This window comes from Syngnathus leptorhynchus, chromosome 2, assembly GCF_054491065.1.
Source record: "Syngnathus leptorhynchus isolate UIUO chromosome 2, UIUO_Slep, whole genome shotgun sequence".
Taxonomy (NCBI): Eukaryota; Metazoa; Chordata; class Actinopteri; order Syngnathiformes; family Syngnathidae; genus Syngnathus; species Syngnathus leptorhynchus.
The window spans coordinates 8975101-9080127 of record NC_141196.1 but is presented as its reverse complement, the minus strand read 5'-3'; the positions used below and the strand labels follow the sequence as shown (position 1 = coordinate 9080127).

At 40.4% G+C, this 105027-nt stretch overlaps 5 protein-coding genes and 1 long non-coding RNA gene across 9 annotated transcripts in view; 2 read left to right on the top strand and 4 right to left on the bottom strand.

Moving 5' to 3' along the window:
* The window catches only part of LOC147060607 (melatonin receptor type 1C-like), an 11687-nt gene extending 6473 nt beyond the window's left edge, over window positions 1–5214 (bottom strand). The window contains exon 1 of the mRNA XM_085905410.1: window positions 5022–5214. Coding sequence (XP_085761536.1) covers window positions 5022–5214 — 193 coding nt within the window. The remainder of the gene's footprint in view (window positions 1–5021) is intronic.
* A 5821-nt stretch (window positions 5215–11035) lies between these two features.
* neurl1b (neuralized E3 ubiquitin protein ligase 1B) lies at window positions 11036–35779 on the bottom strand. Of its 4 annotated transcripts, none has more exons than XM_085905406.1 (6): window positions 35110–35779; window positions 16638–16879; window positions 15744–16077; window positions 13742–14476; window positions 12401–12559; window positions 11036–11839 (listed from the first exon to the last, which is right to left on the bottom strand). In XM_085905406.1, exons 1-6 carry the CDS (start codon window positions 35207–35209, stop codon window positions 11592–11594), a joined length of 1818 nt encoding a protein of 605 aa, XP_085761532.1. In that variant the 5' UTR covers window positions 35210–35779; the 3' UTR covers window positions 11036–11591. The 4 variants fall into 4 exon arrangements, with proteins under 4 accessions (XP_085761532.1, XP_085761533.1, XP_085761534.1 ...); XM_085905407.1 differs by having other exon boundaries at window positions 12434–12559; XM_085905408.1 differs by lacking the exon at window positions 35110–35779 and adding an exon at window positions 21822–22123.
* A 7054-nt stretch (window positions 35780–42833) lies between these two features.
* Window positions 42834–45659, bottom strand: dusp1 (dual specificity phosphatase 1). The gene is made up of 4 exons (XM_085906137.1): window positions 45032–45659; window positions 44668–44813; window positions 44363–44582; window positions 42834–43812 (listed from the first exon to the last, which is right to left on the bottom strand). The coding sequence occupies exons 1-4, from the start codon at window positions 45438–45440 to the stop codon at window positions 43457–43459; spliced, it is 1131 nt and encodes a 376-aa protein (XP_085762263.1). The 5' UTR covers window positions 45441–45659; the 3' UTR covers window positions 42834–43456.
* A 3525-nt stretch (window positions 45660–49184) lies between these two features.
* ergic1 (endoplasmic reticulum-golgi intermediate compartment 1) lies at window positions 49185–66941 on the top strand. Its single transcript, XM_085905790.1, has 10 exons — window positions 49185–49333; window positions 55243–55304; window positions 58994–59066; window positions 60023–60117; window positions 61653–61777; window positions 62772–62876; window positions 62952–63012; window positions 63395–63495; window positions 64277–64399; window positions 65451–66941. Exons 1-10 carry the CDS (start codon window positions 49314–49316, stop codon window positions 65556–65558), a joined length of 873 nt encoding a protein of 290 aa, XP_085761916.1. The 5' UTR covers window positions 49185–49313; the 3' UTR covers window positions 65559–66941.
* A 1363-nt stretch (window positions 66942–68304) lies between these two features.
* flt4 (fms related receptor tyrosine kinase 4) lies at window positions 68305–96828 on the bottom strand. The gene is made up of 30 exons (XM_085905782.1): window positions 96396–96828; window positions 95731–95827; window positions 94438–94712; window positions 91583–91719; window positions 91326–91488; window positions 88423–88562; window positions 88165–88336; window positions 87085–87202; window positions 86744–86928; window positions 84659–84824; window positions 82536–82671; window positions 81977–82085; window positions 80976–81326; window positions 80191–80337; window positions 78228–78359; window positions 76456–76562; window positions 75606–75741; window positions 75062–75166; window positions 74247–74360; window positions 73860–73948; window positions 73608–73773; window positions 73432–73526; window positions 72181–72303; window positions 71947–72058; window positions 71641–71740; window positions 70860–70965; window positions 70669–70793; window positions 69764–69884; window positions 69352–69437; window positions 68305–68826 (listed from the first exon to the last, which is right to left on the bottom strand). Exons 2-30 carry the CDS (start codon window positions 95817–95819, stop codon window positions 68604–68606), a joined length of 4128 nt encoding a protein of 1375 aa, XP_085761908.1. The 5' UTR covers window positions 95820–95827; window positions 96396–96828; the 3' UTR covers window positions 68305–68603.
* LOC147060603 (uncharacterized) lies at window positions 70363–72600 on the top strand. The gene is made up of 3 exons (XR_015065486.1): window positions 70363–70453; window positions 70648–71086; window positions 71556–72600. It is a non-coding gene; the product is annotated as an uncharacterized LOC147060603 (long non-coding RNA).
* Window positions 96829–105027: the final 8199 nt, after the last annotated feature.

The following is a 105027-nucleotide window of genomic DNA, read 5'->3' as shown; positions in this document are numbered from 1 at the left end:
GTGCTTCCAACTCACGCAAATACAACAATGGCAATTTGAGCTTCTTTGGAGTCAAGTTATTCCCATAGTGCGTTATCTAGCTTATTCCTATCCACCCAAGCACTTAGTATGTGGATGGACAGCGAATACCGCGTAATGCGATTGTCATTATTTTTTCTGGTGTGATTTAATCCGATTATTCGATCTTCCTCCACGCGTACCACATTATAAATAAATAAAATGTCATCTTTTATTGAACTGCCTGGAGATTATGACTCGTTTAATATGGCGTCTTAAGTGAAATTCCCCCAGGAGCTGTCCTGTCAATTTGTCAATGTCTGGCTTGGTTTGACTCTATGACTCGATTAACCTCCCACTCCACAAGCCCTCAGGGACACCCACGGTTTGGAGATTGAATTCATGACAACAGCATAGGCATGATATGCCTTAAAAAAGGCCCCCCACCAAATTTACATGAAGCCCAGCGCCTGATGTGGAGGTTCAAGTGCAAGTCATTCTTTCCACCATCTGTTCCCTCTGCTCCTCTCTGAGCACTTTTGTGAGTGTATATTTAGTTAGTTTAACTCCACTGAGACGTTGTAATGTTAACACCCTGTTGGCAGTGTCGCATTGCCACGGTGCCCCCTCTCAACAGTCACTTTTACATTTAGGCACTTAAAAATGCCTGAGGATTTTTACGATACAAATTAAGACTGAATAATTAATCAAATTTATATTGACGTCTTATTGATGTCAAATACAATGCTCAAAATAAAGAGGCTGCGATTTGGGAAGTTTTATTTCACTCACTCATGGCACTCCCTGATTGAAGCTCAGTGCTTCAAATGTATGAAATGTTAAAAGAGCGCAAGTCATAGAAATTCACATTTCATTTACATTTATTTTTAGCCCAAGGTCAACCTGCAAGACTAAAACATTTATGGATATCTTTTTACAACAGATTGATGTACTGCAGGTGTTTGTTTCAAGACATACGAGAATGGGAGCTTGAAAAGAAAAAAAAGTATATTAAATCATTTAATTCTAATAGAAGACCTATTTGGACATCATTTTACTCAGATGTGTCAGTGAACCAAACTCCTTCAGGATTGTTGGAGTCCTTTTTAGAAACGTCTCACAATGCTTTGTAGGAAATCATTGTGCGCTTGAAGAAGTTTTGATCAACATGTTTACATTAAGTGGAAATGACAAGAAGATGGATGGATGGATAGACATTGTATTAGACTTGGACTCGGGTATGCAATGCTTCCCAAATGTTACAAAAGAACAGTGTCGTCAATCGCGCTGACATTTGAACTCTGTTAGAGATTTACCGCCTCTGAAAGAAGCAAATAATCCGCCGTGCCTGTACAAAACAACATTTGAAAGAAGCATGGCAGGTCGGTCATTTGATTCCATGACGTGCCCCAATATCTCTTTCTTAATGGTGTCACATGAAGCGCATGTGACACACATTCAAATCCAAAACATTTATCCCCTTCGTCTCATCGCCAAAGATTTCTTTGCGTTTTGGCCCTTGTTTTCCTTGTGATTGTGTTTTTTTTCCTGGCATTCCATCTTCCTCCCTCAGTCCAAAAACATACATGTAGACTTTTAATTGTACCCTGTGAGTGACTGGCAATCAATAGGCTCCAACTCCCCCTCAACATTAACAAGGATATCCAGTATAGAAACTGGATGGATGTTTACAACGTCGAGCAAAGCGACTGAGGCGAACGAGATTAGCATTCATCTGTAAAGATGGAGATTAAAAGAAAAAAGGCGCTGCTCTTAGCAGTGGAGCATCCCAGAGCAAAAAATATGCTTATCAGCTTTATATTGACATGAAAAGAATGAGGGATTGGAAAATCAAAGGTGGGCAACAAGTTCTTTGGAGTAGATTTTCTTCCCCCATACAGCCACAAATAGTGTGGAAAAACAAGTAACAATGTTCCCTTGAGGGAAAAGCCAACACTGTGATTTGTGATTCCTCATAAAGCTCACCAAATAAAACAAATATTGAAAAAAAAAAAAAGGAAATAGCACCTTTTTACTGCACTGAGGAAATGTGCATCAGTTGATGTTGGTTTCCAATGCCTTTGTCTCCCAAAAAATCTAAGCCTGATTCCAAGCCCACTGTTGCTATGAAGGTGACAGCGCTAAACAATCTTCATGATATCGCAACTGCTGTATAATAATAATAAAAAAAAAAGGTCATCACTTAAGAGGAGATAAACTAAACACCAAAGAGCACTTGTACAGCTTTGTTGCACAACCTTGCTTCCCTTTGTTGAAATATGTACAATTAAACATTCATATGAAAAAGCCAATGCTATAAATAGGTTCTTAAGAACAGAGCAGAAATTGTTGAGACACCGACAGTACGACGTTGAGGAGAGGAGAGGAGAGGAGAGGAGAGGAGAGGAGAGGAGAGGAGAGGAGAGGAGAGGAGAGGAGAGGAGAGGAGAGGAGAGGAGAGGAGAGGAGAGGAGAGGAGAGGAGAGGAGAGGAGAGGAGAAGAGAGGAGAGGAGAGGAGAGGAGACTATCTATTGCTCCATCTCTATCTACCTGTTTATACGTGGGGACTCTCGCCAACAAAATGCGGGAACTCTAAACTACCGTCCAACTGCTCTCATCAGTCAGTTCTACTTGTTTTTGTGTCCGGTGGATGTGTGCGACGGACGCCAAGCCCACCCGCATGCATGCAAGGGTTCTCAACTGGGGACTTTTTTACCAGAGGCAGTGGAACCACAAAAGGGCAGCGATGGAAAGTGAGAGTGGTCTTGAGACACATGCAAAAAATCAACCCATGAGTGGCTCTGAGCTGGAGCATATTGCAAAGGTACACTACACCCTAGACTGGCCACCAGCCAATCACTGGGCTCTTTTGATTGGTTGAAAGAGAATTAGCCCCTGCGTTTGCCACCGAGGATAAACCGTAACACCACCAATCTTTTCCTGCACAAAGCCTCTTTTCTTTACATTGTCTCTTTTTTTGGGGGGGGATTGAATTTACCATGTAGCCAATGCAGTAATTGCTAGCACCTAATAACCCCATGACAAAGGCACACAAAATTTGGGTAAATTGACACCATGAAAGAAACATAATGAAAATGACCTGAACTGAACTGTTCTGCGCTATGTAAACAAGGCGTTCTATTCTGCATAGTAATCACAGCCTCTGATAAATGGTTTGTTTTTATAACACCCTTCGATGGATTTTTTTTTTCTTTGGTCCACATTGTTATTCTATGAAAACATATTGTCACAGTCTTTCCATGCAAGAGTTTATTGTTGTTTATCATTATGATTATTATTAATATTAGTAGTAGTAGTTGCTGTAGTAGTAGTTTATTTATTTATTTGAAATTCTTTCTATTTATTTATCTATTTATTTAATTATTTATTTTTTATTTTTTTTATGTAGAACCTGACAACTTATATCTTGAAAGAGACTGAAAGGGGTCATTTGTTGGACTACGTTTTCTCAGAAGTAAGAAAAAATGGCATTAAATTGAGTGTATTAAACATCTTGCTCACCTTCACACTGCTCCTGGGACCCCTCTAGTGTATGACAGCCTAATATGATGTCGTGTGAAGCCATGCAACAGTCTCACCTTGGCAGCTTGTGAGCAACTACAGGTCTTCATACAGGGAAGGATGTGATTTATCAGGGATGGTGGACCAAGGATAAAGCCAAATGGAGGGAAGAGGCTGTTATTATTTATGGGGAAATGTGACAGAAGACAGGCAAGGCTGCGGAAACTCCGTCACATCGAGAGGGACTCACTTTAGATAACAGCCTGTCAAGCGCAAGATTGGCTGTGACTTCTAAGTCAGATTATGAGCTTTTTAAGAGAGGATTTAGGTGCAAGCGAGTTGTGAAGCACGAGCATTGAGAGTAGTTGAAAAAAAGATTTTAGTCCACATTGGTAATCCAACCTCCAATGCCCCCAAGCCAATTCCTTGAGCTGGGACATCGTCGCAAATGTATTGCAACAACTTACCTTTATATGAACTTTTTTATTATGTATTAGCCTATGATAATAACCTGGGATGATGCATAATAGTGAACTCAACTCAATTTAATTTATTTAGAACTTGAACAAAACAGTGTATCAAAGCGCTGTACATAAGAATACAAAACATACACACGTAAAAAAAAAAAACATGTTGAAAATGAATTAGGAAAGCAATATACTTTTCCATCCATCCATCCATCCATCCATCCATCCATCCATCCATCCATCCATCCATCCATCCATCCATCCATCCATCCATCCATCCATCCATCCATCCAGTTCAGTGGTTAGAGAAATAATTACAATCTCGCAATCGCAGTGTCAATGATGTGCATACGTTTCCCACAAGCGATTAAGTTTACACACCCTTAAAAATGCCAGGTTAAAAATTGGACTGACCCAGTTAGGTCAATTTGACCCAATTTTGGGCCGTTTTGCTAAAGAAATAAATAAATAAATAACCCAAGTTGTTGGTCAAATTGACACAACCCAATTTTGGGTTGTTTTAAAAAAATAAATAACCCAATTTGTTGGTCAAACCGACCCAATTTCCTGGGTCTGTCCAATTTTCAACCTAAGTTGGGTTGTTTTGAACCCAGCATTTTTGGAATTCTGGAATTCAGTTTTGTTGAAATAATTATAATGCATCAGACTTGATATGCTCCAAATTTCAGTGATACATTTTGTAGAATAATAATGTCAAGGAAGCCCACGTTAAGCTATAATGCATCCCACCGGACTTGTAGAGTTTGGAAATAAATTTCAATCCCTTCAATTTCTCTAGCGCTTATCCTGACAGCAGGTGATCTGAAGCCCGAGTGCGTGTAGTGTGTATGGATTATGCAATGCATGTGTATTGGTGGCGGAACTGGCTGGCATTTTTTTTACACTCATGCAAATTAACAGATACAAATCAAACAATACTGCAAAACGAGAATGCAATATTGGGCATTAGACAAATAGTGTAAATAGATTATTTTATTTTTTGCATGACTTAAGGTTTGTTTCAAATCTCTCACCTGCATTCCTAAGTTTTTTATTCCTGTACACGGACAAGATGACGAGCACGTTGCCCAGGATGTCGACCACGATGGTAAAGATCAGCACGCTGGCCAGCGCAGTGGACAGTCCGGCCGAAGCGCTCAATCCCGTGCCGCTCTCATTCCGGGACAAACAAGTGGAGCCGTTCAGCTCCCCTCCCTCTAAATCCATCTCCCCTCAGGGCACCGTGACCATGGTGAAGTGTTGCAAAAACAAAAGAAAAAAAAAAGAGAGTAAAGACTTAACCAGAGGGCTTCTGGAACTTCCTGGTCCGAATGCAAAAGCACGCTCCGACGTGTGCGGTGTTGCACCAGCAGCGATGGTGCGAATTTAACGCCATTCAGTGAAATAAGTTGGCAGACAAAGTCGTCGATTCTATCAGAGGGGTCCGCGTGGTCCTCGTGTACAAGTCAGCCAAGGTCCTCCAGTCCGTGGCACCAACGGGGTACTGCTTAGAGGGGCCATGTACTACCTCCGGTGCGTAATGGAAGGATGAGACCGAGCTTCATCACTCATCCAGTGTTGGCTTTTTCTGCGCATAGAGATAAAGACTGCACTTGTGTTCACGCTCCCCAGTGCAGATGACTCGTGAGCGCCTTTCATTATAAGTGTGCGCTTGTGTGGCGCGCTGTGCGTCCAGAGAGGCCCACGGAGCCCCCTCCGCTCACTCCCCCCATCTCTCTCTCTCTCTCTCTCTCTCTCTCTCTCTCTCTCTCTCTCTCTCTCTCTCTCTCTCTCATCTGATGAGATCCCACAGATCAAGAGGCGACGTGAGTATGTGGTTTAAAAAGATTTCATAAGATTCTTGATCTTCATATGAAATGCGCAATGGCGCCTTCATGTGTCCACATGAGATTCTTACAACTGGGAAATTGTAGGGGGGGGGGGGGGGGGAGATTGCTTTAAACCGGTGGTTTTTAATAGTAGTAAATACACTAAATTATGACAATTTGCACAATGTAAAACGATTCTTTGAGTTGATTTAAGAAAAAAAAATCTAAAGTAACCAGAGGTGGTAAAAAAACAACAACTTCCTACGCAAGTGGAAGTGGGCATGGGAAAGTAGCCGCTGTCTTTGACGTCTTTAATAGCCTTCTACAGTTTGTTGTGTCCCAAGAAACGGGAGACTAGACAGCGTGCTCGATCTGATAAAGACATCTTTATTTTTGAAAAGCCTGAAGACAAAGTTGCATGGACTTTTTCATCGATCCACTTATAAAGCACCACTGTTGACAAACAGATTGGAATTTCATGAATGTTACAGCATCAAACTCAAATCAAGCCTCACAATGCGGTTATTAAGGTCGGAGTATTTTGTTTTGTAACTTTCAAAGAGTTTTTTCTTTCTTGAAAAGATATGCATTCCCAAACATTCATGGGCAAGCAAAAACACAATGTTTCTGCATAATCCTTAAAGACAGCAATGAGCATGAATTCACATGAATCACATTACACATGCCTGGAGGGGAAGATGTATCCTGTTGTCTGCCTTTAGGTCTGTGATTAAAATATTTTCATTATATAAGGCTGCACACTTTTTTTTCAATACTAACAATAAAAAATAATTTCAAATTGTCAGAATCTTATACTGTACACTTCCAACGAATGAAGCTAACGTAATGGTGGGTCCAAAAAGGGCCAAGCCAATGCAAGATTATTTTTTACCCAGCGCATTGTGTTGAGGCTTTAAGGATTTGATCCACCAAGAGGTTAAAAGCTTCTCATACTGATGAATTAAAGCTACCAAGAAATGGCTCAGCAGGTTGTCAGTGTAGCTGTGGTTAAAATAATACTGACTTTAATACCAACCTTTTCTCAAAATAAGAAGGTCCCTGATGGTCCAATGGTTAGGATGCTGATTCCCGGTCATAGGGGGCACATGTCACTGTCTCCCCTGTGCCGGTCCCAAGCCCGGGTTAATGCAGAGGGTCGCGTCAGGAAGGGCATCTGGTAGAAAAACTGTGCCAAACACTTGTCACCCGAATCTTCTGGACAAAAGCGGGTGTTTCACTGTGGGGAAAAAGCCGAAAGGAGCCACCATTTTCTAAGAATAAGAAGCGTCTTTCCCCTGTCAGGGGTTGCCACAAGTCACAAGCATGATGTTTGACCTTGTTTTTACACCAGATGCTGTTCTTGACACAATCCACACATTTTCAATGCATGGGCTTCCCCTCCTGACCAGGATTTCAGCCCCAATCCCTGTGTCCAAACAATCGTACTTTGAATTTATCCCAAGTTCAATACTTACATAATTGTTAAAATGGCAACCATCTTCAGATCTTCAGCCGACCCAAATCCAATTTCCAAGCCAATCTATTGGGTGAAAATGATTCACTGAGCATGCAATGCATGTATAAAAGATCTAGCCTTCAAGAACAAAGGGTTTAACAATATAAAAATAGTCACCTAGTTACGTATTTTACGTTTCTGACTTGAAGGCGTATGTCATTTTATATACGTTCTATCAGAGTAAAATTGAAAACATGACCACATAGATTGAGCAGAAAAAAACAAAACATGATTCTAGCAGTTTTGAGCATGAGCGTGACACAGTATCAAAACACCCTTTCTACTTGCATGCAACGGAAATGCTGGCAAACGGAGTCACGCAAATATATTCTTCCATTTTTTTTGCTCTAAATTCAACTCTTGCTTCATCTTTAATTCACAGTCAGAAAGATGCCTGACAATTATTAATCACTCTCTGCAAGCTGCTGTTTTCCCAACACAGCATGCACTCAGCACACAAAAAAGAAGAACACCTTTGATTCTGCAACACTCACACTGTCACACACCACTAACTTATTGATGTTGCGTGTGTGGAAAACCTCACAAACCTGAAAAGAAAAAGAGTAACATGCAAAGAAAATTTGACTGGTGGTGCATTTTGATGATAAACACATGAATGAAGAGTTTGTTGTCAGTGCATCCAACTATCAGTCAGAGAGAAAACTGGGTTCATTTTCATTAATATCTGACTTAGAACAACCTGAGTCAAAATAACTTTATTATGAAATATTAATTTAAAAAATGGACATTGGGTTAAATTTAATAATTTATTTGGTTATCTTCTATCGGCAGTTGTTACTTCAGATATTCTCGAATAAGTGTTTTCTCTTTACATAAATTTGGGAATGAAATACAAAACTATGAAATTGATCTCGTCTGCTGAACTTTTGACCCTCGATGTGCCCTCAGTTCAAATAGTGTCACAGCCCTCCCCTGTCTGTTGTGGGAGGTTTCCCACGGGAGGCCGAGGTGGGGCCACCTGAGTGTTAAATTGTTTGCACTGTGCTCATTCTTACTCTCTGCTCTCTCCCCACAAGAGGTAATACTTTTGGGTTTGTCCTCAGTTCGTCTTGTGTTCCAGTTGTCTTTGCTTTACACATGGCAACACCTTCACACTCACCCACATTCATGCACTGCATAAAAGATATACATTTACAAAGTCGCCCTACAGCGTCATTACCGATATTTAATGCTTTGCGCCTGTAGACATTAAAGATGATAATGAAACATAATGATGACCATACTATAGCGCACACGCAGACATGAGGAGCGTAGAATTCAAATAACCCCTCGATTTTATTCCATCAGTATGGTGAAGAATTGAACTGCAAAAGCATCCAAAATGGAAAACCATGTCACAAGTGTAGCAGACTTAAGGCTGATGACTTTGAGTTCAACAAGTCTCTGGTCTAGTTGCTTGAGCTGCTCCATTAAACCATTTAGGGTACGTATCTTCCATGCAGCACAAGACAAGGTTTAATAGTGTAGTGGTTAGTGCTCTGAACTTTCACCCCAGCGACTTGAGTTCAAATCCCGGTTGAACCAACAAAATGTTTTGTCATGGAAAAATTTGGTAGGGGTTAGCGCTATAGTTGCTGTTACGGGTAGGTTTAGAGCTAGGGCTGGGGTTAGGGTTAGTGCTGGAGTTAGGGTTAGGGTTGGGGTTAGAGTCTAAGGTTGGGGTTAGAGCCAGGGTTAGGGTTAGAGCCAGGTTTGGGGTTAGGGTCAAGGTTAGTGCTGGAGTTAGGGTTAGGGATAGGGTTGGGGTTAGGGTTAGGGATAAGGGCTAGGGTTAGGGTTGGGGTTAAGGCTAGGGTTAGGGATAGGGGTTAGGGTTGGGGTTAGAGCCAGGGTTGGGGTTAGGGTCAAGGTTAGGGTTTGGGTTGGGGTTAGGGTTGAAGCCAGGGTTGGGGTTAGGGTCAAGGTTAGTGCTAGGGTTAGGGATAGGGTTAGGGTTGGGGTTAGGGTTAGGGTTAGAGCTAGGGTTAGGGGTTAGGGATAAGGGCTAGGGTTAGGGTTGGGGTTAAGGCTAGGGTTAGGGGTTAGGGGTTAGGGATAGGGTTAGGGGTTAGGGGTTAGGGGTTAGGGTTGGGGTTAGGGTTAGAGCCAGGGTTGGGGTTAGGGTCAAGGTTAGTGCTGGAGTTAGGGTCACGGTTAGGATTGGGGTTAGGGTTAGAGCTAGGGTTAGGGGTTAGGGATAAGGGCTAGGGTTAGGGTTGGGGTTAGGGTTGGGGTTAAGGCTAGGGGTAGGGGTTAGGGATAGGGATAGGGTTAGGGGTTAGGGGTTAGGGGTTAGGGATAGGGATAGGACTAGGGTTAGGGTTAGGGTTAGGGCTAGGGTTGGGGTTAGTGCAAGGGTTAGGGTTAGGGTTAAGGTTAGGGCTAGGGTTAGGGTTGGGATTAGGGTTAGGGTTGGGGTTGAGGTTAACCCTAACCCTAACCCTAACCCTAACCCTATCCCCAACCCTACCCCAACCCGAACCCCAACCCTATCTCTAGCCCTAACCCTAGCTCTAAACCTAACCCTAACCCTTGCTCTAACCCAACCCTAACCCTAGCACTAACCCTATCTCTAATCCTAACCCCTCACCCTAACCCTATCTATAATTCTAACCCTAGCTCTAACCCTAACCCAAACCCTAAATCTAACCCTAACCCTAGCCCTAACCCCAGCCCTAACCCTAGCTCTAACCCTAACCCTAACTCCAGCACTAACTCTAAACCGAACCCTAGTTCTAACCCCAACCCAAAATAAACCATTTTGATTGGCCTGAACCCTTTGAGCTATTTACCCCATAATTTATTAGTGTTGTGACTTGCCGTTGAGCCAGGCTTGTTTCAACAGCTCATTATCACAAAACCCGTCTGTTAAATGTGACTTGAAACTGCTTGTTCCATTTACAACCATAAGAGAGCGCTAACGTCTCATCACAAGATAATGTACCTCATTTTGCTGGACAGCGGAGAGTCACAGAACTGATTGCCAATCGGAGGGAACATGTAGAAAAGCAATCATTCACACCTACGTACTATTTATTTGATGATCTTAATATGGTTTTGACGAATAAAAGTTGTTTTTTTAGAATTAATTGTCTTCGGGGCGCACTGAGTAGCACGTTCGCCTCACAGTTAGGAGGGTGCGGGTTCAATTCCACCTCCGGCCCTCCCTGTGTGGAGTTTGCATGTTCTCCCCGTGTCCGCGTGGGTTTTCTCCGGGCACTCCGGTTTCCTCCCACATCCCAAAAACATTCTTGGTAGGCCGATTGAAGACTGTAAATTGTCCCTAGGTGTGAGTGCGAGTGCGGATGGTTTTTCGTCTCTGTGTGCCCTGCGATTGGCTGGCAACCGGTTCAGGGTGTCCCCCGCCTACTGCCCGATGACGGCTGGGATAGTGGGGACAAAGCGGTTCAGAAAATGGAAGGATGGATAATTGTCTTCGGAGAGGGCCATTCAAAAGTGGCCCTGCTCCGTCAGTGTGAGCCAGAACTTTCTAGTACAGCACCCTTTTGTATGTATCGTATGGATTATTTGGGCTTTGTAAATAAATTGTAAAAATCTACTACATCCATCGGTTACTACGCCATACTTATTACAAAGGCCCATCTAGGACCCCGTTAGATTAAAAACCCTACAATAAAAAACAATGAATCCCATTTCTGTAGTGGTACATGTGTGTCTTTTGTTGGGATGAAAAACATATAGATATCTATTACCTCACTTTTATTTTTCTCTCAATGTGCAAAAGCAGACTCTTCATTTCCAACAACCTCTCCAAACACATGACTTCATTTACCGTCCACATACCGCTTACACATTCTGGGGTGCCTTTAAATCAGGACTTTCCATCAGAAACATTAAAAAATATGGCCTGGATTGTCAATTAACACAAAACATAGACACAATAATAATCTAAGGCACTAAAAGTCTTATCCACGTTTTCCAACTGAAGCCTAAAATATCTGCAACAATAGATATTTACCATTTTGTGAATACATGTAGCAACATTAAAAAGCAAACTGATGATGATTAAACATCAGGATATAATACAGTACATCATACAATACATCGCATCATTCTTTACCAAAAATACAGGCGCTCATATATGCAGTCTGGTTGTTAAGATGATTAGACAGTGAAGCTTTGTTTGTTTATCCCGAGAGATGATTAACATACAAAATCCCATTGGCACAATGATGTCCTCTTATGGCTAATCTGCAGTTGGCGTCCAACCAGGCCTGAGAGAATGAGAGCATCAGTCATCACGGCCGATATGTTTTGATCACGTCTTTGATAGGCCTCCTGCAAATTGGGCAGCAGGCGTTGATCTGCCTCTTGAGCTTCACTCCGCAGTCGTTGCACAGGCACATGTGGCCACACGTGTAGATGACCGTGTCCACTTCTTGGTCGAAGCAAATGGTGCATTCCCCGTTCTTTTCACAAGGGGGCCACTCTGAGCCGGCCAGGCCAGGAGAGACGGGAGGGCTGAGAGGTGAGCTGGGAGCAGTCACTACGTAGAAGAGATAATGTTTCAAGAACACAGTTGGGGAAAAGTACTTTAAAAAGTCCTTTGTGATAGTTATGAGTCGGGGTGTTCGATACTACATTTTGTCAGACCGATACCAGTTGGAGTACTCAACTATTCACTGATACCACAGACCACTAGTGATTTTGATTCAGAATTTTTGAATTTCCGCCAAAAAACAACGACAGGTGATTTTAAAGAGCGACCCGTAGATATGCGAATATATAATTTTTCAGTGTGTGAAAACCATGATGTTTTTCCATTCTAATTTTCAATTTCTAGTTCCTGATCATAAAATGGCCAGAAGCGGGCAGTGATGGCAAGTACTGATACCTTGAAATAAGGCTGGCTTTTAATTTCTAGTTCCTGATCATAAAACGTACCAATACCTTGAAATAAGGCTGGCTATCAGGTCAATTGCAATAAATGGTATCGGTTCTCGCCCGTCGCTACTTGCTAATTACTTGTCATATTTTAACATAGGATATGATATTTAAAATCACAATATGTGTAGCCCATTCGAGCTGATAAACCTTCATAACGCACCCAGTCTATGTACTGTTGGTGTGTTGTTCTCACCCAGAGAGGATTCAGATGCAGAGGAGGATCTGTTGACACTGAAGGCCAGATCTGAATCGCTGTCGTCTGGACTGCTGCTGTGGGAGGTGCCGGGAGATGTGGAGGGAGGGCTTGGCTGCTGCGTTCCTGGGTCACAAAGATAATAAAGAGGTATGCGGGGATGCGGAATACGAAGTGCGCAATTTTCACTTAATGCTCGCTCAGCCTTGAACTGCTAGGATCTTGAGATTTTCTCTTTCTTTGATACTAATGATGTTGGGTCTCCAAAAAATAGTTCCCAGATGATGGGACTTTGTGGGGGAGTTGTGGGACTGCAACAGATAGATGAGCTTTTTAAAAACTGGCTGAAGATGTAGTTAACATCACGTAAGGACGAGGTGTTGTTTTGCAAGTGAATTGCTTTGCTACTTGTTGTCAATTCTAATGACCCCGTGGTCACAGTTGAACTCATTCTTGTCATTGTAATACCTGCTTATTGTACAAACGTCTGCTCACCGCATTGTGAGCCATATCACTGGATCCATTCCAGATGGATCTTATAAAACAGTTTTATCTCGTGTGTTAAATCACGCTCTGTGAATATTCCCGTATTACTCTCCAGAATTGTTTTCCCCAACCCTAAAATCATAGACGATAATCCCATAGACCATTTGGTGAACCACAAATAATCTTCCAACCATCAAATGGATGGAGGAACAAACAAATACTGTATAGCGCTGCATGACTTTATTTTCCTTGGGGTATTTATTTTCTCTTTTTGTTGTTCAAGTCACGATGGAACAGTTTTCCCGCGCCCGCCAGTTAAAAATGGATCAGTCGCGTCATCTTAGGTCATTCTCTATGTACCAGGAAGTGGCCTCCTCTAAATAATTCTTTTCAATTTGCCCATTTGTGTCACAATGGAACTATTGCCTTGCCAGAGAATCATAAATGGTTGTGTCTTGCGTCATGCTGTGTGGAGCAGGAAAGGGCCATTTTAGAAACAGAAGGGCATAAAAACAATAAAGTGCTCCATGAATTTTTCACATATTGTCACGAAAAACCTTGGCAGAGGGCGATGTTCCACTTTGTTCTCTTTTAGTTTAACGCTTGTTTAACGCTTTTGGGGCCTAAATGGATCCCATTTGTTGCTTCTTATTTTGCTCGCTTTATATTCTGGACCTTGAGGGCCGCTATCCTGCATGATTTCCTCCAACACACCTGAGTAGAATGATCAGGTCATCAGCAAGCTCAGCAAAAAACCTCTAGCGATCCTGATCGTTTGAATCCACACGTGTCGGAGGAGGGACAACCCTGCTCGAAACTTACCGAGTATCCTGAGTCTGTTGACAGCCCCATGCAGGGCGAAGAAGGCCCACAGCACCTGAGAAGAGTCCACGCAAAGCAGCCTGCCACGTCCCACTCCGTTCACCCCGTGATGAACCTCTCCGCTGGGCAGCAGGCTAAAGCTGAGTACGTCCCCGGAGCACGGCATGGGAAAGCCGCGATGCACCACCCAGTACTCTTTGCGATCCAGCAGAACCTCTGGGTCGGCCGGCAGGTCGCCGGCATGCAGACTGGCCGGGTCACAGGACGTCAAACCAAACAAGAGCGCCCCGAAGTAAGGCAGACCCAGATGGCCAACCTCTACGTATAAAGTTTCTCCTTGGTGCAGCGGCCGATCGCTGAACACAAGAGTCCGACTGCTGTCCAGAAAGTGAATACAGGCGGCCGAGCGGTCCGCGGACAGTATGATGTCGGAACCGCGGATGGGATGAAAGTGCAGGTCGCCGTCCAGCGGGGAGGGGAGGCTGCGGACCACTCGGGACGATCCGCTGGAGGCAGATGAGGCTGGCTTGGTAGAGGATGAGTTGGAAGAACACCAAGGGATGAACTGAGTGTAAGTATGGAGCTGGATGTTGGCCATCTTGGCGGCGGCGGCCTGGTTGTTCTCCAGTTGATTGTTGTTGTAATTGGCCGAGTCGTGGCTGCTCTGGGGCAGATAGGCACTCAGGCGGGCTGCGCTCAGGCAGCTCGATCTAACGCTCTCGGCAAACGTGCTTTCTGCATGGGGAGAAAAAGTGCATGACTTGATGATATAAGAATCGTCTCGTGGAAAAGTCTGAGCCATGAAACTCGAGGGCTGGAAATGAATCCCAATGAGGGGCAGTACTCTTAAGATTGGTGTGAGTTTAGACGCAAACCTTCCTCTACAATGTTGGCTTTACACAGAGTTTTACATAATGCAGGTTGCATAATTAGCAGGGGCTTTTTCCAGTTGAATACAAATAGCTCCACAAATCCAATCGGCATTTTATTACCGTCCCCGTGATTTTCCTTCCCTACTATCAACTCACTACACTGCTGCATTGTAACGGTTTTGTAACACAAGTGCTGTAAACTAATCTGGCACTAGTCCTGTCTCATTTGAATTACGGTCCATTCCTTTATGACTATTTCTAGTGATGGCGTAGAGCAGATGAGTGCACTGGCCCCTCACCAAAGCTCCTGGGATCTGCCGCCTTGACCAAACATGGCTATAGCTCCTGTCAGACTGAATATAAACACAGTCGGGGAGGGAACTACAGGGCAGGCGGTGATGGAAATAAAAGGAAACACAAAGGGGCCCAACGAAGCGTAACAAAGAAATGGCGAAAGTCTGTTGAAGGAGTCATCAGGAGTGAGAGATTCAGCCAAATGGAGACTGGGTATCGGCCATGTACGTATGTTGTTGCTCACTCCGTGATGCTACTACCTATACGTCTAGTCCAAGGTTGACATTGGAACTGGGCGGCACAGCTGCTCTCTGCCCTCTTTGGAAGCTGCTTAAATTAGCTCTGTATTTATTGACACTATGTAAATATGTTCCTGAGGTTTAGCGGTGCCAGTGGTCAAAGCAACCGTCATGGGCTTTCAAGTTGACCTTTTAAATTGATCTTTTAAGTAAGTACAATTAAAACATAGCTTTAATTGTTATAACTTAATTGTCTTTATTAAAAAAATACTTATTCCCTTGAGTATAAAAAATGCAACATTTATTTATTGTTCTATTTGGATTCATGATATACTTTATAACGATAATAATTACCGTTCAAAATAATTCCAAATACTTAGGAATATTATTCCTGTTGTGGTGCCTTTTATTTAGCCGTGTAGGCTGACTTATCTTAAAGTCAATGGAGCAACCCAATCTGATTATTATTGTCTTCATAAAGCAGGATTTATGATACTGCACTTGTATTGTGCATCATTTTAATAGAGCTATGAATGCTGCTAAGTGTATTGGCTCAGATTGAGGAAGCTTGTTGAGACAGATAAACGTGACACTTACCCAGCAGCGTGACCTCCTGAGTGATGCCGTAGATATCGATGATGGCCCAGAGCGGGCAGCCAATGCTGAGGCCGCAGTGGAAGAGGATTGGCTCGCCATCGTTGATACTGTAGAAAACCCTCCCGTGACGATCGGCCCAGAAGGCCAGCACGCTGTCCTTCAGGGCAAGTCTCTCGGGCAGCGCCTTGGCCCAGTAACCGGGCCGCGTCACCAAATCTGGACAAGCGTACTTGGGGATGTCGGATATAATCAGGTCGCTGGGATCTAGACTGGTGAAGCCAAAGCGTAGCGCTCCGCTCCAGCCGGTGTGGACACCGGTGAGACGAAGCCTCACCTGAATCAGAAGCATTGATATAGTCATGATTAGGGATGTACGTAAGGATGTGAGAGCGCCTCTGCTAACTTTTCCATCACATCGGCATGTGTTAGCCGCCCTGGTGAGAGCAGCACACCCCAGAAAGACATGACTGCTCTCTGTTGGTGGTGGCACAGTTTCGATCACGGCTACTGTGACGAATTGTGGCAAATTCTGGAACTAACTGACTTAGAACAATTATTTTAGAAGAGATGTTTTGGACAATGTTTTCTGTTCATTAGTTTCAAGTCTGTTCAATTGTACAACCCAGCCAGCAACGTTGACATTTACTTGACCATCGTACACAATTGTAGCTAGGTTACATTAGCCCCATTAGCCAGCTGGTATGTGATACTGGCAGAAAATTCATCACTTTCTGATTGGAAAGGGACAAACATTCTAACAGGGAGTAAGGGAAAATGTCTGTTTACTCGTGGCGCCATCAGTTATTTGTAGGTGCAAGTGATGTCACGGTGAAATGGCCAATTTATTTGAACTGTTCAAATATGAACTTCTGCAACAAGTCATAGCAAACTGACCTTCTCGTAGAGATGGACGGGCCTGTGACTGAAGGTGATTCCATTGCAGAAGCTGTTCTTGCGAGTGGCGCGGCGAAGCTGCCCATCCAGCCGGATGTTCTTGCCTTTGGCGTGGGGGTGAAAGCGGGGCGACTCCATACTGATGCTAACTGGATGTGCCGACCTTCTCTCAAGTGCGGTCACATTGTTGGGCAAGGTGTAGTACTGCCTGTTTGCCACTGGACGGGTTTGCAGGGTCGCATCTGCAAATTTAGAGTAAAACCAGAAAAGTTGTTATATAACCCAATTACAAATGTCATTAGCAGAGATGGCTGAATAAAGATATATTTCTAATTTATAATAATATTTCTGGCAAAATGAAGTGCAATCGGTCAATTTCCCGCAGCACCCCTGCTGATCTCTCAAGCAACACTGGTTTGGAATCGCTGCTATAGAGGGCAAAGGCCACTTATTTAAAAGAGCCCACTGAGTCTTAGACACTTCCTTTCCCACACTGACACTATGCATCTCGCAACAACCTCTTTGAACACATAACGCAGCTTGAAGAAGAACTTGTTGTACCAAACATTGCAATCGCACAGTACAAAACCACGGAATGGATAGTACGTATTTACATACGTAAGCATAGTGACTTTAGTTACACAAGGACTGAACCCAGATTTTGTTTGAAAACAGAAATAAGTTATTTAATCTATTGATTTTTAACATGCGACATAGTAGATCAAATTTTGTTTCATGTTTATTTATTTTTTCGATTATATAAATCATATATAATACAGCATAATATAAGAAACATTGACAGTAATTATAATATGAAATGTAACAATATAATAAATACACTAACAATATATTTTTATTAATTTTCACCATTACTGAATATACAGTACCTTTTAAAGTATGTGTTTTGACATGACGTAATTTGTAAAGCCATACTGAAAATATTAGTGGTCAAATGATTCATGCGAACACACGGGAATAATGGCAGAAAGTTTTTGTTTGTATGTGTGTGCCGTTCCAATTAATCATGGCCAAAGTCTTTTGTTTACTACTGTAGTCATTGGTGCTTGAATGAACTAAATCTGCCAAACATTCTCAAGTGGTGATAGAAACTGAAGGTCTTTCAGATGAGAAAATACCGCCAACTCCAAAGAGAGTATTTACAAAGCCAACGCTGGAAAGGTCACATCGCACAAGACAATAGATAATCACATCAAGAGAAAGTCACGTCTTCACGTGCTGGTGTTGATCTTTTTAATGTGCAAAAGAGTGACAAAATCCTTGGCCAGCAGCATAAACAAACTCAATAGCTCTCTTATTGTCTCCTCATAGTCCAGGAAAGATTCCCACTGTTCAAAGGCTTTATCCTTTATTGCGGTGTCATACAATGCAGCGCCCCAAGACATTCTATTGTTTTGAATTTAGTCAAGGATCAGAAATCAAACAAGAATGATTTGGGACCATTTATTTTGTATCGAATCAAATTGAGCTGTATAATATCATATGGGTGATCATGTCAGCTGGTTTTTAACAAAGCAGTCTTTATGCGGAAAAAAAAAAAACATAAATTACTGTAAAATGTTCCATAATGCATTTGCTACTTTAGGCCTTGCCATAAATGATGTTTTTTTTAAATCTGTAGCAGTATTTTCAAACATGACACATGTTCAGCTGTAAGGAATGTTTCAAAAGTTATAGCTGTTGTTTAGAGTGTCATTTATTAATCCATTACTTATTAAGTGAACAGAATTACACAAAAAGAATTGCCATGAAGATGTGATGCATGACAAGCACGAGGCGTTGGAATTTTGGGACAAATCTGAAAATGATGGTGCCGTTTTGAGTAACAATTGAACTGTTTCGTGTTTCAACCTGGCACGCAAACGACTGAGCCTCATCCAGCCAATTCCACGTACCGTCTCGCATCATAAACCGCACCTAAGTACAGTGCGCAACCCTGTCACACACATTAATGAATCTAAAATAAAGCATTAAAGCCATTGTTGACCTGAACACCTTCCATGTTCTTGTATGTACAACATCTGGATCTTAGCAATTAGATCAGTGCTGAACCCAAACCTGGTCATCGTCTCCCATCGCCATGGGCCGATTACCTGTTCACCGTGGTTTTAAAAGTTGAGGTTTTAATAACTGCTAATATACTCACTTTTTCCTTTTTTAGGGGATTTCTATAAGCATGACACAATATGATTGACTGCTTGCAGATTTGACTAAATGTACCGCCTCTTCATTTAACTTTTTCTTTTCCTTGTTGGCAAGCAGATAGGGGAGGGGTGAGCAGGAAGAATTGTGTTTGATGGGAAAAAATGTTTTCATTTTCCCAGATCTTCCCAAAAGGGTTATTTGAGGTTATGAGTTGTAATCTTAATAATGTGATACGCCAATATTTTTGCCGTCTCCCAGAGCAGGCTGTGTTCAATGTGGTCGAACACCAAAGCTCAGTGAATGGGGAAACCTCCAAAACCTCTCCAATTAGGTTGAGATTGTCCATCATCCATCCACCTGCACACAATGCAGCTGATCCCAGTGGATAACTTGTTGAAATCTTCTCAGAAAGATGGCCAAGGGTTTGGAGAGGATATTGCGGTCCGTGCAGAGGAGCTACACAAGGAGCCATATTTTTTTTAGTTCCTTTCCTTTTTAGGGCAAGAGAGTTAAAGACATTCAATTATGTGTTGTGGGCTAAAATACTATAGAGAGTTTTACTGTCAGACCATCAGTACTGGAAGCCTTCTGGTCCTGAATTGTCTGGAGGACCATAAACATGTCTTGTACACCTATTGGGTATTCCAGCTGTAAATAGGAAAAAAAAAAAAAAAAACACTCCTCAGAAAACTGAGGTGGTTCAATCCTCCATCAGCTTTTCATCACAAAGAACTTGAATGCTTTTTTTTTTTTAATGTGGTGTTTATTCAGGGCTTTTTATTCAGTGTGTCCAAAATGTTTTGTCTGACTTCAATTTTAGGGCAAATTCTTATCTTAACTTGCTTGTCTTGATTATTTTACAGCAATTGTTTTCTGTTCATGTTATTTTGTTATTCAAGTTCTTTTGTTGGTTGTTATTAACATTTTATACATTCTACCTTCTTTCCGACATGTTGCAGCACAGAGTGGCTTACTTGTCTGCATCTAGTGAAAACTTGTCAAAAATGGTTGCTAGAAATGACATATGTAATCACACCTCACAAGCACAAGACACTTTGACGTAATATGGATGTTGTGCTAAAAAAGCAGGCCCATCGTCCATATAAGAAGGCCCTTTATTCTCTTTCCTAAAGTCTCTGATTTTCAAGAGCCATGGGTTTTGACGACTTTAATACGAATGTCACGGCCTTATTTATTGAGCCTTTGTTGAAGGATCCCCACAGGCATCATTCTGAAAACGTTTCATCACAGTGACTGTTAAGATTCCAGAATGGGGCAAGAAGACTTTCACATGCATATAGTGTGTATCATGCAAGCAGTGAATGCTCTTTCTCACCAAACAATGACTAATTGAGTCCAAACCCACGCGTCGGAGGGGTGCCGGTAGCAGTAACCACACTGTATCTAGCATGAGTGTGGGTGTGGGAGTAGGACAGGCAGTAAATCAAAGCATCAGGAACTGATTATCCAGTAAAGTGCTTTGAGGTGTCAGGACAAAGTAGACAAAGGAAATGATTCGATTACAGTAAAAATAAAACTAGCATGGACAAGCAAGAGTCTTTGACTGGCAATCACTTGATTGACTTCATGTGTTTTACAGTAAACGTCAACAATATTAATTTCATATGTGGCTAAAAAGCAGAGTGTGGAGAGTCTCTGTCGCCAAAACGCTTGAGTGCGCTCAATGAATAGGCCGTTTTGAGAGGCAGAAGAACATTTTTTTGTAAAGAAGATCTTTGACTTCACTACCCCATGTGACAAAACAGTAGCCATATTATGAATCGTACTCTTAATGTAAACAGTGTTACTTTATGCTAGTTGCTTTTGTACCCGTTTTTTGCCTCCATTGCTTCACGGCATGGCAGCATTATATAGCATATTTTATACACAAGGTACCCAAGTGTGCTTCACAGTGACAATAAATAAATAGATTAAAGGCAAAAGAATTTACACATAAAACAGAAGAATTAAGGACATTTACAATCAAAACAGTTTGAAAAAAATCAGGATTTAAAAACAGAAATAAAAAGTTGTTTACTAAAATAACCAAAAGAATATGATTTGGGAAAATAGACCTTAATCATAGTTTTCAACCTAGCTTTGTAAGCATTTATACTTGGAGATAATGGTAATTGTTCCATTTGGGTGCAGCAAAACAATTAAATGCTGTTGCACCATGTTTGCTTTGAACATCAGACTCTCCACTAATTGACCTCAGTCTGCTGACAAGACATGGCATGATTAATCAACAATCAATTCACACAAGTGGCAGGACTTTTTAATATCAATTATCGATGACTCAAGGATTATGTCCAGGTATTGTAATTACATGAGGGAGTGGTTTATCTATTTATTTTCCATGACGCTTGTCATCATTCCGTTCATGGGCAAGATGAAGCCTAACTTTGTAACACCTTGTAAGAGTCACCAACCAATCACAGGGCACATACTATGGAAAAAAAACAAACACATTCACATTCACACTTAAGGACCATTTAGGGTCTTCATTTATGCATGTAATTGTTAAATCAGAACCTCAGAACCAACATTCATACTACCTGTCATTGTGTCTAATACCAAATCAAAACTTCAGGTGATGTGTTCATCTACAACCACGACATTCTATTTTATCATTCCAATTTGAGTGCTCCTACTATGAAGTAAACAAAGGTACAAAACGATAGTTACAAGTAAGCTTGCTCCATCTTTAAGGTGGTCAAGATGGTGTTAGATGGACCACCACGGTGAGCAGGTGACCCTCAGTTGCACACAATCACTTTGGAAACACTAAAGTTGAATTATTTATTGAGCATTTACATGCAACAGATGATTAAAAAAAGATTACAGTCGGAGAAAGATAGCTGCAGGGGGAAGAGCTCCAGTGGAATCATGCTCAGCTCCCCCGTGATGCGCAGCTCGTTTCCAAAAGCTGAGCGAGCTCAAGTGGAGAGGAAATGGCACCAAGACCACACGCTCACGCATTCAAGCACATTTTCACACAATGATCATCATAATTCTCACCTATTAACGGTTTGGGTGTGGTATTCCCCATTATGTCCAGAAATTCCGCGCACCGGCTGAGAAATTAATCCAGATTATTATTGCGGTGCTCGTCTGCACATCCATGTGTACAGTCTCTGCACTCGCTCTTTTTCTCCTCTCTCTCTCTCTTTTGCTCTCTCTCGCTCACTCTCCCTCTTGTCTCTCTTCCCAATGCTAATATGAATCTGGGTGAATTCCGATCAAAACCTCCACGGTGTGTGTGTCTTGAATGTGTGCCTTTGCTTGGAAGAAAAGCAGGCGGACAGCCCGACAGGCGCGCGAATGCCCCCCCCACCCCCTCCTTTCTTTAGGAGCGGCTTACTTCCACTGTCCGCACCACTTTAAAGATACAGCAAGCAGCAATAGTCACAAAATAAAGAAACTTTTTACCACCTCAAGAATATTTACTTCTCTAAATTACCATCATAATAGCCAGTGTTAAAATACAGTAGCATATTAGGCCCAAGTGTTCATCAAAAACAAGGCAGATTTTATTCCTAATATGTAGTTAATATTATTATAAAATACTGTAATTGTACAGTTTGAACATAAATGATGCACATAAATATTGGGGGAGACTGTATAATGACTCAAATATAACGCATTACGGGTAAAAGTTTGATCTAACAAGGGGTAAAACGACCCATACAATTGAGTTAAAAAGTTTTACTTAAAGATTCAACAGGATAATACCGTCCATCCAGATATGGATTTGAATCCCGATCGCCATGGCCAAAGTCAGTCGGGTTACCCACTGAAAAATTCCATCACCACTAGAATGCTACATTAAATGTCCAAATTGGCAAAGAGCACAACTGGTGGTTGAAAAAAAAAGTTTTACTACTAATCACAGTTGTTCCACTCGTGTGCCGTATAATAAGTTCAGCGTGGATGATAGCACATGGCCGGTTAAGTGTCACAATCTTGTCGCCACCCTGCTTTGTTTAGCTTTTCTGTTGACGTCTCCATGGAGAGTGTGGGTGGGTGGAGTTTTCTGCATCGCACCTGCTGGTAGTCATCATTCGCATGGTAAGCACGGATGTTATTGTTCATTGCTTGTCACCATTCCCCCGCCATTGTGTTGATTTTGCTTGTCCCATCAGTCATTACTTTGTTGGCATATTTTTTGCACGAAAGGACTGCTGGGATTTTTGTTCTTTGCTCTGTGGAGGGTTTTGATTAGTTAGTACCCATTGTCTCTGTCCACCTCTTTTCTCCCCTCAGCCCCAAATGTACGTTGAGTGCTGGGTTGTTGTTTGTTTGTCCACCCGCATTGTCTTTGCTTTTGTTATACTTTCAATGGCAAAATACTCATCGGCATGGTCAGCACTGCAAGCGGGAATAAGTATGACTTTGCCAACTCACTTTGTCTCGACTGCTCACGATGAGTATGTCAAATACAATATGCGGAAACAATGACTATCGCTTTAGTCCGTAACTGTACCGCATCAATGAACTTACACTCGAAAGAGAAACTGCAAAAGTGAGCCAGTTCCTCGTTTTAATGCGAAACTAACAAATGCATCAACTGATCAACAGCGTTCTCTAAACTTAAATGAGCATTTGTACAAATGTGGATGTTTTTAATAAATGCCGTGACTGCAGTTGAGTAGCAAAAACCCCGTGGTCACTATAAAAGGAAGCACGGTATGTAAAGGAGAAATTATTATTTATGCACTGTTTATCTTGTTCAGGGTCACAGTGGCAGCAGGTTGTATCACGGGTCAATCCCAGCTAGGCCAATACAGAATGGAGCATTGTACTGTAATGGAGCCCAGGGCAGATATATTGTATGCTATGCAAACCACTAGAGACAAATAATAATGTTTGCAAACATTCTGATAACCAGTGAGTGTACTTTAGGTCAAAATTGTAGTTGACTATCCAAGCACCCAAAAAGCCAGGGATTCCCTTCAAATGGGCGGCTTAAATGTAATGCAGTGATCACATTCATATGGCGCACCAAATCAAAGACGGCACACTTTTGATAAAAGTCTAGGCCATCATGTGAGGAAATCCCCGTTTTCCCTCTACCCCTCCCGTGGCCTTGACTGCTGGACTTCTCTCAAGCTGTTTCCTGTCTTCTGAACGACACGGCTCTCAGAGGAGTCATGGCCTGCAGGGCTTGGAAGACTGACTCAGACTATGAGCGAAGGAAGGATCTGGACAGTTCATTTCCCATACAACATGTTTTATAGTCCCTTCAGTGAAAATTTGCAAAGCTTGTGATGGGCAAAGAGATGTTTTCCATTGCTCATATGCAATATATTTAGATTTGTACATTGAGGATAAAAACCCCTCGGGGGTTTCAGCTGATGCCAACATGCTCGCAGAGGTCTTATTCTTCTTGAGGGCAAACAGCCTGTGAGAGATGCCATTTGGGTGAAGGCAGTTTGGATCTAAATATATCTGCGAAACAAAAGCATTTGTTTCGACCTCGTCGGCGCTGTTTGTTTTAGCAGGATATGGTGGCTCCTTATATGAACCTTTGCTGAATGGTGTTTGGGTCGAAGCGAAGCAGAACTGGACTCTCCCAGACCCCCCCACGCCCTCGTGGTGGCATCGGATTGAAAGGCCGCTACGGCAAAGGGGATCAACACAGGAAGTGAATATGGAGCCTGCAATGAGCTCTGCAATCAAGCTTTGCCTGTAAACACAGCAGAGCTGCAGAAACAAGTGCTGATCCTCATGATGCTTCACTGCCTGAGCACATACACACTTGTCTTGATGAGAATGAAATGATTGCCGTGTTGATTTTACTCCACACGCATGGATTAAATGCTCGTTATGGAAACTGCTGAATGCCAAAAAAAAGGTTGACATTCGCTGAAAATGTGTCAATGTTATTGGCAAGAAAGTGTGAGTGTGATAACTTGTGTTTTCATAAGCAATCCCGTGCCAGACAATCAGCAAAACAGGCCTGCACTCAAATTCCCACTCACAAAGCACAAATAAATTAGTCTGCATTGTAAAGCCAAAGATAACAAGTTCATTTCTCACACTGAAGACATTGGCTGAAAGTGACCACGGGAATGATAGCGTTCTAATTTCTGGTTGTGGAAGATTTTCAAAGATGTTTTCAATCAAGCTGCCGAATGGCCTTGATGCCATCGGTCACAGTTAGATATTTTTTTTCATCAAATATCGCCCCTGCATCTTCACATCACACACTATGTTTTAGCTTTTAATTTAGCTTTTTATTACAGAAGGATACCAGAGAGTGTTTTGGTTTTTTTTGCAAACTGTGTGATTATTTTCAAGATTTTCTAGACGGTACCTAGATGTAACCTAACGATGTATGGATTGAAGTTTCCCAAGTCTTTGTGATAGGAAAACAACAAAAGACACATCAAGATAAAGGATATAAATCCTAATTAAAGCACAGTATATTATAGCCACTTTCTGTTAACAGTCGCGGTGTGGTGTGGTTACTACATTTACACTCTCCGTTGACTGCAATGTGGTCAGTATGTGAACCTTGTTTTACTCTATCCAGATGCCCCGGTCGCTGTTGGCACAGATATGCCACGCTGATTGCTTTGACAGCATGACAAAAGACAAGTTGCCTCTGGGAGGTCGCAGAACAGCAAAAGGCACATCCTTGCTGATTTAAAGGCATAGAAAGATGTTCATATAATTCACTATGAGACACTGGGTCAGGAATTCACACACTGAACCTTGCCACAATATGCTGTTTTTATTCATTGTTACAATTTTTTTTAAATGCTTTATTTTAGTCTAGTATTTATTAGTTTGAGTAATTACTTCTTTTATGTATTTGTGGAGTATAAAACAAAAAATATGACATATTATATGAAATAAAGTATTATAATAAAAAAGTAACCTAAGCTACAATTTCAAGATAATTATTTGACCCTCTTTCTTTTCTGAGTCAGTTTGAACTGGTCAGAAAATTGCATTTGAAAGCTTTTGAATGTAGTGATTTCTCAATATCAGCAAAAAGCTTCTCTCCGAACCCAAGCGTTGCAATAATGGACAAAGTGAGTCATGTGAACCCAGCCAAGCACACATGCACCAAAACAACAGCTATGTTCAATCTGAGATTTTATATCTTTTTTTTTTGGTCACGTTTTCATCGCAGCGGCTTGTTCTTCTGCAGTGCATTCACATCTGGACAGTTTGCCTTTAACTGGGGCAATATTGCGGTTAGAGGTATTGCCATGTGCTCAGTGCCCGGGCAGATTTTTCCAGTTTCCAAAAAAACCTCGAATCACGAGAGTCAACACATTGTGGCAGATGAAAGGTTTGGTTTCACGGGTGCAATTTTAGACTGAGATTCCATTTACACTTCATTTCATTTAAATGTATGTCATTTAAAAAAAGTTAAGACCATTAAAAAGAAAAAAAAGAAAATGGCTTAAAATATTTAATGTTTAAAATTTAAATGTTTAACAGAAAGTGTAAGCATGTCACTACAAATAATTTGGTGGATGAACACAACCTATTAACTGTCTTGATTATGGTTAGAACACGATGACTTAGCATACCGAGCTTTATTCATTCATTCATTCATTCATTCATTCATCTATTCATCTTTTCTTGTTATGGCTGTTTACAAATACTGAGATACCTGTACATTTTGACAATGCTGTCAAGGTTTCATCATGGAATGGAATATGTATATAGTAAGAGTTTGACCACACTTTCAGATAGGATTCTGTTGGAGTTTGTGTGCATGTTCCTGAATCCTTATATTTTCCCCATTGTGTCATTTTTGTCATTATGCCTCTTGACAAAGACAGAATGTGGTGGAATAAGAGAAATGGGTGACGTGTGATCTCCACTCCCTGTTGGAAGTGAACCTGGAAATTTTAGCCGCATTCTTATGGAAGCCTTAATGAACACATTAATTTACTGGGGCGTTGGGAACTTCTGGAGTTTCCACTAGATGTGTCTCACAGTATGTTCTTACGTAACATGACAGCTCCAGACAGTCACTGGCCCCCGCTACTGAAATACAATGTGAGCAGTCAAGCGTTGAAAAAGACAACAGGAACAATCCTTCATTAGTCGTGCAGGAAATTCAACAAGGTTGCATCTGAACTTCATTGTTAGAATTGCATTTTGCTTTTTGAGTGGTGTTCTGGAGTACGGAGAAGCAGCAAGGCTTTTCTTCAGTGTTGTTTTAGGCCTCTGTGTCAGTGGGAGATGTGCTAAAAATGGCTCATCAATGCAATGCAATTTAAACCAGATGCAAGCATGGACAGTGTTCTTCCTCCATCTGTTCTATTGTGTCATGCGGATGCACGACTGATGGAGAAGCAGGAAATACTCTCAGCCTAGAACAACACAGTTCGACTTCTTCTAGCCTTGTGCAAAACGGCTGCAGATGCATGTGCAATATTCAAGTTCATTCATATAAGTTCATGACATACCACGTTTTTAGCCACGTATACTGAAAGTTGTAGATAATTATAAACAATAGAATATCAGAAATCCCTGACTTTGTATTGATCATCTAAAAACGAAACAAAAAATTAACCTAACTGACAACTGTTATTATTATTATTATTATTATTATTATTATTATCATCATTATTATTAGTATTATTATTAGTAGTATTATTATCCATCCATCCATTTTCTGTACGGCTTGTCCCCACGGGACAATTAATAATAATTATTCCCCAAAAGATAAAATAAGATATTCCTTACTATGTTCCACAGGAATTAAAAAAAACAATTTGAAAATTAAAATATACAACATTTACAAATCTCATTTATGGTTAAAATAAATTAGATATATACATAATTTACTATAATAAGTAAATATGAACTTAAAAAAATATACAAGTTGACAAATGTTTTCAAACGATTTACAGTTTTAACAGTGTTGCTAAAAATATCCCCTCAATTTTCATTTTGTATTTAATAAATCAAGGGACCATTTGACAATAAGAATTCCCAACTGGTCAGCCTTTTTTTTTTTCTTCATCTCCAAAGTGCTTCCACAGTCACATGCTTAATGCAGCGGAAATTACATGAATTTGCTGTTTTCAATAATTGCAGCTGAGTGGTGTCCAGTCTCTTGGTAAAAGAGAAAAAATCTAGTGCATGTCAAGTTCTTATTGTATTTTTTTGTTTCTTTTTAACATGACTGCACATAACTGGCATGCCTAACACACAAGCCAGGAATAGTAACTCTTCTGGTGAAACATTAACATTTACAAGGTTATGCTATGCATTATTAATCACCATTTCAAAACAGATACAAATATTCTGTCTTAATGAGAAGTGGGCTGGATGCTGGCTTGACGTCGATGTATACCCAAAACATAATGGATGTTTTTGTGACCCTAACATTAAACAGATGGATGTGTGTTGTTCAACTGCTGCATTCTGATTTTAGCACAGTTATAAAATATACACAGTACAGCCATATATGCTTGGAACAGGATGAATACTTGACGTTAAGAAGCTTCCAATTAGGCCTGTTAACATGATTAGAATTTACGACACAAAAGAAAACCACTCGCCGGAATTTTGTCCTCCGGCTCCTAAATGCTCTTGGAGTTTCAGGAGGAGAAACCAATCCAAAATCTCATTAAAGAAACATGAGCAGTTTGGGAAAATCGCTAAAGAGAGCCATTCAAAACCTTTCAGCTTCCAGTTGAATCCTTGGCTATCCAAAAACTCCAGCTTTCTTTTGTCCTTCAAAATGTTTCTGTGGCCCATTGTTCTTCTGCATTCCCACAACAGCCTCTACAACGTTGATGTAAATCAGGGGGCGTAGTTCCTGGGGTGAAAATGGACGATATCAATTTCTTTCTACACCTCCATGTGTTCAATTTTGATCACTTTAAATGCCTTGATGCCTGTAATGTACGACGGGGAGGAGGACGAGTAGAAGCCACCAGTTACATATATTTTCATTGAAGAGACCATTTTTTTTTCCCGTTAAACACATACTGATCTGACATCCTCCAAGATACTCAAATGTGTCCAAAGTCCATCCATTTTCTAGTGGCCCGCAGCATATAAGAAAAGTAACCTTTGACACTGCCTCTAATAAGAGTACAATGAAAGAGAAAGTGCTATGTTAAATGCACAAATGTTGCTAATTTGACAGCATTCTTGATAGATCCAGATTACAAGTGTATTTATTCAATTATTATTATTTATCCTACATCCTACATTTATCCTACCAACATCAATAAACAGACCTCTGACTCATTAAAAAGATATTTGCGGCCCTTCTATTTGAGTGATCTCACACACAGAACAATACAACAAGCAGTATTTGTTGACACATTATAACAAAGTGACTAGAGTGGCGCCTAACATGATGCTGACCTTGACCAAAGGGAACTTAGCGACCCAATGAGCGCTCAGAGTCGTGACCTGAAATACGACAGCTATTCTTAACCTTGTCTGGTCACTCGGGAGAAGCTAAGAAAGACACGTAGGCCCGCTTGTGATAATCCCTGGTTCAAAGGAAGATTGCAATGTGTCCCCCTAAATGAGAGACGTTCATGAGCAGCCAGCAGCTGTCATGTTCTATATTGAACGTGTAGCATCCGCTCATTGAATGGCCAAGTAACTATACAGTACGGTAGGCCTCCTTAGATCCCACGTTACGTAAGAGCAGATGTCCTTCCTGTGGTCGGCATGTGCCGTAATCTTAATGAAAATGTTCCTGCTGAATGGTGAACATTCTGTTTATGACCACTTGGACAAATGGACGACGACCTTAGAATGCAGAAGCAGCAGGTGATCTATACAAATATTCCTTTGAAGACGATTGTTGTTTATCTGTGCGTATTGCTAGTAAATATATGAGCAATAAACTCATTAAATGATGTACCAGCAATCACGTGTCACCATTTAAAATGGTCTTTTTAAAGTATTGAAAAAAAGGTTTAGTCAAATAATTTGTCATTTTTGCAAATCACCGCTTATGTTAAATAGTAGAAACATAATCTCATATTAAATCACAATTATTCAGCCCTAATCTGAATGGCATAGCAATAAAGTCACAAAACACAACTGCAGTATTTGTTTCTGTATGAAGGACATGCTATCAACCTTTTGGGGGATGGAAATCCGCCTTTCAACGCTCATCATGTCAACTGTCAATCTAATGGTTAGCAGAAGATTCAGTCATGTAAATTAATTTGCCTTCAAAGCCACATTGGAAGAGTTAAATGACACATATTTGATGAAATTTATTGACATTTCTCCTATGGTGGTTTCACCTGTAGTCGTTTCTGTTTTGTCCACATAAAAAAATGTCACTGATGCTAATAGCTCCGAGTCTGCCACCTCACTGCTGATTAGAATGCATGCCTGGCGCTCGATAGTAGGTCCTGTTAGTTGACGTCTCCGGGGAAACCGTTCCCATGGAGCTGCTTGAAGCTGATGTGCCGGAGGGATGGATGGATAGATGAACGCCCTTCACGGAGGAGCAATCTCAGTCTTCTGATTCATAATATTATCATTGATGACGGTATTGTGTTCACAGAAGGATGCTTCAGCACATGAGTAGACCAACCCACTTAGGTGCGTTCTTTTTTTTTTTTTTTAAGAAAAATATGCATGATTGTCTCCCATGGAGAAGTAGCTCTCATGACTTGTGACAACATGCAGCCCTGCAGCAGCAGCACATGAGCTTAAAAGCAATGAAGACTAAGCAGCAAAGGCCTGCTTTGTTTTTCCATGTGAGCCAGCCTGCTTTCGGCTGACCCACTTTGATTTTGAACAACATGAACACGAGTGCCCATGTCTTCAGAGGGTTGGGAGAGGGCAGAACGTGATGTTTAAAATAAAAAAAAAAAAAAATGTTCTATCAAAATAGTCAATTTTGCCAAGATGCTCAATCACTTGACTTCCAATCTACTTTTTTTTCTCCTCCACTCTGCAGGGGATGATACGCACCAATGAGCCTATTTGTGTCTGTGACGATTCAAATTATTAGGGAAATACACACGCAGTGTAAGTAACATGTAGAATTGTACTCTAACTAATATGACAAATACAGACTTTTTCTGTATTTTTCTGGAGTGTAAGGTTTCCTTTCAGATTACATTGCAAATCTTTGTTGTTTTTCTTTTATCTCGAATACTGCTGGGTCAAAAGTAGCCCAACTTGGGTAAAATAGCTAACCTAGTGCTAGGTACAAAATACTGGGTTATTTAGACCCAGCACATTGGGAGCCAGCATAAATTGAATCTTCAACCCAATCTATTGGGTCCAAATAATTGAGCCAACCTTGGATAAAAGTAAACCAATTTGCTAACAATCCGCAAGTACATCAAGTAGATTAATAAAACATGCAAGCATTTTTCGGTGTGAAGATACTTGCTACCACTTTATTAGATTTTTGTTTGTGTTTTGAATGTAAGTAATAAGACCCAAGCAAGCGTACATATAATCATTCCCCAAAACGCTTGCCCAACGCTGTCAAGAATCTGAACATTTTATCATGAAACATAGACGGGAGGAGGTTTCACTATCCGTGCAGTTGTGTTGCTTGCTATCAACTTGGCTATCTGAAGGCTCACTCGCAGCATATCAGCACTAAATACCAGACATCAAAGGAAGGCAGTGAGCCGATGGGACCCTTGTAAACTGAGTTGGAGATTGGGACATTTAGTTGAGACCTTACTGCTCCAGCAGGTAAACAAGCACATCCAGAAAATGGGAAACTGTTGTCTCATAGAAATTGTAGGCATTGTGATGTCACTTAAACGTGTAGGCAACATAAGAATTCTGTTGCGTAACCCTTAAGTCGGGGGGGGGGGGGGGGGGGGGTCAAATCAGTGTCAGAGATACTCTAATCAATGTTAGCTCATCTATTCTGCTGAGTGCTTCCATCCATCTGTAGCCCCTTTTCCTGATCCCACCTAACATCCAGAATCAAGCCGATAGCCCAGGCTTTTATCGTGCTCATACGGTTTGTCTCCTTCAAGTTGTTGCCACCTCCTTTTCATTCCTGAGACCTCTTCCCGGGTTCTCTGGTCATGACATTGTGGCGTGTGACACGTGTGAGAAACTTCTGCAGGGGGGGCCCCCACTTTGGACAAGACACCGATATACTGAGAGTGCCGGGTGACGAGGCTATTTTAAGAGCTTGTAAATATGAGAACTTCCCGTCCTAATGTCTATCTATCGTCTCGGGGGGATATTAGATGCAGAAAGAGAGTAAAGCTCTTGTTGATTTGCCCAAAGCTGCTTGTTTTTATGATTCAACGTTTCAGGCATTAACTTAAAATAGGAATTTGCACATCGCCAGACAGTGAAAATCATTCTCTCTCAAGCTGCCTTTGCCAGCAATTGTTCCTCTGTCTGCTTTTTTCCAGACACTTCCACACATTGAGCCAGCTCAGACTTTGAGCACCTGTTTGTAAATGTGGACTTTAACGAAAACTAACAATATAACCAAAACTAAAAATGTCAAGTCAAGTCAAGTTTATTTGTATAGCCCTAAATCACAAGCAGTCTCAAAGGGCTTCACATAGAAAAACAATTGACAATTATTCTCAAAGCATCCCCTGATCTTGAGCTCCCATGGGGGAAAAATCTTTAACAAAATAAAATAAAACAATAAAATGTCTTTAAAAAAAATAAATAACTGAAACTACATCCTACCTTTATAAAACTAAGTATAATTATAGCAAAACCTATTTTGTTTTAGTTAATATTTTACTTGAGCTTTTGGGATCCAATTTAAATGTATTTATTCACTTGTTTGAGAATTTTAGTTGACTTTACGACACAATCGTGAGTATTTTATTTTTAGCTTGCACTTGACTAATACTCCATTTTAAAAAAACTCAAAGTAATCCAAACATTTTAAAGAAAATGAAAATGATATACATGTATAGATTTATATATGCATACATACGGCTCAATTTCAATATGTATCTCAATACATGGGGTACAATTCAGTCTAACAAAAATATAATTGTCGGATTTATATAACTGATCATCCTGACTCTCTGACTTCCACTGCTTGGTTTCATCACATTTAAATATATACACACATAAGTTCCACTAATATCTGTGTTGCATCAGTCAAACACGAGCCGATCTAAGCACCATATGCCAACGACACACGGAACAGTCATGATGATGAAGAATTGCGCTAGCTAGAAGGCTAAACAGCAATTTGACACTATGTTCTCTCAAGACTCAAGTCAGTCTTTCATATTGGGATTATGAAACAGTGAATTCTGATATACAGAATAAACACGTCTATATTTAAGGGCGAATTCTTGGTAAAAGCCTGCTTGTTCTTCACAAATCTTTCATAAAGTCTGACATCACCTGTTGCTGGAGGCCGCATATGCAACCAATGAAGAAAAACACAAATCGTGCGTTTTTAAAATGGTCTCACCGAATGATCTGCGTTCACTGTCAGAGAACAATGCAGGATATTTATTCTAACTGCAATCATCTGCGGAACGCCGCACTGTGGAACAGCACAGCCTTGTGTAGCATGGAAGTACACACTCAAAGGTCATCCTGTCACGTGAGGCTCATTTCAAGTTGAGATGACCTCATTCTTATGACTATAAAAAGACAGTTCCAAGCACCCTAATGGAAATCCCACCAGGCCATCAATTCAATATCAAATTATTTATTTCAGAAAAACAATACCCTTGTCTACTTTTTAAATATATGTATTTATATATAAGGTAGAGGGATAGACATGATGATGGTCGGCAACTTGAATGGATTAATTCAGGGGTGTCCAGACTTACCTCCGAGGGTTGCATCCAGAAAGGATGTAAGACTTACTTCCACATTCTTAAACTTTAGTTTTTTTAAACACAAATAAATGAATACATGAAGCAGTTCTATTTTTTATTACCGTATATGTGTGCTATAGTTATTTATGTACATGAACTGTCACATCACAGTCATAAAGCAAAGAGAATGAATTCTTCAGGATTTTAGGGTGGCGCTCACCCCTGTATAACTTCAGAATAGATCTGCCCCTTGTGCCGAACAGCAACCGAATCACAGCTGCACATTCAGAAAACAAAACGCAATCTGCAGTAAATTGGCAGTCTTGAAAAAGTTTGTTTACCTCAGGATCATAATGTGAACGATTCACAACTCGGGTCTTGAATAAAGAGCGCAAAATGGATCAAACAATTTTTGCTTCTGAATCTAGGCATACTTTATAATTTCTTTATGTTGAAAAGTATTCTTCGGATTTGATACAATTTTATTTTTAAGTTGCAAATGGTTACTTTTCTTGGTAGAATTCTAGACCATCCGGAATAGTAAATATAGAGACATATTTTAGAAAGAGTGTAAGAGGAGCCTTCTCAGACTTTACTGTCAGGATATTGATGTTGTTTTTTGTTCCTCCATATTTTGTTTGGCCGCCTTTCTGCCTCTCATTTCTCTCTTGTTCCCATCGCCCTGCCCTACTGGGGTCTGGGAAAAGCATGACTTCATCTTTGTAAACATAACACTGCAAGCGACCACAGCTAAGGGACAGGCATTTCCTGTCTGTCCTCAACTAATAATAACAATGTTTAATTGCGATACCACTGGAGCTCATCACAACATGGCCAAGATTAGATACAAATTGAAAAAAAATGGAATAGTTCAACTTATACAGAGGAGGCATAAATTCCCAGCACACCAATGAAAACTGTTCCAGAATGGGGTTTTTTATTTGATTGGCATCCTAATTTTCTGGGAAGCCAAAATATATACATGTTTATTTAATGCTTTTGGGAAACTTTTATTTGAAAATGAATAAATTGTGATATCGAAAGAGGAGTAGAGAAGAAAAGACACAAACAGAAGACATCCTATGAAGTTTGCAAAGTGGATCAAACAATCAAACAAACTGTGGTTATTATTCCAAAACATTTGACAAATTTGATACAAAAACATGAGACCAATACAAACTATTTAAAAAGTTTGCCATTATTATTGTGAGCTGAACGTGATTGGTTCATTCTAAATGTGGCCACACCCTCAGCCCTGGGGGAATTTTTGCTACCGCTTTATATCAGAAAAGCTAAAGTTCCATATAAAACAATAATGTTGTGAGCAATCATTTATATCCTATTTATAATTACAGTAGGAAACATTTTACAGTTTTTATGTTGTTGTTATTATTATTATTTATTTATTTATTTATTTATTTATTTATTTATTTATTTATTCATTTATTATTTATTTATTTATTTATTTATTTTTATTATTGTTGTTGTTTTTGTTGTTGTTGCACTTCATTCCACATTTACTAAAGCTCACATAAAAGCAGAAAGAAGTGACTTACCATCTTCTCTGCGCCTCTCTTCTTTTTGTCTGTTAGAAAATGACAACAGACTGAAAAGCTGAAAAAGTGAAGGTTGTTTCTTTCCCATCTTGTGTCTCATTCAGATTTCTTCCAGCAAACGTGAAGTTTCCTCTGGTTGTCTGCTTAGATGAAGTGTGGATTTTCTCTTCCAATATCAAATCCCGCCTGAAATTTGAAAGTATGTAAACATGAGCATGTGGTCTCTGTTATCTCAGTGTTCCGACCAATGATATCCGAGCTCCGAGGTTAACCCGGCACGTGTATCTGTGTGGGTTTATCCCTGGGCGTGTGTGGACAGTTAAAAAAAAATCATGCCTTGACTAGCTTCTGTTGACATTGTTGTTGGATGTATTCCTGTGTGCTTCACTGTTGCAGTGTTCAACTTGCACGTTTCATCAAAATGAAATAACAAACTACATTTTTTCCGAATCTGACGGATAAAATAGTCAACTAAAGTATGTAACACTTTTCATATACTGTCTATCAGTGTGTTGGGCTTCTGGCAAATAAAGATGCAGACATCCTGTGTAAAATGTCAAATTAATTACAAATAAATGCGATCACACATCCTTGTAAGATAAATTGATTATAAGGAAATTACTGGTAGCCACTACTTTATAAGGTTGGCCCAGGTGGCATTTCTGTTACTCCGTTACTTATTAACATTCTGGAGCAAGGTCAGCAACAGTTTAAACACATTCCCACCGCTTTAACCATTTGGAGCTTTTGGTTCATCAAGGACATTTTCATTCACTAATATTTGCTCAACTTGAATTCAAATGTGATAAAAGTCTGCGATTCATTTGATTTGCCTTTGCAGGGCTAAGTAACAATGATCAATTTGCACTTGATAGAAAAAGGAACCTCCAACTAAAGCAGTGTTCACACATACTGATGATGATATAATATAATGAAAATGCTTCTTGCTGTTTTGATGGAAATTTGGCCTAATGGTCAGTACGTCTCCCAACTTATTCAACAAATGAAAGAACAGTATTGATGATAATAATAAAACATCTATTCATATATATGACATCATTTCAGTATTACCTGTCAATGCCTAATTGCTGCAATGCACCCTTTTATCCAGGAGACGGCGCTCACAACCCAAAGAATGGTGAACGTCCGTGCATGTGTTTTCCACTCGTCATGTTACCATCACAGATAACCACCAACTTGAGTCACTATTCACAACATTAGTCACCTACTTACTCGTTTTAGAGGAAATGTAGACTGTACTTAACAGGTACCTTTTCTAGTCAAAAGTCAAAAGTGGGAAGTTGCAGGCAGTCACATTTCTCTCACGTGATGACTAAACTATTTAGAATTTGAAAAACTGACAAACACAAAATGAGGGAAGAACATATAATAAACTTGCAATTAGAAGCTGTTTAATATAACACGTCATATCATAGCAGAGATCACACAAGATTTCAAATCAGGCTGAAATACTTAGTAAGGCTTCATATTTTTGCAATGCTGTTGTGTCATCATTGTCTAAATTATATCAACATTTAGTGAGAATAGAGCCAAAGTCAGGCCAGAAACAACAAAAATTGGGTTTTAAAGAGTGTACAGAAATACAAAATTGAAGAATATGTACAGAAGCAGAAGAAAAATCATTTGTATGATCCCAAGCATATGAGGTATAGAGCGGTCATTATATATTATGTCTTTTTGAGTACAGAAGACTTTCTTTTCAGCTCTGTGGGTTGCTTTGGTCAAAGAGTCCTTTTATTAGACTGACATAATTCACAGTTTGGATTCAAGACGCCTTGGTGCTTTCACTCAAATGTGCAAAGAGGAATTTATGCTTTTTAAAGTATGGTGCTACTCTGGAATGACTGAAAAGGTCATAAAACCAGAAAGTGTTTCTATTTTGTCAAAACTGTCCCCAATGATTCCAGGAAGTGGGTGAAAAGTTCCCTTTTCTATCCGATTCGACTTCACTGTCGTTCACGATAAATGCATCATTGAATTGTAAACATTTCAAATGTGCAGTCAAAACAAGAGTTGAAAATCTTTTAGCCTGCGGCCTGTGATTTACATCTGCGCTCCTACGTATGTTTTGGGGTGTGACATCACAGCGCCCGGCGGGCAGGCAGCGGAGGACGCCAGAAAATGCCAGACATTCCTCGAATGCTCCACACAGGATCTGACTGCTGCTTGTGAACACAACCCCTCGGCCTGCGGCCAGTGGAAAAATACAAGCTTGTCCTCAGGGTCGCAGGGGCAAACAAGGCTCTTAGTGGGGTCTACGAGCAGTTGGCCGCCTGTGTTGGGTTCTGACTGATGTCACCGTTTTGGTGCCTATTGTCAGACACAGCAGATCGGCCAAACTTCACAATGGTAGACTTGATGAATAGGACAACACTATATTTGTAATATCCCTTCTTACATTACACGCTTTGTTGTAAAAAAAAAAAAAAAGTCAATAACAACACGTAATGTTGTGACATTCTGGTTTTATCTCTGTCCTTGTCACGCAACAGCAGCTTGTTTGCTTTCGTTTGCTTGAGAATATTGTGAAAAGAAAGCTTTTATCATGGGTGGCCAAAGACGTCACAAAGCGTCACACTGCTGCAGGTCTTTTGAGGTTGAAGAGTCAAGGCTTCTCGTCTCCCTGAGGAGAAATTTGTCTTGGATCATGGGACAACGAGCAGTTATTGCTTGTATTCATGTACTACGCAGCTGCTTATGAGCAATCTTACGGCCAAATCACATGTTAACACTACATACAGATGTAGCAGTAATGATAAAAATGTTTTTCTTATTATAAAGTAGCATCTTGTATCTTGGGCCAGATTTTGATGGCTCATGCTTGGGTGATTACAGAAAAAAAGAATAATTGTGATTCATTTGGTTGATGTTGACATCACAATCAATAGGAGCAATTATTTGTTGCTTTCATAAACTTAGTATTCATTCTAATAACAAATCTCAGCTTTCATTATGACTTGCACAAACAAGCAGAAAATAAATTGGTTCACAATCACAACAAAAATATATTCAAATATTAGCAATTCAAGAATACATTCATTCATAAAATCCTCCAGTGTATGTCTTAGCCAATTAGGAGCACTGTGATGGATGCATGACGATATGCCGAAAAAATATAAGAAAATTGTTGAAGAAGAAAGTGGCAAACTTTATGAAGATATTCCTAACTCTGTTGTTCACAAATTATGAAGACTACATGCAAGTGAATGTTGCGATATTACCTGTCTGTGGAAATGTCTTTGTTGTAGTTTTATAGTTTTGTAAAATGGATGGATAGATGGACATGCAAAAGGAATAGCAATGACATGAGCTGTAAGAATGACGGCATTTCAGCTGACGTTAAAACACAATATACAACAGAGACACTGTCATTTTGTGTGTGTGTGTGTGTGTGTGTGTGTGTGTGTGTGTGTGTGTGTGTGTGTGTGTGTGTGTGTGTGTGTGTGTGTGTGTGTGTGTGTGTGTGTGTGTGTGTGTGTGTGTGTGTACGGGCGGGTTACAACAATCGAGAGAACTTCCTGTCCCAGTTGTAATCTTCTTACAGATTTACTGCAGGTGAGTATTTTGCCATGACATCAATGTGTGGACTAAATCTTCTTGGTCAAGATATCCCATGTGGGATATCTCACTTCCGTGTATGAGAGATTTAAGATCCATGCAGTGAGGTCAGCAAATTGGAACTAATCATGACTCATGGCAATTCTTAAGTGGGCAAAGAAGCCTTATCTTTCTCGTCAGTGCAGCAAGCTAAATAGTTTCAATGATGAGTCGAATTTTCCTCTCTATGGCCAATGTGACGCGAGGTAAGGGAGACAAAACATTGGCCATCATTTATTTATCAGCAGGTATATTGATTCAAAAATTGATATTCTGACAAATTTAACAGGATCACTGAGGTTTATTTATTGATTGAATCAGATTAGTGGCAAGTATTGTTCTTTTGACGTTAAATGGGTAGCAAGGAATAGAGCTAATGTTACCAAGCAGGTTAGACTTCATGTTTTGCTAAATTGGTAAAAGACAATCCAACCAAATATTTCTTACATATTATATTCCGCCCACAGGTTCTGGATTAAGGAAATCGAAAACCAGACTTTTGGGGAATTATTATTATCATGATTACTATTATTATTAATTCTACATATGACATTCTACATTTATTATTATTATTTTATCTAACATATCAGTTCAGATCAGCAGTAGTTAATGAATTAATTTCTGCCAACCAGAAGTATTTTGTCGCCTGCTGTTTACAACATGACATGTCTCTTTGCTTCTCTTCCAGAGGTACAGACAAAATGACATTGCCAGCTAAGTATTAGTGTGTTTTCTAACGTTGTTTATATGTAAACGGGTACTGTTTTGACAACATCATCCGGATTGAAACTTCCTGAAACCTTCCTCAGAAACGATGTTATATGTAAGCATAATTACATCAAACCTTTGCAAATGATTCTCGTTATTTTATGAATATCTTGTTTGCATCTGTCATACTTTTAATTTAATATACGTAAATAGGGCTATCACTGACTAATCTTTTTTGACCAATTTTTTTACTGCTTCCAATCAAGATAACTTGACATTAATAATTTTGCTAGTTCAGCGTGCATAATCTTTGCACAAGACTGTTGAATGTGACTCTTCACTAATTCCTTCTATTTCTTTTCTTTTGTAAAGTCAATAGCGGTCAGTTAAGTACAAAATAATGAGAAAAGGAAATCAAATTGATTTCTTAAAACAATAGACAAAATCCCATTTTTTGCAATAACAACCTCATCTGACAGCCCCCTTGTTTTTTTTTTCTCTTTAATATCACCAACCTAAATTGCCATGTAGTGACACCAATTAAAAAAAACGGAATCACTAAATTGTCAACCCAGAGTGCCAATAAATTGTTGAAGAGTATTGTGTTCAGTTGTCCATGTATCATACATTAAGATTTTTACCACACTCGTATTTCATTGTGCTTTATGACTTGGTGAATATAGCAGTGACATATTTCCTGGGATCTAAACACATGAACAAAGTTTAAAGTCAATGAATCATAGAAGAGCAACAAATTAACTCAGTCTGTTGATGTTTCCATGTCCCCTTTATTCTGTTTCTCTTTAAATTGTAACTGGGAACCTCTAAAGACCAGTTATTCAAGGAAGAAGTCATAAAACCCTCTGAAATTGTGTTTTCATTGATATAAATGCTAATAGACAATTTTTGAATGTGTTTTTTAATTTCGTTTGTTCTGGATATGACCTCTTAATATTCTCATGAGAACATGATGATCCAAACCATTCCATCTCATGCGAAAAACCTCCAGGCCATGTGTCACATTCACATGACATCACCGAGCAACAACAGAGTGACTAATATCCTGTAGTAAATATTATTGCATTGCAAATTGTGTCATTTGTTTGACCATGACAATCCGGTTGATCCGTGCGGATTTAGAAACGAACCTCCTCCCTGCCAAAAATGTATTTGATGATATGAAAAGCAAGTGGTTGCATTAGCTCACTTCCTGTCATGACACATTTTAAACTACTTTTACATGGTGTTAATTAAAACTGCTTTCAAGTTCAGTCCGAGCGAGCTCTGTCGCTAAGTACAAACACTTTACAACAATGAAAGTGGCAAATGTCAATGTGGCGTCAAAGTGAAAACGCAGCACAAAGGAGGAAACGCGTAAGAAACAAAGCAGTCCTTTGCTTCTTGATGTGAGTCTGTCAGGATTTGCACCCGAGTGTCTTACCTCATGTCGACAACTTGTTGACACTTTCTCAGCCCACAATGCTTTAATCTCGCAACCTGACTATTGACAGACTCTTCTAACGACTTTCTCACGCATACATGCAAACAAATGCACAGGAAGTTCAAGGGATACAAAAGGCGGGTGTGTTGGTGGTCTTTGGGCAGGCGGGCGGGGGCTGCGCATATGTCGCCCATGTCTTCGGCAACTGGTGAGGTCATGGATGAGCATTTCCCACAGAGGCGTCAACACTACTGATGCTCTGTCTCAAAAAGCTCTTTCCATGGCACGGTTTTAGGGCCACTTTATCCAAGATTGTTTACTTGAATGCACTTCAACCTCAAGACTAGGAAAAGTGAATTGAACCACATAAATAAAAAATGCCTCATGGAAATTCATGGAGCCCCAATCCACATAGATGAAGAAATCAGGAATGGCAAGTCGAGTTTCATTTTAAAGTGCTGGTGTTGAAAGAGACTATTGAAAACTGGTTATTTCTCAAGTCTGTAAATGATTCATTTCTTCATTGTTCATTCTTAAATGTGGACATATAAGGGCCCTATTTGTCAGCCTGCCTCGGGGTAGCTATGGCTACTTACGTACTTTCGCAGCACCAGTGTGAGAATATGTGAGCGCATTAATATATAAAGCGTCTTTGAGTGTCGAGAAAATGGCCATATAAATCTGATGCAATATTATTATTATTGTGGTAAAAAAAATAAAAAATAAACATTTTGTAAGTCCTAACAGTCACTCACCGCATGCTTTGCCTCATCCAGCTCACAAAGAAGGCAAAAGATCAAGGCTATATAGCATTTGAATTTTTTTTTCTGCCGGCATGATTTGAGGCAGCCTGTTTTGAATAATCCCTATGATGCCTTACAACTGAACTGCACTTAAGAAATGGAGTGTACCGAATCGGGGTAAAAAATATCCACTGTAATGTTATGCAGAGTTTAATGTCTTCTGCATACCACCAGTGGAAGCCTGCATACGACGGGTACTTTGGGAATCTCTGCGCTAACGCTTCATAAATCTGCCTATCGATACGGTTTGGCGTCTGTATGTTTTGATTCATGCTGCGATTCCATCGGTCTCCAGCACTAATGAGTGCAGATGGCCGTTTTGTTCTTCAAGGCCTCGCGGCCCAATCACATTTTTTTTTTTTCTCACAGTCCATTAAAAGTCACAGCCAATGTTTTGGCTAATTTGCAAACCAAACATATTGCTTTCCCTTTCAGAGGCACCTTCATAAATACCCCGCATCCCCCACCCGGGAACTAACCTCCCCCTCTACTGCCATTGGCATGTGAGAGCGGCGCACGACTGAGCGCTGAATGGTCTTTAGTAGTCACACTTTTCCCAAACGCCTTGCAGCTGCTCCTATTGAGGCTCCATAGGGAGGGCTCCTTCGCCAATTCTTAGGGCCTCCTGTCGTTGGGTCGGCCTCACGCAGATTCAAACAGAAGAGAGTGTGACCCCAACAATGGAGCACACCATGACATCATGCGTCTTCTGTGGGTAGAAAAAACGAAATTATAGGATTCCATTACATGAACAAAGAGAGGCAGTTGTATGTTTGTATATATGTATATATATATATATATATATATATATGTATGTATTTCTATTTTCTACAAAGCTTGTAACAGCTATTTACTTGAAGCAAATTTTGCAGTTCCTATAAAACCAAGAGAGTATGTTTCAATTCAAAGAGCTTTGTTTGATTCCTGAATACCATTTTTCTCCTGTAAAACTTTAACAATTGAACAAAACGATTAAAACTGACTCAGCTTCTCAGGCATCTTGGTATGACATTCGAGCGAGCGCACCTTTGAATTGCTCGGTTTCTGTATGTGTTGTTTTAGTCTCTTATTATGTTGTGTCTGGCATGCTTTGGATTATGCATCCATAAGGCTGATTGTGGAGGATTAAGTGGCAACAGCACAATGAAAGGGTCATTTTTAAATGTACAAAGTCATATTTCATTTATTCAGTGGTAGAAAAAAACATTTATACATATGCAAAAATAGATACACGAGAAATATATTACTTTAGTTCAATAAATATGTCACATAGAAATCATTGCAGACTTCTCGTCCACCACAGGGTTGCAGTACACAGTACAGAAACATGAGGTATTTAATGGTCACTTTCCCCACCCATCACTTCAGGATCGTCACATCTAGCAAGGCCGCATTTGCATTCAAATTGGCCTCTTCTGACAAAGGGGATACATTCACTTGTTCTTCAAAGAAGCAGTAACTTGTCAGCATAGGTTAATAATTGGATCCCTTAACTAGGAAGCAAAATAGAGACATCTGGGAAGTCAATATTCCCGAGACTATGTTAGCCCTCTGATTCGTCAATACATTACGGTGATTATCAAAAGCATTTGCCGTCATGTAGCAGGATCCTTTCACATACATCCAACAATACTACTTGTTGGTAGCTGCCACGTCTCTCCTTCAATTGAGGCCGGGATACAAGGTCAAATGCACAATTAGTGCAGTGATACCAGCACCACTGTTTAAGAGTCAACACATGTTCTTGTTGTTGTTGTTGCTTTCATCCCATTATCAGTCAACAGCTAGGAGAGGTAGTGATGGGACTGTGGAGGAAGGAGAGCTGACTGGCAGACGAGTGCACCGGGATGGACACCGGGAAATTGAAAACAGTGCTGCCGTTGCCAATGGCCGGACTTCCGGCCTCCGACGAGCAGGTGGAGGAGGCGAGCACCTGCGACTCAAACTGGAGGAGCTGCCCCATGAAGCTGAAGTTGGGCGAGATGATGCTACGGCGCTGCTTCACAAACTCAAAGGCCTCGTCAAGTTTGACGCGGTTGGTGCGCATGAGGTAGGCGAGGCAGATGGTGGCTGAACGGGAGATGCCCGCTTGACAGTGGACGAACACGCGACCGCCGTTGTTGCGAACTGAATCTGCACAGAGAGAAAAGGCGGCAAAATTAGCACATTGCGATATGGCCGTTTACGCATGAAAAACACACTCGGGCGCTCACAGTTGCTATTTAAATTCAAAAACCCATTAAGATACGAGAGCACGGTTAATGGGGCTACGGGGGGGGGGGTGTTTGCAAGTGGGGGTCATCCCTAAAAGGGGGTGGGCCATGTACACAAAGAAGGGGAACAAACCCCCCACTGGGCATATTGATCTGAGAGGAAGGCCGCCAGAGAGCGAGGAGAAGTCGCCTTTTGTTTAGACACAACAAAAGGACGGCGCGGAGCCAAACCGAACACACTGTTGCCACGGCCTGGCAATTCATTTCAAAAGCAGTGTGTTTGGGTGGGGGGCTTTTGTACAATTGAGGGGTGATGTAACCAAGGCTTGCTGAGCCAGCTGGTCAGTTTTTGGAGGGAACTTTTTCAAATTTAAAACCATGACTGAAGTAGCCGGAGGAGCTGCTTTTTGTCCACTCTTTTTTCCAGCAACAGAGCATGAAAGCAGTGTCACAAAAAAAAAAATACTCACCGATAAAGTCAATGGCCTCGTTGAACCAGGAACTGATATCCGCTTTGTGGTTGTCCTCCACAGGGATGCTCTTGTACAAAAAGGAGTCTTCAAAGTGGTTGGGGCAGTTGGCGGACACATTTATCAGGGCGGTGATCCCCAGCATATCCAGCATGTCTTTTCGGGACGCATGGTAACCGCTACCGAGATACAGGAAGGGCAAGATCTCCACAGGACCTCCCTAAGAAGAAGACATGTAAACAATCAGTCAATGTGGTGGAAGGTAAACTCATTGCTGAAATCGTGTTGAAGGAAAAGACACCAACCTGGTCATAAAGTGGTGTGTTGCATGGACTGCAGCTCGGGTCTGCGCTTCCTGGGTGACTGGAGCTCAGAGGTAGACTGAGCCCTTGGGAGGGAGAAGGCTTGGTGCACATATCTGGATACTCTTTGAAAAATGCATCAAATCCACCTGAGGACCACAATAAAAAATAAAATAAAATAAGAACGCGTTGTAATCGCATCACCAAAAAGGGGAACAACTGCTTTGTAACAGAGAAGCGAGTGTCTATTTCTGAATTGTTTACAGCAGCACCAGCTGGGATGGTGACAGCTGAAAACCACATTTGTTGCCACGCACGCACACGCACACAAACACAACAAATGTAAGTGAGACAACACTTTTATTACCTTTAAGTATGAAGACACTTGCGCCACAGGGGTCCCGGCAGAGGGCCGCCACAGCCAGCATCAAAGTCCCGTCTTTCTTGGCTTGGCTTAAGTCACAACTGTGATCGTCCAGAAGCACCACCGACTGGTACTCGCCAGACAGGAGCCGGCTTCTGGTGTCCTCGTTGGGGACAATGTGCTCGAGTCCTAGGCCTCCCCTGGCTCGTCTTCGCACGATGGTGCTGAAGCGAACGTTGGTGGAGGCCGCGATGTGGGAGCCGTTGAAGGATAGAAAAGAGCGGCAGTCCAGCACCAGGCAGCCCGGAGCGTCTGCCACCAACAGACCACGGAGGGACGCACAGTCGATGGTGGGCACCTCCATTATGACCATAGTAGGGCGACGGGAAAGAAAAGTTAAATCCAAATACATATAGCTTGAAGCTTGAGAAGCGCTGATGGTTGTAGTCTCCTCTTTGTTCCGATTTGAAAAAAAAGAAAATACAACAATCTTGAGACGACAAAAAAAAGTAACTTTAAGTGCTCTTTAAGTCTTCTTGAATGTATCCGCAATTGCGAGTTCTTCTTTCCTGTACTGACTGTAACCGCAGTCGTGTCGAAGTGACTGTGGAAACACAGTTGAAGCACTTTCTTTATATACGTCCACAGCTCGTGAATGCGAGGCCACTGACGTCAGGAGCCCGCCCTTACTGGCGTACAGCCAGACTGCATGACGTCAAAGGCACGCGTCCGCTGTGTGGTAAACTACACGGGCGCGCGCACGTTTTGAGAACATTTTGGTCCGAGGCACGTAGTCCGCGTCTGCCTTCATTACCCAGCTGTCCCCTCTCAGCGCGGGCACGTACAAAGCAAAAAGGGGGCATTTTTTTCTCCACCACTTTGAACTATTTCCCAGAGATGGAGATAAAATGACTCGGAGCTTTTGTTTTATTTGTTTAGTTTTTTCCAAATGCTGTATTCTGGTAAAATAATTTAAAAAAAAGATTTTACTCCTTTACTAAAGTGAAAAAGTGGACTGAATATACCGAAGTACAATAAGGTGTTTTGTTTGTTTGTTTGTTTGTTTGTTTGTTTATTTGTTTGTTTGTTTGTTTCTTTCTTTCTTTCTTTGTTTTTACAGTGAATTATATAAAAAAAATTAAAAAGCAATTTTGAATTTATGCACTAATGACGAGCAAGTGTTGCCTCAGGCTTTATACCATCAATGCAATGTTTTCCCTTTTACGCTAGCAAAGGCAATGATAGATAGATATTAAGTTAATTCCCAGGTTAATTCCCACCACAGGCATTGACTCCCCTAAGCAGTTTATGTTTAGTCATTTTCATCACATATTGGTGACATCACCTCATACAGTCATTTTTAGTGACTCTTCAAAAACAAACACTGGCGAATGAATAGATGTGTTGTGTAATGTTAGTTTAACCCAGGTATTGCTTTTACACATTCATCTGTGTATAAATATTTGTGTTAAAATGTTTTGCATTTACGACAGTCCCTACAGTCTACACCATGTTGATTTTAGGTAAATATTATTTTGCTCATTGAAATCATTAGTTTTGTATGAAGCATAAAACTATCAACAAAATGCTATTACTGCCACATGTATTCCTCGACTTTCAGTTAAAGCATGCTATACATGTTTTGATTTTTATTTGATAACAGTCAACAATTTTTTTCAACAATCTCTAGCTTTTTATGAACATTTTTTGTGTGACTGGATGAAATAGTTATATGTCTTGCAAAAACTGTAAATACTGAGACATTTTCAAACTGAAAATTGTGCTAGTGGGCCTCTTGAACAATTTTTTTTCTTTTGTTTTGTTAATCACTCATGCCATCCCGTCAATGGTTGTACAGTGGATACAGTGTTACCATCCGTACTCCAGTAAATGAGGAATTTGATGAATTTTCCATGATGTTATCGTATAACTACATTTCTGTTTTGCCTCTTGACCTGAGGGTTGACAAATAAGAAAATAATATGTAAATATCTGGCACGGGGGCCATAAACATTTATTCTCTGTTTTTAATTAGTCAGGGGTACATAATGTTCAATGCCCCGAGAGTAAAGGCGAACCATAAAAGTTAATCACTGTATAGAAATCTTAAGTCCAGTAAATTTCCACATGCTGAGTACCAAAACACAGGTCTTCCAGGAAGACAGATGGAGACTTTTCGACCGGTCACTTGTGACATAATTGAAACAAGAGAATGTAACATTTTTGTCCCATTTTTTCCCCCCCACATTAATGACAGTCACTTGGAGATGCCCATTTGATTTACTGCTTTGCTGACTCATAATGTGACCTGCTGTCTAACTCATCATAAGGAAACAGAAGTGTCATTGTTGACAACAGGCGGAAGGTGTATTTGACTTGAAGCTGCGCAGAGTAAACACCAGAGTGTTTTTTGTTGTTGTTGTTGTACATTGACTCCCCTTCAGTGTGACTTTTGAGTTTCAGATCAACCTGCCTCACCAGTTGTAAATCTATAAATCGGGTGCTTTTGAACCAATTCAATCTTTTGAAAAGATTTGCTTCAATGAGGGCTATGGCATCATTGTCACTACAGAGAAACCAGAGCAGGGCTATCAACTTTCCAAATCCACATCCATGCCAGTTTTAAGTCGGTAAAAGAATGGATAATGGGATGTGTGTGAGAAAGAGGGTGAGGGGTGAATGGGAAACCAAAAGGGCAGAAACGTAACTATTCACAACAGAGTGCAAAAACTCTCCAGCCGGTTTTACCTCACGCTCCTGTGAGATGAGTCAACAGTGAACCAAATGCATGAGTGGGAATGTATCCGGGGGAGGAGGGGCTGGCAACAGTCTGTATCAAAACATTTTGTCCTAAAAGAATGAACGTGTCTTTCGCCAAGTCATGATGAGCTGAGTGAGCAAAACTGAACCCTGTTATTGACCAGCAAAAGAGGTGTGAAGTGTAAAGTACATAAGAAACAGTCCAGGACATTGACACAACACAAATCAGAAAAGTTGAAATTGGATTCATCTTTGCAAAATATTCCCCTACGATAACAATAAACCCATGACTTTAGACTACCTGAAAATATAACCACTCTTCCAATGCCAATAATTACAATCTACCTTGTCTTCTTACAGAAAGGGAAGTGAAACAGATGACAGCCCCATTTTTGTTGTCACTTGCTGTCATCCTTACTCGTTTACTGTCATTGTCACTATAGACCAGCCTCTGAGCAATCATGGGAAAACACAGCGCTTATGTCCAAAAACTGACACTTATTCTGAAAAGAATGCGTTTATTCCCGAAACAGCTAATAAAGGGGGAAAAAAGAGTGAGAGAGATTAAATAATGATACATCGACAACATTCCTCACAAATTTAAATTTATTTCTTGTAAGAATCTGTGCCTGTTTAAGGAAATATTTATTTATTTATTCAAGGAACAATTTCTTTCTTTCTTTCTTTCTTTCTTTCTTTCTTTCTTTCTTTCTTTCTTTCTTTCTTTCTTTCTTTCTTTCTTTCTTTCTTTCTTTCTTTCTTTCTTTCTTTCTTTCTTTCTTTCTTTCTTTCTTTCTTTCTTGCTTCCTTTCTTCCTTTCTTCTTTTATTTATTTAGATATAGCCTAAAGTATTAACAAGTATCCATGGTTAATGGTTGAGTGTAAATGGCAAATGGTGGATATGCAGATTTATTACACCCTCTGCCATCTATTGAAATAACATTATTCGGTTGATTAACAAATGTATTCTTATGACTGATAAAAAACTATTGTAAAATTAAGTGAAAATTGAATATTTTCCGTGGCACCCCTGATGACCTCATGATCCACTTCATATTATGGATAGAGCTCAAGCTTTCATAAAAAAAAGACACATGATTCTTCTCGTTCTTGAGGAGAATCGCAGTGTTTCGGTCAAAAAAATATTTTTTACAGATAGTAAATACATGAATTTATATCATCACAAATAAAAAAAACCAATGCCAAAAAATTAAAATAAAACATTTAATTCAATATGCTATTATCAATCAGTCCTACGTGATTTTAGATCGTTAGATGTGTTTTTGTTGACACTTAAAATTGTTGTATCATTTAAAAACAAAGTTTCATTCTTAATTTCGGTGTTCGTTGTTACAGGAAGTAGAATCACGACCAACCGGAAGCAGCTGTCCACCAATCACATAGTGCAAAGCGTCCTAAGGTTGACGTCAGCCCCGGTACCGATGAACAACCGGTAGCTTTGAGAAGCTCTGCTCTTTGTGACTTTGTCTGATAATAAACCTCCCTGTAGACTGTGCGAACATCATGCCTTTCGATGTCCGGAGGTGAGTACTCGATTTTCACTTTTATTTTGTTTCGGATGTTAAGCCGTAGCGAGCATCCCTGGAGCGCCATCAACGAGCCAGCCCAAAGTTGCTGCCGTGGTCACATCTGGCATGAATAGGCTTCATTGTGACATTATTTGCTTGCTTCATAAATCCCCATGCTTTCCCTCCATCCTTAAATATGCTTTCCCCAATCATCCTTATAGGCGTGGAAAGAAGGTTTTTACTGACCTCAGGGCTCACCGGCTAACGCTGCTCTTTCTACTGCTGCATATTTAGCGTGCATTAGTGATGCCTTGCGAATGAAATTCACCGTCCAAAATGGAAAAGACTCCTCTAACACATGAATGCTTTTGTACTTGATTTCGAACTTGTAATTTAGTAGCTTGGTAATTAAATGCATTCGTGAGTGATCATTCAGTCAAATATATGAATGCTTGAGTTACGCTTGGATATGGGTAAATTAGCCAATGGTGGCTTCCTACAAGGTGAGCAGAGCTGCATCAAGGTTTGTTGGATGCAAAAATTTGCGTTAGCTTGCAGTGTTAATTTATGATTAGAGGTATTTGCTCAGGGACGTGTCAGTCAATATTTGCGTTTGCCAAAGTGTCAATTTGAACTGCTGCTTTCATTGTCTTTTACAGTTGGACGATATGGACAAAATTCCATATTTAGATTTTCATGTCAGGTATTATGGTATTGATACAATCCGAAAGGACTGTGCGTTCTGTCGAAGTAGGGCTGAACAGCTATTCAAAATCAAATCAACACTGGTTTATTAGAATGTTGAAATTGCAAAGGCTGCATTTGATGAAAAGTTATAAAACTTGCATGGTTTGCATTGTTGTTTTAATCAGATTTATGACTCACTGACTTAATATTCACACCACACGTGATAGCTAGTTTGATAGATTATTAATCCCAGGGAGGAAATTCAGTTTTCCGGCAGCATTCATACCCTAGAGTGGTTATATGAAAGACATACTGATGACATGAACACAACTCAATAGGCTTCTAGAAAAGGCTGCTACTCACAATGGCGCAGAAAAAAATAAACCAATAAGTGCAACAAGATAAGTCACCAAAGAAAAAGCAATAAAGACAAAGTACGCTGTAACGAAAGAAAAAAATAACTGCAGGCCTGATGGTGAGAGGCCTAAAAAATACAGCCTTAGACTCAGAGGTCTGCCACACATCCCCCCCCCCCCTCCTCAATAGCCAGAAGAGCACCCCAAAACACACACAAACAGACTCCTCAGGGTTCACAAACTGGCGTAAAGGCAGTTCAGACAACAGTCGCGGACAACGGTGCGAGCCAATGGACCGTGATTGTTATTTGTCAAAACCCTTACAAAACGTGCGTGCAGCGTTCTGGGCACTCAGGAGGTGCAGATGGCATGTGTCGTCACCACGGGGCAGGCACGGCCAAGGTCGGCCACATCCAGGTTCCGACTAGCACGAAGGAGCGGACCTCTCACAGGGGTCGCCACTGCGAGGCTAAGGCGCGGGAGATGGACCTGGTCAGCACCGGCCGGATGAACTGTTTTATAGTGGACGTCTGAACTTGGGACGGCCCCGACCGTGGCCACACATCGCTGTGGGCCAACACCACATTCCAGTTAAAAAGAAAGAGAAAGAAGGAAATATAGAGAATGTTGTCATGGTGAATACTTAAAAAAAACTGCAATCAAAGTCTAATAAATTCACATCTCCACTTCAACCTCCATATTAATTTACCAAAGCTCTGCTATAGCAATAGAAAGAAGAAAAAACTGTTATGTCATTATTATAATCTTTGCAATTCTGCCAAAGTGTGCTTTTCACAATCAGTGAACTGTAAAGCACATTTGAACACTTGAGTTGAGTACTGTATTTTCCGGACTATAAAGCGCACCTAAAAACCTAACATTTTCTCAAAAGCCGACAGTGCGCCTTATTGTCTTATATATGGACCAAATTCCTAAATTTAAACTGGCCCGAAGCATTGTGTCATAAAATCAATCATAAGTGGCCCGCTGAAGACTATGAATCAAAAAGACTATGATCATTATTTTGTGATTATAAAGTAATTTGTTGCGTCTCAAGTTGAAATAAGAGATAAACTGGAGAATGATTTGATTTGGATTAAAAATCTGACATGATGCATTAATGGTGCGCCTTATAGTCCAGTGCGCCCTATATGAGGACAAAGTTTTAAAATAAGCCATTCATTAAAGGTGCGCCTTATAGTCCGATGCGCCTTTATAGTCTGGAAAATACGGTAGTTTTGGTTGTGACAGTAGTTGTGCAACTGGGGTTATCAGGGGGTCTAATCCTGTTTAGATCTTGCGCAGACTCACACAAAACTCTCATTGCAACACAGGAGCAGACCTCGGTTGACCAATTAATTAGCGTTGGTTTCAGTAGCGTGTGTCACACCTCACCCTTAATTGCGCCATAGGTTGAAGCATACGCTTTCCCAGAACGGCGTGCCGTACAGGATGTCCGGTCACACGAGCCGCAATACACGCGCGCTTTCTCATCACCATGTACAGATGTTTGATGACATCATATGATAATGTGTGATCACGGGCAGTTCTCTTATTGTGTCAAAGCACCCGTATGCATATATGCTATAGTTTGAAATGTTGGTTTCAAATGTGATCCCAAATGATCCATATTGCCAACTAGTGGCCTGGCTTGCACATCACGCAGGAAACAGCCGCCCTTCGTCATGCTCTCTTATCATCTTGGTGTGTATTTTAACTCAAATCTTATGGAATGTAATCTGCTAATTTCTACATTGAAGAAGCCTTCTGTCATCTATGCTACTGTAGCTACGTTATTGGCTGTGTGTAAAAGTCATGATCAATGAATCCATTCATGATATTGACAAAAACAACATGATACAATGAAATATCATTCATAATATGGTTCTCAGTTGGATGATTGTGCTGGATGATCTCAAATATCACCCTGAGGGCAGATGTTTTAAGATGTACACACAACGACGGTTTTATCTTTTTCCTTAATTCAATTATTCATGGCATTGATTCAACTTTTCTTGATTCTTCTTTGGAACTCGTCTTGTCATAATTATCTCTTCTGTGTAAAATGCTAACGTCAATCACATGAGTCATGCCACAATCCCAATTCGTTGTTGTAATTTGTATCTTTCAATGGCGCATCATGTCTGCGTAAAGTCCAAGGCAAACGTGTTTCTTTCTTAAGCTCAAAAAGCTTTTTTTAGGGAGTCGCGAGCAACTGACTCATTTATAATGACTCACTCTCCTCATATGAAGCATTCGGTAAGGTTCCTTCTTTAAAAGGCAAGGCTGTGTTTTCATTTGTCGGGATCAGCAGAGAGGACGGTACGCAGTGTCCTCACTAATCACCACACAACTGAGAAGAAGCGCGCAGAGAGAAGTGACGGAAAGAGGCAGACCATCCGACTGCAATTCAGGAAATTACAAGCGTCAAGAAGGACCTCTCTGAGTCAACATTAATATTCATGATTACATGGTGTGCTCAAGATAGGAAATGAATGAGCGCATCAAAGGTGCGATCTCCCTGAAGAGCGTACCAAACGCACACAATGTACAGCGTATCTTTATCGTCATCATTTAGACCCACAAATGCGTAAATACGAGAGGAAGGGGGAATCTGCGGTAGGTGGAAAATAAGTACATGGCAACAGAAAAAGAATCACTGGTGTTTAAATGTTGAAAATAGTCATTTCAACAACATTTCACTGTTGTTGAACAGTCGTCATTTTGTTGTTTAAAAATGCAAAGACACGTTCATGCCAAGCAGTACACTTTCATTGACGATGTTACGGTCCATATAAGGTAAATTCTGATTAGGGTTGTTTTATTAGTGTGACGTCAGTTCATACCAGCGAGATGGTGTCTAATTATCCAATTAAAGTAACATGTAACGAGTGAAATCAACACGGCTTCCATTGTAAGAATTTTTTGTTTCCATCAATGACTCGGAATCAATGAACGTGACACAATTTGTCTTAGTTTCATACTTTGGGCTGTGAAAAGCATTATTTTTGAATTCCTTGAGAATGTATATAAACAATTCAACACCAGACATTATATGAAATAAAAAGATGAATGAAAAAGTAAACAAAAGGTAGATGATTTTGTCCTGTAGTGCAGGGGTCCCCAACCAGCAGTCCGCAAACCGGTACAGGCCCGCACAGTAAAAACAAACAAAAGCAAAATTATCGATGATTAATTCATTCAGGTCAAGACGCTCGTCCCAGTCACGTGACATGTTTCCCCAGTCGAGTCAACACAGTTGGTCGTGTGCTGCCCCATAAAGCCATCCACCTCCCTAAAGGTTAGGGCTAGGGTTAGGTTTGGAGTTGGCGTTAGGGTTGAGGCTAGGTCAGGAGTTAGGGTTACACAATATTTTCTACACAAATACTAAGAATGGACATAAGACAAAATCTACTTGAGCAACTGGGGAAAAACTTCAATCTATTATTTTCAAACAGCGAGGGAAGTTCTTTTCTGAATGTTCTGAACTTTTGTATCGCTCAAAATAATGCACCACAAAGAAATTTTGATTGTCCTTTATGTGCTCTGCTGACCCGGGTACTGGAAGTTCTCAGTGGAAGTGGCCTCAGCGAGAGGCTGAACCTGACTTGGACGCTGAAAAAGGGGAGAAGAAAAAACAAAGTGAAGTAGCAGTCGGGTTGGACAGGAAGCACCTCCCTCCCACTTCCTCCCCCACCCTGCATTGCCTCAGCCGTCATGATTTCACTGGCAGCTCTCGCTGGAAGAAATGTCAACAGATGTGACTGCTTTGGCAGATGAGGAAGGAGTACGTGAGGTTATGTGCTGTCAGCGCTGCAGTTTGCCTTAAAAAAAAAAAAAAGTACCACAGCCCAAAAAGGACATGTGTGTGAGCTCATGAACTTAAACAGTTCTGATGTTGACTTGCACATTTTCCCTCCTCGTCGCTACTCAAAAAGACTGAAATAACATTACCAGAAGAGTCACTGCATGATAATGAGTTGTGCAATAAATCCGTTTTTTGGGGCCTTTTCATATGCTTTCAGTCCACATTACTTCAAGGGTGGATAATTACAGATGTTAGTCCTCTATGATGAGTCATTTGACGTTAAGTCGTTGGACCAGGAATAGTCTTTACTCGATTAGGATTTTTTGGGCCACTGATCAGTGAGTAGAAATATACCGATCATAAGCCTGAGGACTGTTATTGCTGCTTTCAAAACATGGAATTCAAAATTACATCTTCTCAAAATTAATTTTCATTGAGAATTTATCAGAATTAAGCTATTTGGGATACTGATGTTGTATAGTAGTCATACTAATATTGGACATGGGACATCTATTTGTTTCACCACAGTAATTTATACTAGACTTTAAATTAGAACTGTATAATTATGGACAGTGTAATGCAGTCAACCGAATAATCCTGCTCACTAGAGAAAAAAAAAAGAAAAAAAACTAGCTGTCGTTTTTGGGCAAGTCATTTCCCTTTTCCACCTTTTCGGATATGTATTTTTTGCAGATTAATTGTGTTTTCACTCCGTTTTATCACTGGGGCTGGATCCTGATGCTGTCATTAGTTTGGTCAAAGTATCACAACCTTATCATGACTTTGTTTTTGTTGGTCTTGTGCTTTATTGAGTAAATGTTATGTGTCAGGGAGCTACGCTGAGGTCAGGTCAGTAGTGGCGTGCAAACAGCTAGATGTGTGTTGCAGCAGGCTGTCTGGGCCTGTATAAGTAATGGCGACATTCCAGTGCTAACATTCCAGCACTACTTCGTAATATCGCACAACCCGTCGGGTACATAATGTTCCTCTCTTCTCAGCACGTTATGTTTACCATTTCAATGTATTTTTCCCTTACCCCTCTTTACACCCACTTTCTCCGTTTTTCTTCTCAGGTTCGATATCTACAGGAAAGTGCCCAAAGATCTCACCCAGCCAACATACACAGGCGCTTTCAGTGAGTGCATTTTTTTGAATGATGCTTTTGCTTAAATCTTCTACTGAAGAGGTGTCAGCCAGTAGGTTTGTTGTTAAGGTAATTTGTATGCTTGATTATTGTATTAAAATAAATGTTGACGCACTCCTACATCCAAGGCTTGAAATAAGCGTATTCACATTGGAGTGTGTGTGTTATAATTAATATTCTGTGCCTCAGTCAAACATTGAAATACAGAATGCAGAAGACCAGTATCATATTGTGATTGTTCCAAATATGTGCAGGACGTGGTAGACGAGCTGCACAGCAGCCTCGGTGCATCTCTCTCATCACAGATTGAAGCCCTTTTATGTTGACGTTACAACTTCACTAAAATGCAACTTAAGTTACGTTCTCACTGCAGTTTTTAATGCTCAAGATTCAAGGTTCAAGAAGAATTTATTTGCCATGTTCGAGCGTGCCAAACAAGGAATTTGACTTTGTTACATCACAGTCTCTGTTCAACATTTAGGTGACTACCAACACTCAGGACATGTGAAAATGACAAATGACAATATTCTCAGCCATCCCCTGATCTTAAACTCAAATTTAATTTTTGAGTGGAATCCGATTCTTTTTTTTCTTATGCGTGGAAACGTTCACGTTTAATACATATTAAATGTCACCTCAGTCCATTTGGTGTGTGAACGAACATATGAGTCTTCGAATGTGACTGGAATTTCAAATGATCAGATACACTCTCCCATCTCGGACCACGTATAAAAGTGGCCTAGGCTGGATTTGAAAAAATCAGACCTGAGCCCTTCAGACTGTCTTGAAAAAATCTGATAGGGGTCACATATGGGCAAAAGAAGTCAAAATTGTGCTACAGTGTGATGTAGCCTGAGTTAACCAATGTCAGAAAGGATAAAATAATAATAACGGTCTTTTGTCTTTTACTGTCACTCATCACACTCATCATTGAAAAGGCAAACGCTGTCTTTGTAGACATACAATGCCGGTTGAAGCCGGAATAGGAACATTTTTGCAAATGTGGAAGTAGTGTGAAATTGACAGTTTTGGAAAACAATGAAAAAAAAACAAACTATTTAATAGCCAAATCAACAACAGTGTGATTGCAATGCTGTCATGGCATTTTTTTGCTGTATATGAACTACAACGATAAACTAAACTCGTGTGGGTATAATTTGTCATCTGTTTAGCTTGCTTTTACAGAACCAGTTTCGTAATTAATCCTTTTAAAGAGCTAGACGTGCCGTTGTACCTGTTTGGTTAAGTTCTCTGACAACAGTTTTAATGATGGCCGTAGGCACTTTGGATACGGAATGCTTTTACTCCCACATCATATATTTGTCACCAGTAACTCGTCATCTAATCATTTTATATTTTCACCACTTCAGAAGATCCCATGACACACTTTGGGGCCCTCAGTCATCTTTTCGTATCGGTCATCTGATGAAAGCGGCGTTTAGAACAAAAGGCCAATCTCTGCCCAGCCAATGACATAATGTTTAAGTGCTGCTGATTACAAACACCTTCCTGGATGACAAGGGAGGAGAATGAGGCTGCTAAAGATGTCCGTTTCCCACCTAAGAGGAAAAGGATGCAAGTAGTTCCTTCGCCCCGTTAGTCACCACCCTTCCTGTCGCCATCTACTGTCTGGTTGGAAAGGCCATCGGGTCGGTGTGAATATTGGGCCGGCCGGCCGGCCGCGGAGGGACCTAGAAACGCCCCCCCCCCTTCATATCACAAAAGGCCAAATATTTGACCCCTAGCACGGTAGTTGGTCTGTTTTAGTGCCGCATTCCTTTAGGCTATGGTATTTGCGTTTAACAATACATCCGTTTTTAACAACGGTGTTTTTTCCGGAGCGCGCCCCCCCTCCCCTCAACTGATAGAAAACTCTCATTGTTCTCGTTTGGTGTTTAAAACGGGCCCCGGGCAGCGTTACTGTAGAAAGATGCCTTTGTTTACAGAACCGCATAACATAACGTCAAACTCTGTGGGTAATGTACGTTTTCACCCTCAGTTGATCCCGTGCGTGAACGCTGGGAAAGATGAGCTCATGCCATATTGCCCTACTTGTCATTGTTACCAGCTGTACGTTTTTCTCCTCCCGTCCCGAAACTTCAGGACTCTTAGAGTCTTGGCTCCAAGCTGAATTGCTGACTCGTATCTTGTTGCGACACTGATGTTTGGCAGTTAAACATTACCCAAAGTAGATCCTTCAACAGCCGCAAGTTTGACTGTGACGCCCTGCCAACCGCAAGGTCATGTGACTGTCATCCTTGGAGACGGTTGCCACGTAAACACACTTCACCTGCTCTGTGGGAGCGTTCGGGCCAAGACTTCTCACCACAGCGGTCTGACTGCTATGGTAAAAACCGGTTGGGCAAATGCGTCACCCCCTTACCTAATTAAAAAAATAAATAAATTATCAGCACTAATCTAATTAGTTTTTGTTATTAAACGAAAGGGCCTGGCTGCTTTACCTTTTAAGCACCACTTTTTGTTGTGTTTTTTCAATGGGAAATAATAAAAATACAAAAAGCATTTTGATCATCACATAACTTAACATTCAACCCTAGTTTGAAATCCTAGTTTGAAACCCGACCCTAGTTTTAAAGCCTAACCCTAGTTTGAAACCCTAGTTTAAAACCAAAGTTTAAAAGCCTAACCAAAGTTTGAAACCCTAGTTTGAAACCCTCACTCTAGTTTGAAACCCTAGTTTAAAACCCTTACCCTAGAATGTAACCCTAACCCTAATGTGAAACCCTAGTTTACAACCCAAGTTTTGGTTTTGGTTAGGGCCTAACCAAAGCTTGAAACCCTAGTTTGAAACCCTTGTTTGAAACCCTAACCCTAATTTTAAACCCTAGTTTGAACCCCTAACCCCAGTTTGAAACCCTATTTTTTTTCCAAACTTTAGTTTGAAACTCTAGTTTTTTCAAACAAGGGTTAGGGTTTCAAACTAGGGTTTACAACTAAGGTCGGGGTTTCAAACTAGGGTTAGGGTTTCAAACTAGGGTTATGATTCCAGGGTTTCTAGGGTTTAGGGTGAATATTTCAAACTATGGGTTTCAAACTTTGCTTCGGGTTTCAATCTAGGGTTTTAAACTAGGGGTTCACACTAGGGTTAGGCCCTCAAACTAGGGTTAGGCTTTCAAACTAGGGGTAGGGTTTCAAACGAGGGTATCAAACTAGGGTCACGGTTTCAAACTAGTAAATATGTAAATATGCTGTGGCTGTAGTTTTAACTGTTTGATGTGACTTTACGATAGACACTCCAAGGAAAGCTAAAATATTTCAGGTGGATTTTGTGAGTCGGGAGTGTTTACTTCTCAGTAAATGTAAAGATGTCGGACTATATGAGCTCACCTCCTACTTGGTGCCCTGTGGTGTGATGGCATTTAATGTGTAATTTGTGTAGGAGGGTGTCTAAAAACAGTGTAATAGCAAGCCTTAGCACCACCATTAGAGCTGCTATTCAGGGAGACTATTTACAGCCTCAGTGATTTCATTTATGTCAGCATTGCAGCTCATTCTTACCTCCTTCATGAAGCAGACTGGCTCATTTGGTTTGCATCATCCTTTTAAAAATAGTGATGTCATATGAGATTGATATTGGAGAAGTGCCATATGTCATGTACAGTGCCGTGTGTGTGTGTGGCAAAGATATTCATTTGCACTCTGCTCCCATCTGCCCACAGTTTCCATCCTGTGCTGCGTCGTCATACTCTTCCTCTTCTTCTCGGAGCTGACGGGATTCATAGCCACTGAAATGTAGGTAATATGGCAGAAGGTCATATGTTGCCACATGAGCAGCATTGACACACTGGCCACTTTGTTGCTACACTTATAAAACCTTCAGTCCGCAATGCACAAGAGCGGAACCTTATCACCGGTGTCACCGACCGCGTTTTGAGGCTTTGTGTCGTCAGCGATGAGCGGAGTGCGTTTTGTCACAGGAAATTGGCTTCATTGTGCCTGCATCAGCTCAGGGCCGATGTGTAATTAGGCAAGCCGCGGGGCAGAGTCTGACAATCATCACGGAAATTACGCTGGCAGGGATAAGAAAATTCTCACGGCGTGACGTGACACCAACCGCAAATGAATGAATGAATGAATGGATGGATGGATGGATTCCATTCTGTAATGGATTCCATTCTGTGATGGCCAATCAAAGCATATAACAACATTTCAAATAATCTGCCATCTAAAAATCTATATTTAAAAGATAAATAATGACGTTCAATATAATAAAACCTGTTTGGAAGTCCAATTTTAACAGCGACCAGTTTTAAAATAATTGAACCACTGATCATATATAACGAAACAAAGGCATAAGGTTGCGTAATAAAAGTATCAAAATAATTTGGGTGCTATTAATAGTCAAATCAAACAAAACAGATTTCAATGAAACTAAGATGGCAAGTAAGAAGGTGTACGGTGACGCACGAGTCTAACAGCTTTGGAATGCCACTCATAAATGTGTCATAGAACTTAAGGTGTATATTCTCATTTAAAGCAAAGTATCGTCCTGGTTACCCCAAGGAATTGGTAATTGATTTGAAATACAGGCATTTAATGGAGAACACATTTTGGTGTCAAAGGTCATTTTCGTGAGTTTTTTTATTTTTATGATTTTAATTATAGAAGTTGAGCTACAGGAGGAAAAGAAACAAAAGCTATCTCCAGAATTTGACTACAATTGTGCGTCTGTCTTCTTTCGTTCCCAGTGTAAATGAACTGTATGTGGATGATCCCGATAAAGACAGTGGTGGGAAGATTGAAGTGAGTTTAAACATCAGTTTGCCAAACTTACACTGTGATTGTGAGTATATACACAATATAGATATTCACACACACGCAAACACACTTTGTATACCTTCCACTTGCATGCTGTCTGTTTCCCAACGTCTCTAGCCTCTTTAGGCGTTCTCGACTTTGCCTTGCCCTTTTCATTGAGGCCTGTGTTTTGGCTTGCTCTCACTTAGCGGCACACAAATCACCGTCTGCCCCCCCGTTTGATGTGTCGCTGCCACGCGGCCTTTGACACAAGTGTCAGGACGAAGAGCAGTCTCTGTTTATTTTCTCTCCTCATGACTGCCTTTAGAAACTATGCCGCCTGCCACAAATCAAACAAGCAACGGGTAGACTCAAGTCCTCACCGACTCATGAAACAGTGACTCGATGGAAGCGAGTGTGAAAAATTGGGTCCAGATTACTATGAATGAGCTTTGTGGCATGCAGCTGTTGGCCTTGTGAGCACGCTGAACAAAAGCCAGGCTGAAATCCTGAATGATTATGTTCATGGTAGGTAATTTTTTTTTTTTTTTTGTGGGGGATCCTGAGCGGTTATAATGTATACTTTCCAGGCTTCTTAAAAGGTCACCATCCGTTACAGATGTAATTAAGAAAAGTCACGTCATCATGGAAAGTTCCTTCACTTTTATCTGCTGACCTTTACAGCATGTTGCCCTGTCTTGGTGTATGACTCTGTGGAAAAGCAGAAACTCTCATGTAATAACATCATCGTCATCCTCCTCCTGACCCCAGATTCAATTCTTGCGACATTTAATCCCTTAAAAAGGAGAAACACTGATTCATATCTCTGTGCTGTATTTTGAGATCACCGTTAAAAAAAAGGCGTAGCAAACGGGCGTCCAACATGCCTTGGACATCAAAGGTCAGACAGACGGCATGCGGAGATCTTTTGCGGACATCCCACCTCGCGCTCGCGGTCGAAACATCGCCAGGATCTGTAAATAGGACACTGCCTGCGGGCCAACATACAGAGAAATAGGATGCAAGGACCACTTTGACGTTGACCCACTTTATTCCACACACTAAAAGCAATCAATCAAGCAACCAATTATGTATTAGTTATTTTTGTTCTTGGTTATATAAGAGCGGTTAAAGGTGATAAGGCAAACACTTTTGGATTTTTCATACGTTTGGCTTGGGCCCTAGGCCTGTATCCCACTAGAATAGATCCTCCCCTGCTGTTCACAAATTGAACCTTTGCACAGTAAGTGGAGGAAAACGTTTTTTCTTTTAAAACTTACAAATCTTGATTCATTCATTAAATTACAAAGAAAAATGTTGGTAATATTTTAGTAGTAGAAAGTCTCTTTGCATATCTAGAAAGGTTCTATATTAGTTGTCAGGTGTGTCGAACCTTCCCCACTTTTTCAACAATTTGTATCACATTTCCTCAAACCCTGGCCAGATGAATATTGATTGATATACTGGGTGACGTTCTAAACTGAATTAGTTTTTAAATCCCAATAACACTGTAGGACCTTGAAAGATGTTGCTGCATGCTGATGCTGCGCCACCATTGTTGGTCTGTCTGTCCATTTCTAGTGGTGGGTTTGGACATCCAAGATGAGATGGGGCGCCACGAGGTCGGCCACATTGACAACTCGATGAAGGTTGCCCTCAACCACGGAGTCGGTTGCCGCTTCGAAGGGGAATTCACCATCAACAAAGTGACGTCTCGCCGCACACGCGTGCACACAATTACCGTGTCCTGCGAAGCGCAGCTTGTTTTCCGACTGTGTAATGCGTCAGTCTCTCCTCAGGGTTCACAATCATTAACCCAGTAGTTGGACATTTGACACGTTCCCCTGTAAAATAATTGACGACGTGTTAGTGGGCGCAATTGTTTCACGGCACGTTAGGAACATCTTGTTTCCGATCCATAAAGTTATTTCTTAACATCATTTTTTTCAACATTTTCACAATACTTGGTTCACCTACATCATGTAATGACCATCTACTACTACAGACCAAAATGATTCATGTCCTGGGCAATTTTGATATTCTCATCGTTTCATAAATTTTAGGGCAAATAATATATTAGCTGAAATTAGTTTAAATAAAACGTTTTTGATGTACGTAGAGTGTGGTAGAGCCCAATGGATATTAGCTTTTTTTTTTTTTTTATATAGATTGGCACAAACATTGATGATTTTTATCAATTTTAAAAAATAATTAACACTAGACCATAAGATAATGACATTTAAGTATTCCTCTCCCCCCCCCAAAATTTTTATTCATGTAGTCAATAAAGTTAAACAAATACTAAACGACATAATGTTGGGAAACAGTCAAATTTTCTTCCTGTCAAAACATCCATATCAATTGGGCTCTAGTTTGTGATAGTGTACAACTGCACTGTAACATACTGGGTGGTGTTTGCAATATTATCTTTTGGTTAGCTCCCTTAGATACACGAATTGGACCAAATATTCAGAAAAGGCTTCTTATATTATAAAGTGCTGTATTAAACTACTGCAGACTAAAATCATATTAATAAACACACAGCATTGTCTCCCTGACTGTGTCAGTCAAAATTGTTCATTGCAGACAGGTGAGCAGAGTTTTATTGGCGTCAAGTGTAAACACGTTGTGGTTTAGTTTAGATGACGCATTTATACTATTGACACTATTTGCATACTGCATTTGTGCATGTGTGATCAGGTGCCAGGAAACTTCCACATGTCCACACACAGTGCCACAGCCCAGCCCCAAAGTCCTGACATGACTCACTCAATCCACAAACTGGCATTTGGAGAGAAGCTTCAGGTTGGCTATAACACACATATGACACACGAGCGACAATAAACATAAAAGAAATGTTCTCTTTTGTTTGTTCCAAAGGTGCAAAAAGTCCAAGGCGCCTTCAATGCTTTAGGAGGAGCAGACAAGCTGGCATCGAATCGTATGTAATTGCACACTTGCATTCATTGCGAACAAACGCTGGCAGATTGTATGCAAATCTGATGCAAATTTGATCAGAGATGACATCATGGTGATGGAGAAGGCCAACAATTGTTGTTTATGATGATTATCACATTTTGACGCCATAGTCCATCCGCACTTGATTTCTGTCTCGACCACGGCTTGTTAAAACACAAATTCTTTAGCACAAAATTTTGCTTCACTGAAGGCATTCAACTCTAGATTTCGACTTGCCTGTACTGTATGCCGTAAAAAACGATAAAGAATAAAACAAAACGCAATATTGGGGATGCAAATGAAGATCCACGATATGACAGACGTTCACTGTAATCTCCAATCTTTTTTTTTTTTTCTTCTTTCAGCTCTGGCCTCACATGACTACATTCTGAAGATCGTGCCAACAGTTTATGAAGATCTATCAGGCAAACAGAGGTTCTCCTACCAGTACACGGTGGCCAACAAGGTACTTTAGTCCTACCCCTGTGTTTTTCCGTTTAACTTCCGCTTCTTTCATTCATTCTTAACAATCTTAAGAAAACATATACAGTAAACGCCTTCGTAATCATGGTGGATTTTATTGTTTAGTTTTTCCCCTTGTTATTTCTTGAAAATTGCATCTTTGGGGGGGGGGGGGGGTTCGTTGAAAACACACGTTGGAGGTTATTGGCTTGTCCAAAAATATGGAGGAGGTTCACTGTACTGCATATAGTTTGCCCATATGTGATGTGCTTTTCGTGCTAGCTAATACTATAAATGAGCCTCATTTCATGGTTCACGTAACATTGGTTCTTATTGTTGCTTTATCATGCTATTGAGCTAAAGTCTTTCGCAGCCATCTTGTGGCATTGGTATTCTATTTCAAACTCCTTTTTAGAGGGCATAAAGCATTTGGAGATGTTTGCTATTTGCGGAAGGCTTCGTTCCCTGTCTCTTGACAATAGCATCGCTGTTACGTATCTCTGAGAAGCGCGGTTTGAACTCTTCGAGGAGAATGTGCAGAATGTATCAAAATAATACTCATTCTTGTTTGACAATAGCAAAACACACACACACTCCCTACATCTGATTTTAATTTAGATGAATCATTTGTGAGTGACTTGTTACAGTTATGATTCAGAAAGGCCCTCCAGATAAGGATGCAATTACTCGGCCGGCATGGGCAGTGGATTCCAAAATGTATAATACTGATGATTAGAGCGCTTCTGCCACAGCACGCTAATATGTAGCACACGCTCTTTTTGCAGGAGTACGTTGCATACAGCCACACGGGCAGGATCATACCGGCCATCTGGTTCCGATACGACCTCAGTCCAATCACGGTCAAGTACACAGAGAGGAGGCAACCCCTCTACCGCTTCATCACCAGTGTGAGTGAACCCTACTGTGACTTTTAAGACCTGGAAACTTGACCAAACGTCACTTTATTCACATGTTATGTCCGTAAATGGTAATATTATCCCAGGGAAACAGTAGAACATTTTGGTGGTGAAGAGTGGAACATTCTTTCCTTCTGTTATTCAAATATTTATGTATGCTTTATTTATTATGTGCGTAAAATGTGCAGATATGAAACCAAATCCAAACATTTGCTATTTTGATTTTGGTGGTGAAGAGTGGAACATTCTGTCTGTGGTTCAAATATTTACGTACGCTTTATTTATTAAGTACGTAAAATGTGCAGATATGAAACCAAATCGAAACATTTTGTATTTCGACTTGATCATCATAATCAGCTTATGTGCTTCTGAAAACACTAACCGGTTTGTAACGGTATACGCGTCGTGCTTACTTTGATCCGAAAAGTATTTTCTTCATGCTTTTATTTTCATTGCATCACCAGAATTCTTTCCTACTGACTGACAGTGTGGTCAAGGCTAAATTGGCCGTTTCGATGATGAGTTCCACCATAATTGGCCCTTTGTATTGCTTTGGGCGAGTGGTGACTTCAGGGATCTTAAAAGCAGGCGATGACTGTGCGCTTGAGTGTACTCGTGAATCATTCCTTTTGTTTGTGAGTCAAGTGTGAGGCTGGTTACATTCCAGCTTACTGTTGCTTACACTTTGCAAATATCCATAACCATTTAGTTAGGGTTGAACCATAAATTAATAATAGACAGTTTATTTACTTCGATTTTAGTCATTAATTTACCAAACAAAGTGTGTCATACGTCAAAACCTATTCAAGTAAAACAAATCAAATTTTCATGTTTCATAAAATGAGATGTGAAAATGTATAATGCATATCTTAAGTACTGAATTAACTGGTCACAATTTATGTTGAAGATGTACATAATTATAAAATAAAGCACTTTTTTCTTTTTAAATCAGAAAATGGATGGATTAAATTGGAGCCTTTGCGATTTGAAAATTGCATTCTACTCCAATTTCAATGAATGGTTGTACCTACTTTGTGTACAGATCTGTGCCATTGTTGGAGGGACTTTTACAGTGGCGGGCATTATTGATTCCTGCATATTCACCGCATCAGAGGCCTGGAAGAAGATTCAGATTGGAAAAATTTCCTAGGACTAAACCTAACACCATCTCCACCATGACCTTGACCCTTATCCACCTTCCCCTATGTCATTATTTATAAGTGCGAAGTAGCCTGTTAGCTAAATCCAACCCTGCTTTCTTGTAGAGACATTCTCCCGGTGCCTAGTGAAGGTGCACAAAGCACAGGATCTAACTTTCAGGCTACCGGCTCTCATCACAATTAGCGACGTAGCCCACAGGCTCAGTGGGCTCTGGTGACGTGTGGATGCTGAGTATCACGAGTCCATTTCCTCCGGCCAACTCTAGAGTGAGTCGAGAGCCAGCCATTCAGTTTTTTTAATTTTTTTATTATTAACTCGGAACTTTTCTTTTTAATCAAGCCGATCTCATTGGTAAAAAAAAAAATGTGGCGTGTGCTCTTAGAGTCGCCACAAGCATCTTCATGTTTAGTGATTGTCACAAGAAGCAGTGCGGTGTTCTGCAATCCACAAAAAAAGAAACCTTTGATATTTGCCTCGAGATGTTAGTAGGTATGGGCAAACAAAAAAATTCTATTGGCTAGGGCAATGGCCTGACTGATGAACCTTCTCCCCTTTCTTTACTATGGTAACAAAGCACTACTTTTACATTAGACATGGGTTTGGCTGAGCACAAAAAACAGTTTTTCAAATTTTTCAACAAATAATGGAGAATAGGTAAACCCCGTCGCTAAATTCTGTGGATATGTGAATTTCACAAATGGAATGTGGGGGGATGCTGTATATCTCAGTAAATGTGTATTTAATAACCCCCCACACATGCACACACTCCTGCCATAGTTTTGCTTTACAGACGAATGTCCTTTTTTGACCATTTTACCCACATTATGCCAATCCATTTTTTTAACACAGTTTTGGTGACATGTCATGATGACACATCTACAATCTTATGCTGTAATTAAAAAAAAAAAAAATTTTTGGTTGATTAGTGTTGATGATGATGGCGATGATGATCAAAGCAGAAGTGTTTTATTGTTCCACGAGGATATGGAAAACCTTCACATCAACACAAAGTAGTTGCACTTTTTTTTAAGTCATGTGAGAATTTTGACACTCCACAGTCAATTCTGCATGGCTACAATGTTTATTTGTAGGTTTCAAGTTTTTTTTTTTTGTAAAGCAAACCAAGTACGTATTGTTCTGCTGGTAAAAGGTCACTCATTTCCCAATTTGTATTTAATTCTCATGTTTGGTAAAGATGCCAATGAAGTTACTGTCTTACAGCCATTGACTGATCTGATATTTATTTTGAACATTTATGTAAACTGTCTTCTTTGAGAGAACTGAATTCAAGGTCCAATTCACAATGTGGTACTTTTGTTGCCTGGAACACAGACAAGATGTTTCATTTCATAATAAAAGCTTGTTAGCTGAAGTGTTGTTTGTCCAAGTTATGTCAGGGAAGTACAATTCAGGTTAAAAAGTGAAACATTGAAACACCAGGTGTCGAGAGTACATCCAAATGAAAACGGGAAACTTCGACCTTTGCATCTCATGTGGTGTGCACGCACGTGCGTGAGTTGGACCTTGCTCCCAGGAACCTCGTATACACTTCAGGTCGTCATGTGTGATATCAGCTTGGAAGAGGTCGATAAGCCGTCACCATGCGCATGTGTGGCGTTGATAAGAGCCTCTTAGTGTGACTCAACTGCTTTTTATTCACCCTACATCTTTCAGCCTCACTCAGGTGGCCTCCTTCGTCACTACATACTCAAAGCATCACCGCCTCCACCAAATGACAGCTTTGGCACAAATGCGTCCGCTGTGTAAGATGAATCATCACCGGCCTTGTCAAGCAACAACTCAAGCGAATTTGGAAAAATGAGGTCAAGACACGGTACAAAGTACATCCAGAAAATACTTGCGTTTTGGTCATTTAATTCTCGTTAGGCAGATTGCCATTACCTTCTAAACAGCTTGTCCCAAATTCCTGCAGTTCTTTATTGCTTCTGTTGGCTTCAGTTTTCAAAGGAATGTCCAGTTCCCACTGTAGTCCCAAATTGTCCTCCACTCAGGGATGACATCATCGTGTTCCATAATATATTTAACAGTGGAAATTATTTAGGTTTCATTACCTGACAAGGCGGAAGTGATAGCTGAAACATGTCATGTAATGAAACCTAAATCATTTGTTTGTGATAAAAGAACCAGAAAAATAATTGACCATTGAAAACAAGAAGAACATAGTACAACTTTTAAGTGGAAATTCTTATTTACCCTACACCTGACTGAGCTACACTACCGTTTAAAAGTTTGGATTCTCTTAGAAAAGTCTTTATTGTTCAAATAAAATTGCTAATGTAAACTCATCAGGAATACAATGTAGTAAATGACTATTGTAGCTGCTGTTTTCATGCAATATCCACAAGGCCCATTTCCAGCAACCATCCCTCCAGTTTTGTAACGGTCCATTGTGTTTCCTAATTGTGTTAGAAGCCTAATGGATGATTAGAAAAACTTTGTGCAATTATGTTAGTTTCCATTGAAAACACAAAATGATCTGGTGTGACCCCAACCTTTTGAACAGTAGTGTACTCATGAACAAGGCAGATCCTGAAGCTATGAGAACATCTCAACTTGATTTGGGGCTGGGATGTAACCCAAACAGGCTGCTGACCCGTCTGGAGTGGTCCATCCAAAATCATCAGAGAAAGGCTCCACCTCATCAGTGACCTTCAATAAAATGGATGGTGTTGATTGATTTGAAAACAGACAGAAAACAGAGGGAAGTGAGCAGATAGAATTTCTTTATATCACCATATACGGTAACAATTGTACAAATGAAGCAATTTGAATATAAAAAGCTAAAAAATATATCGTAAATGTGTATAGAAAATACTTTGGTTTTGTTTTGTAGTCATAACGCTGCCACCCAGTGGCTGCGGTGCCTTCTGGCAGAAAAATTAAAGTCCCATAGTCAACCAAGGTTAAAGTTAAATCATGTGATATTTCGACTAACATACTGCAAAGTAACTCACTGAGCTGTCTGTTTTGTTTTTTTAACCTTTTGGTTTCTCTTGGCAAAAATGTGTCAAGGTCACACATTGGAGGAGGCCAAACAAGGTGCATTTGGTGAGGAGAAGAAGTCACTGGCACAGAAGCCCTCCTCAGACAAGTGTCCATACTCGTTGTTGTAGAAGGTCTGACCCGACAGCTGGTTGAAGAAATGAGCATGCGTGGAGCTGGTGGAGCCAAAGTTTCGGCCATAAGAACCGTGCGAGGCTGTGAGAGGCTCCGTGCTGCTGCTGCTGCTCATTCGTCTGAAAGCGACACACCAATATGGGCAAGAAGTAAATAAAAACATCGTTGTCATCGTTGTCTTATTATTAAGGGATTGAGGACAATGCCATTTCTGGATGTCAACAAAAAACGGATATCACCACAATGTCCATTTAAATGAATGTAGAAGAATGCACTTTTAGAACAACAAAAAGTCAGGTTGTTGGTAGGTTTTATTTTTTTATATACATGTACATCTACCCTTTATTTATATTACATCGAGATAAATTCAGTGCTTACGACATGGACGCATAGCGTAAACCTAACCTTTAAAACAAAATATAATAAATAAAACAAACATGACAGAATCATTTATTGCTTGTGTTTGAAAAAAAACATGGTAGGGGTACTTTGAAAAACGAATTGAATCTTAAAATCGCAATTTTGATATTGATTTGCAGATTTCTTATTAAATCACGGTTTATTTTTCAAAACTGTTCAGCCCTAATTATAAGTAAGAATAACTAAAAATAATCCACCAATAGTTTTTGTGCAGTATAGATCACCTTTTTGCCACAGCTCCTTTGTGCCCGTGTTCAAGTCTCTCAAACTCATCCGATGCTAAAACCATCCCGCTGTCTGTCTGGTTATCCTGTAGAAACAACGTCACATGAAATCTTGTGATCTGCTGATCTCAAATTATTTTGTAAACAAGACTGTGCTGTACAAAGTTATTTGCCATACAGTACAATATCACAAAAAGGCAGCACGATGGATTAGTGGTCAGCTAATCTGTCTTGCAGATAGGTTAGAATCCCTGTATGGAGTTTGGGGTCACCAGTTATCTCACCATTTTTAGAACTCAAAATCTAAATGCTTTCCTGCTTAATCACTTAAAAAGTGAACAACTTTGAATGTGAACCAAGGCCATTGTATCTATTTTTTCCAAATAGATAATAATAGTAATAAAGTTCTTACCTGAGTGCTCTTCTGAGGGTGAACCTCTAAAGGTAGCTCTTCAAACGTCTTCACTCTCGGATGGCACGTCTTTGAGGCTCGGGCAAGCACACAGCCGCCAAAGGACACAAAATTATAATACCTGCTTAAAAGACAAGCGAAAGGTCAGCCCATCAAATACGTGACGGAGCGTCACAATGAGACTTCATTGTATTCAGAGTCAAATAAAACCTCAGCTAACCTTCTCTGCTCATAGAACACGTCACCAACAGCTAAATGATCTCAATTCTGTCCCCAAGGGCTTATAAATTTAATTCCCATACACCCAACAGTTAGGTCTTTCCATTACAAAACACAGGAAAGAGTAAAGAAAAAAAAAAAAAGCTTATTTAATGACAAGAAACTCAGAAGACCTTGACCTGTTAACAAAAGGGCGTGAAACTCTTTTAACATCTCAATTACAAAAAGAAAAGTCAGGACAAATAGTGGCAAGCAAATTCTAAAATATGCTTCAAAGAATGTTGAGAAGGCCGACAATCCGTCAGCCACGCCCAGTTAGCCGCACCCCCTACTCAAGACTTTATCAATGACACACTTGTCACATTGTTTGACAGTCATGCGTGCAAAATGCAACAACACCGCATCGTGTTGTAAACTTTATTTGCCTTTCCTTGTAGCTCTTAGCTGATTCTGCTTGACAGACAACCAAATGTGAGTTTTCCATCAGGCTGTCTGTGATAACAGTGAAGTGTGTATTGCCGACTAGATGATTATGGAAGAGTACATGAAAATGAATTGCTTTGAAGTGACATGTCACAGTTGATAATTTACCAATAGTAAAGTTTGTTGGACCTGATAGATCGCTATTTAAGTTATTCTATTATTCATCATGTCGGACCAAGCAGGAGGCCGACTTGCATCAGTACCCGGTTGGCAGGACGTTGCCAGCTAGTCTCAATTCCTCTTCAGATGGAGGCCGTGAAGAAGCTTGAGAAAAGCCGTCATCTTCAGAGCTCTGCGAGTGGTTCAGAGGGATGTAGTCCTTCCCATCCTGAGAGCAATATTGAGATGATCAACCACTCTCTCTGGAGCCTAAAAAAAAACAGGTTCATCTCACAGGTAGACTGTTGTCCTGCAGCAGGTCTCCCAGGGTTTGCACCAGGATGGGGAAGGGCGGCCTCTCTTTGGGCTCTCCATGCCAGCATGCCAACATGATGCCATATCTACCAGCAGAGGGCAGCAAAGTCTTACATAAAATGCTCAATAGCCAACTATGCAGTCATCCAGTCTTATCCTCTGCGCATGATGTTCAAATTCTCTCTTTAAGACTGTAGGCAGACTACGGTATGTAATTTCAATGGAATCTAAAATGTTTATATTTTGAATTCTTGCTGAGGTATGTGGTAGCCAACTGTGCTGCATTATGATGTACAATATGATACTGATGACACTGAAAAAGAACTTAATTTTGTACATCATTTGCACAAGATTGGACAGTGTTGAACTAATAATTATGTCAGTTTACCACATTTTGAATTAACTTAATCAAAACAACTTCTTTTTAAGTGTAGGTAGGTCATTTACTATTCAACTATTTGACTTAAAAAAAATGACATGCCAGGTCATTCAAAGATGAGGTAAAAAAAAAAGCTTTTTAAATTTAATTTGAATAATTTATTTTCATTTATTACATCGATTATATTTTTTTTAATTAATTGATTAATTTAATAAAATTGATCACACAAATTGAATGTATTTTTTTGTGTGTAAACTCTGTCCTTTTTTTTTCTTGGCCTTTTGCTCGTCTCTTTAGGGGTCACCGCAGTGCGTCATCCTTGCAGATGACTCATCAAAAAGACAAAAATACATTCAATTAAAACCATTGATGCAGATCTTACATTTCTGGGGAGGCTGTTTCTGGCGATCTCATTCTGACGCCATCTTTTAATCGCTTGCAAAACTCCTCATCAATTTGCACTCCTGGATATGGGGACGCACCTAGAAAAAAAAAAAAAAGCGATAGAACAAAGAAACTGGTGCATGATAAATTAGCCATGACAATTTAATCTACTTCTAGAAATCCAACAACATTCCCAGAGACATAAAGATTCACACTTCAATGGGGACCCCACACAGCCAGCTAAGATTGTCTTCTAACTTCCCTTTCTTTTCAAAATATGTCTCGACAAAAGCATTTTTCGTACCAAGTGAAAAGATTTCCCAGAGGAGCACTCCAAAGGACCACACATCACTCTGGCTGGTGTACACTTTGTCAAAGATACTCTCCGGAGCCATCCACTTCAGGGGCAGTCGGGCCTACGAGGATGGCAAAGCACCAGACCAATATTACAACGGAGGCATAAAAGCAGAAATTACACCTGAACGAGATTGAATCGTAATGTTGAAAATGAAATTGCATGCGTGCGTGATTGCCGTACGTTGCCTTTCCTAACGTAGTCGGGGTCTTTGTATATATCCCGGGCCAGGCCAAAGTCGCAGATCTTCACCACGTTGTTTTCTGACAGTAGAATGTTGCGGGCCGCCAGGTCTCTGTGGATACACTGTGGATACACACACACACATACGCACACACACACACACGAGACCGACCACACGTATCAAAACGTCGCAGATACACTCGTGTGTCTCCGGCATTGTTTCCGACATGAAATTTAATCATCTGTTAGTTTTACTTTGTTTATGTACTCGCAGATATGTGGAACTGGACTTTGTCTACCAGCCCCCGCAGCTACTTTGCCTTGCATATTAAAAAACCCCACTGAGAACTGCAATCCGCTGCTTGGAAAGTTCAGTGTCAAGCTCTTGTTTGATATATAAAACTCCTCAGTTTGATGTGAGCAATTAGGATAAGATACATGTGATACTAGAAGGCAGACTTTCAACACAAAAGTCTGAAGGGGTTCAAAGGAGCAGTGGTATGTCTGTTTTAATGATCTCCTCTCTTGCATAAAGACAAAAATCAATGGGGACAAAACCAATCCAAATTGACAAAGCTGCACGTATTCCTGCTTGGGCTGTCGAAACTTGATTCATTAAAGTTTTTTTTTCTTCTTGAGCACTTTTCTAATACATACCATGTCAAACTCAAGGAACTTGGACCAGATCAGCATTCTAAGTCATTCTTCTGTGCTTTGTGGGGTTCCGGATGGACGGACAGAAATATGTAAGCTCATCCATTTAGTGCTATTCTTGCCAGAGCGCAGGCCTCTGATTAGTGGAGTGCCATTTGCTTCCCTCGATTCCGTCTTGGTGTTTCTCACTCCAACAATTGCAGGGGCTTGGACGCCACCCAGTGCTACTGCAAGTTGAGGTTCGCTCATCAGCACCAATCACTGAACTATAGCTTAAAATGACTGTCCTGTATACAAGAATGTATATTATTTTATTATCTTTTTGAATTAATACGTAAGGTACGTTTTAGTGAAAATAGAATTGACAATGGACAGCTGATGCATGAGTTTACAGTGTATGTGATTTGGTGTCCTCATTCTTAATATGGAAATTGCACTTGTCTTTTTTTTTTATCCATTGGTTCAAAGAACAACAATTAGCAGTCTCGTTTTTCTACTTGGTAATAATCTGTGCCACAATCTACTTTGTGCAAACGCAACCTCGGGAGACAAATCACCGCTGTTCACAGCCTAATTGCTACAGTGCTGATAATGAACCTTTCTAGATGCCAGGAACTCCATCCCACGGGCCACTTGGAAACTGTAGCAAATTAGATCTTCTACCGTCAAAGGCGTTTTCCACAAATCCTCCACTGTGGGGAGAGAGACCAGAAAGAACAAAAAAATGAAAGCCGCATCTTTTTTATTTTTATTTTTTTGCGAGTAGGGCTCACGATTATCCCCGGCAAGTTTTTGACTCGACGCGTTGGATGTTGGCGTCTGAAAGCCGACAAGCGGGGAGGAAGATGGCGAGGGGGGGTGGTGGTGGCGAACTCTTTGGTCCGTTTGACCGGCTTCAATCATTCGTCTAACTTGGCTCTGTGTTTTCGGAGAGCGATCCTACAAAGATGAATGAAAGTATTATATCACCAATCACGCGCCACTGCTTCTCCATAATTGACGGGGGTTTGGGGGGGTTGATGTACCCTATACGGGAGGAAAAACTCTCTCTTTGCTCGCAGGAAGTTGGATAGATTGCCGTACTTGCAGTATTCCACAATCACCATCAGTGGACCTGTTCAGACAAATACATTTTTTTTTATTTCTGCTTTCCTAATTATTAAAAACTGCACTTTTCTGTACTCCCTTGCCCTGATTATATAATATTCTCGATAGACTTGTTTGTGCTTTAAGCATAAATGGGACTGAAGAGAAACAACAGTAAAAGAGCCAACCAAAAAAGGAAGTTTTGCTATGAGCTAAGCAAGGGACTACTAACAGAAAAGGGTTCCCGAGAGGACAAAGCATCTGTTCCAACAAAGAGAAACAACACAGGGCTCATTTACTAGTGCATCTGTGCTCTTCAAACTGACCATTTGCTTTGGTGCAGGCTCCTAACAGGTTCACTACATTTAGATGGTTGCCAATGTGAATGAGAATCTTCAGCTCAGACATTAAAGCCTTGTGCTCGCTGGCCGTGGCTCCGTCTGAAAGCACACAATGGAAGATAAATGCTCAGGCCTGCTCGTGTAACATGTTTGACTCAACTTCATACTTTGTGTATGCGTGTTTGACAAGCAGACCACAGCACATACATACACATTGTGCTTGTGTTCTGTTGAAATGACCCTTTAGCAGCAATGACGGAATTTACTTGTAGAATCTTAGGCTTCATTATCCATTTGAAAATAAAAGTTAAAGTGAAGTGAAACATAAAAGGAGGTTATCTTCAACTTTATGATTCCTAATAGAATGGACTGGTGGTTTTTTTTCGCAAGGCTCATGATTGAGTGAGGCTTTGCAAGTTTCCCTGTATTTTATTTTCAACCTCGTAGAAGCTGTTTGAATTTGTCTTTTATGCTGTTATTATTATTTATTTTTTATACAATTTCTCTATACCACCACTGTGCCCAGCCTCAAACGTATTTACAAGCAGACAGTCAAATCTAACTTTGTGTTACTTTATGGAGTGCTGCTTTTGGCAGAGCGACATCAAAGCTTCTACACACCTTGCTGACTTTTCCAAAATTGCGCAAGTAGACAAAGCAGGAAATATGCAATTGTCAAATATGTCTATGTAAGGTTAGGAAATAACATTTATGGCTGGCCTAGCCAAACTGCGGTCAAGTGTAATTCCTCAATGCTAATTGAGAATGCAATACTTTATATATGAAAAGATGAATCTGACCTTTCAGCATCTTGACAGCCACAGTGTGGAGACGTGCGCTCTTGCTGATTCCGTAGATTGATGCCTCAATTACCTTGCCAAAGGCACCGTGGCCTAAAACTTTTCCTATGTCGACAAACCGTCGAATGAACAGAGAACGTTTAGATGAATTGATATTAACTGGGGCAATGTCAGTATCATGAAAAGAGCTTGGCAATCGCCAAGTCACAAACTATAAACGCATCTAGCCGTTATGGAGAAAAGGCAGAAAAAATTACAACCTCAATTGCAGTGTTTGGCAAACAGAATGCTCCAATGAGTTGCAACCACTGAGCAGATGCTTTTTTTCCTCAGGGTGTTTTTAAAGAGCCGTGAGAGGAGCGAGTGCAATATTAGCACTTTTTGTTTTCTTGGCACTCTGCACTCTAAACTAAGCCATTAAGAATTCAGGGAAACAGAACAAATTTGATTTCATCCATATATTCTCGCCTTGGTTTTCCCTCGCGCATCGTTGCCACCTGTTTCACGGCATCATGTCAGCATGCATCTGATGCGGGTCACTCACCCAGCTGTAGTCGGTCTCGGGGGATTTCCCACTGGGAGGAATCATAGGGCAGGTATTCTGATTGTTCATCCAAGGGGACCTCCAAGGGGTCCATGATGATTGAGAGATAGCCTGTCTTAATATCTGCCGGGTTAATCTGAGGAAGAGAGAGATGATGCATTTGCACTGAGCTGGAAATGAAAAATGAAGACAGCCATGCCGGTGTGACCGAGTATTCCCACTCATGACACCGGCTTGCTATGGAGCAGCTGTGTGGTGATGTCATTTGTGACAAAGTGAGGAAAAAAAGTCAATTAAAGGCTTTTTGGGAGTCATAACGCTCGTCCTTGTCATGAGGGTTAATGGCTACAAATGGTGCGATTGCACTATATGTTACGTTCGGGAACGGAGCGAGGCGACCGAATGCAGCTTGGACCAGGGTTTATTGAGGGAAAAGGGAGTTGGAAGGGAGAATGAGGGGAACAAACCAAGTGGAACGGGCAAATTTGCATGACTTGCAGACACAGAAATTAAACAGAGACAGAGAGATAAAGAAACAGAACAGACAAAGAGACGAGAACAATCCGACAGGGGAGTGACACACAGAGAGGACTTAAATACGACAGGTACCGAGAGGCAGGTTAGTCCATTGATTGTCCGCAGACACATGAGGTGAGGGGCGACCCAAACAGAAACCATGACAACATAGACACAAGGAAACCAAAGGAGACAGGTCGTGACACTCTAAGGAGGGATCGGGAGTTCTTGGAGCAAACGGCAGTGATCATAAGGGTGATTTAGAGGCGAGTCAAAGTTTAAAGAGAGTCCATCTCTTTCTGACATACAACTGCGGAAAGAAGGGATGCCTGACCCGTTTCACATTGCAGAAAATTAGGATTAGCAAGGCCCAGATGAACACAGCAAACACTCCTGTTCCGATGAGAATTAGGATCTCCACATTGGCCTTATCACTGGAACCTGAGAAGAAAAAAGAGGAAGGAAAGGCATCTCAAAACGGGCATATTTGAAATTTATCGCAAAAAAACTATTCAATTCGCGGTCCGCGGTCCACATGCGGCCCAGAACCAACCATAGAGTGGCCCAGCATGTAGTCCGGCCTTCCTGAATTGAATTGCATTCAAGAGATGCAGATGGTATCTCAGGTTTCCAAAGTTCTTACAGTGTTTGATAACATGAATGCAGCACTCGCGTAGCCTACCCACATTGTTGACGATGTTATTTTTGAAGAACATGTACATAAACAATATGGACGTCAACCAGTGATTCATAAAATAATGTTGTGGTTTGAAGTTGTGTGTTTAAGGCAGCGCACGGCCTCGAAATCATCAGAGGCAATGCTGTCAAAGTCTCCCGAGTCACTCGTCATTAAATCGAGCAACTCAGACTTCTTTCTTGGTTGCCTCAGCTGTTTTTCGAATGAATGTCAGTTTCAAATCATTTAAGTGGGATTAGAAGGTTTTACTGTCCCTGAAGGTTTAACATATCTGGCATTATGTGCTGCTGTACTGGAATTATTTACTGCGCTGAGGAGAGTTGTGCACGGAATGTTGGAATATGGCTGGCCATGAAGAATGTATCCTCCAATTTGAAGAAAAACATTTAGAATCCGTGGGCTGTATTTGAAGGAGCGTTTGTACAATACTAGTGGCCTTCAAATACTGCAAGCCAAAGAAAACATATTACCAAACACAAAGTGAGTGGACTTGCATCCAAAGCAGTAAACCCCCCAGGGTCATAATATACATCATCCATTGTTATCCAAGTTAAAGTACAGACAGTGTTTGTTGTCTGTAATGCATTGGTCGATTCTGGTTCCAAAATTTTGTGAATTTTGCCATTCAACTCTTTGTTCAAGAGCAAGTGCTGTGCAGAAAGCACATGACAGTTAGACATGGCAATTTGAATGTTTAAGGAAGGTCTTGTGAAGCTCACCTGTCTCCAAAAGGTATTTGTGCTACTTCAGAACAGTCAAGTGATGCTCATCAGCATTCTGCTTCTAATATCCTGACATTAAATCTTTAAGGTGTAGCAATGAGCAAATCATCAATATGATTATATGACTCATGAAGCCCTCTAATGCAAACCGATTAAATTATTCATTTCAGGCCGCAGTGGTCAGTGACTTTGATTTTATTGCAGTGGTCTAAACATGCCTGCAGCGGTTAAGTTTGAGAGGTGACTGATTAAAACTCAGAGCCTTGCATATGTGGTGCGTCAGCAGTGAGACACTTTTTCTCTAGTGCCATGTGATTGTGTGCAGGGGCGGAGCCAACTATTTTGACACAACATATCAATGGCCACACTGGTTCACAATCATAAAATGCACACATATCCAGAACCTTGCTCCAAATACTCAAGATAAAGTCCAAGTCAAACATTTTAGCCATGCTGGTTTGCTATGATAGGAAAGATACTCATTGAATTTCCCTCTCAAAATAAAATGCTCTGGTTATCTAAACATCAATTCTATTGGAAGTTGAACTCAGATCAACTGTACATTTGTTCATTAAATATATTGGTGAAATATTAATCATCGTTAGAAAATATCAATAGATCGAAGTAAATGGCATAGAAGTGAAAATAGCAATAAAGTCACAGGATTTCAAATATTGCGGGTCTCACCAATAACACGGATGGCAGCTGTTGAGTGCACGCAACCCCACAGATTACAGGCAGTGCAGGTATAAAGACCAGCATCCTCCTCCCGAACTCGCTGGATGCTGAGCGTTCGGTTTGAGTCCTGCAACTGGATCCCTGCAATGAGTCAAGAGTGGACTTTAGATCAGTACTTAAGCGATTTCAACCTCTGCCTGCTTTCATTCTGAAAATGTGGCTGCTATGATACTCAGTCATCTTAGTTATGCGCTAAGGTATGAAAGTAATCATCTTGATTAATGCTTACTAGACGCATCAAATGCCATGAAAGAGTTTCATTTTCTGTGTGATGTAATATCAACATTTACTCATGCTGGCTGCGGCCACCGTAGCCTCCAAGTATGTGTAGCTCCATGTGATGATGCATGTGATGGGGAGCACAACATACAACAATGCACTTGTGCGCTTTAACAAATCCCCAAACACTCACATAATTTGCTCAATGATAGATATTTTTTTTCCCATGGTCTACTTCTCTAATCTAAATTCATTATTCTTACATCCTACTATGTGTTGAATTGCATCTCCCCACAGGAACCTGTCATTCATCCCCTTATCTCCTACGGTGAGAATGTAATGAGTCATGACCATCATCAACAAATGATTTGTGCATGCGTGTGTGTGTGTGTGTGTGTGTGTGTGGCCAATACACATCTGTGCAAACGTTGTTGGAAATAATCGTTCATCTGTATGCATGAGCTGATAGTGGTGGGTCAACTGTAATAAAAAAAAAACTAACAAAAACAACAAACAAAAAATATCTGTCACTGTCAAAAATGGGAAATTTTTTACCACTTTTAGTCGAAATATTTATCTGAGCAATGTCCCAAAATGGACAATGTGGGCGTATCAGAGTGTGTTCAGCTTGCGAGGTGGCTGTTGAGGTGCTGTGTTGAACTATGCATTACCTACAGGAGTGTTTCATAAGATTTACTGATATAACGATAACTATATATAACTGGGCTGTCTGTCAAACCAAGGCGAAATTGTTGTTTGTCATTATGTTCGTCCATCAGAAGAAGGTCACCTCCTGGTTCACAATGGATGTTGAAAAGATGAACAGTGCCATTACTGTGGACAGTTCCAATGCCGTAATGACAAAAACGGGAAAAATTTGTTCCAGTATAAAATTGAATACCTTCCGTCATTATTGCTTCATGGAAATTGGTTTTGAATTGGTGGCAGAAGCTCCAGAGTCAAACACGATTCATTTCACGACACAGGTTGACTCACAAATTGTTGTAATTGCATACAAAGTAACCAGTTGATAATTAAGCCAATAAAACCTGGGTTGTAGTAGTTTGGGATTTTTTCACATTTATTTTGATTGCATTTTTATATCTTTTTTAAAGCGGGTCCATTAGTTTTTATCAGCTCTCTTTTTAAATACAAATGTTCAAAATAAACTACAAAATAATTAACAAAAAAAAGTAAAACAAAGTCCTTTTTTACCATAACTATAGGAAGTTTTAGAAACATAAAATGTAGCTTTAGTTAGAAATTGTTCTTGGTTTGTTAACAAAGATGATATTTCCAAATTGTTTCAGTTATTTTAATTTTCATCATTACCTATAATAATCTTACATACAACTAAATCAAAGAACAGTTAATCTATCCCTAATCCTCAGTGCCTATCCCCACTTTTCACTGGGAATAGGGACTGGATTTCCGAGCGAATAGCCCAAATCTATCTACTAGATGCCATTAAAATGCATGACATACATTTTTTTCATAATCCCAATTTTGTTTTAACAAAATGCAGATGAACTTCCAATGTGTTTTACATGTAAAATGAGGCTTTTTACCGTGAAAGTTTGACTTGAGAGATGCCACTTCCTTTTGTACTATTTCTGGCAGTTTTGCAAACTGAATATGAACGCTGACAAAAGGGTCGAGGGGCCTGGTAGACGATGCCGACGTGTTCACGCACCTGACATTTGGTGGAGCGGCTGGTTGTCTTTGAACCATGAGAGACGCGGCTGAGGTCTTCCCTCCACGTCGCACTCCATGTGCAGTGATTCCGTCACGTTCACCGTCTGGTTGGTGAGTCTCCGCTTGTAATGAGGCCCCTCCAGGCCTGACGAAGAAATCAGACAGTTGAAAGAAAATTGCACGATTGCATCTGTGTGAAAGTCAAAGTCTGATAATAATACATACAGTGAACCACCATACATAAATCAGTTTATGGGTGAGTGATATGCTAGCTATAATGCTATTGTGACGCTTCATGTGAAAGTAATCTGTGTTGAATAATTAACGACTTAATGAAGTCATTCATGTAACATGGATTAGGAGTTGCTTACATGCATGGCATTGATGGTTTATGAGCTTCCCTTCTGCTATTTTGTGGCATCAATACCCATTATTATTACAAAATATTTATTTGCACAGGCTCTACTCAATTTCCACACATGACAGCAGAGAGCAAAGGTGAAGAAACTCCCATTACATGACATGTATCAGGCGCTCGAGTGAGGTTGTAGTAGGCCAAACAGGCACGCATTGTTTTGTTCAGCCCCGCGGCACCTCGGCTCGATTTTCAGCGTCGTCTACGCTTCAAATTTTCTTCATTATGCAAGCGGGGACTTGCGTGGGTTGCTCGATGCATCACTGAGTGTTATGTGTTTTCATGGCGCGTTTCGAATTAGCCGCCTGTTTTTTATGTAGATGGACGGATATATGGCACATGAATGGTCGATCTCTTTTGTCCCTCACCTTTGACAGACATATATCTGAACAGACAATGCCTCTCGCCGCTCCGTCTGCTCTGAGCCTCACACACATAGTGACCCTCATCCTGCAGCTGTATGGCGGGTAGGGTGAAATCCAGGACCCAGCTGTTGGAGGCCTCCTGAAAGACGAGCTGTCCATCAAGGGCGACAGCGTAGAGATGCACGCTTCTGCAGTCCAGCTCCTGAGGCTTGCCCTGCAGGGCATTGGGGTCCAGGCGGTACCACTGCAGCTGATCATAGGTGTAATTGTCGGCCCTGCAGCACAGAGACACCTTCTCTTGCTCCAGGGGATTCTCTGATGGATGCACTTCCACGCTGAACCCCTCCGGGATGGCTGAACAAGAAATAACTTTTTAAAGTGGGCATTCTATGGTCTTGCTATGTAAATCAATGGGACCAAAGTGGAACAGCGGACCAGTATGTCGGCTGATACAATTGTCCAAAAAATGGTATCGTATTGATCTCGATAATAATGACACTACACTGTGAGTTTTCTTTCTTTTGATATTTTGCTTGACTAGCGTAGACAGAAGACAAAATTTGTTCCCTTGTGGGAGGCAACGCAGATGACTCTCAGCCAATCGAAGCGTCTCCCAGCTCATTGCCCTTTAAATTCAGCGCCGAGGGACTACGTGGTTGTCGTCCATGCAGAATATCAACATGTGCAGTGATTTTCACTGTTGAAAGAAACTGCAAGAGCTTCACTTGATGGAAATATATGTCGTATATAGTAACAAGTACAAGAAAGATGCTTTTTTTTTTTTTTTTGCAGCAGCAGAGGCCTACTCAATAATACATGTGTGTTCTTTGGCTAGAAAGGATTTTTCTGTTGAATTTTTTTAAACAGTGCCTTCCAAAGCTGTAAGTACAGTACAAACCAATGTTAAGAAAAACTAACAATTCAAACATTTATGAACATCAAAGCAGACAGCATCTATCAGTTGCACCGGAGGGGGAAAGACGAGCATAACGTTGCCTACTCACCGGTTACGTAGAAGTAAATGAGTCGTTCATCTTTGCCGACTTTATTCTCTGCAGAGCACTTGTATAGGAGAGACACGCTGGCGTTGCGAATTTGCAGTCGGCTGACTGTCTGTGGGTGAGAAGAAGAACAAGTTGGCTGTCAAGTGCTTCTCTGAGCAGACACAAAGTTGATTGTGTTTTGACAGCTTAACACAGAGCAAACGTCACTCAGCGATGACTGAACGTAGCACGAGACTGCACGTGCGCAGTACGCTACCACGTCAGTTTCGTTTTTTGTTTTCCAGCTGTGATTTCCTCTTCAGGGCAGAGAGAGATGAATACGTGCATGAGTGTGTTTGCATGGAACTCTTGCAGGAAGCCTGCAGAGGAAGCCCGTTCTAAATATTTCTACTGTGCAAATGGGTTTTGATTGACAAATTTTGTTATGGGGCTCAGGAAATTCAGGACGCTTCCACAAAAACATCCCGCGTCACGGCTCACGCTACTTATGTAAATCATCGTCATCTATCTTGCACTGTAAAAAGTGTGACGAGTCAGAATTAGAGAGCCTTGTTTTCACCTTCTGTCGTCCATCCACAAGTTCAACAGATGGTTCAATCACTTCCGATTCGTTCACAGCCCCTTCTAGGCAAATGTCCTGCCAGTCCTGACAGTCTGGGATCGTATCACCGCGGCCTTTCCTGTCTGGTCGCACCCTGGAGAGAAACACATTGATGACATCTCTCCTCATTGACATTCACAGCATAGAGTGGACTGTGGGGGTGACTGAGAACTACATCAAACCAGACATCCTGATGTGATATGTGATTTTGTTTTCTTTTCTCCCCCTTCATGCTGGTTTGTTTCATATCTGACTATCGCCATTACTTTAAACTGTGTCATCATGGAAATTTGTCGCTGTCAGTTCTACAAATTTAATGTAGCATATCAAAATCCTGTGAAGTCAGTCTTCTTTGGTGATTTGTTTCTCAATACATTAAATATGTTTGAAGATAATCCCGAAAAATGTGCGATGGAAGAGCAATTTAGCTCTCAATTGTTGAGATATATACTGTAGTTAAACTTTCTTTCACCTTCTCAGTTGGCCTGACTTTTCGGAGCAGGATTAAAAACTAGCCCAATGACGCATGTTGGCTGAGACGTGCACGTACGAGTTTCGTTATTTCATAAATGGCCAGCCACCATTAATGTGTGGGAACATGAAATTTAAACTGTTTTACAAGCGATACACTGAGTGTATGAGCGATATTTCCAACCTAAGGAGATAAACCAGTGTTAAGATTTTATAAAAATTTGAAGAGTGGACTCACTTTTATGAGATACACATGCATGCACAGACCAATAGTACTACATAAATATAGGTGGAATTTCATAAATTTGATTATTTGTCATATTTATTATTATTTTAATGATGATGATTATTATAATACTATTTCAGTAGTTTGATTCAAAAAGTGAAACTCATTTTTACATTGTAGGTTCATGAATCCAGTTCAACATGATTTTGATCTAAAATCTGATTTTAATAGTTTCTCCTGTAATATTCTAATTCCTTCTTGGTATCTTTTTTCATGAACTGTAATCCATAATCATTAGGAGCTTTATGCTGCTGATTCCGATATTAATCGTTCACGAGTGAGATTGGCCAATACAGATTCATATACCGATCACATGGATTAGCTGCACATTGTTCTATTTTAGAGCTACTCACAAATGGTTATTTTAAACATTGCTAAATCTGTCTGTTGTTATTTTACATTCATTCATAAAGTTGGGTAGTTGGACCAGACAAACCTATTCTTTTTAACATTGTTATTATTATTTAACATTATTTTCAATAATCAGTTTGCAAAAGATAGAAGATTATACCTGATTCCATGGCACGTTTATGAATCACTGAGTTACTAATTGTTTCTAAACCAACTAACCTGTGCTTGAATCGAATTGCGCTGTATCACTTCCATTCGAAAAGAAGTGAAATTGTTTAGCTCAAGAGAGCGTCAACAAAAAAACACACCTAAGGGCCAATGAAATTCTATACAAATATTTAAACTAAATAAGTGACCTATACAGACTTACTCACCCACACAAGAGGTGAGGATAGCTGAAATTGCCTGAAGCTTGTATGAAACAAATTTGCAGCCTTTGTGGAATACCGACATTAATATTCGAAAAAATATGGCAAGTGCAACACCTGGGGTTAAAGGAATATGAAAAAGTCTAACAATATGCTATGCGTGGTGGTGCAAAAAAAAACTATTCCATCATGTCAAGAGATTGAGTGCAGATGGCGAATGGGAGAAAAAGCCCAAGGCGGGGAAATATATGCCTGCTAATAAATGTGAGGATGTGTGAAAAGTTGGGTTGCGCGTGATTTATAGCGGCCAAATGTAAGCGCACGCATTCTCGAGAGGTTGCCATTCTAGCGCATTAGTATATATACCATGGTGGTTCTGAAAGAAAAAGCGTCAAGGCTGCTGGATGGTGGATAATGTAATAGAGCAGAGAAGGATCCAAGAGACTGACTCCAGCTTTTGTCTTTATCTCCTCCTCCTCCTCCTCAAGTTGTGCAACCACCTTCATCCTCTCCTCTTTGCTCACCCTCACACATATTCACTGCTTCACATTTTTTTCTTTTGTGTGTGTGAAAGCTGCCCAAGTGAGGGTAATATTTTCTCTTACATTCTGCCGCGAGTATTGTTGAGGACACAGGGGCCCCACTTCCTCCGCTGCCAGCGGATGGTGGGAGTTGGGAGACCATAGGCGGTGCACGTTAGTGTCTGACTGCTACCGCTGGGGTAAGGAGTGGATGGTTCTGCCACTTCTTTCTCATTTATCTGAGGGGCAACTGCAGTACAGAGGAATGGGTCAGACACAGACACATTTACACTCGTGGGATCTTTGCGTGTCACAGCAACAGACCTACTTTACTTGAGAACCTAGTTTTCTTACAATTTACCTTCATTCATTGCGTAACATTCCATTTATTTGCCTTGTCATTTCTGAGGCGCCTTCAGTTAGCCAGTCTGCTCGTTGAGTTGCTCTGTATCAATTTACAAATGTGATTATGCGTTTATTTGCTTTCAGTTTGTGATTTAAGTGATTGAAAGTGCGCCAGCAACTATATCCATCCTTGAGCACCTGTGAGGACGTTACTATATGTCCTAACTAGCGGTGGTAAGTTTGATTGAATTAGCTAATCGTGTTTCCGTAATGATTTTGTCCTGCGGTGGCAAACTGTGAGCCAGATCTGCTTTTTTGATTGCACTGCATCGTCAGACATTTGTGTCAGTCTCAATAATACTGGAGACCTGAATTTTATCTTAAGGTTCCATTTACATAGGGTGGCTATTAACTATAAATCTGAAATAGAGCAAGCTTTTACACAGAGATACCGCACAATTAAAAGTCATAAATGTCAAGGTGCTTTGTATACAAAACCCAGCAAAGCAATTTATTGGCCATACGAGTGCAAGTCACCAGCAACGTCTGGCATGCTTTTATAAAACACCCAAAGAACGACAATTGCTTTCATCATAAAATGAGGAAAGAGCTGAGCGGTAAACTTCACAGCCCATTGCACGTCATGGATTTGTTTTCTTATGGCTCTGAAACTCAGCTTGAAAGACAGAACATTGCCAGGTCAACTTAGCCCCTTATTTTTGTTTCTCTCTCTTTTTTTTTACAAAACAGAAGAAAATGATCATTCATTTTGTCTTGGCTTGCATTACACCAGCCATTACAATTATTGTCTTGGAAATAGTTTGGATCCATTTCTCTGTGATCCTGGCAAAAAAACATTCACATATCATCCTTCTGTGGGGTTTTGATTATGCGCAGCGGATTTTCTTGGATGCTGAAATGTACCAACAACCATCCATTCAGTCATTTTCTACACTGCTTATCCAGGATTACTGGAATGATGGAGTCCATCCCAGCTGGAAAGCAAGTCACATGAAACCTCTGACGTTCAATGCGCTTGAAGTCAAATGGTTCAGAATTCGACCAGTCGCACAATTGCTTGAAATTTTTGTAGATTTGTCTGTGATTTTGAAAATGCTATTAAAAGTTAAACACAACTGAACTGCATTTCGCCAGTAATTCTTTTGCGTGCCACTGGAGGGAGCATATGCGTACCGAGAGAGAGAGAGAGAGAGAGAGAGAGAGAGAGAGAGAGAGAGAGAGAGAGAGACGGAGAGAGACAGAGAGAGACAGAGAGAGACAGAGAGAGAGACACACAGAGACAGAGAGAGAGACACACAGAGAGAGACAGAGGGGGGGGGAAACAATACAATTGTTTCAACAAAAAACAATAAGCTAGTCTGCTGTGTTTGTGAGTAGACATTTTGGAATCAACATTCCAAACTCGTTTTTGCAGGTTCTCCATCCTCAGGGGGGGGCACCCTGAAAAATATCTATATATTTTCACCAGTTCAACAGAGAGCTGCACTGTGGTATATTTGAAAGAAGAAAATCACAACTTTAGGAAAATATTGCTCTTACTTTTTTGTCCCCTTTCTGATATCTTGCCTCTCTCAGCAGGATCAGGAATGTTTTCATGGCCTCGACAGCCATCCTAAACTAAACTGGAAAGAACTCTACCCAACAATTGGGACTATGCCCGTTCTATTTCTCATCACTTGTCATTTATTCAAATACAATTTTAGATTCAAATTCATTTTCTCCACAAAAGTAGATAACTTATATCACCTTTGTTTTGACACATTGACACATGGGCGTATCTCTATCTAGGGAGCACTTACGTACCATTGACAACTAGAGTAATGTTGCGTCTCCTCTCCAGGGCTGCTGCACTGTTCTTCAGCACCACCGTGTAGAGGCCAGCATCCCCTGGAGCGACATCTTTGATCTCCAAGGCGTGGTTTGGGTGAATTCTCAGACGCTTCATCTTGAACTCGGGTCGTTCGTTAATCAGCTTTCCGTCTCTGTACCTTTGATACACAACACAACAGAGCACAGCTGCTCCAGTGCCTCCCATTGAGGTGCACTCCTAATTAAGTGGGTAAATCTCAAGATGGAGAGGCCTAATTATGCTTTTAGTATCTGTCTGTTAGACTTAATGGACACAACGGGGGGCCTCAACTTACCATTGTGTTTCAGGAGTGGGGAACGCAGACACGTTCACATGCAATTTGAATGACTTCTGGCCAGATGTTACCTCCACCACTGGTCCACTTCTGTAGTCCAGGTTTATAAATGGCTTTTCTGGGATTAAAGACAATATATTCTACTTGGCATATATCTAGAGACCTGTACAGTGAAGTTAGCCCTTTGTTGGCCATTAACTCGTAAAATCCAACCAGAGGGCAGCACATATTTAAATAATGACACCGGCAGATGAAAGCTTTGAGTAGGACTCGTTTTTTTCCACAGCTATTTTTATGTTAACATTGAAAATGTAAGTAGCCATCCTTTCATTTTTTATGTGCTCATTTGGGTTGCAGGTGAGTCAAAGCCTAGCAACTCGCTTGTGGGTATACTCCAGTCCTAACCAAGTGCACAAACTCAAGAAGCCTTGAGGACTGAGAAGTGAAACATCTCAGCCGTGATAAATGTCATGGCCCCATTTCAGACCAAATAAAGTTTTTTCATGATCCATTCTGTAGCAGGCATTCAACGTGATGGTAACACTGTTTCTCTTTAAAATCCAATTTCAGCATTGGTTAGCGCAGATGGCCTGGACTGCACGTGGGAGGTCCTGCTTTGATTCCTGCTTCGGGTATGTCTCCAGTCCAACTTCTTTTTTGTCTTATCTATTCATTTAAATTTAATAAATGAGTGCATTCTTGCATTTATATTTAAGATATATTGAATTAGATTCTCACACGATTAGACTTGCCGTCAAATTTTCGCTTTTCAGCATTCACACGCAATTTCTGCAGAAATTGCGCATTTTCTATTTTCAATTGTTTTTCATTTTCAAAGTTTGTTTGTGAAAATGTGTTTCTCTTTTTTATTTTAGCGATAGTTATTTTGTTAGTTTTTGTGAACAACTTGGACGGACGTATCACCCACTTTGTCATGATTCCCACTCTAATTAATCAACAATTACTTCCTATGCAAAGTGTTTAAACACTTTAGTGTGTGGTGATTGAAGCATTTATATTGTCTGGGTGATTCAGAAAATAACTAAAAATCCCAAATCAAGAAACTGAGTCTGTGCATACCGTGAATTATGACCTGCATTGTTTTGCTCTGTGCGAAGTCCACGTTAGTGACGTTGCAGGTGTATGGGCCAGAATCCGTAACAGAAGTGCTTTGGATGGTCAGAATGTTGACTGCTTCTGTGGTGTGAGACAGTGTGTCCCGATGGTATTTAGTGTCTACCGAGTTGTTGGTCTGGTCAGAGCAAACAAGAGGGCGAGCTTTGTTTAAAGTCCTGGAGATTTGAACAATCTATCGCGTTCGTGGCACCTTCTGCTAACCTGCATGCCTGGGTAGGACCACTTGATGGTCGCCGCAGTGTTGAACTCCACCTGTACTGTGCAGTTGAGGGTAAGGGCCTCCCCCGCTATCATCTCCACGGGTTCCTCGGGAAACAGCTTGACATCGTAAACTCGACTTCCTGTCCGGGAAAGACAGAGGGAGGTCACAGTGACACTGTCAGCAGTTTTTCCTTCCTCACACGACCAAAGGAAATGGCTCTCTTTGGACCAGAGGAACCATCTTACTATACACAAGCTCACGGTGTTTCCATTGATGTGTCAGAATATTGACATTACCAGGATGTTGTCAAGTCTCAATTGAAGATAAAAGACATAAAATAAGGTATCGTTGGACGCTCTCCACTGTGGTTCTCGGAAATGCCTTTTGGTGTACAGTATACGTGTAACGCTGCTCTGTGTGTGCTTGCTTCAATGACCGATAAACATTTCAGTTCAAGACCCGCTCTACGCTCCCACTCCTGACCGTTGCTTTTTGCTGGCAGTTGCCCGGCTACGACTTTCGGTTCACCCTCGGAGGTGAATATTTTCGCACTGGGCTTGCATAGAGCTAGCGTTTCTTTCACTTACCACATAATGAGAGTAAAAAAAACATAACATTTTCCTTAATTTAGTCAAAACCAGGGGAGATTTTTAGGGCCGCTGTAACACGAAACTGAATTAAGATTATGCAGTCGTAATTACTAAAACTGCGAGATAGCGCTGATGTAAAAAGGGGGAATTAACTCATGTGGATGCTCAGCCACACTCAGGGACACAGTGGCGAAACACGTTGTGAAATCATTTGCATTCATTTCAAAATAAAACCATGCCTGTAAAGCGGTCAAACATCCACAAGAGGCAACATCCACAAACAGTATTATATTACTACAAATTCTCATCACAAACTAAACCTTAACAGACCAGGTTAATGTAAGCTTGAGTTGATTTCAATTCATCAACTTTAATGACCACAACACAAAACCAAGATATCCGGTAGCCATTTAGAATAAATGTGATTTATACATTGCATGGGTTACTGAAATGTCATGTGTTCCTCTCCATTGCTGTTTCTCTAGCGTTAAAATATATTGCCAAAAATGCTTCACTGTATCAATTAATGAATGCTATTTATCAACTGTATGAACTAAGTTAACGCATTTCTAGATTTATTCTATCCATCGTATTTCTGAGGGCTCGCATGAAGAAAAGATTATGTACAAATATTCTTTCAGCGCTGATGAATGTTGTTCACCTGCTTTTCTAAGCAATCAAAAGCTCCCTTCGTGATGAAAAATATCTTGCAAGGCTTGGGAACTTGTTGCGCTGTTGGCGGTTGCAATGACAAGCAGAAGGAAATGAATCTGTGACTAGAGAATCGATGTTGCTGGATTAACATTGCATTCAGGGACTAAGACTGCAAATGAGCTAAAGTTTGTGGCAAGATAACATTAACTGGAAGTGGCTTGAACGTGTCGTTCTGACAAAAGCCCCTTGTGTGCAAAGCACAATTATGCCTTTATTTCATTTGCTCTGTGCACATAATGGTCCACGTAGTAACATAAAATGGGAAATCACTTTTGAGGAAATGACATGATGACATAAAATAAAAGAAGCGATAAGTACTAATTGGTATGCACAAGGATGGCGTTTTAATTATTCAACAACGGCGCTCATATTTGGTGGACAGCAGTCGAATTAGAGGTTTTGCTACAACAAAATTGGATTGGTCTGGAACTTATTTATTTCAGTCGTTCAATTCACTTTGAATTAAATAGGAATTTGCTTTCTGAAGAGTATCTTCTCATAGCTAAATATAAACGTATTACCTGCGTTGAACTACCTGTATATTTGATATATTTGCAGATGCTTTTAAATTCTTTCCGGGGGGGGAGCAAGCTTTTAATTTGAAAAGAAGGAAATTATGCTGGAGTCCTACTGTGAACAGCTAAATTAAAAACAGTGTGCTTCAACAACATAACAAGCACCCTTGCTATGAGAGCACATCATCATTTCCAGATTAGCATAACATTGATAAAGCTCTTGAAAACATTTGAAGGACAATAAAATCTGCAACAATAAGTACTTAATGACATTTTTTATTTTTTTTGTCCCATAGGCTATTGTGCCACATCACTTGTGACTCACAAAGCAGAGACAAGTTTAATGTGATATTTAATTTCCCTCAAAATCTTTTGTGTGGGATACATGTAGCCCAGTCAAATTTTGTCAAGGTTACAACCTGATTTCATGTCAGTGGAACTTTGTGCAGTTTCATTCTTGTGCTGATTAAAAGAATATTCACGGGAAACATCATTTTTAGTCTGGGTTTTTAGGTGAACCTGTTTGACATCTCTTGTGTGTATGTGTTTCTCTGCTGCTGTTTTGGTTAGTGACAGGGCTTCCAATGGGCTCTGCAGTTGACTATATAAAGTCCCTCCATGAACTGGGGTGATCATATTTTTTTTCCCTGATGGGAAAACAGAGTCATCTATTTGAAAGAGTCGTTTATGTTAAGTGGACAATTGACCTGGTGACTAATCGTGGCGCCGCATCCATGCGAAGAAAACAATTTGTGGAAATAAGTGAGTTTATATCCAGACAATTGCTAACATTAATTAAAAGCAATTGAGCTGAATGACCTTTGCTTTGCTTTGTCACCAACAGTTAATCCCTGGTGGACTTTTTAGATTCTGGTAATGCAGGTACTTCCCTCTGATGAGAATGACATTGTCTAATGCCCATCCTGCAATCAATGCTATTAGCCAGGTAGTCACCTCAATCCATGTTATCTTAAATTGGCACAGCCAGTCATTATTTCACATGACCTCCTTCCGTGTCGACTCCCCTCATTGATATTCCATCGCCTCTCCCAGTATGCACACAGCAGCTTCCTGCTTATTTACCTGTAGTGTGGATCAAGTAATTTGCCGTGTACTCTTTGCCTTCGAGGACGGCCACGCACGACAAGATGATGAGTGTCGGCACGGTGTTGATGACGTGCCTGGGAATGATCCACCCTCGTTTGTTGTCCCAAGTCAGCTTGTTCAAGTCCAGTGGGATGGGAGACTGAAATCACAGAACCATAACAAGCTATTAAATGCTCAATTGACTTTGATTAGACTACAAAAAAAACACAAAAAAACTGCGTCCTTCAACTAACCGCATATAGTGTGACATTGAGGTCGGGTATTGTGACCAGACATGGCACGACAATGTCTGTGGAATAAAGTGTGACATAAAGGTTCTCCAGGTTGTTGTTGTTGGCTTCGTCCCTCCTGAGGAAAGGCTGTTCGGGGTCTGGATGCAGATGGAAAACAGCAGGTCATTAATGAGTCGCCCTCATAGCTGCTGGGATAATGGCAGCCATTGCAGTGAGCCAAATACATCGCAGGCTCGTAATGACCCCAAAGGGCACACCAGACGGGAGCTTTATTGATATTACCATCATATGCGTAAGCATACTGTGCTCCACTCCCACATATTTTGATTCAATCTCCAACACCTTGATTCATTTCCTTTTGTGACTCGCAGCTAATGTGGCGCTAATGTTGTGTCACCCATTTTCGTCGCAGCTGTTATCGCTGAAACTGGCCATATTGCCGCACGCCAGCTTGCTTATCTCTTAACGCTCTCCCGCCAGCGCCGCGAGGCGTTGTACGCCGGCCATCGATGATGTATTACCGCTGACAACTACTCACATTTTTTCCTTTCACCTTTTCTTCCAAAGCCATTTCTGTTATAGCCGTACTCAAATCTGAAGGCATAGACGGACCAATAAGGTACAACTTTTCAGAAGGAATCACGGCTGGTATTATATTGAATTTGAGCACGTGTGGGTGGGTGCCTGTTGTCTAGGGCAGACAGATTAAAGGGCCTGGTTAACTGTATCCACATGCTGTACAACTGTATCCCACCTCATGACGCCTCTCTTCTAATTGATGACTGCAGCTTCATCTGCTTCTTATCAGCCCACCTGGTTAGATGTGTGGAAGCTGTTTTGGCACCTTGTCAGAGGGGCAATAAAGCATTTCACATGAATGGACCTTGCCGTCGGTTTCTCTGAGCTACTTCCTTCTTGGTCTTTTCGCAGCAAGGCAAGCATACGACCCAACTGTCCCCTAACATCAGCGTAATTAAAACTAATGTACGTTAAGACGTTACATCAAATGATCAGAAAAATGCCAAATGTCAACGTCCATTTGCTGTGCCACACACTGATGATTGCTCAAATTAACGTGACGCTAAAATGATGGAATCCTTTCAGTGAAGAGTCACATCAGAATTAATTGCCGTCCAAATTATAAACATCTTGAAAAAGATAGATCTTCTTTGATATTGTGTGGTTAGGTAAGGTTACATGTCTCCTCAATGATTCTGTCAGAATCCTCCCAGGGGAAGTTACATTTCTGGAAAGCGGAAGCATGATATGGTGTTGTTCATAAAATACTAAATAACCTTTCCAGTTATTGCAAAAATTGCATGGAGCTGCCCACGCTTACCTTTATCAACCACTTTGAATCTCTAATTTCTAAACGGCTCATCGAGCACCTCTCTGGGCTTGATTCGACTGATGAAAAGTCGACAACGGCGCTTTGAAGCAGCTTTGCCATTGAAATGATTTTCCAACGGGTGGGTTAGAGAGATGTGTTTTGGGACCCGAAACTCCCAACAAATAGAGAAATTAAACAAATAGTCAGGCCAAAGACTTGGTGACCATCTCTGGCAAGAGGAGAAATGAGAGAACAAATTTAGGTGAAAAAGATCAAGCGCTGACTCACTGCAGCAGTAGTACAAACAAAATGATTGCTCAAATGCAGGGAAGAGGATCTTTTCCCCCAAGTCATCCTGTTTTCAAAAACGTATGCTGCATGTAGTAATCCTTTCCCCCCTTTATTCTCTTTTGCTGTTTTGGATGAGCATTCTCCAATGTTATGTTTTAGCGTGTGTCTTATGGATGCCTTTCCATTCTATCATTGCTAGATCGGGCTGCCCCCCACCCCTTTCCATAATTGCCTCGTAAAAATGCGATTAATAATTTTTGCTAAGCCTCAATTAACATTGCGTGTACAGTGCTAATTTCATTAGGTGACTGGGGGCATCAACAGATGCTTTTTCCATTATATTGAGTCCAAAATTGTGTTTTTAATACAGTTGTGTTTTTATGATCATTTGTCCGTTTCATAACACTTACCCCTTGCTTGACTGGTTGCGACTCAGTCACAGGGTGGTTGCAAATGGGAACTGAAGGCAATGCAGAACTCAAGTGGTTTTCATAATACCTTAACTCCTCTCTCAACTCATCAGAACAGCACTAATATCGCAGAGGAAGGATACATAGTCGGATATAAAACGTGGCATAAACGATCAATGTGTATCTCTAATTTTTACCAGCAAATCAAAGCTAGAATTGGCCAATCGACGACTCGTATCTCACACATCTCTTGTAAGCCAATTCACTAGTAGGGCTAATTTAGAATTGAGTATTCTGTTGATTATTCCAATGATTCATCAAATAATTGGATACAATTGTGCATTACAATACCATTAAAGTGCATTACAATACTATTTTTGTCTAGAATCCGTTTTTTCAACCAACTCATTTCGTATTGTTTAGTGATTAATAAAAACACTAAACAGCATTTAAGCAATATCACAGGAGAGTGGTTGATGTTGCACTCACCAACCTTTTTGAAATAGATCCAAGAGTGGTTTGCTCACTATTTTCCAAAGTCAAAGCAGACCTTTGCAAATGTCTAATTTTGATTAAACACCAAAAGATTGGTCCACTTGGAAACGCTGCTGAACTACAAAAAATAGCATCAATTATCAAAGCAGACTTTTGCAAATGTCCAATTTTGATTCAACACCAAAAGATTGGTTCCACTTGGAAACGCTCCTGAACTACTAAAAATAGCATCAATTCTGAGTGGAGGCGTGACAAGCTAATGAAGTGGAAAACGGGAATAATTGGTTGGTGGTCAACTATTTTTTTGCATGTGTAGGACGATGACTCACCCCTGACAAAGACATAAGTGCTAACAGCCGTGATGTCGTCAATGAAGGCCTTCACATCCTTATAGTGGCAGCGGTAGTAGCCGGTGTCTCGTGCCAGCGTGCCGGTAAGGATCAACTTCTTGCAATATGGAATCCCAGGTTGGCCTGGACACTCGCTGACCAGGACTGCCCTGTCCCCCAGGGGCCTGGCAAGAGGCGCCTGGCCTTGACGCCTGCTGAGCTTCTGTTCGACCAGAGACCGGTCAGGCCAGGCCCAAGTTAGAGTGCGTTGTCCCCTGAGGAGGGCCCAGAGGTCATTTTCACGTCAGTTAGAATGTTGATTTCAACAACACCGAAGTGTCACTTGTGAAATGTCCAGACTTTAGAACTACAAAAGTGGAAATTCCGTGTGTGTGTGTGTGTGTGTGCCTGTCGGGTGAAGCCTGTAATTTCCTCTGTGCATCGATCCACACATTCTTGTTTTATGGCTTAAATTGAGTTACAAGAGAACATTTAAACCTGCAGGCACACTGTGAGTACTCTCGCCACCTACGCATGTCCGCATCTGCGGACAGTTCCAAATGATGATGACTGGAAATAAATCTGGAAATGGAGAAAAAAGTTCTCTTTGGGCTATTTTCCAGTCATTGTGAGCGGACACTTTTGGGACCATTTTTCTTTGTAAAAATGTGATTGACAATAAAAGACTTTCCCAGAAGATACTGACACTTTGCACAAGAAATACCATAAAAGAGCCTTGTTGGGAAAAGTTCAAGTGTGAAAAATGATTCATAGGAGGGCAATTTTCAAGACAGTGAAAGGAAACTTGTGAATGATTGACGACTTGTCAGGAGAATGCATAGATAATATCAAATGATGATCATACTATTCTGCTTTCAAAATCAATTTACATATTGGATAATGATTACACGGAAAACACATTTCAGTGTTGACAATATATTTGATTGTTTTGTGGGTTTTACTTTCAATTCATGCAATTTTCTTCCTCTCAAAACGTATACGTGGCTATTCCTCTGGACAATGGATGTGCTATGTCCTTGTCTGCACATTTCATGCATATGATCATTGTCACAGCGAGATTTATTACGTTAGCACTTTTAATTACAATCCTTTCAACGCTAGATTCTAGATATGTGGCACGGGAAAAAAAAAATTGTGAACGCCATTTGTCTCGAATATTTGATTATATCCCTGCTAGGCATTGTTGTGGAGTCAAAGTCTGATTTAACCGTCCTAGAACAAAAACAAGTTATACACGAGTATTGTTGGTGTCTAAGCACAGCACAAACATACCTGCATGTGATAGTGAGTGTTTCGTGGACTGGAATCACAAGTTCATTTTTGGAGTTCTCCAGAACAGGCGGCGTCATAGAGAAGCCCATCACTAGACCTGTATAGGCAACAAGCAATCTGTGTTGGATTCATGTGTCACAGGGGATCAAACGTTTTAATGGCGCTGCTGCAATGCTGTCAAATGTCAGACACACTTTAGTAACCTGTGAGCTGACTTACAGCAGCTTGGACGCCAAGTTGTTGATTACATTTACAAGGACATCTAGGGGTAATGGCTTTTCGTCTTTTGTGCTGAGAAACAACTGGACAGACAAAATGTGGGTCATTCAAGAAATCACACAGCACTTGCGACTTATTCTCTTTGAAAAGATTTGGTTTCTTTGTGGTTAAAATAAGTCGGTAAAAAGTTGGACTTTGGGACTGAAGGGTCATTGGCTCCAGATCAGATTCGAGACAAACTGATTAATAGATGCCATTTAATTCCCTGAGATGTCCACAGGTCAGGTTTCTCTTGTAACATTAAGCAAAAAAACAAAAAAAATACAAACATGAATAAAAATAATACTAAATAAATAAAAATGCAAAGAAGACGATTGGCGAATCAAAAATACGTAAACATTAATACTGTCCCTCTCCAACAAACAAATGTGCAGTGATCCACTCACGTTGTGTGATGCATCAAATAATCCATCCATCCATTTTCCAAACCGTTTTGTCCCCCACGGGGGTCGCGGGCGTGCTGGAGCCTATCCCAGCCGTCATCGGGCAGTAGGCTGGGGACATCCTGAACCGGTTGCCAGCCAATCGCAGGGCACACAGAGACAAACAACCATCCACACTCGCACTCACACCTCAGGACAATTTAGTCTTCAATCGGCCTACCAAGCATGTTTTTGGGACTTGGGAGGAAACCCAAGTTTCCTGTTGCATCAAATAATCAAGAAATAAAAAACACTTTACTTTTTCTTTTTTGGGGGAGTTCTGTCTATTGCAAATGAGATAAAGATTTCATTACCAAGACGATGACACAGCAGAACAAAAGCAAATGCCAACTGCAAAATGCACAGGACCCCCTAAAGTAAGCATGGAATTGAATTTTTCTTTGTGGATTCAGCATTTCCTCACCAAGCCATTGAATTAGTAAACTTGAAAGTAGTGCAGCATGCGACGGACACATTACCACACATGAGAAAGACCCCCACAACAAAGACTTCATTGTGCATCTAAAAAAAAAATCAAAGCAACTCTTACCACCTTTTGGCTTTGCTTTTGATAATGTAGTCATCTATTGTGTGAAAGTGGCGGATTTTCATTGAGCCTAGCTTACAAGTCAAAGGCTGAAAAACTCGGTGTTGAGATGATTAGTATCTACATTTAAATTCAGAATGGCTTAATCAAAAACTCATTTTTGAGAATAGCATGCCAAGAAGGAAAATCAGTATTTTTCTCATTTCAAACTTCTTTTACAATATATTGGCTTTAGCATTTAAAAGCACACAAAGAACCCCATAACAAGAGAACCTTGACCCCTCTAACCTTGCGTGTTGTCTCTCAGGGCATCGGAAGTGTGTGATAAAGTATTCTGGTACCATTTATCACTAGCAGCATAAATTTAAATAATCTTGAAATGAAAATCAAAGTACAAAAGTCAAACTGCATGCAAATCATTAATTCTCAAAAAAAAAAAAGAAAATAAATACAAATGCAAATGCATTCATTCAATTGAATCGCTCCACAAATAAAAAGGGACTAACAGTCTGAGTAGAGATCTCAGCGTGTTCCAGCACTCATTGTGTAAAAAGATTAGAGACTCCTATTGAAGGGCAAAAATTATTCGTGGCTAAAAAATCTTGAATGTCCTTCTGAAAATAAAGGGCTCCACTACTCCACAGAGTAACGATCAAACAGGAACATGCAAGTCATGGTCAGTATCTGCTGCAACATCAAATTCTGTTTAATTCCTATTGATACTATCTATGTTCATTGTAATTATTGCCATTCACTTTTTGGGCAAAATTGTAAAACCATTTCTCCATGAAACTTTGCGGAAGAGAGGAACTCATTGAAATCTGTTGCCAGCCTGGAACAAAAACACATGAATTTAGATTCTCTTTCAGCAATTTCAATCAGAACAGATCTGGAATAAGAATGAGGAGAAAGACAGAGAACCTGGAGAAAACCACACACTTGCAGGGAAAATCAGCAAACTCTACAAAGGACTGAAGCTCAGAATTCTAAGGCGATGTGTAAACCATGACTCCACCGATATGATCTGCTGTGACATTTTCATATATTTGCTAACCTCGGCAATTGCCATTGTCGTTATTCAAGCTTGAGTTTGTTGTCTTTTTTTTCACAGTTGGGACCAGCGAGCACCTTGGCAAACAAACGCATTACGACTTTAAGTGGCAAATGGTGTTCGGCCATAAATTCTTTGCAGCTTGACTCAGCAATTCCTGCTGCTCCTTCACCGATCACAAGCTCTACCTCAGACACTAAGTAAAGCCGCCGAAGCTCATTGTCTCGAGACCGATGTGAACTTGCTACCAACTGGCGTCACATCAGCACCCCTCCAACACACCAGAATCTTTGTGTGCTGTTCCTTACACTAGAGATGCTGAGAACAGCAGATTTGCACCTTAGGAAAAAAGATAACCCCGTGACACCCCCTTCCCACACACACAAAAACTACAACTACAAAAATAAACTCTTATATAACTTGTATAAAATAATCCGAAATAATAGTTTGCGTGAGGACCCAAAATCAGGAAGGCAAGGCCGGATAGCACTCAAAAATGGGACTTGAATCGCCTAAGAACATAAAGGAACCTAAACAAGACAGAGGGCGTGGAAAAAAACTAATCAACTAAATTGGGAAACAACATTCAATTTAACAAACCAACAGTGTGATCAAGACTTAACTCGACTTGACTTGGAAACTTGACAGCTGTCAGCAACCAGAAAACAATGAAGCAACTGTGGACAATGAGCATCACTTGGACAAGACACGAATGGCTGAGGGAGATGATTGGAAAACATTTGGGAATTCATGTCACACTATGTATAATCCTGCCACCAAGTTTTTATATGCTTGTAACCTACTGTTAGGTTTTGTTGTGTTCACATTGTTTTACCCGACTCAGTTTCTCATCTTGTAATTGCCCTGGCAAATTTTTGAACCGTTTAAACATTTTGCAAGGCACTAACAAGCCTGTCGTGTTTGCCCATTCCATTTCTCAAGATCAACCAAGTTTTTGGTCCGCAATTGGGCTGCCATGACTGCTGGAAACATAGTGTAACCTTTAATTACAATTGTTTCCTAGTGAAAACATCGTTTTGATGTATGTTGCCAAGCGGACACTATTTTTAGACACAACCTATTTTGTTTGAGGATTTTCTGCTTTAACGCAACAAACGGCTTAGCTCAACATTTTCCTAACAATTTCCACACCACACTCTAGTACCCTTGAGCCTTACAGACTTCTTCAAAGTACTCCCAATTTACACGGTGCAAAAAGAATAAGTGGGATGTAATGAGTGCTATTTTTCCTAATGCCCAATAGTCAAGGATCTATTTTTAAAATTTTATAATCTAGAAAATAATTAAACAAATATATTACAACAAGAATAGCCAGTAGCGCTGGCATGAAAAAAAAAAACAATTTGATCCTAAAGAAAACAAAGAATTATCAGTGACTAATGAATTTATAAAGTAACAAACAGTACTACAGGCGACACAATGACCCAAAATCAGGCAGTGACGAAGGAACACCGTTAGCCCGTGCTAAATGAACAATATCAAGAAACTGTGGAGTAAAATGCGTTAAAATTTTAACGGCGCTGTCGGAAAAAACAAACAAACAAACAAACAAACAAACAAACAAACAAACAAACAAACATATAAACAAACAAACAAACAAACAAACAAACAAACAAACAAACAAACAAACAAACAAAAAGACCCAAATAACAAGTAAAACTGCCCAAAACTCATCAAATAATGACTAGGAACAAAATATTAGACTACTCTGAACATAAATCCTACTGGGCATAAGTGGAAGGAGTTGCGAGAAGGCACCCTTCAAACCTGAGACAAGCTGGAACAATTTGCTCCGGAGGATAGGGACAAAATATGACTTGTCTCATTGAGTTACAGAAATAATTTGATTCCAGTAATAGCAGCCAAAGGTTATTCGGCAGAAAATGAAGAAATAAACAATTAACATGAGCGTACCGTCATTCTTTTTGTTCAGTCTGGTTTCAGAAGTCAAAAATAATTATGCTGGACCAGAAAGAAAATAAAAAACAATTTCATTCATTATTTTTTTTTATAGAATCTTAATTCTTATGACTTTAGTCAGTTTCCAGTTATTTCGGCAATCATCAGAATTTTCCATGTCCATGTGTGCATATTAAGCCAGCAACTAAATACTCAGCAAACAGCTTTGCTTGATATTTCCGAGTAAATTCCAAAGTACAAACAAAAGTATTGACATTATTCCTTGTGGAAGACGTGTACCGAGTGATAAGGCTCCCGGTGACAGTTTTCGTGATGAATGCTTGCCTCCCCAATCCAATCAGTTGTGAGATCGTCCGCTGACAGACAGGATGCAAATTGTGAGTCTATTTAAAATGCCACGACCGACTCGTATGCTCTAAAAAAAACACAACATGGGTTCATGAATACAAAAGCAAATACGCTTTTGTTCAGCCCTCTGCTTCTGCTGTTCGAAATTTATAGCAGTTACAGCAGAAGGAAAATACCAAGGTTGTAAATTCTCGGTGGGATGTGCTCGGAACATCTCACCAGGGGAGGTGTCTAGGGGGCATCCAGATTAGATACCCCGAGCCACTTCAACTGGCGTCTCTCAATGTACAGAAGTGTCTCCACTCTGAAAAAGTTTGCTCCGGATTCAGTAGTTGACTTGTGGATGCAAATATTTTGAAGATGAAGCATGAAGAAAGGGCAAGTCCTTACCAATACATCTGCTCTTTGGTATTTAAAAAAATAAATACTGGAACGGTCACGATGATGGATGGCAGTTGATGATATTCAGTTTTTGAATAGGAAAAAATTGATAATGCATGAAATGCCATTTTTAATTATTTTTCTAATCTTGAAAGGGCAGTCTTTGGTTTAATTAGTTTTTAGGATGTTAAGGAGCAGTTATTTTCTTGTAAGGTCATGGTCCAGGGGACTTTTATGGGCCATTGTTTAGTCGAATGCTGGAAGTTAAGAATGTGTTTCTCTCTTTTTTTTTTTTTTGCACCCACTATTGAGATTAAAAATGTATTAGGGAAACAGATGAGGTCACCGAGCTCAGGTTGTTCAATGACACGCCAACCAAAATAAATATTCCTTCTCCACTTTGTTGCAGTGGTCACTTTTCCCACAGGTTTGTTTTTTCCGGGTTTGCTCTGACCAGTCTCACTCATACATACACCTGTTGATGATGAAGTCTTCAATAAACGGACATTCAGGACTGCAGAAAAGATAATTGGAATCAACCTCCCATCTATCCAAGACTTGTACCTGTCCAAGACCAGGAAACGGTTGCAGTCTGTTTGAACTACTCCCCTCCGGACGGCGTTATAGAGCTCTGTACGCCAAAACCAGCAGACACAGATACAATTTCTTCCCCCAGACTGTTGCTCTGATGAACTCACACCACTCTTAGAGTCTCAGAGTCATTGCTGTGAAATAAGATCCTGCTCTCCACACCTTTTGTGAATTGTCTACACTGTTTGTAGACAATTTGTGTCCTCTCTGCATCCATTGCAGCCTGGTCATCCTGGAAGAGGGACCCTCCCGTCTGTGGTCTCTTCTGAAGGTTTCTCATTTACCCTAGTTGGAGTTTTGAGTTGTTCTTTGCCCTCCTGGGAGTTTAAGATCAGGGAATGTTTGAGAATATTTGTCATTTTTCACATGTCCGGAGTGTTGTTAGTCACCTAAATGTTGAACAGAGGCTGTGATGTACCAAAGTCAAATTCCTTCTTTGGCACGCTCAATCATGGCAAATAAAAACTCTTGAATCTTGAATCTTTAAATTTAAATTGTTTAAAGTTCAATCAATACATTTGTGATTATCTTTAAGACCGGCTTGATTTTAAACGTCTATTTGGGTAGACATTCATCTTTATTTCATTTATAAGTGGAAATCATTTCATTTAATCCTTAGTTTGCTTAGATGCAGTTTTTCCGAAAGAAATTACGATTTGACTCATAACATTTTCACCATATTCCAGTAAAATATATTTTAACTTAATTGTAATAAATGACACATGTTTTTAGTGTGATATAACAGCCTAATTGTCTTTTCTTATTGTTTTAATTTAACTCTTAAATGTTTGTTGACAATTTTGTAGTGCTACATTTTTAGATTCTTGAGACTATTTTTTTTTTCTGCATATTTCAACATTGTTCCTGTGAACCTCTGGGTGAGTTTTTCCTATAATATCACAACTTATATATAATTTAAAATATAATTAGTTATTACCCTGTAAGATGAACCCTGTATTTGAGTATGGTTTGAAGTTCATCACATAGAATTTGGTTATGATTCTTGGAAAATTGTGTCTTTTTTTCTTGTAATATTACAATTGTAGTGATACAAGTGCTGACTAGTTTTTGATCAATATTTCAGTGTCTTTTGAGTGTAGCCACTGGTTTAGTGGCAAATGTCAGTGGAATATATGAAATGTACCGTCATGTCCACAGTGGCTTTTAAGTAAATTACACAACACTGGAACTGATTATTTCTTTATTTTTTTTATTATTACTATATTATATTATTTATTTATATATTTATTACTCTTTAGAAAGGAGATCATCCCAAGGACTGGAGCTGAGCTTGCCAGTTTGGTGAAGCATGCAGAGGAGAAGATGAGATTGGTGTTTGCATGTGCATTTTCTTTTTTAAATCATGAAATGCATTGCGCAAATCCGTACAAATGGGTTGAGCAAGAGGGTGTGTCGGGTTATTTTGGTGCCAAAAACAATTCCGGCTGACCCTTGATTGAATCGGCATTTGCAAAGGGATTTTACAGCCGAGCATTTTCCAGGAGGATTACCTAAAACTGTAAGGTGGTTGGCTTCTTGACAACCACGTTACAAATTAAACACATGGCAGGGGGACGGAAAATAGCGAAGCTTCATTCTTTCGTTTCGCATGCATTCTTGCAGCTGGTACAGAGATAAGAATGTAGTCTTTCAAAAATTAGGATCACTTCACTTTCTGAAGAATGATTAAATCTCTGCAGGACAGAAAAAAATAAAAGTAAAAGCTCCCTGAACATTTCTATGAGAAAGACAGACATTTCCCTGGAGTTATGCAGTGTTTGTGCTCTTGGGAAAAGTCATTCTCACTTTGGAAGATTACTTCATAGAGATTTGGCCTTCACCAGCAAATCCAAGCAATTATATTTATTTGTATAAGAAAATGAGTGGCCTACAAAACTTTTGAGGCTGAACTAAAAGTTAATATAACATTATTATAATGCGTCTCTATGGCTGGATACAAGAATAGGTTTCTACCATACGAATCGATCAGTCCTCAAAACTTAATATATGGTGCATTTTAAACATCAGGTTTTTACTACTACTACTACTACTACTACTACTACTACTACTACTACTACTAATAATAATAATAATAATAATAATAATAATAATAGTAATAATAATCATAATCATAATCATAATCATAAAAAAACAAATCCCAGTGGGCAAATAGCATCAGTCGCCCCTCGCCTACTATTAAGGAACTTAACTGCTTTCTTTCCCCATGCTAGTGTGCTAGCTAACTTTACACATTAGCTAAGTATCAGCATTAACTTTCACTATACCAGTGAAAATGTGACAAAGCATACGTATTCTTACAGCTTGAGTTTCAGCAAAGAATGATATCCAATTTGGATGGTGTCAAAATGAAAATAGCAGCAGGATAAACATTTACAATTTAGTTGAAAGAAAAATTAAACTCATTAATTAAGGGTGCATACGTATGTACAACAGCCTGCAAAATATGCTTATGTGCTTTTGTGCATATTTGCCTCAAGCTCAGATCCTGCGTTAAAACTGCAAATATTCATAGGCGCCTAATTGTCTTTGCATAACTTCTGCCTGTAATTTCTACCACGCTGTGGTGTGGTATCATCTCTTTTAGGCTTTACACTTCTGTGTAATTGTAAGACCCAAAAAAGATGCACACACACACACACACACACACACACACACACACACACACACACACACACACACACACACACAAAGCACGGATGAATTTCAAATATTGCCCCTATTCCGTAGAACCCCTCTGATGAAACAGAAAGTCAATGAATTTTTAAAAACAACACCACGAGAGCAGCGGCACCAAACGAAAAGAGGCTTATGAAAATGAACATTTCCATGTATAATCATGGCAGATATTAACACAACATTTTTTTATTTCCGTTTCCCACCAGTCGAAGTAATTTGTCAGATTTTCTTGAGACAAAACAGAATGGAAGGAGAGCATAAGCATCACTACAATAAGTAGCCACTGTAATGTAAGTGTGTCTGTCTGTCTGTCTGTCTGTCTGTCTGTCTGTCTGTCTGTCTGTCTATCTGTCTGTCTGTCTGTCTGTCTGTCTGTCTGTCTGTCTGTCTATCTATCTATCTATCTATCTATCTATCTATCTATCTATCTATCTATCTATCTACCTACCTACCTATCAACCTACCTACCTACCTACCTACCTACCTACCTAACCCACCCCACCCCACCAACCCAACCCATCCACCCATCCATCCATCCATCCATCCATCCATCCATCCATCCATCCATCCATCCATCCATCCATCCATCCATCCATCCATCCAAATGAACCTACCAACCTAAATTCAATCGGACGCAATGCTAGGGATAGCCACCAGGGGTGCCCGAGGGTGACCGGACGGCGTGGCGGCCATTTTGGAAAAATCATGGTACCGTGAGTGTAAGGGACACCCAAAATAAGGACCTTCGGGTAAAATGGGATATTAATAAAGCTGCTGTAGAGATTGCAGTGAGGTCACATCAAATGGTTCAACCTGCCAATGGGATACCCAGATGTCAAAATTAAAGTGCAGTAATGAATTGTGATAGTTAGATGTTTGAATTAAACTTGAAGTACAATACCAATAAACAGTCATTGATAAAATTGACAGCTGATCATTAAAATCAATGAGATCAAAAGTCTATGGGATGAAAAAAAAGAAGTAATATAGTGGATGGTATGAAATGGATAAGCAACTTGAGAATATTAAAATAGGTTTTG

Coding starts and splice junctions, on each gene's coding strand:
- neurl1b (XM_085905406.1), bottom strand. CDS start 35,209: ATGAGACACAAGATGGGAAAGAAACAACCTTCACTTTTTCAGCTTTTC. Junction 16,078..16,637: donor CCGTCCATCTCTACGAGAAG/GTCAGTTTGCTA, acceptor CTTCTGATTCAG/GTGAGGCTTCGTCTCACCGG. Junction 14,477..15,743: donor TCAGGAGGTCACGCTGCTGG/GTAAGTGTCACG, acceptor CTCCCCATGCAG/AAAGCACGTTTGCCGAGAGC.
- dusp1 (XM_085906137.1), bottom strand. CDS start 45,440: ATGTATTTGGATTTAACTTTTCTTTCCCGTCGCCCTACTATGGTCATA. Junction 44,814..45,031: donor AAGTGTCTTCATACTTAAAG/GTAATAAAAGTG, acceptor TGTGGTCCTCAG/GTGGATTTGATGCATTTTTC. Junction 44,583..44,667: donor ACACACCACTTTATGACCAG/GTTGGTGTCTTT, acceptor TCTTCTTCTTAG/GGAGGTCCTGTGGAGATCTT.
- ergic1 (XM_085905790.1), top strand. CDS start 49,314: ATGCCTTTCGATGTCCGGAG. Junction 55,305..58,993: donor AACATACACAGGCGCTTTCA/GTGAGTGCATTT, acceptor ATCTGCCCACAG/TTTCCATCCTGTGCTGCGTC. Junction 64,400..65,450: donor TCTACCGCTTCATCACCAGT/GTGAGTGAACCC, acceptor CTTTGTGTACAG/ATCTGTGCCATTGTTGGAGG.
- flt4 (XM_085905782.1), bottom strand. CDS start 95,819: ATGGGCTTCTCTATGACGCCGCCTGTTCTGGAGAACTCCAAAAATGAA. Junction 80,338..80,975: donor CAGATATATGTCTGTCAAAG/GTGAGGGACAAA, acceptor TTTCTTCGTCAG/GCCTGGAGGGGCCTCATTAC. Junction 70,966..71,640: donor GAAACAGCCTCCCCAGAAAT/GTAAGATCTGCA, acceptor CTCTGCTGGTAG/ATATGGCATCATGTTGGCAT.